The 144,179-nt window shown below is 40.1% G+C and overlaps 1 protein-coding gene across 2 annotated transcripts; it reads right to left on the bottom strand.

Moving 5' to 3' along the window:
- Positions 1-34,420: 34,420 nt before the first annotated feature.
- Positions 34,421-103,435, bottom strand: HMG20A (high mobility group 20A). Of its 2 annotated transcripts, XM_047074751.1 has the most exons (11): positions 103,178-103,435; positions 74,155-74,236; positions 60,815-60,907; positions 55,218-55,365; positions 52,963-53,175; positions 49,611-49,743; positions 48,701-48,732; positions 41,977-42,052; positions 41,052-41,267; positions 40,220-40,362; positions 34,421-36,883 (listed from the first exon to the last, which is right to left on the bottom strand). In XM_047074751.1, exons 3-10 carry the CDS (start codon positions 60,901-60,903, stop codon positions 40,226-40,228), a joined length of 1,044 nt encoding a protein of 347 aa, XP_046930707.1. In that variant the 5' UTR covers positions 60,904-60,907; positions 74,155-74,236; positions 103,178-103,435; the 3' UTR covers positions 34,421-36,883; positions 40,220-40,225. The 2 variants fall into 2 exon arrangements, with proteins under 2 accessions (XP_046930707.1, XP_046930706.1); XM_047074750.1 differs by lacking the exon at positions 74,155-74,236.
- Between the last annotated feature and the right edge of the window lie 40,744 nt (positions 103,436-144,179).

The raw sequence follows: 144,179 nt of genomic DNA, 5'->3' as shown, positions 1-144,179 counted from the left end.
ATAATTAGATTCAGGTTATTGATTTTTGGCAGGCTTATCACAGAAGGGACATTGTGTCCTTGGTGCGTCATCACAGGAGTGCAGGCTGCCTCTTTGTCTATTACTAATGACGCTAACTTGGATTCTGGTGAAGGTGGAGTCTCCCACTGTCAAGTCTCTGTTTACCATTTGTATTCATAGCTCTTTGGGGGGAGTCACCTGAAGATTGTATAAATAGCCCATGCTCCATCAAACTCTTTAGCCACTAATTGTATCATCCACTGATGATTCTTGCTAAATCAGTTATTACTACAACAGTGGTCAAAGGTGCTTTTCAAATCCCATACCTCCCTCCTTATTTATTTGTTTGAATTCCACCATAAGGAAGACCTTTTTCTCTCCCCCAAGTATTTATTTGTGTTCATTATGTCTGTGCGGACTCATGGATTTTTATTTTTTGCAATGCGTTATAATCCATTTCTGTCATTATTTATTTTGGTGCTTAAATGGCCCCAGATTTGGCTCAGTGGGAGCCCCTTCAAACTGCCCCTGTGTCTTTTTGACCCTTCCCCATTATTCTTTAGGCACTTGCTTACTTTTAGACTCATCATGTGCTTGCCCTGGAATCAGCCAATTTTACCAAGAAGCCCTTGCTTGGGGCGCCTGGGTGGCTCAGTCGGTTAAGCGTCCGACTTCGACTAAGGTCATGACCTCACAGTTTGTGGGTTCGAGTCCCGCATCAGGCTCTGTGCTGACAGCTCAGAGCCTAGAGCCTGCTTCGGATTCTGTGTCTCCCTCTCTCTCTGCTCCTCCCCCGCTCATGCTCTTTCCCTCTCTCTCTCCTTCAAAAATAAATAAAAACATTTAAAAAAATTTTTAAAAAAGGAGCCCTTGCTTATTTTAGCAGAAAATAATCTGCTAAATTATTATTTAGTTAGAATACCCATAACCATATCTATATTAATATTTGTAAACCCATCACCTCCAACTCCTATCCAATATCTAAAGGTACATTCTTGTCTTTGCATTGCTGTATTTGTAATTCAGTTTTCCAACAGTCAGAATCCTGGATCCATGATTTTTGTCATATTTATTCATTTGCTTGAGCCTAGAACACTTGCAGGAAGTAATTTCAGAATTGCTAACCCCTACCACTGCAGAAAGCAAACCTGCTAACTAGAGTTTGATATTTCTGCAGCCCCTTTTCTGCCTTTGTCTGGGTGTATATAGCCAACATGCTGTGTTCAAAACTTCCTTAGATCATGTTTCTTTCCTCTGTTAGTGTGGTTCCATTATTCATCCAACTTCTGTGAGTAACTGATGTCATTAGTTTCTCTTTGTTTCTTTTTTGCGAAACCTTCATATAAATTTCTTCATTTCCCCTTCTTTCTTACACAAAAAGTAGTATGCTATAGGTATAGTTTTGCACTTGATTTTTTCACTTAAGAATACATTCTGGAGGTGCCTGGTTGAGCATCCAGCTCTTGATTCCAGCTCAGGTCATGAACACAGGGTTGTGGGATCGAGCCCCACGTCGGGCTCCATGCTCAGCATGGAGCCTGCTTGGGATTCTCTCTCTCCCTCTGCCCCTCTCCTCTGCTCGTATGTGAGCACGCTCTCTCTCTCTCTCAAATAAAAAATAAAATAAAATAAAGAATACATTCTGGAGCCACTCTGTCAGTTCATAGAGATTGTTCTCTTCTTTTTGTAAGTTTACATTTTTACTGTAGAGTAACACACAGAGAAAATGGTGCTAGAAATTAGGGATTTCTGAGGTGCTAGTGACACGAGGGTGTTCAACTAATCAGTTTTGCCTGGTTTGAATACTATATAAGTGGGTTCATATAATATATATTCTTTGGTGTTTGCTGCCTTTGCTCAACATTGTGTTTGTGACATTTATTCTTGTGGTTGTGTGTAGTTATAGTTTATTATTTAGTATTCCATTTCATAAGTAGATCACAATATTTTTGTCCGTTATATTATTGATGGGCCTTTGGGTATTTCCAGGTTTTTGGCTTCACAGATAGTATCACTATGAACATTTTAGTACCTAGAATGTTGTTGGTACCTAGAAGTGGAGCTGCTGGGTTATAGGACATGAGTATGTTCAGCTTTAGCAAATGCTATTAAACACTCTTGCAAAGTGGTAATGTACCAACGTACATTCTCTCCAGTCTTGCATAAGGGTTTCAGTTGCTCACTGACACCGGATTCTTGTTTTTTACATCCTCACCGATGTTTTATTTTGTGTCCGTCTTATTTATTTCAGCCATGCTGGTGTGTGTGTGTGGTGTTGGAATTTTAATCTATATTTCCCTGATGAGCAAATAACATTTTCTCCAACATCACCGGCAAACTGGCCCCCTTGTGAGAAGCAGCCTGGTGTAATGAAGGGCTCTGGCCTTGGAATCAGAAGGCCTGGCTCTGCCCACCCGGATTGGCTGAGCTGTGCGGTTTTGACCTAGCCAAGCCTCAATTTTCTCATCTGTACAAGGGGAATAAAGACCCTTGTCCTGCTTTTGCAGCAGGCACGCAGTGGCACTGAAAGTGGTGGAGCCCCCAGGCCTCTTTCTTCCCCTACTTCATGGGCACATTTCTGTACATAAGACAGGGGTACACTCACCCACATGCCAGTCTTCTTCCTGTTTCTGTCCTGCATCTTTTCCCTCCTTCAAAAACATCTGAAGCTCTCCTCCACCAGAAACTTTCCCTGATTGCCTCCATCTTTCTTCTATATCACTGAGGCAAAGCCTAGACCAGAAAGAGCCATGGATGGACCCAGGAGAACAGTCAGGTGCTCTAGGCTTGATCTGTTGCTATGTGTTCTGAGGCTGGGTTCTAGAAGGAAATGGGTGTGGGCATTGCCTGTAGCATCTCTGGGGCACTTTGCAAGCTGCTGTTTTAGTGCTCTTTCGTGCAGTGCCAGATGAGGTCATCCAAGCAGTTTAGCAGATGGGAGATAGACAAACTATCTTTGTGTATTTACAATGGCCAAAGAGACGTGTAAACAGCTGCCAATGTGCCTGTGTGCCAACGAGGAAAGCATAGCATCCCCAAAAGGAGCTCTGGAATTCCCCCAGAGATCCCATGGGAGAAATGCACCCCCACTTTTCCATCCTTCAGTACTGCTCTGGTCTGGGCAAGGCTCGGATTGGTAGCCCAGCTCTCATTCTCTCCGAGGAGACATTGGCTGTGGCACCGCGCAGGCCGCTGGGCAAGGCTCTGCTGTGAGTGTCCTGGAGAAGGCCCGGCATGGACCCTGCACGCCAGATGCCGAGAGCCTATGGGGGGAAACAGACACAAACAACTGTAAGTGTGTTCCGGGAGAGGCCCAGATGCCCTCTGACTAGACGGCTGATGGGTAACGGGGACAAGCGGAGGCTGAGAGAAGGTGTTCCCGGCCCGAGTTACAGCCTGGGCACAGACACAGAGCTGGGGGCCTGGAGCGTGCTCGTGGAAAGAATGATAGGGGCCCTTAGATCACCAAGGGCCTTGAGAGCCTGGCTGATGAGGTGGGATTTTATCTTGGGGGTAAGGGCTGGGTAGTCACTGTTGTTTTTGAGAGCGGTTGGAATAGGGGTGATATAACCAGGCTGATCACAGATGCTCACCTGTAGAAGGATCCCAGCTCAGAGTCTCCCCAACTGACTTCTACCATTTGGACTCCCTTTCTTAGCGACCCAAAGACTTTTTCAGTTCCAAAAGCTTCCACCAAAGTAAAAACTCTGGATGCGGGTTCAAACTGTGATGACATTAGCCGCTCAGCCCAAGATCCTTAGAAAGATCTGACTCCAGAGGACAGGGCCAGACTATGTGTTTGTGAGGGTGGGCATAGGGATAGGGCAAAGGAAATGTTTGTTAAACATCTCCAGTGCCAGACGTTATGCTAAGTGTTCTACATTCAATATCTCACCATTTGTAACAACCCAGTTAGAATGGCATTAGCCCCATGTTATGGATGAAGAAACTGAGTCTCAGGCAGGCTACATTATCCACATAGTACGTGAATCTATCCACAAAGCCTGAGCCTGTTCCAGGCAAGTGTGTGTGACATGTCTCCAGGAGTCCAGTGGGAGGGGAAGGGTTTCTTGGGCCTGGTGCCCCCATGGTCCATGACGCACAGCTCTGAACCTCAGGCTTCTGAATGCCCTTCCCCACAGAGCTGCCCCCGGCCATTCCCCATCTGGGCATTCCCAGCCCAAGGTGCAGGGTTGCAGTCTTTTTCTTTTCTTTTTATTTATTTATATTTTTAATAAACATTTTTTAATGTTTATTTATTTATGAGACAGAGAGAGAGAGAGAGAGAGAGAGAGAGAATGAGTGGGGGAGGGGCAGAGAGAGCGGGACAGAGCTTCCAAAGCAGGCTCTGTGCTGACAGCAGGGAGCCTGATGCGGAGCTCCAACTGAGAACTTTGAGATCATGACCTAAGCCCACAATCAGGTGTCCCAGGGTTGCAGTCTTTTTAAAGACATCAGAAGACATCAACAAAAAAGAGGTAAGTTCTGTTCAAATGAGATGCAATTTTCTTTTTTTTTTTTTTTTTAATTTTTTTTTCAACGTTTATTTATTTTTGGGACAGAGAGAGACAGAGCATGAACGGGGGAGGGGCAGAGAGAGAGGGAGACACAGAATCGGAAACAGGCTCCAGGCTCTGAGCCATCAGCCCAGAGCCCGACGCGGGGCTCGAACTCACGGACCGCGAGATCGTGACCTGGCTGAAGTCGGACGCTTAACCGACTGCGCCACCCAGGCGCCCCGAGATGCAATTTTCTTAAAGCCTCTGGAGTCCTCCCCTAAGGGAATGCAAGTGTGGATTCATTGCACAGCATTTGTACTTTTAAAGACTGTTGCCGTCTAACTCCTCCAACTGCGGAGTTTGTGAAACAATGTTCTCCTCTCTATCTCCAAGTCATGGACATTGGATGTCATTTCATGCAAACGGTCGGATTCACTGGCCGATTCGTCAACGAACATGAAATTTCTGCTAGTGCTGTGCTGGGTGCTGGGAACGCCCAGGTGAGTGAGCCCAGCCTGGGCTCAGAACATGCACAGTGGCCACAAGGTTAGAACCTTAGTAATAGAGGCTTGGGGTGAGCAGCGATTAGCTCCGCAGTGATGGGGTGGGTAAGGTGGTAGGAAGGGGTACAGCCCTCCACCCCCACCCCTGTGGGGGATTTGGACAGGTAAGTGGGCCCCTGCCAGTCCCTCAAGGAGCACACCATCGTCCAGGACCAAAGGAGACAATGACTGTGAGGAGAGAAATTCTAGGTGCAAAGGCCGGCTTGATCAAAGGAAAGGAAACAGGACTGGTATGTTGGCGGGTGGGGGTGGGGGTGGGGGTGGGGGAAGTCAGGTCCCTTTTCTGGAGGGAGCGGAAGATGGTTTCAGGTCAGGTAGTCCTACCCCAGGGCCCCACCTGACTGCCCAGCCTTTCCCCTCTACTCAGAGCCTCAGGCACAACCTTTGCTAGACTGCCTTTGTTTCCCAAGAGACCAGGCTGTTTCTCACCTCTGGCCTTCACTCATGCTGTCCCCTCTTCCGGACTACCCTCCACCTGCACCTCTTCTTCTCCTGACAGACATGTGTGAGGTTCATCTGGGCCCTCATCTCCTCATAAAGCTTCACGCTGAGCTCGGTGCCCTCCTTGCTGCCCCAACAGCACCCATGTGTCCCCACACCGCCCTGGTCACAGTGTGGTTTTCTTGTCTGTCTCCCTCATTGGACTGTGAGCACCTCCGGGGAGGGGGCTGAGTGTTGGACTCCCAGTGAGTCACGAGTGGAGGGACTGTGTGGAGGGAGGCGTGTGACTCCACAGCTCCCCAAAGGAGGGAAAAAACCTGAAGTGTTAGAACGGTGAAGGAGCTGGGGAAAGTTCACAGCATGGACTATGCAATTGTGTCCAGACCTGAGCTTCTGTTTGTCCTGTGAGTATAAAAGTCACCTGTCTTTCAATAGAGAAAATAAAAACAGAGCACCGTGAATTTCTCTAATCTGTTTCCCTCCAGCAATGTTGATACCCTGCCCCCAGCACCTAGGGGCTCCTAAGTGACCTGAGCCTTGAGACTTCCCCCTCAGCGTTGGGAGGCCACCTCCTCTCTGAAGGCTCCTGGAATGGCTGGCTGCACCTTTAAATGGGGCCCTTGTTCCTCAGAACCCGACCCCAGGGTGCTCCACTGTCACTCCCTGTGGGCCCTTTCTCTCTCTCACCACAGCCCTGACCCGGTAGACCAGGCACTCGCTCCTTCTCAAACCTCCAACCAGCTTCCTGAAATGGTGGCCCAGCTTCATGTGGATATGTTCTCTTTGGTCTGCAGTGTTTTTTTAGAGTTTTCATTGGTTGCTTAACATTTGAAAATCAGATTTTATTTATTTTTTCATTATGTTTTAAGATTTTATTTTTAAGTAATCTCCACACCCAGTATGGGGCTCAAACTCACAACCCCAAGACCAAGAGTCACATGCTCCACTGACTGAGCCAGCCAGGTGCCCCCCAAATCAGATTTTAATGAGTTCACTTCGTGATCATTTTTCAAGCTGTACATTAGAATTTATGCACTTTTCTGTATGTATACTTCAACTAAAAATTATTTTTTAAAATCTGCAAACTGTATATCGTTTCATATCTCTTCAACACTGGGAAGGCCTGAATGCTGGACCTTTATTCTAAGTGAGCTTTGGCAAGCCACTACCTCCTTCACAGAAGACAGGTGACCCCCCATGTTGCCACAGTCCCTGCTGCTCTCTATTCTACTCCCTGGCTGCTTTCCTCATTTGTGTACCTGCTCGAGCATGGGCATGGGAGCTGGTTCTCTTTGTCTTCTTAGAACTTTTATTTCCCACTGCCTGCTGGATGTTCCATGGGGACCTCAAACTCACATCATGACTGAACTCACATATTCCTCCCCATCCCCCAACCCTCCCAGCCAAGTACTCTCAGTACTAAGAAATGCATCACAGTGCCCCCCCCCCCCCCATTCCTGGCTGTCCAAGGCAAAGGTCTGGGCATCACCAGGACACTTGTCTCCTCCTTGTCCTACCCGCAATTCACTTCCAACCCTGCAGATTCTGCAAACCTGCCCCTGCTCTCCATCCCTCAGCGCCCCTGTCCTGGGCCAAACCGCAGTCATCCCTACTGGGACCACAGCAGTCTCGTGACTACTGGTCTTCCTGCCCCGACTCATGTCCCTCTAATCTGCAGAATCCTCTACAGCCAGAAAGGTCTTTAAAATGCAGTGTGATCATGTCACTTCCTGTTTCTATCACTTTGATGGCTTCCCATTGCTCTTGGGGGAAAATCCAAACTCCTTACAAGGAAAAATTCCGAGCTCACTGAAAGGGCCTGTGTCCAGGGCCTGCCTCCCTCCTAGCCTCTTCCCGTAGGCTCTCCTATTCTCTACCCTAGACTGTACACTCTCCTATCTCAGCTCATTACCTCCACATTTCATGGGTTTTTTTCAATAGGAGATATGGGCTTTATACAATAAATGGTACACATCTTACATTGCATCTTGACTGATTTTTTTCTCCAATTTTTTATTGCAGGAAAATATTTAACATAAAATTTACATTAAATTTTATTGTATTAAATACATTCATAATGTTGTATGTGTATCCCCACCATCCATCTTCAGAACAGTTTCATCATGTAAGACTGAAAGTATGTACCCACTGATCAATAGCTCCCCAATCACCTGAATCCCCAGCCCCCTGGCAGCAACTGTTCCACTTTCTGTACCCTTTAAACAATAAGTTCCTCCCTCAGTCCCAGGCAACCACCATTCTACTATTCTGTCTCTATGAATCTGACTATTCTAGCACCTCATATAAGCGGAATCATAAAACATTTGTCTTATATGATGGGCTTATTTTTCAATTAGCACCATGTCCTCAAAGTTCATCCATGTTGTAACATATGGCAGAATTTCCTTCCTTTTTAAGGTTAAATAATAGGCCACTATATATGCAATACCACATGTTGCTTATCCACTCATCCGTCAGTGGACATGTGGGTTGGTTCTACGTTTTTAGTTTGATTTTTACACACGCAGGCACCCAGGTTGTTGTGTGTATTCGTGGCTTGTTCCTTCTCATTGCTGTGTAGTATTTCATTGTATAAATATACCACTATTGATACATTCCACTGTTAATGGCATTTGGGTAGTGCTATGGGCTCAATTGTATGCCCCAAAATTCATGGGTTGAAACCCTAGCCCCAGTATTTATGTAGGTTAAGTGAGGTCACAAGGGTGGGCCCTAATCCAATAGGACCAGTGTCCTTATAAGAAGAGGAAAAGACACCAGGAGTGCTAGCACATCAAGGTAAGGCCGTGTGAAGACACAGCAAGAAGGCAGCCACCTACAAGCTAAGGAGAGAGGTCTCATCAAAAACCAACCTGACTGGTACCTTGATCTTGGACTTTCAGCCTCCAGAATTGTGAGGAAATAAATTTCTGCTGTTCAAGCCACCCACCCAGCCTGTAGCATTTTGTTATGGCAGCCTGAGCAAACTAATACAGGTAATTCTTTATCAGGGGCTATTATAAATACAGCTGCTATGGCTATTCTTCTGCATGACTTCTGGTAGACATAAGCACTTATTTCTATTTAGTATGTCCCCAGGAGTGGGACACCACAGAGTAGACGCATTGGTAGAAAGAAGGAAGAAAGAAAAAGAAAAAGAAAGGAAAGAAGAAGAAGGAGGAGGAGGAGGAGGAGAGGAGGAGGAAGGAGAAGAAGAAGGCAGTAGAGGAGGGGGGAGGGAGAGGAGGGGGAGGGGAAGAAGGAGAAGATGAAGAAAGGGAAGAAGAAGGAGAACAGGGAGAAGAAGAAGGAGAAGAAGAAATTGTTTTAGAACCATCTGAGAATAAGTTATGGTGGATACACTGTCTCACAAAAGCCACATTACAACCAGTGAAGTCAGGACACTATATTACTACTATCTAATCAATAGATGCAATCCAACTTCATCAATTATCCCAATCATGTCCTTTATACCCAGAGGGTCCAATCCATGCTCATGTGTTGCACTCAGTTGTCCAGTCTCCTTAGTCTCCTGCAGTCTGAGACAGCTCCTCAATCTTCACTTTCGTGACTCTGACACTTGTGAAGATTACAATCTGGTTATTTTGTAGAATGCCCCTCAATTTGTGTTTATCTGATGTTACTGGTTTTAGGCAGGAATAGTACAGAAGGGACGCTGTGTTCTTCCCGTGCATTCTTACATCTTGTACACAGTCAATCTGTCCCGTTACTGGGGATATTAATTTTTAACATTTGTTTAAGATGCTGTCTTCCAGGCTTCTTCACTGTGAAATTAATTAATAAGTGCAATGCACTTATCAATTTATAAGTAATTAATAAATATTTTGTGGGGAGAGAATTTGAGATTGTGTAAACATCCTCTTCCTCATGAAAATTTCAGCTGACAGTTTCCTCATCCATTGGTGGTTCTTGCCTGAATCAAATATTTCTACAATGGTTGCAAGAAGAGCTTTCTCTTCTTCTCACGTGTCTATTCTATGTCTTCTTTATGTTAAAATGGACTCATGCATTCTATCACTATTTATTTTGATGCTCAAATTGTCCCAGATTTGGCCACTGGGAGCCTTTCGAGTTGACTTTTGTGTCCTTTAAAAACATATTTTTAGGGGCGCCTGGGTGGCTCAGTCAGTTAAGCGTCTGACTCTTGATTTTGGCTCAGGTCATGACCTCACAGTTTGTGAGTTCGAGCCCTGCGTCAAGCTCCGTATTGGCAGCGTAGAGCCTGCTTGGGATTCTCTCTCTCCCTTTCTCTACCCCTCCCCTGCTCAAGCTCTCTCTCTCTCTCTCTCAAAATAAATATATAAATTTTTTTTAAAGAAATTGAAAACATATTTTCAATTGTGATCAAATACACGTAAAATAAAATTTATCATCTTAAACATTTTAATGTGCAATTTCAGTGGCTTTGAGGACATTCATATTGTTGTGCCACTATCACTGCTGCCCATCTCCAGATTCTTCATCTTACAAAATTGAAGCTCTGTACCCTGTAAACAATAACTCCCTGTCACTCCCTCAGTCTCAGGCAATCACCATTCTACTTTCTGTCTCTACGAATATGACTACTCCAGGCATCTCACATAAGTGGAATCTCTCAGTATTTGTCCTTTTGTGACTAAATTACCTCATTTAGCAGAATATCTTTGAGGTTTATCCATGTGATAGCATGTGTCAGAATGTCCTTCCTTTTTAAGGCTGAATAATATCCAGTTATATGTACAGACCACATTTTCCCTCAATGGGACACCTTGTGGCTATTGCGAATAATGTTGCTATGGACTTGAGCATACTTTGAGTATCTTTGAGTCTCTGCTTTTTTTTTTTTTTTGGTAATGTTTATTTATTATTTTTGAGAAAGAGACAGAGTGCGAGCAGGGGAGGGGCAGAGAGAGAGAGGGAGACACAGAATCTGAAGCAAGCTCCAGGCTCTGAGGTGTCAGCACAGAGCCCGACGCGGGGCTCGAACTCACGGACCGCGAGATCATGACCTGAGTCGAAGTCGGACACTTAATGCTTTTAATGCTTTTGAGTATCTACCCAGAAGTAAAATTGCTGGATCATATAGGAATTCTATTTTCAATTTTCTGAGGAACCACCATACTGCTTTCCATAGTAGCCATACAAACAGTGAAAAAGAGTTTCAATTTCTTCACATCCTTGCCAACACTTGTTATTTTCTGTTTTTTGATAATAGCCATCCTAATTCATGTGAGGTCATATCTCATTGTGGTTTTGATTTGCATTCCCCTAATGGTTACTGATGCTGAACGTTTTTTCATGGGCTTATCGACCATTTGTATATCTTCTTTGAAGTAATATCTATTCAACTTGTCTGCCCCTATTTTAACTGGGTTGTTTGTTTTTTTGTCACTGTGAGTAGGAGTTCTTTATATATTCTAGATAGTATCTTGTTTCTATTGACATGTCCCCATCATTCTCTGACTTCTTTCTGTCTGAAATTATAAGGTGTTTCAGATGTTCTACTTCTCCTGCTCCAGCCCTGGTATCGGCCATTTTCCCAAAGAGCCTGGTTCCTTTTAGTGGAGAATGGCATGTAGAAACAGATTTGGCTTCTAGGTTTGCTCATTGCTCTTGGTTGGGGCTGGGGGTGGGGGTTGTCTTCCCAGGCCCTATTAGTGGTCAGAGCTGTAGAATGTGTGTGTATGTCTATATCTATATATTGAAAACCATAAGTCATGTCAATACCTCACATGAGTACTACAACCCACCACCACAGGGTTTATTCTAGCTTCTCCCCTTTCCATGTTTGTACCTTCCTTCTCCAACAGTGAGAAACCTGGCTCCCACCATCCTCAGTGCATTCACTTATTGCTCAATCCCTTTGTAAGTAGCCAATCTCTTGACTTCCTGGCCACCACTTCAGTTGGCCATCTCCCTGCTCCCCTCCCACCCTCTTGCTGCCTTCAACATTGGGGCAGCATTGGGGAAGGGGAAGGGATCCTAATGGCTTATGGCGTGAATTACTCAATTATTCAGGAAGGAAGGAAGCAAGGAAGCAAAGACAGTGCTGGGGTTTGTAGAGTGTGCGGACAGCTTCTCTGCATTTCCGCCCTGGCTGAAAGCTCAAGGACTTGTTTTTAATGGCCCCCAGAGCTGTGACTTCTGCCTCTGCCTCAGTGCTCCTGGGCAGGTCCCTGGTGCAGGGATGCCCAGCAGACCATAATGAGCCAGTCTGCTCTGGCTTCACTCTTGTTAGGCTAGACAAGTGCATGCTGGCAACTGCTGGAGGCAGCAATGACTTGCTGAGCCCACCCAGCACTTGAACCCTACCTAGAGACCCTGGACCTAGCAGGGTCAGACATGACCCTGGGACCCTGGGCCTCCCCAAGCCAGCCAGAGAACCCAGGCAGGCCTGTCCAAGGAGGTCGGGCTGGAAATTGGAAGAGATCCATAATTGATGTAGAAGCTCTTAGCTGAGAGTAACCTCCTTACCCCCAGTGCATTAAGCCGCACTTCACCAAATGATTTAGAGGTTTCCCTTCATCCCAGCCACTGGAGTAGGAGAGGTTTTGCCCACCACTGTCTTCCAGCTCTTCCACCAACACAGGCACCCCGGGAAAGGGGATCGGCACCTCTGTCCAAAGGAGGCCCTGGCTTAGGCACAGCACCAGGTTTCAGCCACACTCAGGCAGCCAGGCTGACGAAGACCCACCTGCCCCCCAACCAGGGGAGGCTTAGGAACATGGGCTGCTAAGAGTGCAGAGGCCAGGGGATCTCCCTGGTTCTCCTACCCACATGTGTACCCCACCCCCTGCTTAGAAAAATATGCTTTCCTCCCCCGTGGTTCTGTAGTGATTGAGGTCAATTCAACTCAGAATACTGGGACCAATATTTCCTGAGTGGCTGCCATGTATGTGGGCCTGGGCTGGACGCTGGTGAGTCAGACTGATTCCTACCCTGGGAGCCTGAACTAACTGCTGTCACACTCAGCAAAGGGGGTCAGCAGCCACAGGAGGTCCAGCCAGAGTGCTAATGTGTATTCAGAGGAAGGAGTGCTCCTGTTTGGTCATGGGATGGCTTCACGTTGAAGGAAGTGGAGAGGGAGAAGGCCTATGGCACTTGGAAATGAAGTGCACAGCCCTTTACAGTTTATAAAGCATGTCAGCATGTATAATCATCCCCAAGAGCAGATAGGGAAGCGGAAACTGCTGTATCCCCTATGCAGTGCACAGGACTGGCAGATAAAAAGTGCACAGTTTATCTGTGCTATGTTAACAAAGGGGCCGTGGGAGCTGGGGAAGTGGCTCCTCCCTGCAGGGCCTGTGAGCCTGGGCTGGGCAGGGTCAGATGAAGACTTTTATTTAGGAGCCAAGGTCTGGAAAAGAATAAGGTACCCCCCCCCCCACTTCCCATGTACAAATTAAAATAAAGCTAGTCGTGAACCACAAAACAAGAGTAAGGAAGTCCTACAACGGTCTGAGTTTTTCCATTCTGACTCTAAAATGATTTTTTTTTAATGAATGACTTCTCATTTGGGCGTGCCCTGCTTTGCTGGCGCCGAAGCCTATATGGGGTCTGGCTCATCCAGTCCGAGCTTGGCTCCGCTTCTTACTGACTCCAGCATGGACTCCTGGCCACTGGACCTCGGGGGTACAGAAAGATCCCAGGTGTGGGGTCCAGCAGGCCTGGATTTGAACATGACACCACCACTTAGCAGTCATGTCCATCCATTTGGATCAGACACTCAAGTCTCCTTATCTGAATAAAGGGCTCATGGTAGCTACATTGTGGGATTGGGCAGGAGGGAAATGGAACAAGGTGTGCTAAGGGTCTAGCACAGGATCTGGTGCACAGCAGGTGCTCAGGAAGTACCAGGCGGGTCTAACCAGAAGCTTCTGCAGCTCTAACCAGAAGCGAGCCTTGAAGCAGAAGCCTGGCGGCCATCTGAGTTAGAGATGGGGCAGCAGTGGCCAAGCCTGGGTCTTTCCCACAACTGACCTAGCCAGGAGGCTCCGCCCGAGTGGCCTAAGATGGGCCCTCCGTCCTGGGACCTGCCCCTCCCTCCTCTAGGCCATATTGGGCAGATTAGTCAGGAAGTGTGCACAATGGGCTTATTGTTATTAGAGTAAAACAGAAATAGCTTTGGAACTGGAGACTGCAGGGGTGGGGCACAAGTGCTGTGCGTTACTTGCTTTTGCAGGAAAGCTTTTTCCTGAGGGAAACTCAGACTCACAGAGGTGTGCTTTGGGTGGGCCACCCAAAGGCAGGCCCTCCTCAACCTGCCCCTCCCGCATTCTCCTGACCCATGCCCGGCGCCAACCCCCACGTCTTCCCTCCTCATTTTCCCCTGCCTTAGCCTGCCCCTGTGCCTTTACACCCTCTCTCCACGTCTCTTACACCCTGGATGGCCCCAGGCTGCCAGAACGGGAAGTGCCCAGAAATCTACATGTCCCCAAGGACTGGCAGTGCAGAGGTATCAACACCCCCGCTCCCTTGTCCCTGATTGGGACAACTCTGAGGTGTCCCCAGAGCTTCCCGTGGGACTGGGGCAAAGTCCCCCTCCATGCAGCATCGCTCGATGCCATGCTCTCGCTTGGCTTCTTTTTCTTTGCTTCCCCATCTCACTTCCTCATTCTTCTGCTGTTCTTTTCTCCTTGGATAGCTTCCTGGTAAATCGCTTTCACACAAACCCTTCACTCAGTCTGCTCAGGAGAACACAGGCCCAGGCCCAGTGAAGGGAGGTGTTTGGGAGAAGTCTGTGGAGGGACTGGCTTCCCGGAGCCACTGCTGCGCCAGGCTTCCCAGAGTGGGAGGGGAGGGGAGGAGGAAGGGGCCTCTCTCGCCTCAGCTCCTCTGCAGCCCTGGAGTGCAGGTGCTCACTGAGCTTTCTGCTGGCATTTGACAGTGGGCACCGAATAGACACCCACGGGGGCCAAGGGTGACATCTTAGAAGATTTCCTTCTTTAGCAGACGACTTGTGTGAGAGGCTGGGAGCCACTGCCTGTGGCATCCAGTGAGTCACACGCACTCTACAGGTGTAAAACCAGAACACGGGGGGTGGGGGGTGGGGGGGTAGAAGGGGTGCTACGCCACGTGGGGCTCTGCCTTCCAGCAGCCCTTCTCAAATCCTTGGCTCCCTTCCCAGAACTCCCACTTTGGGAGTGGGGGGGAAGAGAAGAATAAATTGTGTTCTAGATGTTCAGCAACAGAAGCAAAGTGGCTGAGTGGAAGTAATGAATAGCAAGAAAAAGGAGTCAAGAGGACGGGCTTACTCTTCAGCCAGACTGGAAGTGCAGAGACAATAAACACAGTCGCTGCTCAGAGAACATGCTGTTGCTGCAGCCACCGCTGCCCGGCTCCATCACAAACCCATCCCTGGCCCAGAGGGAAGGGATCCTGCAGGTGAGGGTGGAAGCAGGGCCATGGCATGGATAGGGACTACCCACTAGAAATACCCTGAACCAAACCTGAGACTCTGTGACATTCCAGAGAGGGCTTAGCCAGGATGGGAAGAGGGGTGTGAGTATTGTTGAATCTCAGAAAACAACAGATACATTTTTAGAATAAGCTTGTCCTGGGGCACCTCAGTGGCTCAGTTGGTTAAGCCTCTGACTTAGTCTCAGCTCACGATCTCGCGGTCCGCGCGTTCGAGCCCCCCGTCGGGCTCTGTGATGACAGCTCAAAGCCCAGGGGAGTCTGCTTCGGATTCTGTGTTTCCCTCTCTCTGCCCCTCCCCCACTCACATTCTGTCTCTCTCTCCAAAGTAAATAAACATTAAAAAAAATTTAGAATAAGCTTGTCACCAGTATTGCTCAGGAGGTACTTACACAAAAGAATTATTCATTGTTGGGGTGCCTGGGTGGCTCAATTGCTTAAGCATCTGACTTCGGCTCAGATCATGACCTTGCTGTTCATGAGTTTGAGCCCCGGATTGGGCTGTCTGCTGTCAGTGCAGAGGCTGCTTTGGATCCTCTGTCCCCCCACCGCTGCCCCTCCCATGCGTGTGTGCTCTCTCTCAAAGTAAATAAACTTAAAAAAAAAATCATTGTTTTATCTGAAATTCAAATTTAACTGGGTGCTTTGTATTAATTAATTAACTAATCAACTATTTTGCTAAATCTAGCAACTCTAGGTGGGGGCCAAAATGGTTGAAGAAACAGGACATTTATCCTGGCAGCTGGCAGACTTCCGGGGACAGGTGCGTTGGCTTTCAATTTCAGAAGAGGTGTCCTGGGAGAGAGTTAGAATCAGAAGATGGAAATGATAGTATTTGGAAATAGCAGCTTCACGGTGTGTTCAAGAAGAGAGTAAGTGGCAGAAAGAAGATACGGTGCAAGTCACCAGTGTGGCTCTGCCACCTATTTCTATGCAGCCTCGGGGTTCTGCTTCTGAGCCTTGGTCTCCCCATCTGTGTCCTTCTCCATGGACCTGCCCCTGACCCCACAGGGCCTGCAGTCCACACCAGCCTGCTTTGTGTCCTTATTCCCATTACATTTCTCCACCTGGTGAATCCAGCGTAAGTGCCTGAGATTCTGGAACAATGGCCTGGTGAGGATACAGAGCCCAGTGTGTCTGCCTAGTTCTCCCACCTGTGGATGTGGACGCAGAGACGGTTATGCAGAGCCCTAAGACCATGCCCACTGGGCTCACTATGATGCACAGACATGGTCCTGCAAGGCTCTTACTCTATCTGGCCGGGCCTGTGGTGACTGGGCAGCCCCGAGCCCCTGCCTGGAGGTGAGATGCTTCTGAGCGGTCACTAGCTTTGGGAACCAGCCCCAGCAGAAGTTTCATCTTCACCCTGGCCCTGGAAGGCTTTGCCAACATCAACCTTGTTGGAGAGGACAAAGCCTCAGGTCCACATCGCAATTCAGGCCTTGCTCAGTACTCAGGGGCCTGCCACTCATGACCCCAAGCCTTGGACGCAAAACTCACGTGCACTGTGCCAGGCACCCCCACGAACACCGAAACCTCACAAGAAACAGGCAGAAGTGTTCCAGCCTCTATTGCTTCATTGCCCCTGTCCACACACAAGCCAACGGAGGCTTTCAGAACCGCAGATCCTTGCCTGAAGCTGGTGAGTGGCAGGCTGGCATTTAACCCCTGCTTTAACCCCACCTGCAGGTTAGCTGCTTCCCCCGCCCCCTCCTCTGCACACTCAGTTCTCTGCTGCCAGTTTGCCCGGAGGCCTCCAAGGCTTTTCCCCCAGAAGCCCTTCTTCCACCATCGCTGTCTGATGCCCCTCCAGCACGGCACCTCACTGCAGGCCCACTTGCACCTGTGACTCCTGGCATTTGCACAGCTCTCTGTAGTTTACAAAGCTTTTCCCAGGATACTATGTCATGTTGATTTCCCCAACTGCGACTCCAGCCCCAGTGGGGAGCACCCGTGCCTCTCGGGCAATTACCTGTGAGAGGCCAGAGGAAGCACCCATGTGCAAAGGGTTCCTTGCAAAATGTCAGACTATTCCAAGCAAACAGAAACGGGCCCTGAGCCAGCTCCGCCGCAGCAGGGGGGATCCAGGGAATGAGGCCTCCCAGGCTGCAGCTCAGCGCCTTTCTCTCCTTGCAGGCCTCATCCCACTTCTCGGCACCTGCACGGAAGGACGCCCTGCTCATTAGCTGCCCTAGGATCTGCAGAACCGACAGCCCAGCTGCCTTTCCTCATTCCTCCTGGCCCCAGATGGCCATTAGGCTGGGTGTGTGGTCCCTTAGCTTCTTTTTGTTCCCACAGGGCTCACATACCTATGCAGACATCTACCTATGCCTGTTCCAAAGGGCCCTGGCCACCAGGGCAGGACTTAGTTTTTCTTTAGTAAGTCTTTCCTTATTGAAATTTTCTCTAGATCGCCATGGACCCATGTGCCCTGAGTGGAGGTGCTTTTTGTGAAGTCCCGGCTTAGCATAAAGTACTCTGTACTTTAAGTCAAAAGACCTGAATTTAAGTCCTGGCTCTGCCGCTTTTGAGTTGGTGTTTGTCAGGGCTGCCATGTACAGCTGCACAAGTTGTGCACTACTTTGCTATTCAAAGTGGGGTTTGGAGACCAGCAGCATTCATATCACTTGGGAGCTTGTTAAAAATACAGAACTTGGGTCCCACCTCAGACTGACTGAATCAAAATCTGTTTTAACAAGATCCCGAGGTGATTCCAACATTAAAGTTGAAGATTTGCTCCCGTGTAAGGATCCCAGGTAGCACCACACACACAGGCTGCAGTGTGACTGACACTCCTGGAATAGGATGACAAGCTGGCCCTGCTCGGGTAAATCCTCCTTGGGTGTCATCTCCTGCCTCCAAATGGAGACAATAATGTCTGCCCTCAGAGGGGCTGTGCTATAAAATGAGGACTGAGCAGGGAGAGCCTCGTAAGGCTGGTGCTTGAGCAGGACTGGCTCAGGCTGACACGACTGCGTCTCCTGGCATGTGAGCTTGGGAATTTTCACTACACCGAGGGCTTTTAGGAAAAACAGGATCCTTATGTTTTGGAGTAGAAAGGACTTCTGGGAATTCTCTGTTCACACAGATATCCAATTTTCACTCCATTTTAAGACGGAACGGATGAAGGAGAGGTGAAATAGCAAAATAAATGGATGGTAGGTAGCTGTGCTGGGATTGGGGCTGGGGGCCTGCTCCACCTCATGGCCCCACGCCCACCCCTGGTCCCCACCCCCCACCCCTCCGGCCACTAGCACTGTCTTCAACACCCAACACCACACAGAGATATACTTGAGGGAGCGTAGATAAAATGTGCATCGTCCTTAAAATAAAATCCCCAAGTAAAGAAATGGACAGCTCTAAGGGTGCCTGGGTGGCTCAGTCGGTTAAGTGTCTGACTTCGGCTCAGGTCATGATCTCACAGCTCGTGAGTTCGAGCCCCACGTCGGGCTCTGTGCTGACAGTTCAGAGCCTGGAGCCTGCTTCAGATTCTGTGTCTCCCCCCTCTCTGTCTCTCCCACGCTCATGCTCCGTCTCTCTCTGTCTCTCAATAATGAATAAACTTTAAAAAAATTTTTTTTTTAATTTTTTTTTTCAACGTTTATTTATTTTTGGGACAGAGAGAGACAGAGCATGAACAGGGGAGGGGCAGAGAGAGAGGGAGACACAGAATCGGAAACAGGCTCCAGGCTCTGAGCCATCAGCCCAGAGCCTGACGCGGGGCTCGAACTCACGGACCGCAAGATCGTGACCTGGCTGAAGTCGGATGCTTAACTGACTGCGCCACCCAGGCGCCCCCCAAAAATTTTTTTTTTTTATTTTTTTTTCAACGTTTTTTTATTTTATTTTTGGGACAGAGAGAGACAGAGCATGAACGGGGGAGGGGCAGAGAGAGAGGGAGACACAGAATCGGAAACAGGCTCCAGGCTCTGAGCCATCAGCCCAGAGCCTGACGCGGGGCTCGAACTCACGGACTGCGAGATCGTGACCTGGCTGAAGTCGGACGCTTAACCGACTGCGCCACCCAGGCGCCCCCAAAAAATTTTTAAAAAAATAAATGGACAGCTCTTTTTCAGACTTAAATAGAGGATGTCAGGACAGATGAGACCATCAGAAAAGAGTATATCGACATTGACTTTCTAAACACTTACAGACCTTGTGTTGTGTTGCTAGGCCTTGTGCTGAGTCCCAGATGCAAGAGGAAGATACTGACCAGTCTTTATCTTGCTCCCAGTCTGGAAGGGACACATGACCTATGCTCCAGAGAAGCTAATAGTGAGTACAAGGCCTTGGGTATGAAGTCCACTGATGTTATGTATTACTAGAGGAGTTAAGAGAAGAATGAGAAGTTTTTGGGTGAAGCAGACATGGAAGATTCTAGAAGATGCTGTATTGGAAAAGCCTGAAGGCAAGTAGGATTTGAGAGGAACAGAGAGCAATGAGTGCAAAACTGGAAATTTACAAAGTATGTTTAAGAGCCAGGGGAGAGCTTGAATCATCTAGAACAGGGGTGTCTTAATCCATTGGGGCTGCTTTCACAAAATTCCACAGACTAGGTGGCTTATAAACAACAGAAATTTATTTCACAGTTTTGGAGATTGGAAAGTTCAAGATCAAACCACTGGCAGATTCTGTGTCTGATGAAAGCCAGCTTCCTGATTCATAAATGGTGCTTTTTCACTGTATCCACACATGGGAGAAGGGATGAGGGATCTTCTCTGGAGTCTCTTTTATAAAGACACTAATCCCATTCATGAGGGCTCCACTCTCATGACCTAATTACCTCCCAAAGTCCCCACTTTCTAATATCATCGAATGGGGAGTTAGAATTTCAACATATGAATTTGGACGGACATAAGCATTCAGACCATAGTAAGAGGCCAGAAGTCTTTTTCTGTAGAAGTCCAGAGAGTAAATATTTTTGGCTTTGCAGGTCATGGGTTCTCTGTTCCAACAGCACCATTGTAGCTGGAAAGCAACCATAGATAACAAGTATACCAAGATACATGGCTATGCTCCAATTCACTTTGAAATTTGAACTTCATATAATTTTCATGTATCACAAAATATTATTCTTCTCTTGATTTTCCCCCAACCACTTAATGATATAAAAATCATTCTTTGCTTACAGGCTGTACAAAACCTTGTGGTGGGACAGATTTGGCTTGTGGGCCATAATTTGCCCATTTCTGGTCTAGGGGCAGGATAAAAGGTAGGCTGGGGCGAGATCATGTGGCCATTGGATACCAGGTTAAGGACTCTGGTCTTTTTCCAAACCCAAGTCAGATGTAGGAAACCATGACTTCCAAGACACTTTCTTCCTAGATAAGTTGCTCCCAAGATCCCAGGAAGGGGGTCCATGATCTTGCGCCTTTTACTGAAAGGGGCAGGACTGAGGGAGGAAAGGTTTGGGGTTAAAAACAGAATCATTGTTAGCCTTTTTTTTTTTTTAAAAATTTTTTTTTCAACGTTTATTTATTTTTGGGACAGAGAGAGATAGAGCATGAACGGGGGAGGGGCAGAGAGAGAGTGGGACACAGAATCGGAAACAGGCTCCAGGCTCCGAGCCATCAGCCCAGAGCCTGACGCGGGGCTCGAACTCACAGACCGCGAGATCGTGACCTGGCTGAAGTCGGACGCTTAACCGACTGCGCCACCCAGGCGCCCCCATTGTTAGCCTTTGAAAGCACTAACTACCCTAAGAATCAGCTAAATGATTCAATGAAATCACATAGGTTGTTAAATATTTGAATCTGGAGCCGAGAGCTTAAGATGAAGGTAGTATTTTAAACCACAGGAATCGACAAGCCCATTCAGGAAAGGAATGTAGAGAGGGAAGAGAATGAAGCCAAGGACGGAGCCTTGTGGCACTCTGTTTCTGGGGGTCAGCTAAGGACCAGCAGAGCCTGGAGAGGCAAGAGGAAACAGCAGACTGGGATGCCCGAAGCCAAGGGGAAAGACTGACTGCAGAAGGAGCCAGTGGCCAGTGCACCCAGTGCCGCTGAGAGCAGTTGAGGGTGAGCACGGAGCGTGTCTGGGGATCCGGTCACGGGCAGGTCTCTGGTGACTTTGGCAAGAGCAGATCAGTGTGGAGGTGGGTGTGGAAATCAGAGAGCGGAGGTGATAGAAACAATTCTTAGGAGACATTCTAACCTTTGCAAAAGGGATGAAATTAAGCATTAGTCACAGGGAAGGATGAGAGATTGAATGAAACTCCATAGACTCCTATTTTGTGCCTACTCTGTCCCAGGCACAATGCCAGGCACCGAGGATACCAAGATGGGAAGGGACGAGGTCTGAATAACCACACTCCTAAATATGATCTGCATCCAAACAAGCATAAAACAACAAGGAATACTGGAACCATGAATTCTGTGTTTGGGGATCAGAAAAAGCAACCCTGAGGACGTGCTACCTGGCCTGTGCATACAGATGAGGAAGGATCAAGAAAGAAAAGGCCTGCTGAGCAGTGGGAAAGAGGATTTCAAAACAGCAGAGTTAGGAAGGAACAGGAGGTCTGGGGGACAGCAAGTGATCTGACATGGCCTGACAGGTGGTGGTAATGATGAGACACAGGGAGTGGCAGGAGACACTTCTGGAGACGTTAGCCAGCCATGATGAAATAGTCCTTTGTACTGTGCTCAAGAGACTGCAGTTTGTAAAAAGGGGGAATGAAAGGGAAAAAACAGTGGTCTACCTGCTATGTGCCAGGCACCGAGCTAGCCACCCCTTTGAACGTGGATTTGCAGTATAAGATAGACCTGGGTTCAAACTCTGATTTTGTAAGGTGTAATAGCTGCATAGCCTTGGGCCCTTTAACCTCGCAAATCTCAGTTTCAACTGTAAAATGGGGAGGATAATGCTTATCATATGGAATTATCAGAAGGCTTAAGTGAGACAATAAAAGCAAAAGCAACTGCCAGGATGATTATTTAAATACAGTGATAGTTGCAAGTTTAGACTTGCATTCTAGAAAGATTGCTCATGTAGTGGTGTGCTGGACAGATGGGGGCGCTAGGGATAGGACAAAGGGGAGACCGGAGCTACCAAGGCCAGGTAAGAGCTACTGCAGGACTAGTTAATAAAGAAGAAAAAGAAACCAAGGAGCTATTGTTGGAGCCTAGAGGGGAGCTGAATGCTGAGGGCCTTACAAAGGTCTGGTCTGGGGATGGCTGCATCTGGGGTATTCTATGAGTAAGGGGATGTGGGGGCAGAGCAGGGAAGAGGGTGAAGAAGAAGGGAGAAGCAAGCAGAATGATTTCAGTTTCTCCTGCTTGACTGGCCAGTGGACCCCTTAACTGAACTGGCAGATACAAGAGAAACTGTGGGTGTGGGGAGACTCTATCATTTTGGACAAATTGAGTTTGAGGATTCCACAGAATGCCAGATGGGGAGGGCCTGAGGGAGTTGGAACCAGAGATCAGGAACTCCAGAGAGGAGGGGCCCGGGGACTCAGACCTGAGCTGTGGATGCAGGAGGGACAGCCTAGCTCATGGAGAGGGAATGCCAAGAGTCCAGATGGTGTATGAGGTGGGGGCAGGGAGAGGGAGACTCTGGAAGGTCCCTAAGAATCCAGGTTTAGGCCAGGTGGGAATAATCCAAGATATGGTTCACACAGAACTTTATATAGTCTATTAGAAACTGCATGGGCTTCAGCTATTTTGATTCAGACCCAGAGATTCAGAGCTAGAAGGGAGCACCTAGTCTTTTCTGTATTCAGTACAGGCCAGGCGCTGTGAATAAAGCTGCTTCCTAAGGGGAGAATGCCCAGCAGTAAATGCAGAAAGAGTCATGGAATTAGACAATACCAGCTGTGTAGTGAAGACACAGCCTTATCAGTGGACTTCACAGTTAGTCCGGACACCCTGGTTTTAGGGGAGAAATGGTCTGGAGATGTGACCTAGCTATTGAGGGGATACAGAAGTGGCCTGGTTGGGAATTATACAGTGGAGGTCTTGGTGGAACCCAGCTAAATGTTTTTCCACGATGTCATTGTTCTATGTCAACAGCCCTCCAAGGTATGCAGGGCCCAGTGAAATCCCCATTTTACAGCTGAGAAAAATGAGTCTCCAAGAGATGGAGAGACCTGCCTCCCATCACACCAGTGCCAGCAAGCGGCAGCGGCAGCTACGAGCCCCAGGTCTCCCTGCTCTAACCTCTGTCGGCTGTTTTTGGCCACCTGAGCTGGAGGCAGGCTGGTGGTGAGGGCCAGAGGTGCCTGGGGACTGCGGCCCTCTGGGGTGGGGATGCCGAGAGAGGTACCACTTCAGGTTCAAGTTGCTAGTTTTGCAGGAGTATAAAATTACTGCACAAGTCCCAGAGAATAAACAGAGTTAACACCCCATTAAATACAATGGACTTTCTACGTGAGCTTCAGACGTGCCTAGATTGAAACTAGCTGAGCAGGAGCTGGCCCGTGAGTAAAATGTATCACGCACGCTGCCTTAACACTTTCAAAAAAGAAAAATCCAGCACAGGGAGAAGGAAGCGCCAGCAGCAGCTCTGCAGGCTCAGGGCTGAGGATCCGGTAATGAAGTCTTTCTGGAAGGTAAGAAAGGGCTGTGTGCTGTATGCTATTTTTAAACATGCTGGAGCAGCACATGTATTCCTGCCCTGCACACTTTCTCCAGCAGAGGAGGGGCCCCGGGGGAATGCAGCCAGGAATTTAGATGCTATTTATTGTATTTCCTTTTATCAGTCAAATGATTTTCCTATTTCCCATATAGATAAAGATCTTCTGCTTACAGCTCCGGCTTGTTGACCTTGTCAGGACTGCTGTGCAGTCTGGAAATTGGTCCCAGAGAGAGAAGGGCATTGTTAGGGGGTTTGTTTGTCGGGTTGGGTTTTTCTTCTCCCAGCGGGGAGGAGATCGGTTTACAAAAAAAAAAAATAAACAAATAAGTAAAATAAATAAATAAATTAAAAACCTTCTGAAAAACCCAAAACTGATTGTTTTGTGCCTTTTTGCAAAACTGCAAGTTTGTCCAAGCAGTTTGGTTCACCAGCCTCCCTACAACCCTCCCCCCACCCCCCCCATGTGTCCACCTCATCTTTCACCAACCCTCTCTCTCTGTCTCTCTCTCCCCCGCTGCAGCAGCAAACCCGACCCTGGACCCCCAGCCTGGGACCCACTGCCGTGTTGCTGCCTTGGCAGGAGGTGAGCAGAGGAGGCGGCAGCTTGGTCTCAGCTTGCAAACTGAGCCCGTCTCTCTTGGCTGTGCCAGCTCCGGAGGCCCCTCAGAGATGCCAGTATGCCTGAGTGGGAGCAGTTGCAACTTCCCCTGGGCTGGAAGCCTTGGGAGCCAGCAAGGCCTCGGGAAGCTGAATTCTTGGGCAAGGGCGTGGCCAGAGGACTGCTGATCGGCGGCGGGAGGTCTCTTCTTGGGCAAGCTGCCCTCATTGTCTCGCCTCGCCTGGGCCTGCTGGCCAGGTTCACGGGCAGGAGCAGCACCACTGTTCCTCACCTTCTCCGGAACAGGACCAGCGGATGCTGTAGGAGGCTGGGGTTTCATTATAAATCCTCTTCATTTCTGGCTCGCTCACAACCACAAAACATAAAGAGAGCCAGCTAGACGGAGGGAAGCCAGCCCCTTGCAGATTCAACGTTTGAATAGGCAGGAGCTTCAGGCCCTCTTCACACCAGCGCGGGTCGGCTGTGGATTTTAACAGAGCTGCAGGCTTTCTCGAGCCCCCAGGTCCCTCCCAATTGTCATGGTGCTTCCTGGCCGGGACAGCAGAGGGCGCTGGCTCTCCCGACAGCTTACTGTCACAGGCGGCGCTCCCACACATCTGGAAATGGGCTCTTCCACTCTTACGAAATGTTGGACAAGGATCTGTCCGTGTGAGATGTGCTGGCACCGAGCGAGCAAGCAAGCATACACATCAAGAATTCCACTTTCTCATTAGTTCAGTTTCTCCCTCAAGAGCACTGGTGGAATGTGGGGAATTTGCCTTGCCAGAGCAGCCTGCACATTGGAGTCTTGGGCTCGGTTCAGCCTGGGTGGAATGCTTGGAGGGACCACCTCTGGTCTGAAGCCTTTGCCCTTCCCTCCCACGTGGAGGGGGGAAAAGAAAACAGAAGAGCAGGACCTCCCAGATCTTTCCCCCAGGGGAAGAAAGCTAAGAATGTTTGGCCTTGCCCCTGTGGGCCTCCTGAGGAGAGCAAATGCCCACATTTCCAGGTCCTTGAGAAACAAGATCTAATTCTAAGAAAGCATTCCCAAATTACAAGCGATTAGAAATGCCAATGACATATGCAAACAATGGAGCTGGGAGAGGAGAGACTGCCCGGAGGAAGGCAGAGCTGGAGCCAGGGAAGGGAGCTGGTTGCTATTCCCAGAATGCTCCCTAGACTTCTACAAGCCGCATGCATTTAAATGTCCACATTTTCCCCGCAGAAGCCGGCAATCTGTACTTCTCTTGGCCAAACAACACATCAGTCTAATATGGTGTTGGAGAAACGCATTACATTCTTTTATGAACAGAATGTTAACATCACCTAGAATCAATATTTATATCCAAGAACACAAGGAACCGGCTTGTTTTGTGCTGCGGCAGGTTTAAGAAAGGGACATCCGGGGGTTGCTGGAAGTTCCCCTTGCTCCTACCCAGAAAGGCATGGCCCATGGCTCTGGCATCCAAAGGGTTTCCACCTCGAGACCCTGCAATCCTAGGATTGCGAGAGGAAGCCAGAAGCAGCAAATGGGGCAGGACTTCACAGTGAGGTCCAGGGCGGGAGACAATATCCTGTGACAGTTTGGGGGAAGGAGGTTCAGACTTGTATCCTGGCACTTTTCCTATTGCATATCAAAGTGAGAGCAGACACAGCTTAACATAAATCTTAACACGAGAGACTTCTGGGGGCTTGGAAAGCAAGGGACGGGGTGAGATGACACTTTCTCTTTCACACTGGTGAGGTTTTTTTGGCCAGGCAATTACCTTCATCTGAGCCAGCCATTGTGACAGTGAAGGAAGCCAAGTCTCCTCCCCTCAGAATGCTGTGTATTCCTCCAGAGGTTTTTGGGAAACTCCATCAAGCTCCTTAGGCTGTTTTGTTCCTTAATGCTGTTTTTATTTTACTGCCTTTAGAAGCCTCTGGGCCTGCAGCCTGGAGTCAGTGCCTTGCTCCTTCTTACATGATTTCACTTTTGCCTGCACCAGAGCATCTAAAATTGTGAACGTCTTCTTCATCTCTTGGACTGAATTGGGGCCTCATTTTGCAGAGCAAGCAGGCCCCACTTGGTTCCCAAATGAGATGCTGAAGGTTACCCCTTTCAACAGTAGCACTTGTCTCTCATTAAATGCCTGGAGCTCATTATGGTATTACCTGCAGAAAAGTCTCCACGGCTTTAATAGGCATGATCTTTAGAAAAGATCCTTTGGCTTATGTATAAGACCAAGACATGATTAATCTTGGCCCCATTTAGCTGGGGTCAGATCTTCAGTCTACAGTGAATCCTCTTCTCGGCATAATCACAATTTACAATTTTCTAAAATTTACAGCCCTTTCCCCTGTGTCGTTAGCATGTTTAGTTGTTGCAATTCACTTGATTGGTCCTGTTATTTTCATCCAGTTCTGAGAAACAATCAGTAAATATACCAATCATACTTGCTATAAACTCAGCCGTGATATACAGACAATATTTCACTGTAAGCCACGTGGATGTTTAGCATCTTTACAGATGCAAAGCTCCCCCTGCAGAAATCCCATGCAAGAAACCTGTACTAGTTAAATGCTCTGAACACCTTTAGAGATACTGCCTGATTTAAGCCAACCAGAAAGTGGCACGTGGGTCCAGATGCTGTTCTGGTGTCATGGGCAGAACAAAAGAATAGTCAAAGTTGATAGGAGGGTCAAGGATCAAAGAGTGAAGTCTTTAGTCAGGATGGTGTGACTTTTTGCCTGTAGAGCAGTGCCAGAATCTGAGAGAAAGGGGCTGACACTAGGGCCTCCTTACGGGTCTTTAGTAAATGTCACCTCAAGTCCAGACCTATCTTTTAAGCTTTAGAATTGTCAATATAAATACTTATTTAACACCTACCCTCCTGCATCTGAACTGAACGTGGCCGCAAAGACCTCTGATTTGTGGACACTCTTGCCTGTTCCAGTCTGCTCCTCCCCCAGGCTTTCCATCCCAAGAAATGGCGCCCCTATGGATCTGTTTGAGATTCCTGCACAGCTGCTCTCTCTCCTCCCTCCTTCCCACCTCTAGCTGTCACTCATCTTGTCCATTCTACTGCCCACTGAGCTTCATGGCATCCTCTCCTCCCATCCCTTCTTTTTTCAAGTCCCATCTTGAGGGTCACTTCCTAGAGAGGCTTTCCCTGACCCCTAAAACAGGTCCCTACTCCCTGCCAGCACACTCTCGAGAACCACCACTCTCTTCCTGCATTTGATCCACGCAGTTAATATCCTACGGACTCAGCTTTTCTTATTCATGTTTCCTCCACTAGACTGTAAGCTCCACAAAAGCAAGAACCATTCTGTTCTGTTGAGCCTGCCCCGGAGGGTAGTAAATATAGGCTGAACTACTTAATGAAATTATACTGCAATCTGGGCAGCTGCTGAGAGGGGGTATGATGCTACTTTAAAGGTTTATGCCTTCCTGATGAACCTGTCTGGCCAGACCCCATGTTACTCCCAAATTCCTCTTTGAGGAGTCCCTCACTGAGGGTTGGGAGAAACCGAGTCAAATTCCCAAATGTCTCTCTAATCTGCTTCTTCACCATTTCTACTACAGACTCTTCTTACTTTTGGCCTGAGTGTTTTAACAGTTTCCTAATCAGCCTCTCTCCTTACTGCTTTGAATTCAGGAGTCCAGCAAGGACTAAGAACTGCAAACATGAACAGGGGGAAATGCTTCTTGACTTTCATAAACCTCTAACTGAAATTGTGCACTTTGATTTTAAATGTGGACAACAAACCCCAGCAGGACCTGTGAGTTTGCCCCCAACAGAATCACATATGTTTTTACATCACATTACAGCTGTTGCAGATATTGAAATACAATTTCTGGCCATTAGTGTTTTAAAGTTACGGTAGTTATTAGAGCTGCTGCTAGATTATGTTATTTAATCCTTTATTAAGAAATACAAATATTCTGGGATGCTTGGGTTGAGCGTCTGGCTTCAGCTCGGATCTCACAGCTCATGAGTTCGAGCCCTGCATCTGGCTCATTGCTGTCAGTGCAGAGCCCGCTTCAGATCCTCTGTTTCCCCACACCTCTGCTTCTACCCCACTCATACTCTCTCTCTCTGTCTCAAAAATAAATAAACATTAAAAAAAGAAATACAAATATTCCTATGTAACTCATTTTTAATATTCTGACAGCTAGATTTCAATATAGTTAATTTCCTTAGTAATCCTATGTATTTCAGCTTCTGCACTTAAAAACACTATTTTGAGAAGCATTCACAGCCTTCACAAGATTGCCAAAAGGGTTTGTGGCAGGGTCACCTGGGTGCTTCAGTTGGTTAAGTGTCTGACTTCGGCTCAGGTCATGATCTCACGGTTTGTGGGCTTCAGCCCCAGGTCAGGCTTTACACGAACAGCTAGGAGCCTGGAGCCTGTTTCGGATTCTTTGTTTCCCCCTGTCTCTCTGCCCCTCCCTAGACTGTGCTCTCTCTTTCTCAAAAATTAATAAACTTAAAAAACTTTCCATTTTTATTTATTTTTTAAATCAATACCCTGGATTTGTGTTCCAAGAATTACTTGAGTACAGCAAAAATGCACTCATAGCTCCAGTTCTATTTTTAGCTTTTTTTAAAGAACTACAGCTGACCCTTGAACAATGTCAGGGGTTAGAGGCACCCTCCCCGCGCCCCCCCCCCCCCCCCCCGCGCCACCCCTGTGCAGTTGAAAATCCACTGTGACTTCCCAAAAACTTTACTGATAGCCTACTATTAGCCTACTGGAAGCCTTACCGATAACACAAATAGTCAATTAACACATTTTGTATGTTATATATAATATACACTATACTGTTATAATCAAGTAAGCCAGAGAAAAGAAAATGTTAAGAAAATCATAAGGAAGAGAAAATACATTTACTGTACTGTACTGTATTTATTGAAAAAAATCCACACAGTTCAAACCTATGTTGTTCAAGGGTCAATTGTACTTTCTATTTATTTATCTATCTATTTATTTATTTCTAATGCTTATTTGAGAGAGATAACACGAGTGGGGGAGGGGCAGAGAGAGGGGGGCACAAAGGATCTGAAGCACAGAGTCCAGTGTGGGGCTCAAACTCACAGAAACCGTGAGATCATGACCTGAGCTAAACCAACTGAGCTTAACCAACTGAGCCACCCAGGTGGCCCTCTATTTTTTTAAAGTTTATTTATTTATTTATTTATTTAGAGAAAGAGAGAGAGAACACTCAGGGGAGGGGCAGAGAGAGAGGGAGAGAGAATCTCAAGCAGTCTCCGCACTGCCTGTGCAGAGCCCCGTGTGGGGCTTGAACTCACAAACTATGAGATCATGACCTGAGCTGAAATCAAGAGTCAGATGCTTAACCAACGGAGCCACCCAGGTGCCCCTCAACTGTACTTTCTTTAAGGCCTACCTCAAAATGTTATCTTGGTAAAGTTTTTTGTCCTCTTCCAAGCACAACCATTGAATCCTTCCTTTATATATTCCAGAACAGTTTGCTTACAGCCATTTGATAATTTCTCAGATCCTCTTGTAGTTAGCTTGGTGTTTACTCTTTGTTATATCGTGAAGTTCTTGAGGAGATGAAAGTCCTCAACTTTATAGCCAAAACACATAGTATATACTTGGAAAATGTTCGAATGAATGACTATACTTAAAATATTTGTTTTCCCTTGGGGCGCCTGGGTGGTTCAGTCGGTTAAACGTCTGATTTCGGCTCAGGTCATTATCTCATGGTCCGTGAGTTTGAGCCCCGCGTTGGGCTCTGTGCTGACAGCTCAGAGCCTGGAGTCTGCTTCAGATTCTGTGTCTCCCTCTTTCTGCTCCTCCCCCGCTAGTGCTCTCTTTCTCTCTCTCTCCTTCAAAAATAAATAAAAACATTAAAAAATATATATTTGTTTTCCCGAGGGATGAGTAAAATCCGTAAGGACCACACCAGTTTGTCCTTAAAAACAAGAACTTCTTTTGATAAATTAAGTCCAGTTAAAAAATCCAGCAGCCCCAAGAACAATAGATTATCATCTTACATTCCACTGCCTGGACCCAGCTGCCTTTAGTTAATTTCTATCCTTGAAGATAGCAAAGCACCCCCGGCAGGAACCCATTTGCCGAGTCCATAAACCTTTTGGCTGTATCACTGATGTCTTCTCACATTACCCCTCTTTGAATGATGCCAAATATGCATCGGCCAAGTCTCTTTCAAGCAGACGCTTTCCATTACTTGCCCCAGGATTTTCTAACCATCAGGTTATGGTATGATTTTTATATCCCAGAACATTCAGCTACTTTACGCCAAACTTTAACAAATGCAAATGCAAGGTTTGAAAAATTCTTTTCCTAAGGAGCTTGAAGAATTAAAAAGGAGACCACTCCTTAATTTCATAGTTCAACAGCTTGAGTGGATCTTCGTGTGTGTGTGTGCACTGAAGCTGGAAGGAATGTTAGCAAACACTGATCTGAAGTTAGAATCTGAAGGAACCACAGACTTTTAAGAGCTGAAAGGAAATTTTTAATGGATAGCAGAGAGATGTAAGTGTCTTGCACAGGGTCTAATCTGCTGGTTGACTCTCACATTTAGCAGGTCCTACACAGAACTTTTGCTTTCTCCTCCATGATGTTCAATCCTTATGTCTTAGGCAATGGCACTTCTATTCACTACCCAGTTGCTCAAGCCAAAAAAATCTAGGCAGTTATTCTTTTTTTTTTTTTTTTAAAGTTTATGTATATATTTTGAGAGAAAGAGATTGCATGTGGGCAGGGGAGGGGCAGAAAGAGGGAGAGAAAGAGTCCCAAGCAAACTCCGCGCTATCAGTGCAGAGCCTGACTTGGAGCTTGAACTCAGGAACTGTGAGACCATTACTGAGCCGAAATTAAGAGTCAGACGCTTAACTCACTGACCCATCCAGGTGCCCCCATCTGCTCTTTTCTGCTCTCTAGGCCAAGCTATTGTCACTTCTCCCCTGGATTCCTGTGCCAATCTTCTGATTGGTCTGATTCTTCTCTTGCCTCCCCAGTTCTGTACACAGCAGCCAGAATGATGCTTGAACAATATAAATCAGGTCTGTCACTTACTTGTGTAGAGCTCTCTTCACACTACACTTAGAATACAATTTAAACTCTTTAGCACACCTTACAAGGCTCTAACATGATCTCATTATTGCCTACTAGGCAACTTCAAAGCCACTCCACCTCTCATTTACTCCGTTTCAGCCTTATGGGTTTCCTCCTTGAAATCCTAGAGCTCATCCCTGACTCAGGACTTTGGCCTTTCTATTCCCTAAATCCTTACAGGGCTGGCTGTTTGGAATCAACCTGGTCTGTCTTGAAACTTTCTTTTTTCACAGAATCCTTTCCTCTATCTTAGTTTGTAGCATTTCACCTTGTCTTGGCAACTAGCTGAGGGGAGTCTGTTAGGTTATTTGTTTATAGTCTCTTTCCCCCCAGCAGGATATAAACTCCATGGGGACAGGGACCTAGGATATCTCCTGACACAAGAAAGACATTCAACAAACTTTGGATGATTCGGTCTAGTTCTCGTTCTCAGCCCCACCATGCTATGCTGCTGCTTTGAACTCATGGCAGTCTCCTTAAATACCTCTAAGACAGTCTGGCTACAGAAGAAAGTGGGGTCAGAACTATCTGAGTATGAATCCTTTCTCTCTTCCCAGGTGTACAACTGTGCAAACTGCTTATCATCTTTGAGTCTTAATTTGCTTACCTGCAAAGTGGGTACAGTAGTCCTACTCTATAAGGTTGTGGGAAGAATTCAATGACATAATTTATACAAAAGGCAGAGCAGAGTGTTTGGTCTATGGTATGTTCAGTTGTTCTCATTTCCCTGGAGTCTTTCACAAAATATTATAGTTAACATGTAGGTGTTTATTCTGTGATAGGTACTAAGAGTTTTACATGGATTAACTAATTTAACCCGTATAAAATCTACACAGAAGAAACTATAAATATCCCTGTGTAACAGATGAGAAAACCGACTGGTTTAAGCAACTTGCCTAAAGTTACACAGTAGAAAACTGCAAAGCTCAGGAAACGGGAACCCAGCAATTCCGTCCAATTTCAGACGCAGTGAAACTGTCACGGACTGTCTTCATTTTGACTCCTCGGAAAGAAACATATTATACATTCTAACCTAGCACATGTGTATAAACTAAAAGGGGGAAAAAGTTTCACAAAATAGTACTTACCTTACTATATGTAGTGCATTCTGACAGTTTCTCTTCATTTTATTAAAAAAAAAATGCTTTTAACCAACTTGATTTAATGGCCTATTAAGTTGAAAGCACACTTTCAAAACCATTCATTGAAGTTACGATTAATCCAACTACTCTTATTTTCAGCTATCTCAAACTCTACTAGAAAAACTCTGATGGTTATCAGTTGGACTTTTATATTTCATTTATGTTTCAGATAAAGGCTTTATTAGTGAAGATGCTGATCCCTCAAGACTCAGATCTATTCCCATTGCCAACCCTCTTGCTATCACAGAAAAACCATCTCATCAGGTGAGATCAAGCAATTCTTTTACTCTCCAAAAATTATTTACCTCTATTAAAGCTCTTAATACAAGGTGCCCCATTAGAATTATTTATGCACAGTTTCTCTCTGTGGACACACATTCCCATAAAAACTAAACTGAAATGGTTTCTGGATGAGGGGATGACTGGACAGGAACATTTCACCTGCTCCAACTCTCAATCTTTATCCCTTTATGAGCTGCCATGTGAGCTAGTGTTTATTTCTACAGATACTGTGAAGCATATTTCTTAAGGGCAGGCTATGTGTCAAAAGGCAAATAAATGAAACAAAGAAAAAGCCCTTGCCTTGGAACTCTCAGTTGCAAGGCAGGAAATTCTTTCAGAGGGCAGGAAGTAGCTGTGAGCTTTTCCGCCAAGTAATGCTTCAATTTCCCCTCCTTTAGGAAAAGATTATCCTGGTGTTGTTTTAATCCAGCAGATGCTGCAGTTAGAGAAAGGGAACAAACAACTGGGGGAAATATTACCACCTGTTTATGTTGACTTTTACCAAAGAGGACTGGCTGCCAGCTGTGGAAGGCTAAGGGAGAAAGAAGCTAAGGTGGGAATAGGAAAGGCTAACTCAGACTGTAGTTAGTTTTCAGGTTTTTGGCTGTGTAGTGGGGGGAAAAAAGTCCCTAGGAAGTATACATGGCCATTCTCAGATGGCCAAGAGGCAAAGGCAATGTAATGCATCTTGCTCACTAATAGAGCAGGGCTGGCTTTAGAGTTTTAGAACATGCATGGAATAACACCTGCTAGTTGCTTACTCTGTATTCATTTTCTTCTTTAAGTGACTAAAACTCATGTATCATCGGGGGAAGTACTGTCCAAGGAAAGATGACATTTCTTGGCCTCCTTTATAGTTCGATGCTGTCATGTGACTGAGTTCTGGAAATGTTGAGTGTGATTTCCAGGAAGACTCTTTAAAGGGTGCTGACTCAGCTGGGTTTGCCCACTTTGCCCTTGCCCTCTTCTCTTCTTCATGCTGCCAGGAATTTCAAATGATGGCTGATTGTCAAGTGGCTGTTTTGGACCACAAGGTGACCCTGAGAAAGGAACCATGTTGTGGTGCGGACAGGAGCCATCATCATGGTCTGGGACTGTCAACCTTTGGAATACTTTTCCATGAGAGAGACACATTTCTTGTTCAAGTTTCTGCTTATGTGAGCTTAAGTGCACGGTCAAGCCCAATCCTAACTGAGTTACCTCAAGAATTCTTGGCACTCATGTAACAAAATCTTCCTGTCCTCCAAAGCATGGACAATTCTGTTCCCTAATTCCGTCTTTCTAACAACAGTGTAAGAGAGCTGTGAGGCATGTGTTCCGTCAGAAGAGGAAACTCGGGCTGGGAAAAAGCAAATCCTACCCAATACGACACAACTGGCTACTTGGAAGAGTAGCAGGCTTTGAAAACCAGGTTACCTCATCCTTAGGATTTTAAAAGCATGGTGGAAATGGGTGACAGATTTCCTTTAAAAATGATTTTGATTGGTTAAGGAGTGGTTATTTTTAAAAGCAAGCATCTAAGGATAACTCCTCTCTTCTGTCAAAAGGGAGAACATCAGACTTCTTTCAAGTTGCCTCCAGAATACTACTGCTACATTAACATGAATTACAACTCACTGTATTGTTATACATACATTAAAAGAGTTGAACTCTAAGACACATTTTGAATAAGCAATTAGTAAAATGAATGTGTTAATGCTTTAAAAGCATAACAGTCTTGATGATTAACGTAGAGTTGACACAGTCTTTAAGATGAAAAGGCGGAGGTAGGTCTTTTTTTCATCACAATGCAGGGAAAACGGAATGAGGTGATGGATTCCACGTAGAAAAGTTTTAATGAGGCAAGTGTCAAGCAAGCATATCAACTTCTTCAAAAACAAAGAAAATCTAAAAGTTTAATTACAAAAACACTTGTACAGAAAACTTGGCATTTTAACAGTTCCAAACACATGTACACAATTTTTTTTTTTTAAATTTAATGTTGTCAGAAATAAAACACTTTGTCTTAACTTTCCTCAGCTGCTCCTTGGGTTTTAATTAAAGAAAAAAAGAAATGTGTAACACTGAATAGGCCACAACTAATTTCTTGAGAAGAACATGTAAGTGTGCAGGAATAGCTACTGGTTTATTGGGAAACATGAATTAGGTACCGCGTTAGTCTGTAACCTCATTCACCCCCTCCTGGGGGGGGGGTAACACAGACCTGCTTTACAGAGTCTGACAGTTTTGTGGCAGCTGAATCCCGGCCACCAGAGTCAGGTGTGTAGATACCGAGACAGCCGGGATTTCAAAAGCAGGTTGTGTATTTTGTGACAATGGTTTTAGACTGTAGTTCTCTCCCAAGATCTGGGACATTCCTGAATATGCAAAGGTTTCAAATCAATGTCAGATGTCCTATCTACAGTCAGGAGAATGATGATCTTTGAACCAATCTTTGGACCAAGGTGCAGTCTTTCCGGTCAACAGCACTGCTAACAAAGGTGCACAAAACTGACACAAAGGAGAAAGAGACAAGTATCAGGAGGAAAGAAGAAAGGAGACAAAGTGTCTGGCAGAAGGCAAGCGCAAACTTCCAGAACTGGCTTGGCTGTCCTTCTGCCACACACAAGGTGTTCTAGCTTGGACTGAGCAGGCGAGGAGTCTGAGAGAAGTGACAGGAACAGCAGGCGAGGGCAGAAAAACAGGAAAATACAGAAAAGCAAGCTAGGTTTATAGCAACAAGGAACGATGGGCTCTTATTCTAGGAAGTTGTCAAGTGGTTGTATGTAGGCTTCAGTGCACGGAAATTTGATGTGTGCTCACATAACATTTTGCAAAAAGGTTGCTTTTGTTGTTATTTTCTTTCCTTTGGGCTAATAAAGAAATCAGGTAAGGAGATGCTGAGAAGACAGGATGGGGCAGCAACTCGACAGGGGGTTTCTGGCTTGCACCCTGGCTTATGAGCAGATTGTGAGGGGGACACATTTCCACCTGCTTCAGTGGCACGGTGCCTAGACAATGGGCTCAGCATGCCCCACTTTGGTTCCAAAGATCTCAGCTGCAACTGTCAGCCTTGTGCTCTAGAGCATCAAAACAAAACAAAACAAAACCAAACCCTGAGGTGAGAATCAGAAACCTCTCTCCCCTTGTGGTGTTAAAAAAATCACTTACTGAGAGGGGAAAAGGAAGGGAAGCCTGTCCTTTTGACATAGATTTTGCAGTTGTGGCTACAGAGGAAAGACAAATTCCTCTGTGCCCTTGTTTGTCAGCTCAAGAGACTATTTTGAACATTTCCACCTATCCCCACCGGAGCATCAGTACACCTAAAGCAGACAGGGATTCCCTCAGTTTTCCCTCATGATAGACTTTGGGTTTTTTTTTTTTTTTCCCCCTTTTCTCCAATCCCAAATCAGAAACGACTTTCCCCATTCTCTCCTGTTTACCAGTGACCTTTTCCTCAGCGAAAATGCTCCACAAGACACTGCCAACAGATGGGAACAGAAGAGCCTTGCTGGGGCTGGGACACCGTGTATGTGCAGGAGCAATGCTTAGAAAACAGCAGGCAGTACCAAGGAGGAAGGAAAGAGCATTCTCCTTCAGGGCAGCAATCACAAAGCCTCGATGAGGGCTGGCACCCACTGAGCGCCATGTGGGGTAAGAAACACAGCCTGCTCCACAGGACACTGTCAACAAGAAGCTCCTTTCTGTGGAGTCACAGCAGGACAATGATGGGAGAAGCCTGGGCCTGTCCAATGAGAGAAACTCTCCTTCAGAGCCAGCTGAGCAACAAAGCCCAGAGGTCAGAAAATGGAGATGTATAACTTGGTGGGGGTGAAGGAAATAAAAAATAACCCCCAAAGGCATTACAAAAAAAAAGTGACAGCTAGGTAAGAAAACTGGAGCCACAGATAAAAGGGTCCCATCTGAAGGGGAACAATGAGAAGGTTTCCTTTCTGCTGCAGAAGATGTCAGTGTCAGGGTTGCCCGGTCAGCAGAATATTCGCAGACCCACTTGATCAGAAATGCAGATGACAGGAAACCGAAGACTTGGGAGAGCGGCTGTACGCTTTCAAAGCTGCACAAGGCCGGTTCCACAGGAAGAGTGCATCCATGTTCCTCTGGCTGCTCCCTCACATGGCTTCCCGGGGTGAAGGCATTTAGCTCCTAACTGACAGTTCTTCCCCAAGCAGAGCAATCTGTGCCCCCTCTCTGCCTCCGCTCAGTTCAAATTTCCATGGATGGCTTCTCATTCCTCACAAGTAAAACCACTCACAGAACACCACGGAGCTCTAAGACCTGTAGAACCAGAGGGAGAAAACAATGAAGATACCGAAAAGGTGAGCACTGATCAGAAAGGGTTAGAGCTATGGGTTAGAAAAAAACAAATACTCTCTTCTATTTTGGGGAGGGCTATGGCGAGGAGCAGGGTTCGGGTAAACAAGAGTGCATGAAGCTGCAAGCAGACAACCTCCCTGAGATGTCTGAGATCACATTTCAATGAAGAACATGGTTCAGTTCCAGTTCAGCAACAGTGGGGAGGTAGGAAAATCGTCAGCTGAACACAGAAAAGCGACTATTGGGGCCAAATCTGATGATGGAAAATTAGTACTCCATTTTAGACCAAAGAATGTATAATCAATCAAAACCAATTTTCTTCAAGTATAAATCTAAAAACTTCGGCATATATATAGCAATGTATTGTGTGCACAGGATCAATAAATTTTCTTACATTGCTAAAAATGCAATTGCGTAAGAAAGGGCTTTTTTTCCTTCAATTCCTCAAAGAGCCAAACATTTTTCATTTGGTTAAACTGAAATCAAGCAACATATGGATTTTGACAGCTTATGTAACATGGTCACCTCTCAATGTGAAACTGCCCCCATGGTTTCCTCCCAGCCCTACTTTTTTTCTAGGTTAGATACAGAGAAAGGTGACAACTAGGGCAAGTCTTCCACTATATGTCCATAAAAATAATTTTTAAATGGGCTGACCAAATTTTTATAACATTTAATCACTGGATTGTAAGTTTTTCTATTTACCTCCTATTTATCTTAACACTTGTATTCCAAGGTTTTTGGTGCCTTCCCCTTATACCTGCCCCCATCTCCTTATAGCAATGTTTTAGAAACCCCACTGAACTAGAATTTGGGTATACGTGTTCTAGTCCTGGATTCTGCACTCTTCTACTTAGGTATTTTCAGGCAAGAAATTTCACCTCTCTGTGACTCAGTTTCTTCCTATGTAAAATGTTGGGATTTCTAAAGGTCCCTCCCAGCTCGAATATGCTCTTCTAAAACTGTAGAACACTGGCTTCCCATCACTCACTGGCTCCTAACAGTGGATGAAACCTTTGCCAAGCTCATGTCAGAGTAATTAATTGCACCACGAATGCTGGGGACATCAGGCCTAGCTGTCTGTACATATCTGTATAATGAGGCCAAGCTAGTATTAATCACAGTCTTTATAATTGTTTCATTTGACAGTTTTGAGGGGCGTGGGGAACTATCTACTCTTAGTTAGGTTTGCATGGCTGGATTGTAAGAATCCGTAGTAATAAAATGGTTCGTATTTCAGGTACATTCTAGGTTTTCAAAGATACCTCAGAGAATGGATACTACAGTTTAAACTATCCTCAGGATGGGTAAGGCTTTACGAGAGTCTTCTCACTGGCAAAATGCTCAAAACAGAAAACACTTTTGGCTCAAAACTTGCAATAAATGCCCTATACCTACGTGAGGAGACACCACGTTATCAATCACTGTGTTCTTTCACAGTCTTCCACACTGTTTGTCCCGGCTCTCTCTTTTCAAGCCTACAAGAGTGCTAATTGAAAACACTGTGTGAAAATGAGAAGGATGATGAGCTCCAGAAAATCCCAGGCCTAGATTTACAAGCTGTTCCCTTCGCAAACAGCAGCAGTAATGCCACTTCTTTATTCTGTAGGGAGTCCAGTCATCTCTTAGAAGTATGGTCGGTTCCATCTGGCTACACACTAGACGGTAATCCAGGACGGTAATCCTTTCCCCATCAGGGCACAGGAGAGGCTAACATATCACGCATTGTCTCACACAGTTACCATCCAATGGCATGGCCGAGGAGGATAGAGACTACTGCTTTTGTCTCTGCTAGCAGATGTTGCCTCATTAGACAAGAATCATGGGTTTTATTAATTATTTATTCTTATACATTTTGCTCAAGGCCCAAACCGTGCTACAATATGAACGTGTGTATGAGTGTGCTCACGTACCTGCAGGACAAATAAATAAAGATTCAAAACCATGACTGGCCAGTGTAAGAAGCCTATCCTGCTGTCCCCTCTTGTTTTTGGATCCATATATGGCCACCTCATCATCATATGGGGCTAGGATTTCCACAGTTTCTACGTTTGCAGGAATGGGCCTGCAGACCAAAGGGTTGTCAATTCTGTGGGATGGCACACTACAGGGCACCCTAGCTCTAGGAATTTAAGTGAACACCTACGAGTTCTATTTAAGAAATGACAGCTGATGACTGACCATTCATACCAAAAAGTTTATACGGACAGACTTTCTGGAAATGTATTTTTTTCTTTTCTTCTCTAAGAGGAACTACTACTAGTCATTTGTTGAATATATTTTTAAAGGGCTTATTTTCTCTCTCCTCTCTTTTTTGCTTATTGAGAGTTTAGTTTTTAAATCTACTTAAAGTCTTTTTATTTTCTTATTTTATTTAAGTAATCTCAACACCCAATGTGGGGCTGGAACTCACAATTCTGAGATCAAGATTCAAGTGCTTTTCTAACTGAGCCAGCCAGGCGCCCCCCTGCCCCACCCCTGCCTTTAAACTCTAAATCTGTTTAGGGGCACCTGGGTGGCTCAGTCAGTTAAGCGTCCGACTTCGCCTCAGGTCATGATCTCACAGTTCGTGAGTTCAAGCCCCGTGTTGGGCTCTGTGCTGACAGCTCAGAGCCTGGAGCCTGCTTCAGATTCTGTGTCTCCCCCTCTCTCTCTGCTCCTCCCCTGCTCACACTCTGTTTCTCTCTCTCTCAAAAATAAATAAACATTAAAAAAAAATTTTTAAACTCTAAATCTATTTAAACAGGGCAATAGCTGTTTCACTGTAGGGATAGTTCATATTAACATTTAACATACAAATAGTTACTCTGATATTGAGTGGTGAATAAAAAGCTTCTTATTCATCTAGATTTTATATACATACAATGTCTCAGTGATTGCTGTTGTACGTTATCATTAGTATTTTCCAGGGAAAAGGAAGTTTAACAATTAAGTGACATTTATTTTGTTTTAAGTGCTGTTTTGGGGGGTGATTTCCTCTAAGCTTCCCATTCTCTCTTCAAAACACTTTGAGAAACTGACACTGGAGAATACAGCTAATAACTGACAAAGCTGGAATGGAGGTTCAACCACAAAAAATCATGCTCTTTCCATTAACCACGCTGAGGCATGCATGAGAAAAAACTCTTTTCTAACATTATTTATTACATTGAGTAATCATGTAACAGTGATTTTAATCAAGTCTCCAATTCATTTATTTGATGTAATGCCAGGGTTTTAGTAGTACTGAGAAAGTCTACTGCCTTCTTATTTTTGATGACGGGTTGGCACATACATATCGCATCAGTGAGCACTCACCATTCCCTAACGATCAAGCCTGTTCACAACTTCTCGAACTGTAGCTATGAAGTTTTCATTGTCTTGGGGATTAGCTAAAATAATACTGTGCAGTCTGTTCATATATGAGTCAATGGTGTCCACTGTAGGTGTCTCTCCACTTCCTGAAGTGAGATAAGAAGAGAAAGTAGGAAAATCCTCCCTATTCAGTTCAACCATAACACAGTTAAGTGACTCCAAGTTAAGGCAACTATGACTCTAATGTGGTCCACTCCACAGACCAGGTTTTCATTTCAGATGAGACTTTTAGACCTCAAAGAAATGAAATTAATCCACAGAGATTGAATAAAACGATGGGCTATATAATTGCTATACAGTACATAGGAGTAGCTGCATATAACAAAATGTTAGAGACTCCCTGCTTTCTGCTGCAATTATCCTTAACATGAACGAGTATATAAAATATACTAGTGTTTGTTTTTATCTTCCTTCCCATTAAAACAGAATTACAAAGCAAACAAACATATATAAGAAAAATGCCCTACTCAGGATTTATTACTCAGTTTCCATTATTCTGAATATCAAGTTAAGCTTAACAGAAAGGAAAGTAAATTATATAAAATGTAACTGGAGAAAAATTTAAATGACCAGAGAGTCTAAAATTGTGGATGATCGTAGCCAATATGGAGATACTATTACGTGACCCCCCAGAAAACGCTGAGGGAGGAAAACCCTTATTTTACTGATTTTCCTCTTGGTGGGGAGACTTCAGCCTTACCCCACCACTACCAACACAAATAGCAGCTGCTCCCTTGCCCCCACCACCAAAGTGCTCGGTGAAGTGTGATATTACCAGGCAAGGGCATGCTGGCAAAGCTGCTGGTCAACACCTGCCGCAGGGTCTCCAGGTGCTGCTGTAAGACCGTGTTGCGGCTCCGCTCCTGGATCACATCCACCTCCAGCTTCTCCACTGCTGTGCGCATGCTCTCCACGTGCTTTTGCAGGGCTGCATTCCTCTCCTCAAACTCCATGTTGGATTTGCGAAGCTGGCGGAGCTCTGCCTCCCGGGCTGAGGACACACCCCCGCGCAGAACACAAGTAGCACTAGGAGTCTCGGAGGATTCCCAAAGACTCTTACAAGGAAGTTCTGCTTAGCTGTCTCTAATTAGCTACCCCACCTCATTTCCCTAGTCTCATTATAGCCTTCCAGATAGCAATTTCAGCAATAAAATGCCTGGGTCCCCAGAGCTATTTTAATTCTTAAAGCTGGTCATATTCCTACTTAAAATTGCAAGGAACAGTAGCAATTCTTGGTATTTCAATGTTTGTTTTGTTTTTTAAAACTATGCAATGAGAAGCCTGAAGGGCTTCGCAAGGGGATCCTGGGAGACTGATGCAAGCACAGCTGTGGGTCTTCATCTTTCCTGCAATGGGGTCAGCTTTGCTCTTACTCATTTTATATTCTGGATGCCCATATAAGCTTTTATTATACAAAGGGTTTTGGGCTAAGAGTTTGAAAGCAACTGAATTAGTGATGCATATTTATTTCCTTTGATCCAGAAACTAAAGTAGCTTTAACAAAACTGGTCTAGCTTTCATTCACTGGTTTGTGAGTAGCTACCTTTGCTAGAGAGTGGGAAAAAAAGTAGCTTTCTTCTTCCAGACTAGCCCTAGGGTGGAGAATATCACTACCATTGCTTTTGAGCAATGAATCCCTCCTGAGAATGAAATCCCCTGTGACAAATCTGAGGAATACAAAACGATACTTTAGTAATTACCTTTGCTGTGGTTCAGGAATTCCTCTGTAAATATAGGAATGTCAAAAACAGACCGTTCCTTTACTTCTGTTTCTTTCTGTAAATCAAGAGTAACAAAACAGTTCTTTTTTCCCCCCTTCTCTTCTTGAAGTATAGTTGACACACAATGTTACATTAATTTTAGGTGTACAGTGTAGTGATTCCATAAGTCTATACATTATGCTGTGCTCAGCACAAGTGTAGTTACCATCCGTCACCATACAATGCCATTACAAAACCACTGCTATACCTTTTATACCAGTGACTTACTTTTTCTAGAACTGGAAGACTACCTCCCACTCCCCTTCACCCATTTTGACTATCCTAACATCCCTCCCCTCTGGCAATCATCAGTTTATTCTCTGTACTTATGGGCCAGTTACTGCTTTTTGTTTGTCTATTTATTCACTTGTGTTGTTTTGTTTTGAGAGGGAGAGAACAAGGTCAGGGGAGAGGGGAGGAGGGAGAGAGGGGCAAAGGCAGAGAGAGGGAGAGGGAGAGACAGAGAGGGATAGAGGGAAAGAGGGGGAGAGGGGGAGAGAGAGAGGGAGAGAGGGAGGGAGAGAGGGAGGGGGAGAGGGAGAGAGAGAGAAAGAGAGAGGGAGAGAGAGAGAGAGAGAGAGAGATTGAGAGAGAGAAAGAGGAAGGAATCTTAAGCTGGCTCCACGCTGAGTGTGGAGCCCTACATGGGGCTTGATTTCACGACCATGAGATCATGACCTGAGCCGAAATCAAGAGTCAGACGCTTAACCAATTGAGCCATCCAGATGCTCCCATTTTTTTCCGATTACACATGTAAATGAAATCATGTGGTATTTGTCTTTCTTTGACTTGTTTTACTTAGCATAATACTCTCTAGGCCTAACCATGGCAAAATTGCATTATTATTTTATGGCTAAGTAATATTCCACTGTGTGTTACGTGCGTGTGTGTTTAAATAGGTAAGGCCTGAAGGCCATGTCTTCCTTAAAGAAACAGTAGGGTGAGCAAGGATCAGTCCAAGTGAAGGTGTGAGGGAAATTCCACCTTTTCACTGGAATCACCTTTCATAGAGCTCAAGCAGGTTAAATATTTAGTTCTCTCAGGTGTACAATTGCTGTGCAATGAGAAATCTTAAAAAAAACCTACATAAGTTTCTCTAATGGAGAATTTGGAAGCCATTTCTGAGTTCTGTGCTTTGAATAGTCAACAGTATACAAGTATTGAGGTAGGAATAGAGAATGGGAATTTCCACATGTTTTTTCAGTGGCTTCTGTTGGTTATCCATGTAAAATGCTCTGAGATAGGGCTGTCTGTTCTAAGTTTGCCAAATGGACAATAAGAACTTTCAGCAGAGATCTGCCAATCATGAGCAATAATAATGGCATGCTATTAGTACCACCACTTTACTCATTTATAGGCGCAGCCTATAGTTGGGGATCTTTTACACTTTCTTCAAACACAGGAAAGACAAAAACAAAAACAAAATCAAGAAGTCAGAAATAACTAGCCTCTAAAACTGAGAAAATTCAGGATTATGTGTGATAGAAAAGAATAACAAAGCCTAAAATTAACTTGCCAATTTGGTGAATTTAAAAATAAAGTTTAAAAATAAAGGTCTCACAAAACTACTGCAAAATATATTCCACAGTGACCCTTAAGAATAAAGCCAATTTCAAGATGCCTTGGCTGGAATTTCTACAATGAATTTGAAGTTGAAAGGATTAGGAATATAGATTATAAGTGTATTGGCACAATGTTTAAAATCTTACATAAAAAAAAAAATCTTACATAAGATGGTAAAGACAACAGTGGGAAATGAGTACTGAAGAATTGCTAGTGAGATCTGAAGATTCCAAAATCTTTATAACATAAAGAACGGTAAAAAAAAAACAACAAAAAAACAAAACATTCCTACAAAAACATGTTTAAAGCCAGAGATAGAATGCATCTTTCCTAACTCTTGCCACTAGCCTTTTATTATCTTTGAACACAAATATGATTGGTGCCCAGTAAAAAGCTAAGCAGTTAACAGTCTGTGAGGGAATTCTGACAACCAAGCTTCCATTTTCATTTGGGCATCTGCCTTGTAAGGGGGCTGGGTTGTATGAACAGCCTGCCAATGGCAGCTGATCAAGAGAGACATCTAAGATGTTAAGTCTGAAAAACTATGTATTTACCTGAAGAAACTTTCCGAGCACTTAATTTTTACCTTTATCTCTTAAAGAAGGCAAGCAAAGTTTCCCAGATCAATTTAAAAATAAGCAACAAAATTATCAGTGAAAGCCCCAATTTCAACATGCAAAGCTCTACCTTGGGCCAGTTCTTGGTGGTTTCTAGGAGAACTAATGCATGGGCAAGAAGAGTTGGTGCCAGAAAGGATCCTAGACATATTTCATAGTGGCTTTCTCAGGACTCTGCTGGCTTACCTATGCTCTAACTCTGTTGCTGGGTTGCTATAGGAAAATAGAAAACTTATGACATACAATTTGAACATGAACAAGGTGTAACAGATACAAGTCCACAAATGACTTCGTATAGTCTTATGACTTTATCATGCTACCTTGCTCAGTCTCCTACTTAACTTTACAGGTTCATATGAGATCAGTCACCTAGTCACAGGTCTAAGTATCTGCTAGTTAGGTAGGGAGGGATGCTTGCCCCCCAATTCTGTGGTACCAAGAGGTCTCTCCAAGGCCTTGAGTCTCCTCAGACAGATAATTCTCCTCTTTGCCAGAGTGGCCCAAACCAAGCTAAATACATAAGAGCAGAGAATAGTACCGTGTAGGTACATTAACACACTGCCCGTTGGTACAGAGTCTTAGAGTGCAAAAGAAGAAACACGAAAGCAATTAAATGAAACTGTTCAGTCTCTGAAAGGCAACAGCAATTCTACTTAACGGAAGAGTGGTAATAAAAACCATCAGCACTCTTCCATTACTGAGTACATTACTCGGCATGGAGAGGATCCTCCTGGGGGCTCCGATATACTTAAGCTGTTCCAAGGATCGCTCAAGGGATTAAAATCATAAGGATTTCATTACCTCTTCATTGAAAGGGTCTAATTTGTTCAGGCTGAGTGTCATTTTGTCATTTCTCATAAATTAAGGGAGAAACAAAATTATTGTTTCTATCTTAGTCCTCACATGAGATGTAGATGCTTTCTGAGAGTAACACTAGTTGACTCCTGTGTCTAGAAGGCTGGCTTTTGGTCTAAGGGGAGCAAAAATGCCCTTTACTTAGGTTTTTTATTCTATATATTGAGTGGAGGGTAAAAGAACAGGGGCCCTTTCGAACTGAATCTATTTTGCTGTGATCTAGGTTCCAGGCCAGAATTTCATAGAATGTGACATGCTTTGCTCAAGGTCCCTTTACCTTAGGGAACACTCTTACTGCTGTGTACCAGTCCCAGTGCCCCAGTGCTATGCAGGACACTCAAGTGGCTTTTAGGTCAGATTTCTTTAGCTCTGACAGGAACTTGCCAGTACCTGCCATGGTAACAATGTCTTAGGAATCCAAGTTCCACTTAGGAATATAATAGGTTTCTTTATACAAACAAAATAATTTCTGTCTTAATTAGCGACAAATTTGGTGACCAACCAGCCCATTTTCACTTTCAACACTAGTTTGTTCCATTTAGCGTGGCATGTGCAGCCAAGAATGCCAAAATGGGATACAGAAGCCTGCATCTCACTCGTACTTCTGCCTGTAATTCAGTAAGTGATTCTGGGGAAGTTCTTTCCTGTCTCAGGCAAGTCACTTTTCTTGCCTGCAAAATGGGTGGGGGTGGGGTCAGTTGAGAGAGTTTCTGAGGTCTTCGTCTTTTTGAAGTGAAGAATATTCTTGAAGAATATTCTACTACATTTGTCATTTTACTCCTAATAGGATAAGTAAAGGGAAGTAAGCATGTATTTAAAAGCTATGATGTTTTAGGCACTTTGCAAGATACTTGCTCTTTTATTAACTTACTCATAACTCTGCTCAAGTCATTTTACCCTCCTCAAGGTGGGTACAATTTGAACATGAACAACTTATTTTTCTGAACTACTATACTAAGAAGTTATACGTAAGGAAATCATTATGTAACTATGTTTAAAAACTGTCAAACTATTTCTTTATTTCAATTGTTTTGAAATTACCAAGTTTAAGAAAGATATGATTCAATGTAAAATAAAATCTGATAAAGTGAGGGACATTAATTGGGTCAATAACCTTGCTAAGAGAGCTTTATCCTGATGTGGACATGCCAATAGACAGACTTACAGAGCTCACTGTATACACATTTGAGAAACTATTGCTGGCTGTCCGTCTATTCTCCTCTTGTTTTCCTTTGATTTAACATGTATCTAATCCTAAAATAGGGGAATCACATAGAGATTTATCCCTTTTTCATAAATCTAATCCATACCATGCTAAATCATGTAAATAAAAATAAAAAGCTTCATTTAATAAATAAAAAGCCTCATTTAATAAAAAGCTTCATTTCTCAAATCATCAGCAGGAGTTTCTGTGACTGAGTAAATCTACTAAATCTTTCCTGACCAAAACTATAAACCTTATGGAGGACAAAAATGCCACATATAATTTGGCCAGCAAAATTCATAGTGATGAAAGGAATTAATCAGTTGTTGACTAGAAAGTGTGAGATCTAATGTTTTAGATTATTGTCCAAATTCTCTTTTGCAACCACTAAGGATAGAGAAGTTATAAAGGATGCTTAATAAGGGAAAAAGGAAGTATGGAAATCTCATGATATGGGTAGGTGGGCACACAAACAAATAAAGAGAGAAATAAGTAATTATATAAGTATCTGGCAAAACGAAAAGCTTGCAACACTATTCGATTAGGCTTTTAAATATAAAGTATACATACAGTTTCTCAAGTAAAAAATATCATACTATTTCACCCTAATTAGAGCACGGAGATGTCAGGAGATGTCATATGTCTATATTTTCATAGGATTTATTTGAAGAATAAAATGCTAGTATTTATTATGCTTCTTACTTTCTAATTCATGGATGGCAATAAGTCTATTTGATGGGGTGCCTGGGTGGCTCAGTTGGTTAAGCGACCAACTTTGGCTCAGGTCACGATCTCATGGTTAGTGAGTTTGAGCCCTGCATCAGGCTCTTTGCTGACAGCTCGAGCCTGGAGCCTGTTTCAGATTCTGTGTCTCCCTCTCTCTGCCCCTTCCTCACTCTCTCTCTGTCTCTCTCTCCCTCTCTTTCTCTTAAAAATAAACACTAAAATAAAACTTAAAAAAGCATTAAAAATAACTTAAAAATAATCTATTTGACTTGTTAATCTAAATGTTTTCTCTATGTTTTGAAGGTCACCAATGCCAAATTAGGTATGAGAACTACAGCCCCAAGAGAAGTAAGTTATTATTTTGAAAAAATTATTTCTTAAAAAGCCAAATGCACGCAAGATTACAACAGAAAATTCTTTTTTTGTAAATTTCCACTGTTATTTAAACAAATGGGTTTTGTATAAAAATTAGTATTTCTGGAAGACCTCCCAATGCACGCACATCACGCTAGGTGGTAATGGGGTGGGTACAAGATGGAAACTAGACCATGGGTGCCTTTGAAGAGATTATAATCCAGGAATGTGAAGAACAGAAGCACTTGAATAATCTCAACACCTTAGCTAGAGCAGCTGACTGCAGATGAGAAACAGAGAGAGCTGTGAGGGTTAAAGGAAGCTAGAGACACAGGAAAAGCTTGAAAGAGGAAATGGAACTTGAAACCGGGTTTGATGGATGGCTAGAATTTCGCGAGGCAGAATGGGGTGATGGGGAAGGGTAATGGGAAAACTGAGTGACAGACAGAAGTATTTTCATGCAAGAAAGAATATGAGCACAAGCATGAGGCAGAAAGGGATGGGGGCACGTGGAGGACAATGAGTAGTAAAGGCTTTTCAGCTAAGTATGTAAGATATACATGGGAAACATGGGAGTTAAGGTATTTGGAAAGGGAAGGTGGGACTTGATTACAGAAGACTCAGATTGCTGAGGTGAATGGAATTTGATAAGCGATGAAAAGTCACTGAGTATTGTAAAGCATGGAATTACCAAAATATTTTATTTTCTTATAACCATATGTGAACCTTGGGCTACCTATATATTTAAAGCTCTCTTTGCCAAGACACATAGCCAAGACACATGGGCCTAAAATCCTATATAGGAACATAGGCCCAAATCCTATGGATGATAGGCTAAACCAAACGGAGGGGAAAAAGCCAGTAAACAAAGAAGTGCCTGTAAGCTAGGAACCAAGATACTGTCACTTGTGCTCCACTGACACTGTGGCTGAATAGTTCATTTTAACTAAATGTGGAATTCCCTAAAAAACAACTTTCTGAGAGTCAGAGTGAGATATCTGATGATGAAAAACTATGATTAAGTTATGATTTTCAGTTGGTCTTCATTTCTATACCTCACTCCAAATTCCAGCCATCTTTAGCATTTGAAGGCAATAAAATTCTTGGACCACAAGGACTGGAGTTAGGGGCTGTAGTTCAAGGACAGACTCATGATAGGTGCCCGCCATATAGTAAGAATCCTTGAGCAAAAGCAACTCACCCAATATGAATTATGTGATAGGAAATAATATGCCATTCATTAAGAAAAAAAAAAGAAAAGAAAGAAAAGAAAGGTCCAAAAGCATGACAAACAGCAACATTATTATAAATAGATATATGATACGTAAGACAGAAAGCTAATTACCTCATGATCATGAGTGGCCTGTCGGGCTGCATCTAAAATATGAAAGAATAAGAGAACATTAGTTTCAAGAACAAAACAAAACAATAACAAAACCCAAGCAAATGAACTGTGCTGCACTACAGTTAGTTAGTTAGACACAAGAGAAACAGCAGATGCAGTTCTGACCTTTGAGGAGAACAGAGTGGGAGAGCGGACAGGAGACACACACCATAGGCTGTTTGTACAACATTAAAGTTTAGCAGGCAAGATGCCCAAATGTGGAGAAGATGCAATGGCTAAGGAATGACAGACTAGTGGGAGGTGGGGCTTCTCTGGCAATGTCTCCTGAAGAAAGGGGAGACTTGAAGGGTGTGATGAACAATTTTAACAGAGAACAAGAATCCATGAAGACTGGGATCTTGTCTGTCATGTTCACTGTTGCATCCTTAATGCCTAGGTGAAAGCCTGGTATAATAAAGCCTGGTAGACAATATATGAAAGCTCAACATGTAGTGTTTGAGTACACGAATACATGAATGCATGAATGAATGAAAAGGATGAGCACTGAAGGGTGGGAGAAATGGTGCACGAAGGCTTAGTGGTGTCAAAGAAAGGCAGGTATGTAGTTTAGCAGACAGACTTGTTTAGAGGCAGAGAAATGCCTAACCCCGGAATTAGGAAAAAAAGCATAGGCAACTAAGAGGGGTCTTGGAACACAAATCAAATTATTGACCCTGGATATGGAAATGCAACTGAGATTTTTAAATGAGAGTAATATGATTTTAATAAAATTCCAAGGTATGTTTGTGAATGTGGCATAATAGAGAAACGATGGAAACTTACCTTTTACATTTATCACGCTAACAATAGGCTTTGTGACACTCTGTCATGCACAACAAACTACAAAAACATCTCATTCTGGTTCTGATACCTTGCCTATGAGATTTGCCTTTCTGACGGTCCTGGGTTTTCCTACTGAAGACCTTGTAGGCCTCAGTCTTCTGATACTGCTCCAGTTCCTTCATGTAACGCTCCTTATCTCTGTCTGCTTCATCAAGGTAGCGCTAGGAAAGAAATGTGGAATTATTTTCAAGAAACACATCTGGGTAAAATATTAGTGAACTCATTGAAGAAAACAGAGGACAATTAGAATATGGGAAGAAAGTATATGAGGGATAAGCTCTAAGGGAGAATAAAGAAATGATATGGATAGAAAAATATATAATCCCTCAATTATAAAAGAAATAGGTGATTCTAATTCTTTACACTATTACATTTTCTAACTTAATGAAGACAAGTTCTATTGAGATCATTCTCATAAAATATTCATATGAAGACATTACAGTTATTCCTCTAATCCCACAGACAGACCTATACATGGCCACTAGAGTCCTCAAGAGGACTGAACACCACATAGGCATATTTAGTCTTCCCAAGAGAAAGGATGGAATATTACTTTGTTTCTCTATCCCCAACCCATTCTGAGAGAATGATCTCATACATCAATTGGCCTTTTAAGAGCCAGAAGAGTAGAGCACGAAAGCCGGGAGACACAAAGAACATAAAAAGGAATGACCTCATCCTATGGACCTAAAATGGACTACTATGACAGAGCCTATATCTGCACTCTTTGTGCTATTAATTATTTAAATAAAGTCATTGATCCAACAGGATAATTTTGTTTAGTGCCTTGTCCTTTTCATTCAGCAATTAGGTTTAAGAAATAATGTATAAAAATAGTGCTTTTAAATGGACACAAACTAGAGTCAGATATTACATTAAAAACCTTGTCTTGCACAAGAGTCAGATGTAGAAGACACCCGACTGGTCAAACATGGGACAATTTAAGTACCCCAATACTGAAGTACAGTAATAAAATTATAAACCTTTGGGGACAAAAATTAGTATGCTCATACCAACCATAAATAACAAACAGCAGGGAGGAAAAGGGTTCTTGCTTAAGTTAGAATGCTGAAAGCTGAGCAGTAAATGTGAAGGGAGTGCTAGAGTTGGAAAATTATCATTTTGCAACCCTCACGGTAAAGATTAGACCAAGCAAAAGTCATCAGTGGATGCTAAATCTAGGGGGGACGTCGATATGGAACGGACTCTGTATGTTGTTAAAATGTCTCTCCACAGATTGCTTATTAATTGTAAAAGAGAATAAAAAAACTTTATTGAGAGAGCAAAATTAACATTACCAGTAAGGAATAAAAGGACACTGTGTGCCTGCACATGTGATACCCGGAGAAGGACACAATACCACCTATGCAGTATTCTAAGAATGCATAACTCAATGTCATCACAAGGAAACATTAGACAAGTACAAAATGAGCAATGTTCATTAGAAGTAAACAAAAAGGAGGTGGAGAAAGAGGGAGGGATTGCATTCTTAAAAAAATATCAATGTCATGAAAGACAAAGAAAGACTGTGGAAATATCCCAGATTAAAGGAATCCAGAGTTCTGACTATGAAACACAAAACCCTGCCCTGGACTGGAATCTGAACTGGAGGGGGAAAATGTCACAGAGGAAGGATATTAGGTCAACTGACAAAATTGGAATACAGACAGTAAATTAGATAAAAATATTGTGTTAATATGAAATTATACAGTTGATAATGAAACTATGTGTGAGAAAACATATCTACTTTTAGGAAATGTACACTGAAATATTTAGGGGTGAAGGGCAATGAGGTATATAACTTACTCTCAAATGATTTTGAAAAAAGGTGTGTGTGTGTGTGTGAGAGAGAAAGCACACAAGCATGAGTGTGCATGCACGTGGGTATGTCAGTGAGAGAGAGTGAGCCCGCACATGCACACACAAGCAAGTGAGCGTAAGTGCTTAGTATGTGTAGCTTGCTCAGAAGAGTGTAAGTGCATACGCAAATGGACAGACGGGGTAAAACATGTTAACTACGGGTGAATTTGGGTAAAGGGTATTTAGCCATTCTTTGTACTATCCTGTGTTTGTAACTTTCTGTACATTGAAATTTTTTCAAAATAAAAAGTTAAAAACGGGCAACTAGGTGGCTCAGTCTGTTAAGTGTCTGACTTCGGCTAAGGTCACAATCTCATGGTTGGTGAGTTTGAGCCCTGCTTTGGGCTCTGCTGTCAGTGCAGAGCTTGCTTTGGATCCTCTGTACCCCCCTCTCTCTGCCTCTCTCCCTTTCAAAAATAAATAAACAGTAAAAAGAAAAAAAGTTAAAAACAAACACTAAAACCTTTGCCCTACCTAATAGTGGTTATCTCTGGAGAAAATTAATGTTACTTTTGCTTTTTCCTTTACACACTTCTGCATCATCTTAAAAACATGTTAAACAAAGAGCATGTATTAATTATGAAATTAAGAAATTAAAAACAAAAGAGTAAACAATGAAGTATGGAGTACGTACAGCTCACGATTCGTTTATACATTAGGGATAAGATAATGGACAATATGCACTGGTTTCTACTTGCTGGCTACCACAAAGAGCTTCAAGTTGCAACTTAATATAATCTCCTTGAAATTTTCTGAATTCAGTTAATTCCCCAGAGTATTTTTCAATTTGGTTTTTGTTTGTTTGGAATCCTTTGTAAAGAGTATGAGACATAAAAGAAATATAGCTATCTTTTAGATGCTGAGAATGCTGGGAACTTTTAACCCCACGCCACTCCCACAACCTACCATCATTCTGCTTTTGTGGCATTTCAACCAATTTGTGGCTATCTTGTCCTTAATTCCTCTCAACCCTCTCTAACAAATGGATTTGTTTCAGTTTGGCAACAGTGTTAGTTTTTGCTTAGAGAGGAATTCAAATAGTTCTTGCTGTATTTTTCATAGTAGGTTAAATTTGCCAGAACTCGTTAAAAAAAATTAAACAAAAATCTTATGTGAACAGCAGAATTTTATCAAATGACCTTTTCTTATTGAACTCCTGACTTTTCATTTGACTCGGTAGAATAAATTATATCAACAGATTTCTTAATTTCTTAATATTGAATCACTTTTTATAAAATTCTTATATGAACTCTCAGCATATAAATCAAATAAGAGTAGAGCTGCTTTGGTTTAGGGGGGCTGCTAGGGGCCCTCCTGCTTGTACCCCTGAAGCAGATCCTGAAACAGTACAAAAACCACTGTGCTAGAGAAAAGAGTTATGATGAATCCTGCTATTCTGTTCTTCTACGCCCCATGACAAAATTGAAGAATCAACCACCCATCCTCTTTGCTTTTCTGATGGAAGCTATTTTTGAGGCATAATCAAAACCAAGCAGAGGATCAGGAATAGGAACAATTACCTGTTTTTCCTCAGGGGGCAGTTTACTCCATTCATTGCCTAACATCCTTGTGATTTCTGGAAATGGGACTTCTGGTCTTTTTGCTCGAAGCTGTTCTCGACGCTCGTTCATGAATCGAACATATCCTGTAAGGGGGGATTTGGGTGCGTTGCTGTCTCGAAGAGGTTTCTTCCTCTTTCTTCCTTTGGACCAACCTCCTCGTTTACTTCTTTGCTGTAAGACAAAATAAAAAAACCAAAAACCAAATTACAAAATCCACCCAAATAACACAACAATAAAACAAACGAACACAACAGGATAAGAGTTGCATTTTCCTACTATTAGGAGCCTAGATATTCAAAGCTCTCCAAATCTGTCATAGGTACAAATGACTGCAATGCAGTCTTCAAGAAGGAACTCTAGATGGTTCATCTGCACATCCTTTCATGTACCACACTACAGACTGTTACATTAAGGGGCTAATCCTAACTGATGAGAAGAAGGGGCACCATGATCATGTACACTTTGGCCTTCATACGCACTTAACAAGTCCTAACTCCTGACAGGGGAATTTCCTAAATGAGAAACGCAGCACATACATAGCACTGTGCCCGAGAAGCAGACACTGTCATGGTAGATCAGAACAAGGTGTCACAAACACTGGGCAAAGAGACAAGTTGTAGTACAGGGCTTAAAAATCATTCGTGAAGGATGTTTTTCATTGATACCATTCAAAGACCAGTTCATTTCCCACAGTAGACAACATATAGATTTCTAAATTAATAGCTAAATTTCATCAAGTATAATATATCCAAAATGAATACTTAGTTTTTTGCCTTGATGACTTGTTCCTTAAGATGTTTATTTTATAAAGTCAGAGGTCTTTACATGTTATGAGTTACATCAAAAAATGAAATCACCTCAAAAAAGTTTAAAGAAAGGACTGAGGTACTACTGATGTTTTACCACAGCCCTTTCTCTTTGTCTTTCTTCTTTTTTAAGTTTATTTATTTATTTATTTTGACAGAGAGAGAGAGACAGAGAGAGAGCGAGCACATGAACAGGGGAGGGGCAGAGAGACTGACCAAGCCATCCAAGCACCCCCCATCTCTTTGTCTTTTAATGAGATGAAAGCTCCCTCACACTTTTGCTTCATAATTTTACAAATACACACAGCCTATCACTTAATAAACTTTTATGGATACAAGAATTCTTCTTTCAAAGAGAAAAATAAATGAAATGCGACAAAAACATTAAAATATTAATTATAGTACTGTAGTCCTCCAAATTAATATGAATTATTCACCACTGGGCAAATGGTGTATTTGCTATCAGCTTTTTTTCCCCCTGATTTTGTCTTGTAAACTTAGTAACATTAAAGCTACTAAGGATTTTAAGATGTTTAAGAAGCTTCAAGCATTCATTATAATCTTAAAGGATGCCAACATGAAAAGAATCAGCTCTTTTAAAGTAAGAAAAAAGATGATGGGGCGCTGGAAAGGCTCAGTTGATTGAGCATCCGGCTCTTCATCTTGGCTCAGGTCATGATCTTGGCTCAGGTCATGGTTTGTGGGATTGAGCCCTGCGTTGGGCTCTGTACTGGCAGCATGGAGCCTGCTTGCAATTCTCTCCCTCTCTCTCTGACCCTCCCCTGCTTGCACTTACTCGCAAATTAAATAAATAAACTTTAAAAACAAATAAATAAAACAAGAAAAAAGATGAAATTCATGGTAGTATTCTTGTATGACTAAAAAAGAGTGCCTTAACGTGGACAATGTAATCAATCAATTGCGAGGAACACTGAAAGTCCAACAAGGGCATGACTGCCCCAGGCCCATATGGAACCTTGTGTGAATTAGAGAAGGATGCCCTCTATGAGAGGGTGAATGGCTTGGTAAGTGGTGTGGATCCTCTGAGAATGTATGATTCCATGCTATAGGGCTTGGTGTGCATAAAATGTGTGGCCTTGAACAAGGGCATGTGGACTTCTCGTTAATTACTTATGTAAATCATTCATTCATTCAGTAAGCATTTGTTGAGCATCTAGTATGATGTAGGTATAAATTTATTAAGCAGGGGGAAAAAGAGTCTACTTGTCTCTGTGTCATTAAAACCATTAATATGGTTTTATGTGAAACTATTAATACGGTTCTACGAAGAAAATTCCGCAGAATGTAGGGGGGCCAGAGGATGAATGCTTCGATCAATTCCTTTGCTGACTGCTTCTTTAGAAACTTCAGAGACTGGTAACAGGAAGAAATGCTTCTTCAGCTTACCTCATCTTCATGCCTCTGTTCAGTGCCTTCTGCTGTATTTGAAGCCTCATTCTGAAGCAACTGACCTTGGGAGAGATCCTCCACAAATTCTGGATTGTTGGTGGATGATGTGGCTCCACTACTATATGGAACCTCTGGGTGGGTTAACCTTAAGAGTAACAGGCAGATGTGTTCAGTTATCAATAGCATCAAAGATTCCTATTTACCAAGGTTCAAGACAAATTGCCCTGTCAACAAAAGCAGAAGCCAGGTTTAATTACCCCACCTCATTTGTGTAAATGTAAATAAGGTCTCCAGAATAGTTATAGAGTATTTAAAAAACTAGTTTCAGTGCTTGATTGAACTAGGTCATTTTCATGGAGAAGCCTTCTATTAAAAATAACTAGGGGCAACTGGGTGGCTCAGTTGGTTAAGCGTCCAGCTCTTAGTTTCAGCTTAGGTCATGATTTCAAGGTTTGTGAGTTCAAGCCCTACATCGGGATCTGCGCTCATGGCGTGGAGCCTGCTTGGGATTCTCTCTTCCCCTCTCTCTGCCCCTCCCCTGCTCACTTGCTCTCTGTCTCTCAAAAATACATAAACTTAAAAAAAAAACAAACAAACTATAATCTTTTCTCAAAAAATGACCTCTCCCCTCAACATTGACATTTTAGTTCTGAGCATGCAACAGAGTCTCACTTTTATATGCTACTTTTCATGCATCTTATCTCCAGTGTAAAGGGAAAATATTGTTAATGGAAAAGGAGAATAGGAATGGGAGTTGTAGAGGCAGGGTGCCCCGTCACAGAAGGGCGTAAGAAGTATCTCTTATGGTACATTCCATAGGTTATTACTTCTTGGACTCAAGTGTTTATTGACAACCAGATCATCTAATGATATTATTAAGTTCAGTAGGTTCAGGTATCAATGTTAAGAAATAAAACACATATTTCTTTTCTGTTTCCAGCATTCTGTTCCAGACGAGTTGGCAAACCAGATCTCAACCTTCTAAAAAGTGGACATAATAAGGTAGATGACTGGATTCACTCACTATTCTGGAAGAATGTATACTTCATAGGGTTATAGGCAAATAATTACAATGCAATGTAAGTACTAAAATAGAGGTTTGTAAAAAGTGTATGGTATGATGAATTTTATACATTATGTAGAGGATGTTAAGAAAGATTTTACAGAGGTCTTGAAAGATAAATAGGTACTCGCCAGGTAAACATCATTACAGGCAGAAAGAAAAGAGTATAACAGGAGTAAGGGCAACCTTTCAGGAGGCTACTGCTATAGACTAAGTGAGAGACAGGCAGACAGGATGGAGAAGAGGGGAATGATAGCTAAGAGATATTTCAGGGATACAGTGAACTTAATGACTGAGTCAAAGGTAACTCTATGGGTGATTATGCACTATTAGCCAACGTCAACTGCAAAGTGTGTGGGGGATGGGTGAGGTGGGTATAAGACAGAAGAGAAAACAGTAAGTCTGAAACACTCATGGCATAATTAAGTGAAGCTGTCCCACAGACAACTGGAAACATGCACTGAGAGAACAGAAGTGAAGAAAATCAGAAAAATGGGAAGTGCTGGATATTCTCCAGAAAGAGAGAAGAAAGTCAGGACAGAACTCTGTTGGAAAAGATCATTTGAAGAGCAAGCATTAGAAGAAGTAGGAAAGACTAAGCAGGGCATTAAGAGATTTAGGAGAGAATACTGTCAAAGAGGCCAAGGCAGAAAGACTTTTTAGAAGTGGGTATGAACCAAGTAAAAAGATGCAGATGTTGAATAAGATAGGCTGAAAAGTATCTGCTAAATTCGAAGACCTAAAGGTTGTTGGCAATTTTAGGGAGCATAGTTTTAGTAGAATTAGGGGAATAATATCCAGATTCCAGTGGGCTGAGAAATGAATGAAAGCAGATGCACACTGTCCTGGAAATGAAAGAAGTTACACTTTTCTGACCCTTTCTAGAAAATATAATAGATGATTTTAAGCAGGAGTTTCCTACATTTTTGAGGTCTTTGAGGTCCTTTGAAAAAGACTAAGAGAAATTATGAACTCAATGCCAATCATGTTCTCTGAAAAGAGGCACCATCAGAGACCCAGTTTGATCCTGGTAGCTTTATTTTCCAGATGTTTCAATCACTTTGGATGGCTTTGGCAACTTGTTTTTTCACTTACTGTCATTCTTGTTCCAACAGTGCCATCAACTTTTAAGTTACTAATTCTTGTACATTCTTATTTCAGTAAAATATGAAAGTTAGGTTTGGGAAAATGTATCAATCCTATGAATCCCTGACTGAAATGAACAGAAACCAGAGGGGAGTGGTCACAGGCATCAAATGTCTTGGAGATGACAAGTTGGACACAGTTTGCAAAAAAACAAAACAAAACAAAACAAAACAAAACAAAACAAAACAAGGTTCTTTTGTTCCTATAAATGAGTTGGCACGCTCTTAGTTAAAGCCAACAACCCTTCCATTTGTGCCATGGACCCCACAGCATTTAGCCTACTCAAAGACAGGTTTTTAGCAATTCTGCCCTCTCCTGCATTACCAATTCTTCCTTGTCCACTGGATCAGCAAGCAAATGTGACATTTTTTACTCTTACATTGTTACCTTAAAACAAAATGAAACAAAACAAAAAGCACTCTCTGGATCCCACTTCATTTTTCTCCTTTCCATTACAGAATTATTCATAGAGACCATCCCCAACTGAAGACAGTTTGATTTATGATTTTTCAATTTTTCAACTTGACGATGGTGTGAACGTGAGATAGATTCAGTAGACACCACACTTGGACTTTTGTATTTGGATCTTTTCTTGAGTTTAGTGATACGCTGCGTGGTCCTCTCTCACAATGCTGGGCAGCTGCAGTGAGCCTCAGCTCCTGGTCAGCCTCGCAATCACCAGAGTAAATAACTGATACCCTTATGACCGTTCTGTATCCATACAAGTGTTGTTTTCACTTTCAGTACAATATTCAACAAATTACAGATATTCAACACTTTAGGCTTTGTGCTGGATGATTTTGCCTAACCGTAGGCTAATGTAAGCGTTCTGAGCACGCTGAAGGTAGGCTAGGCTAAGCTATGATGTTCGGTAGGTTAGGTGCATTAAGTGCATTTCTGACCAATGGTATTTTCAATTTACTATGGGTTTATCTGGAGGTAACCCCATGGTAAGCTGAGGAAGATCTGCACTCTGAAAAGAATTGTTTATATCTATTGGCTTCAATTTCTCTTCTTTCATTCTCTCTTAAACGTAACCCAAAGGACATGTGTACTTACAACTCTTACAAAAGTCACCAATGCCCTCCACGCTAAATTCCACGTCATTTCTCAGCCTTCATCTCACCCGATCTTCCAAAAGTTTTTAACACAGTTGATCTCTTCCTCTTGAAATACCTTTTTTTAACTTGTTCTCCAGGACATGGCACTCCTCTGGTTTTTCTGCTACCTTTTTAGCTATTCCCTTTAGTGTTCTTTGTTGACTTTTCCTCTTCTGCCTGGCTTAAATGCTAGTGTATCCCAGAGCTCAGGCATTAGATCTCTTCTCTTTTCTATCTACATAGTGCTCATTTCTTCAGTGATCTCAGCCAGTCTCTGGCTTTAAATATCAGGTATATGCCGATGATTCCCGTGTTTCTTTTTCTAGTCTAGACCTCCCCTAGCCCCTAAGCCCTATATCAAGCTGTCTATTTGACATTTCTGCTTGGATATCTAACAAGCATCTCAAATTTAAAATCTCCTGCTTAGTTTTCCCCATCTAAGTCATCCCTTCGGTCGCTTAGGCCAACAGTTTGGAGTTGTCCTTGATTGCTTTTTTCTCCCTTCTCACATCTCATCTGGTTTTTCAAGCAAATCTTAACTTGGTTTATCTTCAAAATATACGTCAAATTCTACATGGCACCAAACCCCATTCCCATTATCCCTGAAACCCTCTCCAATGAGGTCTCACCCCTACTACTCCAACAAAAATACTCTTGTCACTAGTGATGTTCTTTAACTCATCATCTCTCACTTGAATTATTTCAGGAGCTTAACTCGTCTCCTTGCTTCAGCCCCTGCTCCCTTCACTCTATTCTCAATATAACAGCCACAGGGATCCTATTAAAAAATAAATATCAGATCATTCTGCTCAAAATCCTCCAATGCTTTCTCACCTCTCTCAGAGTGCCAGTTAAAAGTGCTTACTCTGACCTATAAGATTGTACATGGTCTAGTCCTTGTTACTCAAAAGTATGGCCCTCATACCAGCAGCACTGACATTGCCTGGGAACATACTACCATGTAAAATCTCTAGCCCTCACTCAGACTTTCTGACTCAGAAAGCACCGATGTAGTCCTCTACTACCTTCCCCTTGGTATATATACTCTGCTCCAGCTACACTGGCTTCCTGGGTATTTCTAAAAGGTAAAAACATTTCTAACCCAGGGTTTTTGCACTTCCTTTTCCTTCTGCCTAGAATAATCTTCCCCAGATAACTGCATGCTAGCTACCTTGCTTCCTTCAGGTCTTTATTCAATTCACTTTGAAAGCATTTCTGGGCCATCTTATCTAGAACTGCACCCCAAAGCCTTCCCAACCCTCTTCCCTGCTTTGTTAATCCATAGTTTTTAACAACATAGTATGTATTTTACTTAATTATCCTGTTTACTCCCTGATGTCCCCAGTAGAATTTAAGCTCTACGGGGATTGGTATTTTTGTCTGCTTTGTTCATTGCTTAGTATCCAGTGCCTAGAACAGTGTCTGGCACATAGGAGACACTCAGAAAATTTTTCTTGAAGGAATTGGATTTAACAACTAGGCAGCTTTTAGAAAAGTCTTGGAGAACAGCTTTATCTGAATAGTAAGGTCAGAAGGCAGATATTAATGAAGAAATATATGTGAGGTAAGGAAACAGAATAATTACAAAGTCTAGTCCATTTTTCAAGAGCTCTAAAGAATATTAAAATAATTCATCGCAGGGATTAGCTAGCACTTCAATCAGTGAATGTATTTCTTCCGTGGCAAATAACTTCTAAATAGAAAAGATAAAAATTCAAGTGGAACAGAGATTTTCGAGGGAAGAGGGACTATTGCTATTAGTGCTTTTCTATATTCCTTTATACATCTGCCCCAAAAATACCAAAGAAAGGAGATGGGGGGAAAGAAAGGAAGAGAAGTCAGTCAAGTCAGAGCTCCTAGGCATCTTGAATAAAGAGCCATATTAAAAAAATCTGATCTTAAAAAAAAAAAAATCAGACCTCTGGGGAAAAGTTATTTTCATATCTGTGGCAATTCAAACAGAAAATGAACTTGATTTTTAGAGCTAGCCCTGTGGCAGGTTATTTACTTAATGGTAGCTATGTAATTCTCTTAACCAGGAGGAACTGATGTTTCCTAGATCCACATATTGCTGTGCCAGTTCACAGGCACCAGAACACGGCAAATGACAGCTGAATGCAGATCACAAAGCAGCTTACAATGGCTCTCACTCTCTCTTTTGTGAAGCCTAACAAACATAACTTCTGGTTTTATGATATAAAACAGTCTCTTTAGCACCTCATCCATTATCAGAAGCTTTGTTTTAAAGCTTGATGGAGGCCCAGTGTCCCAGAGCAGCTGCTTACCCAGTTGTGGCCAGATCATTACTCTCCTTGGAGCCATCTTCCTCTGCAAAAAGGGGTGGCAGGGTAGAGCTCGTCATCAAGGTTTCCATCTCTCTGAAAGGAAGAGACAATAAGAAAATAATTATAATGGCTTAATTACTTCCAGTTGAAGTTCCATTAATATAAGCCAGGCTTCCTTAAATTTATCACATCAGCAGCAGAATAGAAATGGACCTAAATGTTTATTTTCTTGATTTGGACATAAATCAATTTAAACACTGGTTAATGGGTTCTTAACTTTGGTCTTACTGACCGACTAGACTAAAAAGCATTAGATTTTTTTTTTTTTAATTTTTTTTTTCAACGTTTATTTATTTTTGGGACAGAGAGAGACAGAGCATGAACAGGGGAGGGGCAGAGAGAGAGGGAGACACAGAATCAGAAACAGGCTCCAGGCTCTGAGCCATCAGCCCAGAGCCTGACGCGGGGCTCGAACTCACGGACCGCGAGATCGTGACCTGGCTGAAGTCGGACGCTTAACCGACTGCGCCACCCAGGCGCCCCAAAAAGCATTAGATTTTAATAAATGGGACAGAGTTTGGAAATTCCTTTTTGTTCATTAAGAATACCTTCAAAAGTATTCTTCATTTACTCTAAAAACTGTTGAGCAGAGTAAGTCAGAAGCACAGAGTAACTCAGCAACCCTGAACAAGTTATTCAACTTCTATGAGATACTATTTCACCATCTTAGACACGTACAAGATTGCTGACTTGACCCACAGGGTTATTGTGAAGGATTAAACTGAAAGAGCTTCATAAACAGAGAAAGGCTAAGATGGTAACTGCTTTGAGTATTATTATATAAAGCAAGGTATTGTTATTACAGCATTACTGGGTCTCAGTCCCAGATGAATCATCCTTAGATTAAGTGGTAACAAACTGAGCCCTCCAAAAGGAAATAATGCAAAGGAAGTGGAGGCTGGAAGGCATACTGATGTGGAGCAGAGGTAAAGAAACCTCACTTCCAGGTCAGAAATATGTTCCACATCACCATGACGACCAACGGAAATAGCATGCACCTGGGTACAGGAAACAACTAAGCTTAATTGAAGAAAACAAAATAAATTACAAGAACTTGAAGGTTATCAGACTGAAAGGATAAAAGGACAAAGTGACAAAGAGAGTAATTTCACTTAGCATCTCACTACAAAGAAAGATTTTTCTCTTTCAAGGCTTACCACCAATGGTGGTATCACCCCATAGAGCCAAAAGCAGCAGCCTTCCATTCATCGTGAAAGTGATATTCAAACAAAACATTCAACAGTGACCCCAAACAGTAACCACTTAAGGGGAACTGCAAACCACTCAAGAAAGAGAGTGCTTCAATCAAACGGGGAGAATTGAGAAGCAAATTATGAGAATTCACTTAGGAGCTCCCTCAGCAGTTATTTCAGGGGCTGCTGCTGAGGAGACCTAGTGAAACTGCAATTAAGAGGAAAGCAGGGCAGCCCAAGCAGAGCTAGGATTCATCCCACTGAGGTGGAAACCAGAGGAAGATGCAGACGACACTGACACCAAATTCTAAATGTTCGATAGAATAATTTACTTCAAAAATGGTGACACTGATGGCTTATTTCTTATTCTTATTTTCTTGTTTTTGCTTCTAAATTTTTATTTAGCAGACCGGTTTCATAAATAGCTTAATGTGAAAAAAATGCATCTCTGTATGACTAATACCCATTGCAGTGGGTAGAGCATGGAAAGCAGAGAGAGAAACTTCAGACTCAATCAGGAGTTTATTCCATGTGCCAGGATGCTTGCTAACCCTTCTCAATTCCTTCAAGACAAGGGGATTTACAAGGGGCTCTGACAAATACTGCAACATCCCATTCTAGATGTTTTCTAGAATAATCCTGACATAGGTGTATTTACATTTTAATTTGATTTTAATTCACATTATGCACAGACCAGATTAGAGCCTGGGCTTTAAGGGCTGCTAACATCACCTTACACTGATATTCATCTTACCAAAAAAAACCCCTAATCAATTAAATGCCATACAGTCTAACTGCAAACCACAGGAAAACATTCAAATAGGTATTCACTCCCAAACCTTAAAAGGACCCATTTAGCTGGCTTCTTATTAAAGTCTCCCTAAAAGTAAATGGCCTTTCAATAACTTTAAGATTCAGCATTTGAAGTTCCTGGCATCTCTTACTGAACCTCAAAGGTGATATATTATCTGGCGGGGGGTGGGGGGGGGGTGGTGGCGCCAAATGAACTCTTTTCATTCTCTGTGCCAACATGACCGTCTTCAAGTGTTTCCCAGTTCTCTTCAGTCATTGTTGAGGTATTGGGAGCAAGATTGGGAGGCAGCTGGACAACACAACCTTAGCAACATATAAACAGATCATATAAACAAAGGAAGTTGAGAGAACACAAATGTCTTGCTTCTTTTTCTTAAGTTTGTTTTACTGAACCCATATGGCTTCAGATATATTTTCTCTAGTGTTACTGAGTAGTCAGGTCCCTAAGAAATGAGTAATAAAGTGGGTGGAAGGTTAAGGGGCCAAGATCAACAAAAGAAGGAAATGAGGAAAAAGTCCAGGAAAATCCAAAAGCCTCTTAACTAGTCCAATAGGTTGGAAAAGAAAATGATTCCCAAGAATATGGCTGGGATCCTGTAAGGTTCTGCTTTCATATGGTCCATGAGGGGGTGATTCAAACTGAATCACGGCTACTAAGCCATTGATTGCCAAAAAGCCTCTCAGTGTAGCATCTGTGTCTGATAATGTCTCAGTACAGAGGTCAAACTGAACTTTGAAATTCTATGTGAAGCACTTAAGAAATGTAATGAATGCTACTCTGGAAGGGAAAAGAAGAGAAATATGCACAAAGACAAAGCAACATACAAATCTGGTTCTCTGCTGCAGTTTACATAAGTAAGCATATCATGCAGATGTTTCCTGGCAGACAGGTTCTGTACCAAGTGAAGGCTTCTACCAGGAGGCCTCAAAAAAATGGTATTACGTTGAGGCTTATAGTTTAAACCAGGGTCCAGACTGTAGATTTCAAAATCCAAAAATTCCCTCTAACACTAACCACTCACTGAAAAAAATGGATGTACAAAACATGATGCCAATTTAAGATATTTTAATAACAATTATAAAAATTATAATGATAATTATCTTAAGCACACTAGGTATTTATTGGCCAATCAACACATTTTCTCCCTGTAGTAATATGGGGAGCCAAACTATATTCAGAACATTGCTTTGGTCATTATAGGTGGAGCTTAAGAAATGTTTTTCAACTAAGATTTTCCTAGTAACCCTTCCCAACAAAAGGGATGATCTCAACAATGAGACATTACTCCAAATGTGTTGGGACAGTGCTGGAAGCCTAATTTATACCTAGATTTTCTGGGGCTGGCTCTTTTCAAGCAACCTTTCCTTACTTTACATATGTTAATCCCACTTCATTAAGTTCTTTCATGGAGATGCACAACATTCCCTCCCATCACATACCTCAGAGTTGAGAGGTGGGATTCTGTCTTCTTTGTCCACATTAAACCCTTATATAAAACTTTCAATTCTTTTCAAAATCATGTCATTTGGCTAACCAACCTCAAATTCAAATGTGTCTGACCACTATTTCCTGTCATTTCAGCTTTCTCAATTACTTCTACAACTGACCTCTAACCACACAAACCTCTATTCACTCTTATTTATTTAATTTTGAGAGAGAAAGAGCACATGTGAAAGCGGGGAAGTTGCAGAGAGAGAGGAGGATAGAGGATCCACAGTGGGCTCTGTTCTGACAGCAGAGAGTCTGATGCCGGCCTCGAACTCATGAACCGTGAGATCATGAACTGAGCCGAAGTTGGATGCTTGACTGACTGAGCCACCTAGGCTCCCCCTGATAGAGAATTTAAAGTAATGATCATAAAGATACTCACTGGACTTGAGAAAAGAATGGAGAACATCAGTGAGACCCTTAAAATAGAGATAAAAAAGAACCAATCAGAGATGACGAACACAATAAATGAAATTAAAAATTAACTAGATGAAATAAACAGCAGGCTAGAAAGAGCAGAGGAATGAATTAATGATCTGGGAGACAGAGTAATGGAAAGTAACCAAGCTGAACAGGTGAGAAAAAAAATTATGCAAAATGAGAATAGACTTAGTGAACTCAGTGACTCCATCAAGTATAACAACATTCACATTATAGGGGTCCCAGGAGAAGAGAGAAACAAGGGACACAAAATTTATTTGAAGAAATAATAGCTGAAAACTTCTGTAAGGAAACAGATATCCAGATCCAGAAGGCAGAGAAATTCCCCCAACAAAAATGAACCCTAGAAAGTCTACACCAACACACACAGTAATTAAAATGTCAAAAAGTAGTGATTAAAAGAGAATTTTAAAAGCAGCAAGAGAAAAGAAGACTTTTCCTGGGAAATGTTACACACAAGGAAAACCCCATAAGGCTATAAGTGGATTTTTCTGTAGAAACTTTGCAGGCCAGAAGGGAATGGCATGATACATTCAAAGTATTGAAAGGAAAAAATCTGTAGCCAAGAATATACTATTTAGCAAGGTTATCATTCCCGATAGTAGGGAATGATAAAGACTTTCTTAGACAAAAGTTAAAGGATAATGACCATTAAACCAGCCCTACAACAAATGTTAAAGGGGAATCTTTGAGTGGAAAGGAAAGACTATAAGTAAGAGAAATAAAAGTAGGAAATACAAAGGTAGTAAAAATAAGTATATCTGTAGAAGTCAATCAAGGGATTCACAAAAGAAAATAATGTAAAATACGGTATCATACACCTAAAACATGGGGGAGAGAAAGGGGAAAGACTGGGTTCAAACTTAAGTGACCATCAACTTAATATATACTGCTATATGCAGAAGATGTGACATACAAACCTAATGGTAATTATAAATCAAAAACCAGAAATAGATGCACAAAGAATAAAGAGAAAGAAATCCAAATATATCACTAAAGAAAGCCAGAAAACTGTGATAGAAAGAGAAGGATCAGAGAAGAAGGAATGGAAATGATATACCACTTAAAAGAAAGAGCGAGTAGCTATATTAATTTCAGACAGAGCAGATTTCAGAGCAAAGAAAGTGATCAGGGAGAAAGAGGGGCATTACATAATGCCAGGGGACAATCAAAGAAGACATAATAATCTTTAATATTTATATGTCTAACCACAGAGGGTCAAAACAGGTGAGGCAAAAACTAATAGAAGTGCAAGGAGAAACAGATGAATCCACAATTATAGCTAGAGACTTTACCACGCCTGTAACAGAAATAGATATTTAAGAAGACAGAAAATCATTAAGAACAATGTTGAACTCAACAGCACCATATATCAATTGGATATAATTGATATCTGTAGGACTACTTCATCTAACAACAGCAGATTACATATTTTTCTCAAGCTCACATGGCACATTCACCAAGATATACCAAAACATATCTTAAATTTAAAAGAATAGAATTCATATAATGTTTACTTTCAGACCACAATGAAATTAACCTAGAAATCAGTAACAGAAAGAAGGCTGGAAAATCCTAAAATACTTGGAAATTAAACAACATACTTATAAATAACACATGAGTCAAAGAAGAAACCAAGAGAAATTGAAAAATACTTTCAACTAAAAAAAGATGAAATTATAATTTATGGGGTGCCTGAGTGGCTCAGTCACTTGAATGTCCAAATCTTGCTTTCAGCTCAAGTCATAATCTCACAGTTTGTGGAAAAGAGCCCCATGTCAGGTTCTGTGCTGACAGCACGGAGCCTGCTTGGGATTCTCTCTCTCCCTCTCTCTCTGCCCCTCCCCCTGTCATGTTCTTGCTCAAAATAAATACATTAATATTAAAAAAAAAAAAGAAAATACAGTTTATGAAAATTTGTGGGATGCAGCAAAAGCAGTGCTTAAAAGTAAATTTACAGCACTGAATGCATACATTAGAAAACAAGAAAGAGTTAAAATCCATAATCTAAGCTTTTACTTTAGGAAACTGGAAAACATAGAGCACATTAAATTCAAAGTAAGCACAAGATAAGATATAATAAAAATTAGAGAAGAAATCAGTAAAATTGAGGGGCGCCTGGGTGGCTCAGTTAGTTGAATGTCCAACTTTTGATCTCGGCTCAAGTCATGATCTCAAGGTTCATCGGATCAAGCCCTACATTGGGCTCTATGCTGACAGCATGGGGCCTGCTTGGGATTCTCTCTCTTCACCTCCCCTGCTCTTTCTCTTTCTCTCTTAAAAGAAATAAATATACAAACTTTAAAATGTTAAAAAAAAAAAGAAATCAGTAAGATTGAAAATAGGAAATCAATCAAGAAAAATCAGCAAAACCAAAAGGTGGTTCTTTTAAATTTTTTTTTTTTCAACGTTTATTTATTTTTGGGACAGAGAGAGACAGAGCATGAACGGGGGAGGGGCAGAGAGAGAGGGAGACACAGAATCGGAAACAGGCTCCAGGCTCCGAGCCATCAGCCCAGAGCCTGACGCGGGGCTCGAACTCACGGACCGTGAGATCGTGACCTGGCTGAAGTCGGACGCTTAACCGACTGCGCCACCCAGGCGCCCCAAAAGGTGGTTCTTTTAAAAGGTCAATCAGTCAGCCTCTGGCCAGGCTAACTAAGAATAAAAGAGCAATGACACAAATTACTATTGTAAGAAATGAAAGAGGGGACACTACTACAGATCTCATGGATGTTAAAAGGATAATAAAGGAATACTATGGACAACTTTGTGGGCATAAAGTGATAACAAAGATGAAATGAACCAATTCTTTGAAAGATACAATCTGCCAAAACTCACAAAGAAACAGATAATCTGATTAGGCCTATCTATTAAATAAATTGAATCAATAGTTAATAACTTTCCAAAACAGAAAGCAGACACAGATGGGTTCACTGGTGAATTCTACCAAACATTTAAGGAGATTAACAATCTTTGACAATCTCTTTCAGAGAACAGAAGCAGAAAGAATACTTTCTAATTCATTTTATGTGGCTAGCATCACTCTAATATCCAAACAAAGACATTACACACAGAAAAATATAGACCAATAGCTCTCATGAACATAGATATAAAAATCCTCAGCAGAATATTAGCAAAGTGAATCAAACAATGTATAAAAAGAATTATACACCATGACCAAGTGAAATTCATCATAGATATGTAATGCAGGTTCAACATTCAAAAATTAATTAATGTAATCCATTATATCCATAGGATAAAGAAGAATCACATGATCAGATACAGAAAAAGCATTTGATAAAATCTAACACCCATTCATGATACAAATTCTCAGCAAATTAGGAATAGAAGAGACTTCTTCAACTTGATAAAGAACACCTGAAAAACCCTACAGCTAACACCAAAATTCACAGTGAGAAACATAAAGCTTCTCCTCCAAAATCAGGGACGAAGCAAAGATGTCCAGCCCCCACCCCAAAACTTTCCAACATTATAGTGGAAGTCCTAGCTAATGCACTAAGTCACGAAAAGCAAATGAAAGATATATAGATTGGGAAGTTAGAAATAACTCTTTGTTCAGAGATGACATGATTGAATATGTAGAAAATCTGAATGAATTGACAAAAACTCCTGAAACTAATAAGCGAGTATAGCAAGGCTGCAGGATACTAGGTTAATATATAGGCGTTAACTGCATCATGCAATACAATGCAGTATGTATCAGCAATGAACAAGTAGGATTTGAAATTAAAAACACATTACCATTTATATAAGCATTCCCCAAAATGAAGTACTTAGGTAAGATCTATGAGGCCTATATGAGAAAAACCCTAAAACTCTGATGAAAGATGTCAAAGAAGTAATAAGTGGAGAAATATTCTATGTTAACGAACAGGAAAACTCAATATTGTCAAGATGCCAGTTCTTTTCAGCTTGATATATAGATTCAACTCAATTTCAGTAAAAATCCCAGCAAGTTATTTTGTGGATGTAAAAAAAATGATTCTAAAGTTTATATGGAGAGGCACAAGACCCAAAATAGCCAACTCAATACTGAAGGAGAAGAACAAAGGTGGGAGACCAACAGTACCTAACTTCAAGATTTCCTATTAAGTTACAATAATCAAGATAGTGTGGTACTGGTAAAAGACAAGACAAATAGATCAATGGAATAGAATAGAGAGTCCAGAAATAAACCCATATAAAAATAGTCAACCCATCTCTGACAAAGAAGCAAAGGCAATACAATAAAGCAGACTGTCTCTTAACAAATGGTGCTGGAGGGGTGCCTGGGTGGCTCAGTCAGTTAAGTGTCCAACTTTGGCTCAGGTCATGATCTCGCAGTTTGTGGGTTTGAGCCCCACGTTGGATCTGTGCTGACAGCTCAGAGGCTGGAGCCTGCTTTGGATTCTGTATCCCTCTCTGCCCGCCCCCCACCCCCACCTCTGCTCTCATTCTGTCTCTCTCTCAAAAGTAAATAAACATTAAAAAAAAAAAAAAGAATCTAGACACAGACCTTACACCCTTCACAAAAAGTAACTCAAAATAGATCAGAAATCTAAATGTAAAGCACAGAACTACAACATTCCTACAGGATAACATAGAGAAAATCTAGATGATTTTGGGTATGGCAATGACTTTTTAGACAAAACAACAAAGGCATGATCCATGAAAGAAAGAACTTATAAGCTGGACTTCATTATAATGAAAAACTGTTCCTCTGAAAAGGACAATGTCAAAAGAATGAGGAGACAAGCCAGATTTGGAGAAAGTATATGCAGAAGACACATTTGATAAAAAAACTTTTACCAAAAATACACAAAGAACTCGTAAATCTTAACAGTAAGAAATAAACAATTCATTTTAAAAATGGGCAAAAGACTTGAACAGACTCCTCATTAAAGAAGATATACAGATGGCAAGTATGCATACGAAAAGATGTTCAATATCACGTCATTAAGAAACTGAAAATTAAAGCGAGATACAACTACATAGCTATTAAAATGATTACAATGGCTATTAAAAATCCAACACAGGGGCACCTGGGTAGCTCAGTCTGTTAAGCATCCAACTTCAGCTCAGGTCATGATCTTGGAGGGCATTGGGTTCTGCACTGACAGCTCAGAGCACGGAGCCTGCTTCAGGTTCTGTGCTGCCCCTCCCTTGTTTGTGTTCTGTCTCTCTCTCAAAAAATAAATGAACATTAAAAAAAAAAATTAAAAAAAAAAATCCAAAACAGTGACAACACCAAATGCTGATGTGGATTTAGAACAGGAACTCTATTCATTGTTGGTGGGAATGAACACAAAATGGGTCAGCCACTATGGAAGACCATTTGGTGTGTCATATTCTTTTTTCTTTCTTCCCTTTTTTTTTTTTTAAGAGAGAGAGAGAGAGAGAGAGAGAGAGAGAGAGAGAGAGAGAGATCATGAATAGGGAAGGGGTACAGGGAGAGGGACAGAGATTCTTAAGCAGGCTCTATGCCCAGCTCAGAGCCTGACATGGGGCTCAATACCACGAACTGTGAGATCATGACATGAGCTGAAATCAAGAGTCAGCCACTTAACTGAGTCACCCAGGTGCCCCCAAACTATTCACTTTCCTTACCAGCAATTGCATTCCTTGGTATTTACTGAAAGGAACTAAAAACCTACGTTCACTAAAAACCTGCACATGAATGTTTATAGCAGTTTTATTCATAACATCAAAATTTGGACACAACCATGATGTCTTTCAGTAGGCAAGCTGATAAACTGTGGCACATCCAGATAATGGACTATTATTCAGTGCTAAAAACAAATGAGTTATCAAGCCATGAAAAGATATGGAGTAAACTTAAATGCATATTACCAAGTGAAAGAAGTCAATCTGAAAAGGCTATATACTCTGATTCCAACCATATGACATCCAGATAAGGCAAAACTGTGCACATAGTAAAAAGATAAGTGATTGCCAGGATTAGAGGGGAGGCAGGGGTGAACAGGCAGAACACAAAGGATTTTTAGGGCAGTGAACTATTCTGTACAATACTACAACAGTGGATATATATCATATGTTTGTTAAATCCCATAGAAGGTACAACACCAAGGGTGAACCCTAATGTAAACTAGGATTTTGGGTGATGATTATGTCAATGTAAGCTCACTGACTGTAACAAATGGACGACTCTGGTTGGGGATGCTGACAATGGAAGAGGTTGTGGCATGTGTGAGGACAGGGAATATATGGGAATTCTTAGCACTTTCTGCTAGTACTTTCTGCTAGATTTTGTTGTGAACCTAAAACCACTATAAAATATAAAGTTTATGAATTAAAAATTACCATAAATATTACATATTTAATGTATTATAATTACATAATTTATAAGATAGTCCTATAAACATGTTTAGGAATAAATAAAACTGATTTTGATATGCAAGTTCTTTAACTGGAGTTCGTGATAGCACAAAGAGAATTGTCTACCAGCCATGAACATTAAGCTAAGAGCAGTCAGTAGGCTGTAGGCATTAATCAATATGTTTTACAGAGCGAATAAGAACACTGGCTAATCCCATCAGGCAGTTAACTGGGGTTCAGTTAAGTGTAATTCAGCTAAGAACTCTTTCACTGTAGGTTTTGATATGGTAGATGAGAGGGAGAAAGATAATTAAGTACTTACTTTTGGGTGGGGTGAGGTAGTTAGTATGGGGGAGATAATTAGAGTATACATATAAGGCTTAGGGTCACTTCAAGAGAAGGGTATAAGGAGGTGTATGTCTGGCTGGGGGTTAGGCAGGGGTGGGCAGAAAATATGGCTTTCTATTTCTAAAATCTAGAGCCTAGGCTCCTATAACTATAAATATTAGTAATTTTTAAAAATGTTGTTAGGGTAGTATAGGAATTAAACAATAAGGAAAGGATTCATTCATCAACAAATATTTATTGAGCATCTAACATTCTAGGCACTTTCTGTGCACTAGGGATACTGTGCAGATCAAAACAGGCAAAAATCCCTGCCCTCACATACCTCACAGTATACTGGGAAAGACAGACAAAAAACAAGATAAAAAAAAAGTAAAATGAATAATGTCACATAGTGATAAGTACTAAGAAAAAAACAGAGCCCATAGAGAGGCCAGGAAGAGTTCAAGGGAAGAGGGTGCTTGGAATTTTAAGTAGAGGCCAGTAAAGAGTTTACTGAGACCCGAAGGAGATGAAGCAGAGAGCTATGCATGTATGTGAGCACAGAGTGGTCCAGGCAGGAGGAACAACTAGTACAATGGAAAGTGACTGAAGGAGGAAAATGTGGTGGATTGACATAGGGACAAAAATAGTAGGTGAGATCCAGAGCTGACTGGGTACCAGACTCCAGAGGGATTTGTAAGTCATGGTAAGGACTTGCTTTTTAGTCAGAGAAGCCACTAGAGGGTTTGAGTAAACCTCACGTAGATATGGGGTCTAACATTTTTATAGGATCACTCTGGCTGCTGTTTTGAGAACAGAATGAAGAATGGAGAGGGTCAAGGGCAGAAGTAAGGAGTTCATTTGGAAATCTACTGCAATAATCCATCTGAAAGATGATGGCTTGGCTCACAGTGGTAGTAGTGGAGGTGGTGAGAAGTGGTTAGATTCTTGACGTATTTTTGGAGGTAGAACCAATTTCTCAGTTCAAAATAACTGAAAAGAAATTAGGAATAAAATCTATAAGTTGTGGCCTGCATATATTTCAACTGCAGACTCGTAACTTGTTTAATGATAAAGGGCGGGCTATACTGACAATACGCTACTTGTAGTTTTTGTGAAGTTAAATATCGTATAGTGTTTTTGGGGGCCACCAAAGAAATAATCCAGCCTCATTTAATGCAAATGCTTGTAGAGTTTATATTTCAACAACAAGCATTTGTTGAGCACCTTTACTGTGTGACCAAGATTGTGCTTAGTGTCAAGTGGTATGTAGAATTGCTTTATAGAATTTTATAGTCTTATTGTCCTTGGTCTAGAGATACTGTTTTCAAAACAGTGAGAAGTGGGAAGACGAGGCCAGAATTAGAAACAAACATAAATCTTCCTTCTTTATGATTTTTGGAAGTGAAAGTTTTACAAACTTTTGAGTCAGATATTTTCTTTTAAAAATATGGAAGTATTAGATCATCAAAAGAAACTGAGCACTGTTTAGATTTCCTTCTAGACAGTTTGATTACTGTACATGAACTGTTTCCCCTCAATGGAACCTTGATGGAGAATTGTTACCATTAGGACACAAAATGTGTTGTGAAGAGAAAGAAAACCCCAAACATCTCGAAACAATGTTTTGCATTATTGGTGTAAAGCACAGCAGCGACACAGGGAAAATAAACACCTCTTCCAAAGCAAAATTTGTCATTTTACAAGCAGGGTGTTGCCTTTTGAGTTCACGGTCCACCTATCTGGCTTTTTCATGGTGACTGCGGGTCCCAAGTGGCCCTTCCTACACAGACTACCTAACCACTGCTTTTATATTTGTAAACAAGGAGATAACTGCCCAAGTAGGACAACTTCTGGCCTAGCACCGGAACTAAGAGTTAAAGTAACCCAATAAAACTTGGCATTACTCTGTGTAGAGTGCTTTGCCAAACAATTTCCTGGGACACCAGGGTACTATGAAACAGTAAAAAGTGGGTGTGCATGGGGGGGGGGGCGGTGGAGGGTGGGAGGTAGGTGGGGAAGGAGAATGCCATAAAGGGCATACTCCCTCTGGGAGGCCATAGGTATACAAAAAGGCATTTTCAATGATACACAATGTTATAATCTAATTTACATTTGGAAAACCAAAGCAATTAAGTACACAAAGTACAGAAGTTAATGTTCTTGTTTGGTGACGCTACATTTGTATATTTTTTCACTTACTTCTGGGTGATTCTCATGGAGGGTATATTAGAATAGAGGAATTTTATGTTTATCAAGAGGGGAAATGAGTTTTCAATGAGTTTGAAATGAGTTTTAAAGCTGAAAAATACTGCTTTTCACAGCTGATTATATGTAACTATGACATGCATTGAAGACACAGTGCTAAATGAGATTTGACAGGAAATTCTTGTCCTTTTATAGTTCATGATGTAGTGGGGGACAGATGGACAAACAGTAAAAAAAAAAAAAAAAAAAAAAAAGTAAAGGTTGTAGCTGATGTGTATAATGATATTTATTTATTTATTTAAATGTATGAGAAAAATAGGGAAGAGATACAGATAAACAGATGGAGTGAAGAGCTAAGATAACTGTTAATTATCATAATAAATTCACAAATCACATCTGAGATCTGAAGGAAACAGAAAATACCAGCTGAGTGAATGCCTGAGAAGGAACACTAAGAACAGAGTACTCACATGTTTGGAATCCACTTTCGTTATCAAGGAGGTAGATAGGATTCCTTTCTTGCTTTAAAACAAAATGATTCAAGCCTAGAATCTGAGGAAGGCAAAATATGAGAAAGCAGAAGAAACAAAGGTCCCTAGTATTTTGACCCAAACAAAAACTTCCTGGTTAACAGTTCTAGGGTAAGGGTCCTTACTGGTTCAAGGAACAGTGCTCCTCTATTTTCTTACATTTTACACTGTTCTCTTCAGCTGAAACCTGCAGCTGTGAAACAACACTGTGAAGAAGAGAAGGAAAGAATGTTCCTTTCTATTACAAGCAATAACTCCCAAATCTTTTACCCTTTCAAAGCCAATGAATACTAGAAGATGGCATGTTTTGAGAAGGAAAATTGAACTGTTTATAAAAACGATAGTGTAATAAAAGGAAAGAGACTCCATCAAAGAAAGCATTCTTCATTTTAATCAACTCACTTACAAAAAATTCTCTTCTTAGGGAGAATTCCTAAAAGAAAAACAGAGCTTTGGGCAGTAGGGAATTTTTCTTCAGCCAAAAGTTGAAGACGAAATACCAAAAACACTTTAGATGCAGGGAGGCCCAGCAGTAATATATTGTCTTCACTACTGTGAACAGTAAAATGAAATTCAGTTGTCCTCACAAAACAAATAAGACACAATTGCAATGTACTTAATATAACAGTTTAAAATGGAGAATATTTAAAACTCAGAATTATATTTATATATTTTGCTTTTTTTAAATTTATTAAAAATTTTTAAAAATGTTTATTGATTTTTGAGAGAGAGAGAGACAGACAGACAGACAGGCATGGGGGAGACACAGAATCTGAAGCAGGCTCCAGGCTCTGAGCTGTCAGCACAGAGTCTGACGCGGGGCTCGAACTCACAAACCATGAGATCGTGGCCTGAGCTTAAGTCAGATGTTAAACTGACTGAGCCACCCACCCAAGTGCCCCTCTATATTTTGCTTATAAATCCTAAATTGTCACAATGCTCAGGGCTTCAGTAAATCAAATGGCTACCGAATTCAAATTTGACATATATCATGCTCTACAAGTCCAGTTTCCTAGGAACATTTTTCCCTTAAGTAACCTACCCAATATGATAAGGCCTGCCCTTCATACACAGGGCCTCTAGGCTCTCACTCTACCCAAGCAATTCAGACCAAGTGGATGGATGTTACCTTCCTGGTTATTATAAGCTTATGATTTTGTTTCCTTTGTTTTCAGGTAACAGAAAAACAGGTTTAACACCACTTTAGTTGTAACTCTAACTGAAGAGTAACCAGACTAATTAAATCACCTCAAAGATTCTTGTGTTTAGTGTATTTACTAAAATCTGACAAAATCTGTATTTCCAGAGTTGCCTACTGCTGTTGCGAGACTCACTTGTCCAGTAAGGCAGGACTAGGTCCCAGGGAGTAAGAATGTATACAACGATTTATTTTGCTCTTCCTTCTGCATTAAATACATCTACTTCCTTGTGTTAGTGCAAATTACTTCTGTCAAGAACAGAAATCCACTATGCAACCAAGTAGAGGCATTATATGATTATCTGCTTTCAATACTTTCATATGTAAAATGGGGCTGATACCTTCCCTACTTAACTCAAAAAGATGTTGTAAAGGACAAATAAATATTTCTTTATATGCTCTGCAAACCATAAAAGAACGTGAAAGCTATTTTTGCTAATCACGTTACAAAGTTTTCACCGAAATATTTATGAGAAAGTATATTATACAGACTATAATTATATTAGGGGTGCCTGGGTGGCTCAGTATGTTGGGTGGCTCAGTATGTTAAGCGCCCACTTCAGCTCACATCATGGTCTCACGGTTCATGGGTTCGAGCTCTGCATTGGGCTCTCTGTGCTCTCTGCTGTTAATGCAGAACCTGCTTCTGATACCCAGTCTTCCTCTCTCTCTGACCCTGCCCTGCTCAAGCTCTGTCTCAAAGATAAATACACACTAAAAAAAAAAAAGTTATTGTGGGGATCAATATTTCTTTCTGTGCTCTGCAAACCAAAAAAGAATGTGAAAGCTATTTTGCTAATCATGTTACAAAGTTGTCAACGAAATATTTATGAGAAAGTATTATACAAGACTATAATTATATTAGAAGACCAGATACAAAAGAAATAGATTGTAAGGAAACCAAAATACTCAAAGTAATTATGTTAGGGTGGTAGAATTATGAATAATTACTTTCTACTTTGTTTTAACTTTCCAACATCCAGTAATATGGTCATGTTACTTTATTTTCTTTAATGATTAAACAAAATTTTTTTAATGTTTATTTTATTTTTGAGAGGAGGGAGGGGCAGAGAGAAAGGGGGCAGAGGATGCGAGGCAGGCTCTGTGCTGACAGCAGAGAGCTTGATGCAGGGCTCGACTATGAGATCATGACCTGAGCAGAAGTTGGCCACACAGGCGCCCTGATGGTTATGTTACTTTAAAAAGAGGAAATGCCATCAAGAATCCTAGACTTTTTTCTTTTTTTAAGAGACAGAGGGAGAGAGAGAAAGAATCTTAAGCAGGCTCCCCGCTCAGTGTTGAGCCCAATGCAGGGCTCAATTCCATGACCCTGGGATCAGGACCTGAGCCAAAATCAAGTCGGTTGCTTGACTGACTGAGCCACCCAGGCACCCCCAAGAATCACAGGCTTTTTAAACTTAAATTTTAATCTGACACACAATATATGAATATACTTTCTTTTCTAACATTTGACTACACATAAAGCTAAAATTCTCTTTGACCAGATTCTCTCCACCCCCCTCTCCAGAAAAACACACCATTAGAGGAGTTAACAGCTTACTGCTGAAAGGAGTCTTAGAGAGAATTTCTAGTGATATATTCATTTTCTCTCTTTCTCAAATCAGAATTAGCCCTACAGGGCAGAGAAGAGTAAATATGTCTAGCAGGAAACGTATGAGGGTATAGTTTATGAACTTTGTGTTTTATATTAAAAAATTCATTTAAATTCTGCATTCAATTTTATGAAACTGTTTATCTTAACACATGAATGTTTGAAACTACAGGAGACCAGGGGAAAGCATCTTGTACTCTTAAAATAGTAATATATTTCCTCATGAGTGCAATACCACATAGCACAGATTAGGTTTGCTTTCCTGAGAGATAACAGAGAGATTTTGATACTGAGAAAAAGAAGTGTTGTGACTTCCTCTTTCTTCTCTACCATACAGCAATATAATGACAAATCCTGCTATTGTCTAGAAGTGTATGGTTTACTCAATTTATACTCTGTTAATTTTCCAGATAAAATTATATGACAACACACTGCAATTATCATACAAAAATCTCATTTAATTATGGGAAAACAATCCATGACCATGAGTTTAATATGGCTTGGCATCTCCCTAAAAGGTTTAATTCTGGGGGCGCCTGGGTGGCTCAGTCGGTTAAGCGTCCGACTTCAGCTCAGGTCACGATCTCGCGGTCCGTGAGTTCGAGCCCCGCGTCGGGCTCTGGGCTGATGGCCTGGAGCCTGCTTCCGATTCTGTGTCTCCCTCTCTCTCTGCTCCTCCCCCGTTCATACTCTGTCTCTCTCTGTCTCAAAAATAAATAAACTTTAAAAAAAAAAATTAAAAAAAAAAAAGGTTTAATTCTGAACATTACAATACATCTGAGGTTGATAAATGTATATTCTTATGTCACTGGTAGAAAAAGTAACAAGCTTTTTATAAATAAGTTATCATTTTACTTCTTGCTAATATATCTTCAGATATACTTCAAACAGAATATATTTACTCCATCTCCAATTCCACTGTCATTTCTTTCCCTTCAGAAATTTGACTCCAAATCTGGTTAGATGAAAAAGCTCATCATTACAGTGTTTTTCCACAGAAGCATCTTCTCTGGAGGTATTTATTCTTATTACAAAGTCTCTTGAAATATCTAATTTGGCTCTGGGTGTTTAGTAACATTAGCATATTTAAAAGAAAAAATTGGTAACTTAAAATCAAGATGTACCAATGTGAACTATGAGGAAATTCTACAACAAATTCACTCACAATTTTAGTGGCGGAACCGAAGGACTTCAAATTTTTGAGAAAGAATTATGTGCTGTATGAACTACTTAGCAGGGCAACCTGAGGCAACAGAAAGAGCTGCAGAGTCAGGGAGTCTGGTTCTGAGTTCAGGCCATGCCACCAACTAGCTGTGTCTTCTGGGACCATTAAACTGATCTGGCCCAAGTTTCTTCATCTGCTAATGAAGGACAAAATCAATTCTAAATTTGTTTAGGTGCCACACCATGACTGAACACCATGAAAGAATACATTAAACTAAGTGACAGAACTAAAAACAATTCTATAGGAATATATTAAAAATCCAATATTTATTTCTTTATATAATAAATTTATATAAATATATATTATAAATATAATTCTATAACTTATAATGTACATAAATTTATAATAATTTACATACATTACAAAATCAAACCATAACCATGGGGGCACCTGGGTGGCCCAGTCAGTTGGGCATCCAACTCTTGATTTCATTTTTTTTAAAAAATTTTTTAACATTTATTCACTTTTGAGAGACAGGGCACAAGCAGGGGTAGGGCAGACAGAGAGGGAGACACAGAATCTGAAGCAGGCTTCAGGCTCTGAAATGTCAGCACAGAGCCCGTTGCAGGGCTCAACCTCACGAGCTATGAGATCATGACCTGAGCCGAAGTTGGACACTCAACCAACTGAGCCACCCAGGCGCCCCCGACTCTTGATTTCAGCTCAGGTCATGATCCCAGGGTTGTGCAACCAAGTCTCGTGTTGGGTTCTGCACTGGGCATGGAGCCTGCTCAACATATTCTCTCTCTCTCTCTCTCTCTCTCTCTCTCTCTCTCTCTCTCCCTCTCCCTCTCCCCCTCTCCCCTGCTTTCATGCTCTTTCTCTAAAATAAAAAAAAAAAAGAAAAATCATAACCATGAACATACATGTACATAAACAAAGTTCTTTAAGCACAGTATGCATTTCTGAATTCTTCTGTTAGTATTTATTTGCTATCTGGACGTGAGTCATGGTTAATACTGAAGGCTCTATTATCCGACTGTCTGGATTCAGATCCCATCTTTTATTTTTTAGCTATGGAAATTGGGCAAGTTAGTATCTCTGAACCTGTTCTTCCACCTGTAAATGAGGATAATAATAGTGCCTACTACAGAAGTTATTTGAAGAATTAATCCATGTAAAGCAAGTAGTATGGTATCTATCACACGGTAAGAGCCTAATAATGATAGCAGTAATAGTGGCAAGCATTTGTATTATTTACTAAGTAACAGCACTATTCTAAGGGTTTTACATGTATTATCCCATTTAATCCTCACAACTACCATATGAGGCAGATACTACCATTAGCCTCTGTTTTATAGTGAACAAACTGATTCACACAGAGGATAAGTAATATAACCAAATTAACTGTGACAGTCATTATAGCTATTTACAAATATTTTTAGTTCTCCTTTCAGGAATAGAGTAAGATTACGCCATGGAACTGAGAGAGTCAACTCATATATTTCAATGGAGTTTCTGTCATCATCCTTGCCTAACTGACCAAAAATAGTGTAGCCCTGTTAACCCACTTTGGACAAGTAGCATGAGTGAGGAAAAAAGCCACTGAGATTCCATAGTGGTGTTGTTACCAAAGCAGTAACTAAGTCTATCCTGACAGTAAATTTCAGATTTGGTATCATAATTATCTACTTATTCACAGCTAATGCTGAAAGTTTAAGAATTAGGTTATGGGAGGGGCGCCTGGGTGGCTCAGTCAGCTGAGTCTGACTCTTAGTTTCAGCTCAGGTCATGATCTCACAGTGTGAGTTCGAGCCCCACATCGGGCTCCGTGCTGACAGCGTAGAGCCTGCTTGGGATTCTCTCTCTCTCCCTCTCTCTCTACCCCTCCCCCACTCACTCTCTGTCTCTCTCTCTCAAAAATAAATAAAGAAAACTTTTTTTAAAAAAGAATTAAATTATGGGAGAAAATAAAACAATTCTGTGCATTTCTTTTTTTTTTTTTGTTTTGATGTGTGAACCAATGAAAGTTTACCATTATCTAACTTAGTATCAGAATTTAAGAATTATTGGTCAAAATGTCTTCATAGTCTTGGGCTAGGCAAAGACTTTATTTTTATTTATTTAAAAAATTTTTTTTGTTTAACGTTTATTTATTTTTGAGAGACAGAGAGAGACAGAACATGAGTGGGGGAGGGGCAGAGAGAGAAAGGGAGACACAGAATCTGAAGCAGGCTCCAGGCTCTGAGCTGTCAGCACAGAGCCCGATGTGGGGGTTGAACCCATGAACCCATGACCTGAACCGAAATCGGACATTTAACCACTTAATCAACTGAGCCACTCAGGCGCCCCTAGGCAAAAACTTTTTAAAGAGGAAGCAAAAGGGACTCACCAGAGAAGAGAAAAATGATAAACTGGAGTTCACCAAAATTAAGAACATCTGTTCAGCAAAGATCATATTAAAAGTAAAAAAGTAAGCCACAGACAGAAATAATATTTGTAACATGTACATCCCCTAAAGACTCATATTCAGAATGTATAAAGAACTCCTACAAATCAGTAAGGTGAAGAGAAATGATCCATTTTTTAAAAAAGGGGATACAAAATAAAGCAAGTACTTCATAAAAGAGCCCATCTAAATGATCAATAACCGTAGAAAAAGAAATACTACAGCTTATTCACCAAAATGGCTAAAATAAAAGACTGACAATACACAGTGTTGATAAGCATGAGGAGGAAATGAAATTCTCCTATGTTGCTGGTGGGAATTTAAATGTGCACAATCACTCTGGAAAACTGGCAGTAACTGCTAAAATTAACCTATCCTATGAACCAGCAATTGCATTCCTAAGTAATATATTCTAGAGAAAGGAGTACTAATGTTCATCAAAAGACATGTATAAGAATGTGCATAGCCCCATTATTAAAAACAGGCTCAAAATGGAACCAACCCATTTCCATCAACAGTGGCAAGGATACATTATGGTATATTTCCACAACGAGATCAGCACAACATCTGCACAGATTGAACTACTGCTACATGCAACATAAATGAACCTCACAGACAAAAGGATGTCAAAAGAAACCGGACCCAGAGAGTAAATATTCTGTGAGTCCATTTATGTGATGTTCAAGTACAGATAAAATTACTCTTTGGGGCACAAATCAGCATAGCGGTTATCTAGGGAAGGGGGAAAGAGGGTACTGACAGGAGAGCCTTCTGAAGTGCTGGAAATATTCACTGGTGCCTATATATGTACAGATTTGTTGACTTGTTCATTTAACATTTGTGCACTTTACTGTTTTAAAGTTAGAAGAAAAAAAGGAAGCATTCGTTTAGGTAAGAATTCCAGGACTGACAGTTCCCACAAAGATCATCAGGTCTAACTACACATCCAAGGTTCAGGTCCCAACCTGAATGCTTCTCTTGAGAATGTCTGAAAGGCTCTGACCATTAGGATTTTCTTCATGATGAACTCCAAGTCTATTCCTAAGGAGCTCCTGCCCTTGGGTTCTCATTCTACTCCTTTGGGGAAAAATAGAACAAGTGTTCTTGCTCCCTCTTCTAAATCATATTCCTTCAGTTATCCCAATACTCTCTGATGCCTGCTGAGATTCCTTTCAGCTCTAAAAATTCTAGAATTCTGTATTTTTATTAGTCCATATTTCTTTCATTGCTTTCTCAGCATCTCTGTTGAACTCTACTCTTTCAACCAAAGTATTCTAAAGTTAAGCTTCAACCTGAGTTGATTACTAGCTTGTAGATCTTTAATCAAAATATGAATTTTAAATGTAGGTCAAAATTTACAGTATATAGCTGGTCACATCTGTATGCTTATGAGAGCAGGAAGGAACATCTCTCAATGATTAACACATTAGAATACCACAGTTCCTTATGAAAGATACCTAACTCACTTGGATTTGGAGAATGTCTACCACCAAATGTTTAGGCAGGGATGATGAGAAGTGTATTTCTTAGATAAAAAATAAGTCAAGTCAGGGGTGATTATTTTGGCCAGTACATACCAAATAAGGACGAATATATAGAAAGCACTGGTTATGTCTAAAGCGATGAATCAGAGCGGACTTCATGAACAAACATAAAAGTGTTTCTCTAACCTCAAAGAGCCAATTGAAGCATTCATGGAATTGTGTATTTTAATGTCTCTACATTAAAAGTCTATAAAGTTCAGGAGATAAATATAAAACAAGAATGAGATTTTTTCACACTCAAGATAACGTATGTTCTGGTAGTACTCAGGCATTCTGTTCAAAAAGCCAAACACAGGGCACCTGGGTAGCTCAGCCAATTGAGCATCTGACCCTTGGTTTCGGCTCAGGTCATGGTCTCACAGTTTGTGGGTTGGAGCCCTGTGTTGGGTTCTGTGCTGACTGTGCAGAGTCTGCTTGGGATTCTCTCTCTCCCCCTCTCTCTCTGCCTTTACCCAGCTTGTGTGTGCACTCTCTCTCTCAAAACATATAAACATTAAAAACCAAAAAAAAGGAACTGCATTAAAAAAATTAAAAAGTCAACACTAAAAGTTTGCTTGTATTATCATTTCATATCTGTGATTGCCCTTTTATACAGCTACAATCTAATAGTCTTACCATTTTGTCCTTTATTTCACAGACTAATCAAGACAGATTTAAGATTATCTACAGATCATCTGCAACATGAATTATGCAAAATAAAATATATTCACTTCATGACTCTGGGGAAGTTCTGAGGCAGAATATAAAGTAAGAACAAGAAGGAAAATCTACCAACAGCAATGGTTTATTATTTGTTTTTTAAATGTTTTAATGTTTATTTATTTTTGAGAGAGAGAGAGAGAGAGAGAGAGACAGAGCATGAGTGGAGGAGGGGCAGAGAAAGAGGCAGACACAGAATCCGAAGCAGGCTCCAGGCACCAAGCTGTCAGCACAGAGCCCTACGCAGGGCTTGAATCCACAAACTCCGAGATCATGACCTAAGCCAAAGTTGGGACGCCCAACCGACTGAGCCACCCAGGTGCGCCAATAATGCTTTACTGGAATCTGAGAGAAAAAATCTTGCATGGCTGTGCTCTCCAAGACCAAAGGTGCCATGAAACTGATGTTTTTATGGATCTGGCACAGAAATATGGATGGATTAAATGCCTGAAGACAGTGAAGGTCATCTATCAGACTGAACCAGGGAAATCCTACACACAAGTGAAGATTCTCATCAGCAACAATGAACTGAACGCTTAAACTGCACACTGCTCAATGATGCACTGATTTACAAAGGAGAAAACTAAATGTGCTAGGATAGCCAAGTGAGTTTAGCATTTGACATCCAACTCTCAGACTTTTCTGAACTCCTCTGGAGGTATTGACTTTTTATTCATCTAATGCTTGGCACTTAAACTCTATTATCAGGGATCTTCCTTTCACGTGCTATAGGCAATTTACACTTAATAGCTATAAAACTGAATCCATCATCTTTTCCCCAAAATCTATTCCAGCCCCCATGTTCTCCATGTCAGTTGAGAGTACTCCACTCTGTCACTAAAGCAAAAAACCTGGAGTCCTTTTCAGCCATTTCCCCTGCTCTTCCCACCACACTGAATCTCTTACCAAGCCCAGCTGATTCTGTCCTCTCTTCTGTGTTCCTGTTATTATGCCCCAGTTAAAGCCTTTAGTTTTCTTGGCCTGAGTACACCAACAGCCTCCTACCTGTCCTTCCTGCCACCAATCTGTTTCCATACAGCTGCCAGTGATCATTCTAGAATACAAGTCTAATCATGCATATCACGCCTTGTTTAAAATTATTCAAGAGGCTACCCACTGTCTTCAAGTGTTTTTTTTTACTATTTTCTTTTTAAATTTCTAAGTATAAAAGTTATGTTTGTTTTGAGTGTTTAAATTTCAAATTTTTTAAAATACGAATACATTATTTTATCATTAGAATAAGCAATAACATTTGGCTCCATAATAGCGAATGATCACCTTAAGCCAGTTTTGAGATCAGAAGGAACCTTGACGTGTTTATATGAAATAGAACACAAAAAGTTTAAATTAAAACAACATTAAAAACAACTATATCTTCCCTACAATGAAATCACATCTTTAGTACCCTCTATTTGTACTCACAGGTAATATCTCACAAATTTACCCTCTAGGGTGTAAGATGCATCTGGTTTGCCAATAAGACTGTTACATGGAGCTGGTAAATACTCAGTAAAAAGTTCAGCCTTGACCTTCTTAGTAAATAAAAGAACAATAAACTATATCAAATAGCTTATGTCCATGAAAGAAACACAATTATGAAAAGATAAAATAAATGAGTATCATAAGATTTAATGCTTCATATATACCTTTAGTTCTATTTATGATGGCGTTTACTCTTAATTTTTGAACTGGGAGATTATTTTCCACAGTATCATACATATTTAAACACATGTTTAAATTAGCTCTTCAAATTAACAAGTTACCAGACTAATTTCTAGTCTCTCCCATAACTGTTTATTTATTTTTAAGTTTATTTATTTTTGAGGGAGAGGGAGAGACTGTGCGTAAGCAGGGGAGAGGCAGAGAGAGAATCCCAAGCAGGCTCTGTGCTGTCAGCGCACAGCCCAACACAGGGTTTGAACCCATGAACTGTGAGATCATGACCTGACCTGAAATCAAGAGTCGGATGCTTAACCAACTGAGTCACCGAGGTGCCTCTCTCCCATAACCTTTTAACCACAGTATCTATGTTCTTTCCTGCAATACATTTCTATTACTATCAACTCCAAAATCTCTTGACAGTGAATGCCATTCAATATTATTATACATGCACTGCCAAATAAGGTAGGAGAAGCTGTTAAACCAACTGAGATCCCTTGATGCCAGTTAAATTTCAATCTGCCTTCTAGGCTCCCAAAACATGGCAGCACTATTGTAGTAAAGTAGGTTATAAGTTTTGGGTGATGTGATTTCCTTGAAAGACAAAGAGCAGAATGTAGAGCAGACTATTACAGGTCATAGCAAAGTAAGTTCAGATCTGTAGCTACAATTTATTTTTTTATCATGCATACTTACTAAGTACTGAAACAATTAAACATGAAGCTCAGGTAAGAGTTGAACACACCAGGTTAAACACATGCTTAAGGAACAGTTTGGAAGAAAAAAAAAAAAAAGGAAATGATTTAATTAACAATGTAAGTGCTTAGGAGGAAAAAAGCTCTCACAATCATTATACTATACTCAAAAAATGATAAACCACTGAATTTAAATCCACTTAATCTATTTGAAAAACAGCATTTTGAATTTCAAATCTTTGAACTCAAGCCTCTATCAGATGATATCAACTGTTGACTAACAAGATGGTGTCCTTGATATATAAAAATGGTTGCTTTACTATTGGCTAAGCATTTTCTATTTTTTAATAATAAAGACGCAATTACATCAATTCATCCTTAGTCTTCCACTCCCTTGGAGCAGCAATATTCATCTATAGGTTAGCACTCTAAGGTAGGATGCAAATAGAGATCAGTTCCAATCCTATGCACCAGGATTATTTTATTACATCACAGACATTAAGCTGCACACAAAAATTGAGTTGTAATTTCTAGTGTGATAAAGTTTTACTTATCTAAAAAAAAATTAAACTCTTTGCAGAAATGACTACAACTCTAGAAATGGTGACATAGGCATAATAGGGAAGATTGTAAACAATGTATTTACGCTACTCCTTACCAATGATAGTGTTAAACAAATCAGAGAAGACACATAATTAGTGATGCCTGAAAGCTATGAAGATATGGTTGGCCCAAGTCTTTCTTGGTACAATAAATGAATCTGTACACTATCCTCAGTATCATGTATTGCTAGAGAAAGATTTTAATTAAACGCCAGGGAGAAGAAACCTGCCAATTAGAATTTTCCAAGTAGTTTGTTTTGCTAGGAAATAAATGGGTAGCAGCTGACATTGTCTTTCTGGCAAAACAAAGCTGCTCTTTCCCCTTTTTTGAAATAAACATAAAAACCATTATGTTTATTTAATACACTCCCTAAATTGGCAATTAGCTTGAGAAGACTGTTCTTACATATGGCAGAGTTCCCTGTACTTGAAACTCCCCACCCCCTCTATAACCATAATGTACCACATTTATATATTGCTGTAATACTATAGAAAGAAATTCAAATATTCCTCTAATATATTATTTCACTAGCTCTAGAGTCACTAATCTACATTTTAAAAACCTGAAGAAAAAGCTGGCAGTAGCAACCAGAGGATTGTGAAATTCAGAAAGTTAATTAGTCATACCTGAGAGCAGACATTTTAAAACTCCTATGAGTCCTAATTTCATTGATATGAAAATAGCTATGAATGTCTGGTAAATGTGCAAATATCAATAAATAGATAAGGTTTAAAAATTATTTCATTAACAGAAAATTAACAATTAACTCTCTAAAGGGAGAGTAATGATGATGACGATGATGTCAGAAACTTTTCTAAGCACTCAAAATCCTCATTCCTGTTCTATTCCCCTTTCTCCACCACAGCCCTGAACCTACATAATTAGAGGCACAATAAACATTTGGCATTTTTTTTTCAATTTATGGGAGAATTCTAAGTACAATATTTAGATTTTAGACATAAAGAATGCCTCATTTACAGTACATTAAGAAATATGATAAATCCTTAAAACTGTTCCTCTTGAAATGAAATTTATCTGGCCTAAAATTGGTAGTAAACAGGAATTTTTTTTTCATGTTAGTGGCCTGAACACTGCTTCAAATTGTTGGACTTACCATTTTCTACCAAATATACAATTTGGCATCTCATTTTATTGAAATTAGCTTAGAAACCACAAAAATTTTAATTAAAAAGTAAGTCTAAGATGAAGAAAACAAACACAAGCTCTTTCTTTAAGAAAATAAAGAATATTCTGTAATACTAAATCATGATAGGTCTGTATAGCTTATAAAACATATATGAAGACATAAGTATTATGAAATGTAGTTGTTTTTGCCTTGTGATTAAAAGGCATGTCATATACTTATTGTGGTGGCATTTTGACATATTTATACGACCAAAGCAGCTAATAATCTTTACACAAACAATATTGTCAATCTCAGCAGTAAGCAAATGCAGTTAGACCACCTTTCCTTTTTAGTGCCCTAAGAATTACAAGAAAAAAAAAAAAAGGAATTACAAGAAAAAAAAATTACTTAGTCAAGATTGCCACTGAGAGCACTTTACCTCTAGTTTTTAAGAGCTTTAACCTAAGAAATGTGGGCAGGCATAGTCCTCTTTGGGGGCTTAAATAAAATCTGCCCACAACTGACAGTTCAGCTTACCACATAAAATATACATCATCGAGAAGACTGACTTACCATCAAAAATGGTCTCCAGGCAATACAATGATTACGCGGTGCCTTTCTCAGAGAGCAATTCTGAAGAAATAAAGGACTAAACCAAAGGGAACAAGTAACCCCTTCATGCTCCCAGGGTATAGGCACACATATGAAATGGTTCCTGACCTATACTTTACCTAAGGGGGCGTGCTATCTTCTCTCATTTACCATATTTACTAAACACATAACATGGGCATTTATTTAAGATACCAGACTACACCAGGGAACAAAACAATCTCTGTTGCCACAAACGTGATGGTTTGAGGTGAAAGACATCAAACAAATAGACCAATAAATAAAAATTAAAATAAAAAAATTCTATGAAGGAAAACAGCACACTATAAAATAATAGGAGTTGTCATTTAGACAGGGCACTTCTCCAAGGAGGGGGAGTGGAATGTTAAATAGGTACATTCCATGCTGAATAACTAGCTTTATCAGGCCTTGAGGTGAGAAAGAACTTGGTGCTTTGGAGGAAGTGAGAGAAGGCTGCAGAAAATTATAGGAAAGGAGAGCAGTAAAGAGAGAGGCAAAAACTAAATTCTGCAGAGACGTGGGGTTATGTTAAAGATTTGGGTTTTCTCCAAAGCATAAGAGCAAACCTAGAAAGAATTTTAAGGAAAGACATGATATATTTATACTTTTGAAAGGATCATTCTAAGTTCTGTGTGAAGAATGGACTAGCGGGTAGTAAGAATGGATCTAGAAGGATCCATTGGTGGTGTGCCTGGGTGGCTCAGTTGGTTGAGTGTCCGACTCTTGATTTTGGCTCAGGTCATGATCTCATGGTCGTGGGATCAAGCCCTGCATTGAGCTCTGTGCTGAATGTGGAGCCTGCTTGGGATTCCCTGTCTGCTACCCTCCTCCTCAAATAAATAAACAAATATTAAAAAAAAAAAAAAAGACTAGTTGTAAGCTATTGCAATAGTCTACCACAAAACGATGGTGGCTTGAAATAGGGTGCTGGGAGTGGAGATGTAGCACAGAGGGTGAATTCAAGATCTATTTAGGAAGCAAAATCAATATAATCTAGTAGTGGTCTGGATGGGCGTGTGTTTGTGTATGTTCATGCATGCGCATGTGCATGGTAATGAAAGGTCTTAAGAATGATACAAGATGTTTAATTAGGAAGTTAGTAAATATTTTTGGAGTTCAGATTTCTAGACATCAGGAAGACCAAAGATGTAGAAATACAGAAGGAACAAGAGCTTAACACTGAATATGTTCACTGTAAGATGCTGTTGAGATAAATATCAAGTTGGAAGCTGGCTATGAGACCCTAGAGCTCAGAAGTCTGGACTGGAGATAGGAATTTAGGAATTTTCAGCACATATGGTAGCTGGTATTTTAAGTCAAGAATGTAAGAGATATCTTGGGGAGAGATGGTAGAATAAGAGTACTGAGTCCCGAGGAACTCCTTAATTAGAAGATGAACAGAGGAGTTCGCTAAGGTGTCTCAGAAGACATGAACAGAGGCAGTCAGAAAACCAGGAGTGAATGGGTCAGAGTACTTGAAGAAAAAAGATAAACCCAAATGTTGCTGAGAGGTAACATGAGAATGTGAAAAATGTCTGTTTTTTGGCAACATGGAAGTTACTAGTGATCTGGCAAGAACCCTTTTGACGGAATGGTAGGTGTAAATAGTGTGTGGGGTGTCTAGAAAAATAACATAACCTTTAAAATCACTTGGAAGAGGTTAAGTAAACTAAATGATACAAATTGTAAGTGCATACCTTGTGAAAAGTATGACTTTCACTTGCCTTGTAACCCCTCCCATTCTCTATCCCCATAAAAGTAACTAGTGTGAGTTCTAACACCATAAATTTGTTTTGTTCATTTTTGAACTTAATCCATACACTATATATTAATCTTTGTCTGGCTTCTTTTGTTCAGCAATATGCTTGATAATCATCCATGTTGTTACAAGAATAATTTATTCACTCTTTCTGCTATTAAGGCTATTAATAATGCTACTATGAATACCCTTGTTCATTCTTGCCTTTGGTGAATGTATGTATAGATTTTTGTTGGGTATGCACCAGGCATAGCTAGATTAGAGGATATATGTATGTTTACTTTTAGAATATACAGCCAAAGTGACTTCCAAAATAGTTATAATGATTTACATACACATCTACCAGTAGCATGAGTTTCAGTTGTTCCACAGCAACAGTACTTGACATTGTCAGTCTTTTAAAATTTTAGCCATTTCATAGGTATGCAGTGGTATCTCACTATGGTTTTGATTTGAATTTATTCAATGATTAACAATTAATGGATACATGTTGGTCTTTGGATAATTTCTTTTGTGGAGCACCTTTCAAGTATTTTGTCCTTTTTGAAATTTGATGGTCTTTTTTTCTCTTACTGATTTTAAAGAGTGCCACAAGTCCTTTACTGGATACATGGATTACAAGTCTGTCTTCTCACTCTGTGACTTGTTTGTTCACTCTTATAATAGTGTCATTTGATGAACAGAATTTCTTAATTTTAATAAAGTCCCATTAATCAATCTTCTCCTTCCCTTTTGGATCTTTACCTATTCCAAGATTGTTAGGATGTTTTCAGTTTTTCTCTAAACTTTTATCTTTAACATTTAGATTTATGATCCAACTGGAATTGATTCTTGTTGTGAGGTAGGAATCAAGATTCATTTTTTTTCTCCCCACATGGCCCAGCACTATTGATTGAAAAATCCATTCTTTCCCTACTGTACTGCAGTGCCTTTGCTGTCATAAGTAATCACATATATGGTACAATGTTTCTGGACTCTTTATTTTGTTCCATAGATCCATTTGTCTATCTCTGTGCAAATATGATGCTAATAACTGTAGCTTTATAGTAAACCCTGTCACTTGGTAATGAAAGTCATCCGGCTTTGTTAAGATTTCTTAACTACTCTTAGTCCTTTTCATGTCCATATGGATTTTAAAATCAATTTGTGGGGTGCCTGGGTGGCTCAGTCAGTTGAGATCTGACTCTTGATATCGGCTCAGGTCATGATCTTGTGGTTCCTGAGTTTGAGACACGTGTCAGGCTCCCTGCTAGCATTGTACAGCCTGCTTGGGATTATCTCTTTCTCCTTTCTGTGCCCCTCCCCCGCTCATGCACGTGCATTCTCTCTCAAAATAAACTTAAAAAATGAAATCAATTTATCATTCCCTCTTTCTACCCTATACCTGGCATTTTTTTAGGATTCTACTTAAGCTACAAAACAATTTGGGAAGGAGTTAATCTTCACAGTACTGAGTTTCCCAATGTGACTACAGATGATTAGCTCTTAATTTCTGTCAAAGTCTCTGTCAAAAGGTCTTGCAAGACTTAAGTTCGATTTTTTTTGATTCAACTGTAAATGGTACTGTTTTTGTAAATTTCATTTTCTAAATTTTTGTTGCTTGTATATAAATTTTGTATTTTGACCTTGCATCAAGTAGCCTTGCTAAATTCATTTATTAATTCTAATAATTTGTAGATTCTTTTGGACTTTCTACATTCCCAAGTAATACAAATGTATTACTTGGTTCATGAAAGACTGGCGTGTAAATATCTTCTCTCCAAATGTCATGGTTGGGTTTTGGCATCATGGCTTTGCTGATTTCAGAAAACAAGTTGGATTCTATTTTGAGTAGGACTGGAGTTATTTGTTCTTTAAACATTTATCAGATTTCACCAGTAAAGTCACCTAGGTATGGTTTTCTTTGCAAACAAAATTTAAAGAATGGACTCAACATTTTTAACAGACAGTATTCATATATTCCATTTCTTCAATGTGCCAATTTTGGTAAAGTATGTTTACCATTTCACCTAAAATTTAACTCTGTTTGCATAAAGTTGTTTATAATATCTCTTACCATTTTAACATCTGTAAAATTTGTAGAGAAATGTCTTCTTTTTCGTTCCTAATACTGTGTTCTCTTTTTTTCTTGATCAGTATTGATAAAGGTCTGTGCATCTTACTGATTTTTTAAATAACAAACTTGGCTTTGTTGATATTTCCTATTGTGCATTTGCTTTCTATTTCATTAATTTCTACATTTCATAATTTTTTTTCTATTTACTTTGGGTTTAATTTGCTGTTCTTTTCCCATTTTCTTGAGATGGATATTTAAATCACTGATTTTTGACTTTTTATTTTCTAATACATGCATTTATACCTACAAATTTCCTATCAAATATAGCTTTAGAAGATTCAAATATATTTAGATATATTTTCATTATCATTCTGTTGCAAATATGTTCTAATTCCATAGTGCTTTCTTTTTGATTCAAAGGGTTATTTGGAAATGTATTTTGTGGGGAGTTTACTAGCTACTTTTCTATAATCTATTTCTTACTTAATTCTACTGTGGTTAGATAACATATTCTGGATTGAATTTGTTAAGGCTTTCTCTATGGCCCATCATATGATCTATTTTGGCAAAAGATGTGCATGAACTTGAAAAAAAAATTTTTGAAGCTGTATTACTAGACACGTACAAACTTACAGCCCTTACATTTTGCTGACAGAATGACCCTTTTAGGATGTGTGGCTGGCTATCGGTGAAGCGTGAGACTCTTGATCTTGGGGTTATGGGTTTGAGCCCTGTGTCGAGGTTAGATTACTTAAAACAATCTTAAAAAAATGGCCCCTTTATAATTATGAAATATTCTTATTTCTAGTCATTCTTGTATTCAGGTCTACTGTATATTGCTATTAATATATATTATATATTATACCATGTATATTTTGTTTGGTGTTTATATGACATATGTTTTCCATTCTTTTACTTCCAGTCATTCTGGGTCTTTACATTTACGGTGTGTCTTTCATAAGCAGTACATGGTTGGATTAAAAAGAAATCAATCTGACAATGATTGTGTTTTAATTATTTTTTAAATGAAATTTGGTTTCTACCTATTATGTTATTATTGTTTCTGTCTCATCTGTTATATGTTCTTTTTCTCTTCTTTCCTTCTTTTGGATTAATCTAGTAACTTTTTATTCTGTTTTTCTCTTAGGTATACATTCATTTAGTGTTCTTTTATTGGTTGTACAGGAGAAGCATCATTGACTTATTTTTTTTTCTTTTTTTTTTTAATTTTTTTTTTAACGTTTATTTATTTTTGGGACAGAGAGAGACAGAGCATGAACGGGCGAGGGGCAGAGAGAGAGGGAGACACAGAATCGGAAACAGGCTCCAGGCGCTGAGCCATCAGCCCAGAGCCTGACGCGGGGCTCGAACTCACGGACCGCGAGATCGTGACCTGGCTGAAGTCGGACGCTTAACCGACTGCGCCACCCAGGCGCCCCTTGACTTATTTTAGTCTAATAAAACATTAGTAACTGTATTTCCCAGACAATGCTGGGACCTTAGTATATTTCATTTCCATTTACAATGATCCTACCTTTTGTGTTACAATTATCATACATTTTAAATTTATATATAGTTAAAACCCCAAAAGACATTATTGTTTTATATAGTCAATATTAATGTGGCTGTATCCATCAGTGACAGTCTACATGTAATAAGTTGTTTCAGTTATTTTTCTGGAAATCTCTTTATGTCTCATTTACTTTGGAACAACATTTTCATTGGGAATAGAATTTTAGATTGATAAACAATTATTTTTTTAAGCACTTTAAAGATTTCATTCCTCTGTTTTTTTGACCTCCATTATTTCTGTTAAGAAGTCAGATGACAGTTTTATCATTGTTCTTTTGAATATGAAGGGTCGTTAATTCTCTGGATACTTTCAGCAGTTTTACTACAAAGTGCCCAAGTTTGGTACTCCTTGCATGTATTCTGCTTGGGATTTATTGCACTTTTGAAACCCACGTCTTGATGTCTTTTCATCAGTTTTGGAAAATTCTCAGTCATTATGTCAAAAGTTTAGCTAAGCTACTCCATGGTATCGCTGCCTTGGTGTCCATTTTGTTTGGCCAAGCAGCCGGGGGCGGGGGGCTTAAACTGACATTCCCCCCTCATGAAAGCACATGCTTTAGACAGTAGCCTGTAGTGTCACACATAAATGTAAGTTCCTCATATGACTTCCCCAACAGCCCTTATAATAACAAGGCCTCCCAGGGCTTTCCTCTTATGTGCCTCCTAGGTAAGATCCCTTTGGGGCTTACCAAAATTCTTTTCTTTTGGTTTCAATTGACCAGTCGAGCCTTAGCCTGGGAAGTCCAAAACACTTCACCCATGGAATCTCATAAAAGCAGATGTCCCAGGTCCTGTGGCTCTCTCTATCTGCACCTTCCCTTGATCTTCTCATGTGGTCCCTCAAGGGATCTATCTTAGCATCTATTTTTTTAAATCTACTAGTCACAGTCTGTGCCTGATAATCTGGATTACTTCTTTAACTGTTATCATTGCATTTTCTCTCAATCCTACTATTTTCATATGCCTGATAATTTTTGCTCTCAAAGGTAGATCTTGTATATGAAAAATTATGGAAGCTTTGGATGATATTACTCCCTTCAGAGAGAAATCATCCTCTCCTCTGGAGAGGAACAACAGAATAGATCATTTTATTTCCATCTGAAACTGAACTGATTTGAAGTTAGGTGGCAATTTTTGTAGGGCTCCCTCTCTACCTCTAGTTTGCCAACACTTAAGGGTGTATGTAGTCCTTTAGGGAATCCTACTTGAGAGTCTGGGATGTTTATAGGTTCTTTCCTCCTTGGAGGGACCACAATTTTAACTTTTGTTTCTTAACATTATGAGATGGACAAAAATTTCACTCTGCTTTTCAGAGGTTTTGTGCTTAGCTTCTTAGCCTTTGACTCTGCGCAGCAAATACCTTGAGGGAAAAATAAATTTAAAAAATCACTTCTTAGTGCCTAACCTTCTCTTCTAGGATTCTGGCCCTTCAGTCCTGGCCTCCCAGGGATCCCTAAACCCCAATTTTTGTGTACCTAGCCCTACACTTGTTCCTCTACTTCTAGCAGAATCCTCTACTAAGTTTCATAATTTCTTCTCTTGTACTATGAATTAAGCAAATTCCTACAGGGAAAAAATGAAGCATAGAACATATATGCTTTGCAGTTCCCTGGGCTCCATAATTTTGGTTTCTTAAGTCCTGGCTATCTTAGTATGTCTCTGATGCTTTTTTTCTTTTTCTTTTTTGATATTTGCCTTTTCATGTTGTTCTCACCAAAAGCATTAGTCTGTAGCAACCTACTCCTTCAAAGCCAGAAGTGGAAGTCATAGCAAGGTTCTCAACCAAAACTCTACTGTCTACCAGCTGTGACTTTAGCAAGTTACTTAACCTAGATATTTAAACATTCTGAGTTTCTTTTTTTTTTTTTTTTTTTTTTTCCACGTTTTTTTTTTTTTTTTTTTTTATTTATTTTTGGGACAGAGAGAGACAGAGCATGAATGGGGGAGGGGCAGAGAGAGAGGGAGACACAGAATCGGAAACAGGCTCCAGGCTCCGAGCCATCAGCCCAGAGCCTGACGCGGGGCTCGAACTCACGGACCGCGAGATCGTGACCTGGCTGAAGTCGGACGCTCAACCGACTGCGCCACCCAGGCGCCCCAAACATTCTGAGTTTCAATTTTCCTTTATCTAAAATGAAAATACTACCTTATAAAGTTGTTACAAGGGTGTGAAGATTAAATGAAGCATATCTGTAAAAAGTCTAGTAACAAAAACACTTACTGGGGGCTTACTATGTGACAGGCACTTTATGTGGATTTAATGTAGATACAGTTATTATCTCCCATTTCCTTTTCAAGGTCACATAGTAGTAAGTGATGGAGCTAGAATTTGACTCTAGAGTACTTTCTTACTAACTACTCAACACTACTTCCATAATATTGCCTTAGTACTGTGCCTGACACCAGTAAATGTTCAATAAATGTCAGTTATTATACAGGAAAAACAAATGCTTCAGAAATATATACAAATCACATAAATTTTCTACTGTTTTCTTCTATTTATTTTTTCCTTTTTTGAAAAAAAACTTTTGACAAAAAATTCTTAAGACATTTTTCTATGTATTTTAAAAGAAGCTATTGTGAAAAATGTCTAAGAGCCTACTGAACAGATAGATAATAATTTGCTCAACCATTTCTTTATTGTTGGATAGTTAGAAGGTTTCCATTTTTTTAGACAGATATCAGTATTATTGACTTTTGTGCCTTTAACTATTTTCCTTATTTGAAGTATTTTCTCAGAATAAAATCCTATCAGTGCAATTACTGGCTCAAGACTATGAACACTTTATTACTGCTTATAAAACAGCTATATTGTTTCCCCAAAGAGTTGTGGTAATTGTGATAACCACCAGCAACAAAAATGAAAGGTCTGTGTTAAGAGAATAGGAATTAAAGTGATGGTGTACAGGAATGAAAGAAGTGTGGAGATGGGAAAGAGAATAAAGATACACATTTTGAGGCTAAGAAAGAAAAAAGTAGAGTATCTGGATATTATTTCTTGTGAAGGAGGGGTATTAGTTTCACTTAAAGGAGTAGGGATGGAAAAAGGACTGGGCTGTTTTGAAAATTCCAATGCTTGAATACAAATACACATATACATCATAATTTTTTGTGAATAATGTTACTGTGTAAGTTTTCAAAAGACATGTTTCTCACCCTCATCAATGTAACACCGGATACAGATAAATATTATTTAGGTGTAATTTACAGATAGATTGATACACCAGGGTTTAATTTGATCTTCAGTATCCCTTATTCTAACCTAATATTCTAATATTTAGTAATCTGGTGTCTGGATCTCTATTATTATTGTTTGAAGATATACAGAGAAATGATCTCTCTTAAGGATAATAAATTATAAAGAAAAATTATACATATAAACTACAAAATGACCACACACGTTATTGTTGTCCCTTACTTCAGTCAATTTATATACTGAAAAAATTATTTTCCCAGTAAAATGTGCTGGGAAGCAGGAGGTGTATATTCTGGCACCAACTGTGTCATTTGCTTGGTGCATAATTTTGGGCCTTAACTGCCTTTGGACTATGTTTTATCTTACTAAAAGCCAGTACTGGAACATGGCATCTCTTGTTTAATTTTCCTAATCTTAAATTAGTTTAGTGAATATACTATACTTGAATAAAAATGAAAGAATCTCTCTTCTTTTGCTAACACCTACCATGATTTGAATACCGTATTAACCTTGTTACCAGGTTAGACTTGAAGTTATTATTATTTTTTTAATGATTATTTATTTTTGAGAGACAGAAAGAGACAGAGCCTAAGTGGGGGAGTGCAGAGAGAGAGGGAGACACAGAATCCGAAGCAGGCTCCAGGCTCTGGCTGTCAGCACAGAGCCCGATGCAGGGCTCAAAACCACAAACTGAGATCAAGACCTGAGTCGAAGTTGGACACTTAAGTGATGGAGCCACCCAGGTGCCTTGAAATTATTATTTTAAAAGTTACTTTGTGGGACTCTCTTAGGGCCATTTGTCTGCTCCGTCTACTGTCAGATGAATCTCACTGTGTATACTCCAAGGCAGTTGCTTTCCTACCAGTGCCTTCATCCTCCTTTCCTCCCTTGTAGATTTTGGGACAGTATGTACCTGACTATTAGGAAAAAACAGAAAGGGCCCTGAAAATGTGGCTTACAGAGAGTCCTTCCTCTCTTTGTCTATGCATGACAGCCCCCCCAAGAAAAAAAATGAAACGAATGAAAAACTTCTCTGTTAACTGCTTCATTATGAGCAGAAGTAGGTGCCTGACTATCCAAATTCCACTTCAGATTTCTCTTCCAGCTTCTGTTAGCCCCTAGAAAATTTTAGTAGTGATACTGAGGGGTCATGGAGTATGAGAATGATAATTCACCTGAGAGGCATTCAAATCATGTCTCTATCACATATTAGTTAAGTGACTGTGGGCAAGTGATCTGAGGTCTCTAAGCCTCAATTTTCTCATATGTAAAATGAAGTTAACTAATACCTACTACACCAAATTATTAGAATCAAGTTAATCAAATGGTACTTGGAATTATGGCTAACTGTGGTTTGAAATGTGAGTATCATTTAGAAAATACGGTAGTTTCTAGGCTGATTCAAATTAGAGCTGGTTTCATTTCTAGGGTCCTAAAAAATCCCTATCTTTTAAAAAAGCCATTTTAGATGGGGGGAGCAAATATAAAGGCTTTGAATTCTTTCATGCTTCAATAGATGCCAATTCCATGGTATAGAAAATGGTATATTAAAAAAGCAAGAGCCAAAATAAAGACTAATTTTACACCTATTCCATTAGCCAAAAACTTGCTGTGAATTTATGGCAAAAACAACATTCAAACATTGCTGGTGACATCAAAAATTAGTATGGCCTTTTAGAGAAATAATATAACTATTGTATCGAGAACTATAAAATGCCCATACTCTTAAAACGAATAAACCTACTCGTAAGACTTTATCCTAAGACAATAATTCAAATAAGGAAAATAGCTATCGTTTTACTTAATAGTGCCTGGCACATAAAAGGTACTCAAACGTTTCTTCAAATGGATACCTTTATTTGCATTGACCTCTCCAGTCACTGCCTTTGGTTCCTTCTCATTTAAGATTTTCTATTCTTATCACTTCAGGAGAGTGTTAGAATCAAATTCTAATATCTTTGCTTAGTCTCTGTTCTGCAACTTTCCCCATTAACTTCATTGTTGATTGCTAGCAGACCCCCTTGCCTTCTGATACTTTCACCCTCTAAACTCAGATGACCTTCACACAGAAACCAAGTTGACTATATACTACATTCTTGACCAAATCAAAAAGAAATCTGAAGATTCCTTCAAAATCCTAGGATGTCTTTTTGTTTTGTCAACACCTTTCTAGACTAATTGACTCATTGCCTGCTTCATTAAGACAGAAGACAGCCAGAAACCTTCATACCCATTCTTACCCAATCCTCCTTCTTTCTTAAAGATATAATTCACATATCTCTTTCGTGTACAATTAAGTGGTTTTTAAAATGCTGTTATATAAGGTATTCTAGTATCAAGGTTGTACAGCCATCACCTTATGTAATTCCAGAACATTTTCATTACTCACAAAAGCAACTCCATACCCATATGCAGTTACTCCCCATCCCCACCTCCAGCCTCTGGCATCTCTAATATACTTTCTGTCTCTGTGGATATCGCATACAAATGCAATCATACATTATGTGGCTTTCTGTGTCTGGCTATTTGAGTGTAACATTTTCAAGGTTCATCCATGTTATAGCATGTATCACTACCTCATTCCTTTTTATTGATGAATGATATTTCATTGTATGGCTATACTGTACTCATTCAACAATTGGTGAACATTCGGGTTTATTTCTATTGTCTTTTTGGCTCTCATGAATAATGCTGCTATGAACATTTGCATAAAAGTTTTTGTGTGAATACATTTTAATTCTCTTGGGTATGCAAACTATGAGTGGAAACGCAAGTTAAGTACCTCTTGATATACAAATCTATTGTTTCCAAGTTCAGATAGCTTGGGTTATCTCTCACAATGCAAACAACTCCATACTGACCACTCCATTTTCACTCAAACACCTTAAGTCTTCAGAGTCTACACATATTAACTGCAACTTGTTTCTTTCCAATTAAGTTGAGGGCAGGGATCAATTCTCACGGTTCTGATCATATACTAGACATTTAATATATGCTCATTGATACACTGACACCCTAAGATCCTCACAAATGTGAGAATGATCTTACTCATTCCTTCATCTGGCAAATATTTGAGTTGTATGCTCGTCACTGTGCTTAATGTGTAAATTGTGGATAAAAGTTAATCAGTTTCATCATACCCCAAATGCCAATTCGACTCCACAAATATTCACTGAATACTTATGATATGAATGGCATTGTGCCAGGTATTTCAGCAGACATAGATAGGAATAAGATATAGTCTGCAGCCTTTTATGGCAGTACATAAACTCTACATACAAAAATAGCAACGACAAAAACAAACAGCAGCAGCAGCACTGGATATTAAATGCCATAAGGAAAGTACAAAAGGCTCTGGAGGGTCAATGGGCAGAGTACATATGCTTGGGAGAGTGGAGTGAGAAGGACCGACATCAGAAAATACTTCTTGAAGTTGAAGGTGGTAGGGCTTCCAAGACGATGGCATTTTGATAGATAGGGATTCCTAGGAAAAGAGAAAGTGTTTCAGGCAGAAGATAGCAAGAACAAAGATTGAAAGGCTAAGTACAGTACAGAATTTTTTTCAGAGACCAATCCTGTTAGGAATGTGTAGATGGGTAATGAGAGAAGGCTCTTGAATGTTAGGCTTAGCATTTAAATAGGTTTAGAAGAATCATTTGAAAGTCTTTCTGTAATGATTCAAATTACTTTGGTGATTCCTTAATCTTTTCTCAAAACTTTTCTAGTATGTGTATTTTCTAAAGTGATCGTGGAAATTAGAGATTTCTCCTTTCTACAAGGAATAAAAAATAAAATCTTGATAGCTAACTAAGCAGGCTGATAGGAGAAGGCTTAATTTCAGTAATTCTAGCACTGCATCTCCATACTTTTTGGGGACATGTAAGGCTTAAAACACACAGGCAGGCAAATCCTAATGGTCAAAATAGCAGAAGCAAGACTAGGAACAAAATAATTGTGTTCATTAAGCTCCTGACACCAGGCACTGTGCTTGGTGATTTACACAGAATATCTCTGATCCACCAAACAACCCTATTTAGGTTTATGGCAACTGAGGCTCAGAGAGATCAAGTAAAATGCTTAAGGTAACAACCTCAGTTAGTAAAAGGTGGACACCAGTTTTGAAACCAGACCTCTCTGTTACCCTATTTTCTCTATTGCTCATTTTTGTGTTTACTATATAAAGGAGTACAGAATGGCAAGTTCATGATGTATGTATCAATGAACAGGACTACATATTTAACAGAGGGGCTTTAATGGTCTGGAGGAAAACTAGGCTGAAATATTCAAAACTGGTTTTAGAACGGCTTAATGATCAAGATCAAGAGAGATGAAATTTAGGGCTGCTTCTTGAAGGAATACAGACAATGATTATACGATCAATCTTATTTAGGAATGCCAAGGGAGCAATATTCCACTTTTCATTTGGAGACAGTAAACTCCAAGAGAATATGGATATTTGTCCATACTCACTGATACAGTACAAGTCCCTAGAACAGGGTCTATCCCACAATAAGCACTCAGTTAACTATTGCTGGCATAATGAAAAATCATGCAAGGGGTATTCTCATTTGAATACACTTGAAGGTCTTGAAATAGAGATAAAGACAGCAGAGTAGTAAGTTTAAAAACCATTCAAGTTGATAGGATATTCTCTTTACTACTCAACCCCATGTCAGAAACAAACTACCAAAAACAACAAACGTACAACAAAACAACAGTTGTCAAACATTAGCATGATTTTTCAAAGAAAGGTGGTAAAAAGAACTAAAAGACACTTCCGTACTTTATATAGCATCTAGTACTCTGTGAACAATCAAATTTCAGTGAGGTGGAATCCAGAATTTTGACCTATTATTTTAATATTTCAAACTTTTGGGAGCAGTACACCCAGTGACTGTTTTTGGAAAAGAAAAGGGTTATCTAATCTGAATACCCTAAAGGCATCAACAATTTTTTTTTTTTAATGTTTATTTTTGAGAGAGACAGAGACAGAATACGAGTGGGTTAGGGGCAGAGAGAGGGAGACACAGAATCTGAAGTAGGCTCCAGGCTCTGAGCTGTCAGCACAGAGCCCAAAGCAGGGCTCAAACTCATGGGCCACGTGATCGTGACCTGACCGAGGTCGGTTGCTTAACCCATTAAGCCACCCAGGTGCCCCGATTTTTCTTATTTCTGTATTACTACAATTCTTCCATGGGATAGCATAAAGACCAATTAAAAAAAAACTCTGCTTCCCAGTTTCCAAAGGCAACACTGCCTTTGTATCTCAATCAATATTTTAACTACATTTCCTCTATCTTTTTCATTCAGTTCCACAATCTTTGCTTACTTTAAGAATTCCTAATACTACAGTTTAATAGTTAATTTATCAGAGTGGTCATATCATATTTTCTTTTATATTACATTAATATGGACGATAGTGAACACTTTCTAATCAATTAATTAATACTTGCTCGAGGCAGTCTACATGTTCCTAACTTTCAATTAATAATAAGAGACATTATCATGTCTTGCCTTTTCAATTATTGCAGAAATTTTGTCTTTCAAAAGGTTACTCACTGATTTTAGGGCCTTAGTGTTTTTGTTTTTATGTCTACAGAAGGTTAAAACATATTTTCCTTACTGTAATCTTTAGTTGAAAACACATTTTCTATTAAACTCTAAATGAAATAGCTTTTTAAAAGAACTATAATTAAAACAGCTGCAAATTCTGAGGATAGATTAGGTAACAAATCCCAAAGGAAAAAGTACACAGGCCTTACTCTTTCAAAATGTCTTTAAAGACATTACAGTTCACTTGATGTTCTAAAATTACTAAAGTTGAGATTTCATAAGCTCCAAAAAGTTTGATTCCTTCAGTACACGCACACACAGTGGTATCTGAAAGGAGCAGCCAAGGAATCAAAATTGTGTTTATTACCACTTTACATATAGTTTTTGTTTTTTATAAAACATTAAGAATGTAGGAAAAATAAAAAGTTCTGTCTTAATTCATCTTTGGTCCTTTGTGAGCCACATTTTCCGCTTGTTTAAAATCTAGCTGAGTACCATGATCCTTGCACCATGATTTAAAACCACAAAGAGCAGATACCAGTTTTTAGTTGGTGCTGAAATTAAGTTATAAAGGGGAAAAATGTACTAAAGCACAACTTTCACAAATGCTATATGTTAAGTTACATGTAAGAATTTTTAAGGCTGAGGAACTTGTTTTCAGGTACAGAGTAAAATCTGTAGCCTAAAATAAACAGGCCTAAGATTTTAAGATAACAATGGTTATCAGTCGAGGTAATACCAAGTATTTCAGTACTTCAGTACAATACTTCCACGCTTGTAAGGCGAAAATGCCTCATAATTTATGTAAACCATTGAGTCCTATAATGAACCACCTCCTTATAAGAGCAGCTACAGAGTTCCTGTGGCATGTCAAGGCAGAGAACACCACTATACCTCACTCAGTCAAGGTTGGACTTGAGTAGGGGAGCAGAGGTGGGCAATTCATTAATCACACAAGAAAGTCTGTCTTGTACAACTGAGAAATTTTAACAAGGGTCTTCAAATACTTTGATGAAGGCATTTAAAAAAATTTGGGGGGAAGGAAATTTTCCATCTTACACATGGAAACAAAACTCAAATTCTGACTGGAGGCTGGTGATTAGCACAACTTTGTGGAACAACATAACTTTTCACGTAAAACACAATCCCAAGGCTTTAAGATACCGTCTATGCAAATGGCACCAAGTATCACCTTTTCAAGCCTTCACCGGCACTAGAAGTGAGTTGGACACCCCCAATCCATCACCCAACCCCCACAGGAAATGGGTTATGTTTTCCCCCTCCCCCAGGACGGTCTTCCTCCCCTCCCCCAGCCGGAAGTGAAGCGCCCCCATTCAGACGGCCTCAAACCGAGACGAACCAGTAACAACAGCAAAAGAGAGATGATCTTCAAGGGGTGAAGGGTACCTCCACTGTGGCCACCCCGAAGCTCGCCTTGCTTACTGACCTGCTGACGATAGGGGTGGGCAGGGGCCTGGGGCCTAAAGAAAGTCCCTTGCACAGAGGACAATTCCCTGAGCCCCTCTCAATCGCCTCCACTCTTCTCACTCCGACGTCTCACAGCATGAAAAAAATTCCTCCGCAGTACTTTATTTTGATATCGTCTCTTTCCCTTTAATCGCTTAACCATCTTCCCATAGGCAACTTTTGCTATCGCAGTAGCATTTAAAATTGTTCCGGTGAGTAGGAAAATGGAATATTATTCCCCATACCTTCAGAATAATGAAGGGATTATTTTGTTCAAATGCGGCGAAGGATTACGTGATTACGCAAGGTGAGATTTATTTTCGCGGAGACTTCTGGGATATGTAGTTTTTTTTTTAATTGCTAAGGCCTGCAGAAAGTATTGGGACTTAAATCGGTAATTACTATATACTGGAGTCCTTGAAAATACACATTATGTATTCGAGGGCAGGCTGACCAGGGAACTTCGGCACCACAAGGGCCAGTACTTCGTTGCCCTTTTCCTCTGGAACTTAATGGAACCAAAATTTCCCTTCGCTTTCGGTGCAAGGTCCTGGTCGTCCCGCCTTCTTCCTTTGGCCACGCCCTCCTCAGCCAGTCAGGCGCCCTCATAGGCTCATCTTCTGGAGGTAGGCACGCGAGAGGAGGGGCCTCACCGTGACTCCTCCCGCGGGGCCGAGGCGAGACTGGGGAGAATGCCGAGTACCGAGGGCTCGTGCGCGCGCGCGTGCTCGCTCGTCAAGGAGAGTGTGCGCGCGGAGGGGCGGCGCGCGGGGCTGGGAGGAGGCGGGCAGGCTGGTGGGCTGGGCGGGCGGCCGGGAGCGCGCGGCCGACTCGGCGGCGGCGAGTAGTTAGTTACTTGTTAGTGTCAGTTGCTCGGTGGCGGCGGCCCTGGTCACCAGGAAGGGGACGGGACGGCCGGCAATGGTGGTCACCACAGTGGCATGTGCTCCTTTCAGGTAACGGGGGCAGGGCTGCCCGCGTCCCCTCGGTTCCCTTCTCCTCTCGCGCCGATTTGTGGGACCACGGTCGTCCTGGGGTGAGGGCGCTGACCTGGGAGAATGGGGGGGGGGCGGCGCAGGGTCGAGTGGCGCCGCCGCGGGGGCCCAGGCGGTGGGTGCGTCCGCCAGGCGCGGGATCTCCGGTCACCCCCGCACCCCGCCGCCCCCGGGCCCTCTGGCGTCCCCCGCTCCCGCCCCCGCCCTCTCCCGCGGCGGCTGGGGCCCCGGTAGCTCGGCGCCCCCCAGAGGAGGGAAACTTGGGACCTGGAGACGAGGGACGCCCCCGGGCGCGGCTGGGAGGCTGCTGGGGAAAGTGAAGCCTGTAAAGAGCTGGATGCAGTGGGGCAGGAAGGGCTTCTCGTTCTTCAGTCTACACGGTCATCCCGCTCCCAACCCAGGAGGATCCGGCGCAGGCTCGCCAACCGCGCCAGGACGAAACCCCACGGCTCTTTCCTATTCAACTTGGCCCTGCGGCTTGTGAGCCCGCTAACGTGCGGGTTTGCTCGGTTGTTTGGGGATTTTCAGTGGTTCGGTTGGTCAATTTGTTTCTCCTTTGCCCTTTGACTCATCCGTTCTTGCTACTTTCCTTACCTCCCGCGTTGAGGACTAGCGGTCTGAACCCCCTTCCCTCCCCCGCCCCGTCTCCTGCACCATCCGTCTGAGAATTTGATTTTTTTTCTTCCCTTGACAACCTTAAAGACCGCTGAGAGCGACAGGAAAGAGGAGCTTTCCCACCTTTAAATGTTACTTTCTTGCAATCCGGTTTGTTTGTTTGTTTGTTTGTTTTCAATATCCAAGTTTAAGAATTTGAGAGCTTTGGAATGGAGTTATTAGAAGGCTGGCGTTGAGGGGATAGTGACGAGTTAAAAGAAAACTATGATTTCATCTTTATTGGCTTTGCTATAGAAAAGCTAATACATTTTTCTTCTGCTTCTGTTAAATATGGTAAGGTTCTATGTTGAATTAAATATTTGGAGACTTACATAAAAGGCTATTTTTAGGTCATTGGATGATGTATGTCAACAGCTTTTCACCTGAATTGGGTTTGCCTTGAGGATTCTGTTTTGGGCCTGCGTACTGATTTTTGTTCAGCTACAGCTTTTTAATTTTTTCCCCCTGATAAATGATGTAGAAATGTGTGTAGTGGGAGAACCCATATTGCTCTCCGCAGTGTGGAAGTGAAAAACGTGAATTATGCACAGGGGTAAAACTTTCCATGAGCAATCTTGGATACTTGCTTCATGATGGCTTCTGTAATTTCACAGCATTTCTAGATAGCTCAATTCACTGGCTGCCTTAATTACTTTCTGAAGTGCCTGGCACTTCTTCTCTTTGGTGACTCGTTTAGTAAACTATAATGGCTGATATGGTACATTTTCTTGGCTTCAAAGATGGGAGTTACAGCTTCAGCCCAGAGATTAATAGTTAACAATGGAAGCAGAATTCATACCATTGCTAGTGAGTTTTGGCTATGACCAACTCACAAACTATGTGAAAAAACAAACATCTTTCCATAGCTGTCAGGGGGGAAATATTTTATCATGTCTTTATTTTGGAGACTTCAAGTTGATTATATTATGTGGGAAAAAATGTCAAATTATTTTCTTTAAGGCTTTGTGATGTGTGGTGTTCCTTTCCATCTTCTACCCCCCATTTAGGGGCTGATATTTATGTTTGGCTGGGTTCCAGGATGGGAAGAAAATAGTTTGGTGAAAGGAAAAGATATGATTGCTTTGAACTGTTATGACACGGCGAGTATTCATTTTACCCAGGGATAGTACAGAGAAACTTCCTTACTAATGTTTGTACCCCATTAACATTCTGTCAGAATTTGTTTTTAAAAGCCTATCCTGAGGCCCATAAAGAAATAATGCCACTTCATAACTGTTTCTGACAATCACATTAAAAAATGTTCCTGGAATGCATTATATGTGTACTCATATAAACATTTATCTTTGTACATTTATGGTAATGTAAATATTTAAGTCTGAGGGCTTAAAAACTTTTATTTGCTTATTTGCATACATGTTTTTCAACATCTAGCAGTGCCAACCATATTTGCCAAATAAGCATCAGCCATAAATTCATGCTTTGGCACATTTCATATAATAACTCTTCTAAATTGCTCCATGGTGAAGCATCATGAGATTAGCATTTGCTTCATGAGAGAGATTTGTTGTTGTTTTTAACTGTAATGATGTGCTGTTTAAGTGGAACAGGTGCTGGGCTCTCGCTGTTTGTGTTGAAACCTGCCAAATCATACTCTTTTGTTAGATGGGCTGTTTAAGTAATTTAGGAACCAAACTGTGGCCCCTGGCATGCAAAGTGTGAGTTCAAGGTTCCATATCACTGCTGCGAATCCCTATTTTCACTGTAAGAGGCAGATATGTGTGATGAGCTTTACTTTCTCATTGCTGTTCTCTCTTTAATTCCTACTCCTCGCCACCACCCCAGTCCTTTCATTACTAGAGCTCCTTTGAAAGTCTAGGCTCCTTCACTGCTGGTTTGTTTTCATTGAAGAACTAGAAATTCTAAGAACTTTGAGGCCAAGAATAGATAGTTCGTATTTATTTGACAAATATTTTGATTGCCTTTTAAGTGTTAGGCATGGTGGACCCTGAGAATATGTAGAATGATATTCCTTTTTGCAAGCAGGGTACAGTTTAGGAGGAGAAGATAGTGGATAACTGATAATTAACAATGTGATGTGATATATGACACAGGAGTAAGTAGATTCCTATGGATGGAAGCAACAGGAGGGATAGTTGACTAAGACTTGGGGTTTTGGGGAGGGGCAGTCCTGAAATGCATCCCTGTGGATTCCCTGAGCTAATCTTCAAAAATAGGACTTAACTAGGTTCAGAGAAAGGACAGAAAAGAGGGAAAGGACAGTTTGGACTAGCACTATCCTATAAAAATATAATAGGAGCCACAAATATGTCATATGTATTTTTGAATTTTCTAGTAGCTGCATTAAAAAAAATAAAATGTTATTTACTTTTAACAATACACTGTAATAATAATACAATATTAATAATATGTTATTTAATTTGATATAGCTAGAATATTATCATTTGAACACATGATCAGTATTTTGAAAGTATTATTGAAATATTTGACATCTCCCTTTTCATACTAAGTCTTTGGAATCTGGTATGTATTTTACATTTATTTATTTACTTTAAAGTTTACTTATTTATTTTGAGAGAGAGAAAAAGCACAAGGGGAGGGGCAGAGAGAGAGAGAGAGAGAGAGAGAGAGAGAATCCCAAGGAGGCTTTGCACTGTCAGCGCAGAGCCTGACATGGGGCTTGATCCCAAGAACCTGAGTCAAAGTCAGATGTTTAACTGTCTGAGTCACCTAGGCACCCCTGTATTTTACATTTAAAGCACATCTTAAGTTTAGACTAGTCACATTCAAGTACTCAGTAGCCACAGGAGGACAGTACAGTTTTAGAACAAGGGCCAGTAAAGTGGTAAGAAGCCAAAATACTGAATGCCTTATGAACCATGTTAAGAAGCTTTAACTGTATCCTGAAGGCTGTGAGGATTTAGTGGGGAAAAAATGTTGTGATGGAATCAGGTTTGTGTTTTATACCTATCATGTTGTCAGTGAAGTGAATGCTGGATTAGAGAAGGGCAAAACTGGAAGTAAGGTCAGTTAGGAAGCCAGCCACTCTTGTTGAGAAAGGATGAGGGATATAAAGCAAGGAGTGGGTATATGAGAGATTTAGGAAATATTATATTATCAGCAGTTCAGGGTACATAATCAGATTATGGAGTTGAGCAAGGTTGAAGATTTAGGATGATTCCCACATTTATGTGGTGAGCTACTGAATGGGGCAGGCAACTGAAGAGAAGCCAACCGTCTGTGCCAGACTGACCAAAGATGAAAAAAGGAAGCTATGAGAGATTTGTCACAGAAGCTGAGGGAGGAGAATATTTCAAGGACTAGAAGTGGTCAACACTGTATCCTGCCATGAAAAGGCCAAAAAAGGTAAGGGCTGAATAAAATCTCTGAGACTTGATGATTGTCATTTGTAACTTCAGTAAGTGCAGGTAGCTACATTGTAATGCGTTTAGGGGGTTGAAGAGTGAATGACAGATGCTTAGCTAATTAAGCATTAATTAGCTAAGTAAGGTCTAATACAGTGTTTTCAACACAGAACTGAAAGGAGAGTATAGGTGGAGGGAGATGCAAGGGATTTAGAGAAGTTTATTCCCCTTCCCTTTTTAAATTGAGAGGATCTTGGGGAGCCTGGGTGGCTCAGTCGGCTGGGTGTCCCACTTCGGCTCCTGTCATGATCTCACTGTCTCTTGAGTTTGAGCCCCCCATTGGGCTCTCTGCTGACAGCTCAGAGCCTGGAGCCTGCTTCAGATTCTGTGTCTCCTTCTCTCTCTGCCCCTCCCTCCACTCGCACTCTCTCTCTCAAAAATAAAATGAAAATATAATTTTTTTTTTTTTAAATTGAGAGACTCTTGTGCACATTTCTGTGGAATGGAAAAGAACTACAGTTGGGGAGAAATGGGTGGGTGGGGAGGGGGAGAGAGATGATTGATTGAGCCAAGGATTTGGAAGCAATAGGAGGGGATGGGATGCAAGGCATAGGTAGAGAAATTGGCTTTGGGTAGGAGATGATTTTCCTTTCCCCAGTGAGCCAAAAGGAAGGAGGTAAAGTTTGTAACTGACAAGGGCAGGAAGGAGAATGAGTTGATGACATGTATCATTTTTGAGTACCTGCTAAGAGTGAAGGAGAATGTGGTAGAATAGGAGTTCTTACAAAGTGTGTGTGAGTTAAAAAAAAAAAAAAAAAAAAAGGTATGTGATTTTATAACAGCTTCCAAGGGAATGTGAGGGCTCTGGGGAGGAGGAGCGAGAGAGAGGGGCGTACACACAGATACACACATGACTAAGAAAGTGAAGAAGCATGGTTAGGCATCATTGGAGGGCCCGTTTGAAATTGTACACCTTGGATTTGTAGAAGCAACAGTCTGCATGGTTGTTTGATTGTTTTCTCCAGCATGATCACTCTGGGTATAGCTGAAGGAAACCATTTAATACTCCCAAGAACTCGTAAGGTTCCTACTGTTAATCTTGATTATAAGATGAACAGCTAGAGTTCAAAGCCTGGTAGTTCAGTACCGGAGCCCAGGCTGTTATTGCTTTGCAGATGCCTGCTTGGGAGAGATTCCTAAAGGACAAGGAAATTAGAGATATTGAGGATTGTTACTAAATCAAGGAACTGTGGAGTCCAGGCTGGATCATCAACAGGAAGCCTGGAAGGGGTGATTCAATTAGGAGAAAACAAAGGGCATGAACAGCTAGATAGATGTCATTGTGAAGCTAAAGAGCTAGTGAGGAGGAAGCGATAATATTAGCTTTTATTTATGGAGTACCTTCTATATGCTAGACACTTTAACACTTTATTTCTAATTCTAACACTTACTGTACAATGTGTTACTAATCTTACAGTCTTCCCTTTGTCGTTCTCTGTGACATGAAGAAACAGGATTAGAGAGGTTAGATAATCTGTCCAGAAACATACACTATCAAGTGATGAAATCATGATGCAAAGCCCGTTCTTTTTTCTCCAAATCATATCCTCCACTTACTCCCCCTCCTTCGTTTTCTTCTTTTAGAATTTTTATTTTTTAAGTAAGCTCTAGGCCTAGTGGGGGGCTTGAGCTCACAACCCCCAGATCAAGAGTTGCATGTTCCACCCACTGAACCAGCCAGGTGCCCCCAAATCATATTCTTCTCAAGTAAGGAGACAAGACAGAAGATGCAGTAGTGGTGAAAAGTGGTGCAAAGACACTGGGATATTTAATTTAGGATTTCAGAGCTGATCATTCATTTAACAAATGTTTGTTGACCATTTAGTACACGTGCCAGGCATTATTCTAGGTGCACCGGTTACAATAGTGAACCAAACACACAGAATTCTTGCCTTCATGGATCTTACATTCTAGAGAGTGTGAGACAGACATTAAACAAAATAAGTAAGTGAGAGTATCAGAAGGTGATAGATAAGTGCTGTGGAGAAAAAGCAGGCAAGAGGGACAGGAATGCCATAGGGTATGTTCACTTTTTAAAATTTATTTATTAATTTAAAAAAATATTTATTTTTGAGAGAGAGGGAGACACAGTGTGAGCAGGGGAGGGACAGAGAGAGGGAGACACAGAATTTGAAGCAGCTATCTGCACAGAGCCCAACATGGGACTTGAACTCATCAGCTGTGACATCATGACCTGAGCCAAAGTTGGACATTCAACCGACTGAACTACCCAGGCACCCCAGGTATGTGCACTTTTGAAAAGGATGTCTGAGAAAGACTTGGTGAAAAGTGAGCAAAAACTTGAAAGAAGTAAGGGGCATACTAGGTGGAAGAAACATTTTGCATTGGCCCCAAAGCAGAGGTGTGCTTGTTGTATTCTCTGAGCTCTTGGAGGCCAGTGGGCCTGGACTGGAGTGAATAGAAGAGAAGAAGGTGGTGAGGTCACAGAGAATGACTGGGTCCGAATTTCATAGAACCTGTAGGCCTTTGTAAGCACTTGGATGTTTACTTTGTGAGATGGAAACTATTACAGGATTTTGAGCAAAGGAATGGCATGATTGGATTTATGCTTTAAATGCTTCACTCTGAGCCACTGTGTTGAAAGTAGTCTGAGGTACAGCGTAAAGCCAAGAGGACCAGTTAGGAGGCTTTCCAAAATATGAAGTTGGGAGATAGTGCTGTCTTGGACCTGGGAATTGATGAGAAGCGATTGGATCTGTGAGAGTTACAGAACAGTTGCAGAGATAGTACATAGAGTTTCCTTAAACTGGTGTTTCTCTACATCTGCACTATTGACATTTTGGACTAGATAATCCTTTGTTGCTGGGTGTTGCCTTGTGCAGTAGTATGTTATGTAGCATCCCTGGCCTTTATCCACTAGATGCTACTACCATCCCCCCAGCAGTAACAATCAAAAGATGTTTCCAAGGGTGCCTGGGTGGCTTAGTCAGTTAAGCGTCCGACTTCAACTCAGGTTGTGACCTCGCGGTTTGGGAGTTTGAGCCCCATGTCAGGCTCTGTGCTGATGGCTAAGAGCCTGGACCCTGCTTTGGATTCTGTGTCTCCCTCTCTCTGCCCTGCCCCTGCTCACACTCGGGCTCTCTCTTCTCAAAGGTAAACAAACATTAAAAAAAAAAAAATGTTTCCAGACATTGCCCAATGGCTCTTATGGGGCAAAATTGCTTCTATTAAGAACCACTTCCAAATACCCTTCACCCTGTTTCCCCTAATATTAACATCTTACATAACCATTTATCAAGCTGAGAAATTAACAGTCCTACAACGCTCAACCGAACTCCTAATTTTACTTGTATTTTACCAGTTTTTCCACTAATAACCTTTTTCTATTCCATATGCAAACCAGGATACTACAATGCTTTTGATTGTCAAGTCTCTTTTATCTCTTCTAATGTATGATAGTTTCTTGGTCTTTTCTTTTATGACCTTATACTTTTAAAGAGTACTAGTTAGGTATTTTGTAGACCGTTCCTCCATTTGGATTTGTCTGATGTTTTCTCATTTAAATGGGGTTATGGATTTTGGGGGTAAGAATACCATAAAAGTGAAGGGCCCTTTTGGGGCGCCTGGGTGGCTCAGTCGGTTAAGCATCTGACTCTTGATTTGGCCCAGGTCATGATCTCACAGTTCGTGAGATTGAGCCCTGAGTCAGGCTCCATGTCCTGACTGCACGGAGCCTGCTTAGGAAATTCTTTCTCCCTCTCTCTCTCTGCCCCCTCTCCAGCTCATGCACGTGTGTGCACACACATGTGTGCTCTCTCCCTTTTTCTCTCTCTCAAAATAAATAAACATTGAAAAAAAGTGAAGTGCTCTTAGGAGATGCATGATACCAACGCGACATCACTGATGATCATTTTGTTAAGGTGTTTTCTGGCAAATTTCTCCCCTGGAAAGTTATTTTTCCCTTTTTGTACTCTGTTCATTAGAAGCAAGTTGCTAAGACCAGCCCACACTCAAGGGGAGGGGAATGAATCTCCCACTTCCTAGAGGAGGAGAATCAAAGAATTTATGGACATATATTAAAACCACTACAGTAATTGGTAAATATTTTGGGGTGGATACTTAGAGGCTTTGCCAGTATCCTGTTTCTGCTCACTAATTTTAGCATTCATCTGTAGATTATGCCTGCAGTAATTATGGCTATGGTGTTCTAGAAGTGCTTCTTTATTTCTCTTATTTTTTCTGTATTTATTAACTGGAATTCTTTTGTAAGGAAGGCTTATTCCTTCTCTATTTTTCTATCTACCTATTTAATCATTGATATCAGTTTCAATTCATGGACATTTATTTTATTGTTAGGGTTATAGTGCAGTGCTAACGTTATTTATTTTGCCCAAATTATTCTAGCTTTGGCCATTGAGATCTCTTTTAGGTTGACTCTGTGTCCTTTGACATTCTTCTATCCTTTGTGTGTGTACATGTACATGTCTTTATTCTCTGGTACTACTAGATGCTTCAGGCTTGTGTATTTTTCCTGCAGCATCCCTAGACTCATTTTTTTAAGAAGCTGTGGTTCCTTTTATCAGAGAGTGGTATTTGGAGGCCAAGATCTGGATGGTAGGTGTGCTTGTTGTTATTGGAATGTCACTGCTTCTAGTCACGCTCAGTGGACAGCGAGCTAGGAAATACGTGTACGTATACTAATCTGCATCCACACATATCTATATTTATTTCTGTATATAAAAATAGGCAGGCATTTTATACTTATGTGACTCCAATTGGATATGTTTTGATCCAACTATATTTGCTGATGGATTGGATGTGGAATGTGAAAAGAGAGTTGTCAAGGATGACTCCATGGTTTTTGGCTTGAGAAAGGGAAGGATGGAGATGTCATTAACAGAGATGTGAAGACTGTGGGCAGAGCAGATTTCTGGGGAGAGTTCAGGAATTCTTTTCCAGACTGCCTAGGTTTTTGAGATGTCTAATAGACATACTAATAGAGATGTCAAGTCAGCAGTTCAACAAATGAATCTGAAGTTCAGAGGAGAATGGTCCAAGTTGCATACATTTGGGAATTGTCTGTATAGGTGAAATTGCCTGAGGAGTGAGTGTTGATAGAGAAGTTCAAGGACTGACCCCTGGGACCTACTGGTCAGAGAGATGAGGAGGATTAGTTCTGCAAAATGATAAGGATTAGGATGTGGCTATAGGGTAGATTCCATATCCATCAGTAATGAGCACTTATTCAATATGTATTATTTTCAAGGCACCGAACTGTTTTGGGGTTAACCTTGCTCCCTTCTTCCATAAATTTGCAATCTAGGATGAGACAAATTTCAGACTTAAAAAGACTAGCAGTGGAAGACAAATACTGGATGATAGTATAGATACAACATCCTAGAGAAGCTTGTTAGACGACATGGGCATAAGAGCCAAACTCATGTATGCCAGCTCCATGTAGACATTAATGTAATAAGCACGTGCCGGTCAGGAAACTCATCAGGGTGTCATGCACACAACTAGTAATTACCAACAAGCAGAAGCTCCTCCATGTGTTGACCTTGGTTTCTTAGGTTCTTCTGCTCTTGGTCCCCTGCCATTATAAGGTTTTGGGTTGGTAATTGGTGCCTATAGTTGTTGGCTATCAATTAAGCCACTCAGTGAACTGGTTAGGGTTTCTGCTGCACTTTACTTTTTAACTTTTGGCTTTCTGTTGCCTTTTCAAAATCAGTGGGGTTCAACTCAGGCCTGCTTAAAATAAAATGTTTCCATGTAAAATCAAGCAGCAATGGCCACCTTACCTTCTTCTATAAACATGCTTAATTTTTGACTGCTTCTTTCTATGATGGCCTTAGACATTCCCATTTATCATTTGGTTATTAAGGTCATACCCAAAATACATTTATAGAACTTTAAAAGTAATTTAAACTTATAACCTGGTAAACTGAGGTTTTTAGTAAAATATTTTAATTTCATCTCCTTTGTACTAAAAATGGATAGGCTTTCATTGCCTGCTGATGAGGTAGTATAGAATGAGACAGATTAATCATACCTATTGAGTTATTATTTCTCAGTCACTCTGAAGGAATTGTAAGAAAAAATGGATTTATCTACTTTATAGAATAGGGGGCAGAGAATTGCAGGATTCTATTCTCATTTATTCCACCGAATTGATTGGCACCTAAGGCAGAGTCTCTTTCCACTCAGCATATAAGTATGCTTAAGTTTCTCACAACTAATAAATACAACACACCGATATATATAAATGCATAACAACTTTGCCAATTTGGTGTCTTATTAGCATGGTACCTAGTGCATAATGGATACTCAAATGATTGTTGGGTGAAGGAAGTACGTATGATACTTGCAGACATGAGGTAAGACATGAAGAGTTACTTAGCTTGTTCAAGAAGACTTAGGATACTAAAAACTTTGGTTTGTCTCAGTCACAATTAGGGCAAGGTAAAATAAATCTGTATGGTAACATCTTTGTTTTAGACTAAGACAAATAATACTACTCTGTAAAAGCATGATCACTGCTTTTTAAGTAGCCCACAATCCTACCCTCTAGCAGTAGAGTTCTAGTTCAGGAGTCAGACTGCTTGAATTTGAATCCTGGCTTAACTACATACTAGATGTTTGATGTTAAGTTTGTTTCTTAACTATTCTTAGGCTTCCTCATTTGTAAAATGAGGACTATTTATACCTACTTGTGAAGTGAAGTAATAGATAGCAAGCATGTAAATGTTTTGATATATAAGTGTTTAATTAATTTTAACTGTTATTCTAAAAATACTGAGAGACTAGTATCTTAAAGTTTTTCCTTTTCTAGCAAATCATGTGTGCTGAGTGATAATTAAAGGAGAAAAAAAAATCCTATGTGAAAAAAGAAAAAAGGCTGATGTGAAGTATATCAATATATTATTCATAGTGATGTATTAGAACTATGAAAAATAGGGTTTCCACTCTTTTGCTATCCATTTTTTTCCTCTTAATTTGTTTATCAGATTTTTATGAAATATGTAACTATAAGTTAGAAATGGGCTTTCGAGAACATATTACTTTTTCAGAGTCAGCATTGCATTATGGTCAAGAGCATGGATTCTAGACCCACACTGCCTGGGATTGAATCTCAGCTCTGCCACTTAACTAGCTGTGTGATCTTGGGAAAGTTACTTTACTTCTCTATGCCTTAGTGTTCTTATCTGTAAAATGGGCATAATGATAGTACCAAAGTCAAAGGTGTTTTTGTTTTGTTTTTTAATGTTTGTTTATTTTTGAAGGAAGGAGAGACAGAATGTGAGTGGGGGAAGGGCAGAGAGAGAGGGAGACACAGAATCTGAAGCAGGTTTCAGGCTCTGAGCTATCAGCACAGAGCCCGACGTGGGGCTTGAACTCATAAACCACGAGATCATGACCTGAGCTGAAGTTGCTCGAGTAACCAACGGAGCCACCCAGGCACCCCCAAAGGGTTTTTAATGAGCTAATACTTACAAAGTGCTTAAAATAATGCCTGGGGCATAGGAAGTATCATGTATTTGTTGAATAAAATAAAGGATGGTAGAAATATTTAAAAACTAATGAAAGATTTTAACTTCAGTGTATTTACAGTTTAATCCACAAGTTTTCCTCTTACTCTCCTACCTCTACCTTCCTGAGTTTCTTTGGTTCCATTGATGAACCAAACAGGAAAACAGGAAACCTGTTTTTCTCATAAATCCTTTATATGACGGAAGTACTTTTCATTGTTTAAAGTTAGTCTAACCCCCTCACCCTCCCAGAATTTTCAAAGTAGATTCAGTTACTTTTGTTACTACAAGGGAAGATGCCACGGTATGCTTCTTCAATATTTTGGAACACTGAGTTGAATATTTCAAATGCTGAGAAACTGCCTTCTTCCCAGGTGTGCAGCAGTTTTTATAGATTTTATTTGGGTATGAAGTAGGAGTAATTGTGGGAGTTTGTGTGAAAGATGATTTAAGGCATTGGAGAAGCAATAAAAAAGTATTTTCCTAATGCCAGTTCTCTCCTTGACTTGGAAATTCTTTTAGCAGCAATGTCCCCCCAGACTGTTTTTCGGCATTTACCTATCAGAGACTGGCTGTATTTGCAGTGTTAACCCTCATAACAAAATATTGCAGGTAGACTGCCAGATCTTAATTCAACTATTCATCCTGAAGTTAAAAGAGGTGGTTAGTTTCCACATTCAGTAAGGAAGTTAATGTAATGTAAGCAGTTAGTATAATAATGTAAAGAGTGATGAGAAGTCCAGAAGAGAACCTTGTGGTTTGATAACCTCTTTCCTTCTATACGGTGTAAGAACAAGTTTACATCGTTTCTTAATATACTCCTTCCCATACAAATATAACTTATGGAATGATACCTTTAGTGCATATGTAAATTGCACTATCAGTAGCATAGAAATAATTTATAAATACAATTTATAAATATAATTTATAATTTATAAATATAAATAATTTATAAATAATTTATAAAAACTCCTAATTTAGGGAGTTGAACTTTAATTATTGACTTAGATTTTATTTCACATGAATATGTTTATTAAACATAAGCAAATAAAATTTGAATCCTATTATAGGGGTGTTTGGGTGGCTCAGTGGGTTAAGCCTCCTGCTCTGGATTTTGGCTCAGGTCATGGTCTTGTGGTTTGTGAGACTGAGCCCCACATCAGGCTCCACGTTGATGTCATGGAGCCTGCTTGGGATTCTCTATCTCCATTTCTCTCTGCCTCTCTCTCTCTCTCTCTCAAAATAAATAAATAAAATTAAAAACAATTTGAATCCTATTATAAATGCAACTTGTAGTTCTGTTCTCAGTTTTATGCTCTGGAAGTCTAGCAAAAAATCTTGTCATCTAGAGAAGGTTGTATTTTGTATTCTTTTGTAAAAGACAAATACTTTTCAGGGCTTTGTAGCTGCATGAATGTTATCTCTATCTCCTATTGGACTGTGTGGTCTGGGTTTTCATGGACTAGTTGGCTGACCAGGAGACTGAGGCCTGTATAGAATGATTTCCCTCTAATTCTCTTTGTCCTTTTTATCTTTAAATCTTTACTAGCTATCAAACTACACATCGTTAAAAATTACTAGCTTTTATGACAGGGAAAAGTTAACTTTTATTGTAGAAAAAATTGGAAAAATACAGCGTACGTTACAAGTAGGAAATCTGCTATTCTGCCATCCAGAGATAACCAGTACTAATAATTTGGTGCCTTTTCCCCTATTTTTTTGTGTGCATATGTATTTCATAATGCCTAGTTGACATCATACTGTGGACAGTAGAGATACGCTTTATGTGTCAGTTATAGTCAGTACAGTAAGCTGGTCATACTGTGAGAGGCACGTAGGAGCTGAGACTGGCCGAGGAGACAGGAGATTGTGCTCACTATAGGAGATGCTTTTCTTTTAGAGGAATTGATATTTTTCTCTTTTTCATATTGTTAAACTTAATTTGAATGGCTTACATGCATGTTTGAAGCATCTCTACTTTTTAATTATCTCATATTTGCTTTTTTTATGATAATATATTACGGACATTTTCCTGTGCCATCAAAAAACCCTAACTCTTTACCATCCCATGCTCACTTTCTGAGAGATTGAGAACTGACAATAATACAGGATACGTTAGTTGAATAGGCCCTTGATAGTCTCAAGGAGTGTGTCTCAGATCTCTTGGGCATATCTTAGAATGGTGCTGTTCAAAAGAAATAATGCATGCCACATATGTAATTTCAAATTTTCTAGTAGCCACATTTTTAAGACTACAAAGAAACAGATGGAATTAATTTGAATGATACATTTTATTTAGTCTAGGTATAATTAAAACATTATCATTGCAACAGGTACTCAATGTAATAACATTATTGAGATGTTTTACAATTTTTTTTTCTTACTAAGTCTTCAAAATCTGGTGTATATTTTCTACTTATAGCACATCTCAATTCAGACTAGCCACATTTTGAGTGCTCAGTAGCATATGTGGCTAGTATTATCACAGTCCTAGAGCATATAATTTCTCCCATAAAATGCAATAAAATAGCACTTTGCAGGTGCTCTGGAGGGGGTTAGGTTAGCATGAGAAGTAAACTACAAAGCCAAGTGGCACTGGGGATGCTGAGCACTTATTTTGGTGTCTTACAAAATTTTAAAACTTTGCCTTAATAAAATGACATATTCCTACATTTGTGGACCTTCATGTCACAGAATAATGTTAAATTTGTAGGCGTGTAAGGATTTACTGGGTATACTTCAGCAGTGGCAATTCTCAGAGTGGCCAATAAGATCAATTCCATATTTCAAGGATTTTGGATAACTAAGAGTTTGTGAGTACACTTTGTAGTTGAAGACCTGAGGACACATTTATCCTTCCTTGTAGAGAGTACTTGTATGAAGTGAGTAACAAACGCATATGCGCATGTACATATTACATATGTGTAGATAAATTATGTATGTTATATGCTATGTATACACGCACACACATTTATCGTAATCCTCATAGTCCCCATAATCTTCTGTTTCTTAAGAAACAGTAGCAATTAAAATCATTTTCCTCTTTTTAAAATGAATTTGTGGCATGGTAAGAAAGATGTGGCATGATCAGGAAGATACCTAAGGTTAGTGAATATATAATGTATAATAGAAGAGTATAGAACAAGCTTTGCTTTTAATTTAGCTTGTGATCATGTAAAAAATTCCTCAATATTTCTAATCTTTATTTTGTTCTGTAGGCTGGAGATAATCTTGCCCTGTTTTCTTAATATGATTTTGATTATCAAATAGGATGAATGGAGAATAAAGGGACATGTCTTATTCATCGTTATGTCCCTAGGACTTACTGTAGGGTCTTACACACTAGCACCCAATAAATATTGTCTTCAAAGTCTGAATATATGTAAAGATCTTTCTAAACTGAGAGTGCTATGAGTGGAAGGTATTATGTCTACTTCGTTTGTGCTATTTCTTCTTATTTAATTTTTTTTTAAGTTTATTTTTCTTGAGAGAGAGAGAGTGCACGAGCGCATGCAGGGGAGGGGCAGAGAGAGAGAATCCCAAGCAGGCTCCACGCTCAGTGCGCAGCTCAATCTTACAACTGTGAGATCATGACCTGAGTCAGTATTAAGAGTCAGGCACTGGGGCGCCTGGGTGGCGCAGTCGGTTAAGCGTCCGACTTCAGCCAGGTCACGATCTCGCGGTCCGTGAGTTTGAGCCCCGCGTCGGGCTCTGGGCTGATGGCTCAGAGCCTGGAGCCTGTTTCCGATTCTGTGTCTCCCTCTCTCTCTGCCCCTCCCCCGTTCATGCTCTGTCTCTCTCTGTCCCAAAAATAAAAATAAACGTTGAAAAAAAAAATTAAAAAAAAAAAAAAAAGAGTCAGGCACTTAACTGACTAAACCACCCAGGTGCCCCTTCTTATTTAATTCTTTGACTGGAATATGATAAGTGTAATAATTAATATTTCCCCATACAACTAATAAATAGGATTGCATATTGTATTTTTATTTTTACTTATTATTTTATTTATCAGATCTTGTCTGTAAATACGTATATCTCAAAAATATGTTGTAATTAATCTACTTTTAAAAGACGTCTAGTACTTAAATATCTTGACCTGTTTAGCTTAAAGAGTTAATAATTTCTTTGTAGTTGTTGAGAGATAGACAAGACTATTTCCGCTGTGGTCTATCTTTATAATAAGCTTAAAAATCAGCCAATTTGAGACACAAATGCATGCTTATTGGACACCAAAATTGTTGAGGCAAAGTAGCAATATTTTAATTACAGCAATGTGGTCTAGTAATCAGAAAATGCCCCAAATAAGAATGGCTTTCTTATTTATATAATGATGGGAGAAACTCCATCTTTTTCCTCCAGAAGGGATACAGCACTTCATAAATACTTAGTGTGGAAGTAAAACAAAATTATAATGCAAGAGCAAATAATGTGCACCCAGAACAGTGTTTCAAAGTGATCTTCGTGAAAACATTAGCTTTTTCTAGCATCAGCTATGAGTTTCTGTAGCTGCCCACTCACTGAGTCATCTGTAGCAATTGAAAATTTGGATATTTCCCATTTTTAGGGTATATTTTTTGATAAACTGGCTTCCTTTTATCTCTTGTGAATGAAGTAAGCAGTCTCATGTAAAATAGTATGTGCATTATGACAGTATGCCTCATTGTTTCCTGGGAGTGAGGAACTTGAGAAACCAGCTGAATATTATCTGTGTGCTAGGAAAATAACTAAATGATGCACTCTGAGAGTAGTTGGCAGTTTTTGTTTTCATTATATTTCCCTACTTCTACTTTCACCAACACCTTTGGGGATCTTTGGATATTTAGTGACAGAAGGATAATCAGATCACACTTGACTTTTTTGTTTTTCATTTTCTATACATGACAGTAAATGTTAACATGGTCAAAATCAAGAAATATAGTACAGGATGCCTGGCTGGCTTGGTTGGAAGAGCATGTGGCTCTTGATCTCAGGGTCGTCAGTTTGAACCCCACATTGGGTGTAGAGATAACTTAAATAAACTTAAAAAAAGAAAGAAAGAAATACAGTACATATTAAGGGAAGAGATATGCAGTGACAGTGTAGAGCATATGGCCGAATGAAAACTGAGTGATCTATTGAGTGAATGAAATGATGGGTCTCAATTAAAGGCAGGGAAGAGGTAACTTGGTTTTTTTTCTTCCCCTGGTTGATCTTTCTCCCTGATGTCTAGGCTAGATACTCATTTTTGAAAAGTGATTCTATTATAAAAAAAAAATCCTCTGCTTATTTCTATCCCATTCTGAATTTTCCTGTTTGGTATTTGCTCAGACACAAGGGAAAAAGGATCTAAACTTTGTCCTTTTTCTTTACTTCTGCTATTTATGTATTTTACATCTGCTCATTCTTAGCTTAGAAAATACTAATCATAATTGGTTAAAGATGATGTTGATCTCATGACTACTTATTGTAATCTAGTTCTGAAAAAATTTTATTATTAGGCCCTTAAAAATTCCAATCCATATCAGCAAAAGCTCCCTAGGAAAGTAAAACTGACACCTTTAATATAGACCACATTGTTGCTCATGCATTGACAATATGCTCTGCATTAATTTTTGGTTCTTTCATGTCAGTATCTGACGGTTGAAGTTGAAATGACTAATAATCTGTGGAAAATAAAAAAGTATGTTCATAACTGATTTGGGAATTTAGTGAGCCATGAGCTACAATTTTTGGATTGAGTTTTGTTTGTTTGTTTTTTAAGAAGCACAAGAAAGGGGACATGATTTTACTTCCATAAGTACTTTTCATACCCTTAACAATTATATTGTGACTAGTGCAGGTTGACTCTCATGGTGATACTTCAATTTCTGGTCCTTGGGTATCATTTTTGGGAAATACTAAGAGCAAGAAGGCTGGAAATTTTTAAGGTTTTGTGCTACAGTTGAACCACTGAATTTACAGCAAATTGAACTTCTGGAGGAAAGGAAATGGTATGTATAGCAAAACTTTAGGGAAGAAAACAAAGTTGTTCATGTTTGTAATATGATTATTTTGGAGATGGTAGTTTGCAATTTGAGAGTAGTGTGAGCGGTTAATCTGTAAAACATAGTTATAATAAATGAGTTACAGAGTATGTATGAAAGCAGTGTTTATAGATTATCTAGTTCCTGTGGCTTAGAATATGCATTTTGAAAGTGTACGATTTCTTTCTTTTGACCTACTCCTTTTAGAATTTGAATTTTCCAGATTCATGTTTAATTGTAGAAGTGTTTTTTGGGTCTTAAATGCTATGTCAGGTGTTCTGATTATTCAAACAAGTTTTTTTTTATTAAATATAATTTATTTCAAATTGGTTTCCATACAACACCCAGTGCTCATCCCAACAGGTGCCTTCTTCTCTGCCCATCACCCACTTTCCCCTCCCCCCTACTCCCCATCAGCCCTCAGTTTGTTCTCAGTATTTAAGAGTCTCTTATGGTCAAACAAGACTTTTGTTTGTTGTAGTATTTGAAGTTAAGGACCAAACCCTAAATATTGAATGTTTATGTGATTTTAGAGACGGTTTCTCTAAAAATGTTTGTTTAAATTTTTTAATTTTTATTTTAGAGAGAGTGCATGAATGAGGGAGAGGGACAGAGTGGGGGGGGAGAAAGAGAAAGAGAGAGAGAGAAAGAGAGAGAGAATCTTAAGCAGGCTCACACTCAGTCTAGAGTCCAACCCAGGGCTTGATCCCACGACCCTGGGATCATGACCTGAACCAAAATTAAGAGTAAGACACTCAACTGACTGAGCCACCCTGGCGCCCCTAAAAATGTTTTTAATTAAACAAATTACAGATGAATAATATATCTAGGAGAAATCAAATAAGATAGCAATATATGGAAAGAGAAACCAAATTCTTTCTGCATCTCTCCCTCTGTTTACCCCAATAAATAGTAATCACTCCAGTCAGTTTGATATCTTTCCAGATCTTTTATTCTGTGTGTGTGTAGTTTTATTTTGTGTCTGTATTTTCTTTAACAGATTCCGTATATTGGTTGATCTGCATTCTATCTTCCATGTCCATATAGTTCTATCTCATTCTTTAACTACTACATATCATTCCTATGCATAGAGTTATCATATTTTAAGTTTATCCCATTAAAAAAAAATCAGAACAGTGCTCTTGCACTTGTATTACACGAGCTTACCATTTTAAATCTGGAAATGGTAAGGGCCATTTGGTTTCTTCAAGTTTGTTTTCTGAGTAGGCAGAACACATTAAATTCTTCATGGAAACTGAGAGAGGAAGCAAAAATTAGTTAATTAGTTGGATTATTTCAACTTTTAAAAATGCCTGGATTATGTTGTACTGTTCTAGGCATATGATTTAATGCAATTGAAACTGCGTTGTGGTTGCATCACTGAACTCCCACTTGTGGTTGGGAAGAACAAAAATGATTACGGTTTTTCTGCAGGGAGACGGGATAGATAAAAGCACCTTATATTTAGTCTACATAGATTTTTGGTGACTGTAACCAGAAAGAAAGACCATCCATGAGGGTAGGTACCCTGTGTTTTCCTTGTTAGAACACAGGTACCCTGTGTTTCATTATTAGATACCAGGCACCCCCATCGTGCCTAATGTGACAAAGACATGAAGTTGTAGGAATGAATGAATGGTGTAGAAATGTTGTATAAATGAAGCATGCCAGTCTTTGGGCCATGAGTGGAAAATGACTTAGCAGTTCAGGCTGCAGAGATTATCTTTGAATCACATTGGCATTAATACATCTATAATTCTGAGCACTTCAATTTCTGATAATTTATCCAAGGGCTTGTTTTGCTCTCTTGCTGTCTTTCTTGTGTAAGTAGTGTTTCTCTCTCTCTCTCTCTCTCTCTCTCTCTCTCTCTTTTCCGGGTGGATTAGCATTATCTAAATTATTATCTAAGTTACTTAGGAAACTTTGGCCAAACCATTCAAAATGAACAATTGTGATGAGCAGTTTTTGGTGCTCAGAAACCAGTGGTTCTTTATTGTTTCCATGTTGAGGATACTTGCAGTTCAGCTTAGGAAGCATTTTCTGAGTGCCTGTGTTGTGATGGGCCTGATGCTAGATGCTGGAGGTACAGAAATGAATGAACTAATCCTGACCCTCCTGCATCTTAGTACCTGGAGGGGGAATACAAGAATAAGAGAGTGTCAGTGTTACATGGCAAGTGCAATTATAGTGGTATGTTCTGGACCATATTTTGTGCTTTGCTATTAATTTGGCCATTCTGTGATCGAGACCATCTGTAGGCTAGGAGTTTAAAGTATCCCTAATGCTTCATCATGCTTCATATTCTGGCATTATTACTTTTGGAGAACCTATAACTGAACAACTAGTTTTTACTATGTGTGTAGTGTTCTTCCTGCCCTTTTTCAATTTCTTGGATGTGAGCTGCTCTGTCAGAGCAAAGGACTATGAACCATCTCTGGCCTCAGCTTCCACTTGCTGCTGAAAAAGAACTCTTCTCCCATAATTGTTTCGGTTTTTTTGTTTGTCATTGGAGCTTTGTAAGTCTATATAGACCCATAGTTCCATCCCACTGGAATGTAATCTCTGTGATTGAAGGATGTGAGGTTCACAGATGTATTCCAGCACTTAGAATAGTACCTGGCATATAGCATCTTTGCAGTAAGTATTGTTTAATGAACAGTGTGTGACAAACCTACCCAGAAGACTGAGTGAATCTTTCATGCACAGATCTTGTTTCAGAGCAAGGGGTTGTGTTCCAGTTCTTTATGTGAAGCTTATATGTAGCTTATATGTAGCTTAGCAGCACTTTATAACTTCGTAACCGGTATCATTTGCTAGGCTTACTAAGAAGATTCCTACTGCAGTGCTAAGTACTAAGAAGATACATACTTACCCAGGGATAAGGAGAGAGGCCTTAAACGAAGTCATCTTCTGGGCCTGTAAGGCTGGGATCCAAGCATCCTGTGACATTAAACTAAAATCTTGATGGAGGAGTGAACCCTCACAGTCCCAGGGAGCCTTTTGGGTGTATCCTGTGGAGGCAAAAGTTCTTATCTTTTTGGTTGTGGCATTATGCAGAGTTCCTGGAATTCCCCAGGGAACCTATCCACTAGGTCATGCCCCAGGAGAGCTGAGAGGCAGTTTATTGTTGTGTTTAAGAGCTGGGGATCTACAGCCAGATCTCTTTGCTGCAATCTTGATACCGCAATTTCCCTTATGTGCCATCTGCAGCAAATTACTTATTTTGTGTTTCAGATACCTCATCTGTAAAACGGGAATAAAATATTACCTAATTCATAATGTGGTTTAAGGATTAATATAGATAGAGGGTTTTCAACACACCTGATATGTAATACCAGTGCTCAGTAAATATTCGTATTTACTTATTTGATACAGAAACAGTTCCTACCTTTTTACTCATTTTTTTTATTTTTTCAATATATGAAGTTTATTGTCATATTGGTTTCCATACTACTCATTTTTATTCTGATATGCTTTCCTGAGAAGTGTAAGAAGGCACAGAGGTACAGTTGATATTTTGGGAATTTCACACAGGCCATGTGTGGAGGTGTGTGGAGACCCATGGAGGTGTGTTGAGCATTAGATGGCACATAGTATCAGCTTCTAAGGCCCTCATCCATCATCATGTGTCAGGTGGAAAACAGGTGGAGAACCTTTGATCTAGAGAGCTCTAATTATCTCCAAGGTGGGCCATGCTCAATTTGACAGTGTCATGCTTTTTAGTATTTGAAAGTTCTGGAATTGCTGCTATGGGATATAACCCTGTCTTCTTCAACCTCTCTCCTGCTTTTGCTTATACTGTATACTATGATGCTCCACTTCCCACACAGATACCCAAATAGCTCTGACTGCTGAGATATTTATCTTACTTTCAGCACATAACTTGTTGACATGTTACTGGGTGCTTGGAATTTTCATTGTTAACTGGGTTTGAATCCCAGTTTTGCCAAGCTTTAGGGGTTTTTTTTGTTGTTACATGTGATGAAAGTATCCACCTCATAGGATTGTTGTAAGGATTAATAAAAACAAAACAGCATAGTACTGAGCATTCAATATTAGTTGTAAAGTTAATATATTTGTCCTCATCATCATGGTGGTCATTATTGTTCCGTGTTTCAAATCAGCAATGAAATACAACTTTGCACTATTCCTTATTTCTGCTTGGAACTGGAAGACTAAATGGAATGTAGCAGCTCTCTGATTGAAATGTGCTGTGGGGTGCCTGGGTGGCTCAGTCAGTTAAGCATTCCGTTAAGCGTTCGACTTCAGCTCAGGTCATGATCTCATGGTTTGTGGGTTCGAGCCCCGCGTCGGGCTCTGTGCTGACAGCTCAGAGCCTGGAGCTTGCTTCAAATTCTGTGTCTTTCTCTCTCTCTGTCCCACCCCTGCACACGCTGTCTCTCTTTCTCTCTCAAAAATAAGTAAACATTAAAAAAAATAAAAAAAAATTGAAATGTGCTGTAACCTTCCTTGTGCAGTAAAGATTTAACTACCTTCAAGGGCATACAGGGAGCTGGAACACAGTAAGCCTGGAGAGTTGGCTTTCCTGGTCCTGTATTCCAGCTCCTTTCTGCCCAAATGTTGTAGCCCGGATTTTCATTACACACTCCCCTTGGTGGCTTCTCTAATAAAATTGCAGCAATGTAATTTGCATTCTGTCCTTGAATTGAGGCCAGAATTAGGAAGTACATTCAGTGCTTTTGGTAGCAAAACTCTGTAATAGTCTGTGAGTTAATTATGTTGATAACAAAATACGAATTTTTATGTATAACCTCCAGGTTACCACTAGATTTGTTACATTTCTTTTCCTTTAATGTGAAAAATATCCCGGCACGATGGATGGTATCATCTCTCCCTTTTACAATTGAGAAAACCGAGGCTCAGAAAGTTTAAATAATTTGCCTAAGTTGCTCAGCTGCTCAGTGAGAGAGTTGATTCACTCCACAGCTTTTTTTCCCTCAAAATTAGAAAGTTCAGTCCCCAAATTAGGTTCAAAATATATCTCAGAGAAATTTATAAATGTATGGCTACATACAGAGAACGGGGCGGGGGGGGGGGGACAAAAAAACCCAAAAGTAAATAGGTGGAAAGAAGGTGTGGAGAAGATTGAATTGATGAATATGGACCAACTATAAAAGGTAAGAAGCAGAAAATATTATTCAAGCACTTTTGGTATTGAACCAATTCATAGAAGGCAGTTGACCTGATGATTTTTTTTTTTTTTTAGTAGTGTCACATTTTAACTTGGATTCAAAATTCAAACTTAAAAATGTATCTAGGAGAGAGGGTGAAGATAATATCAGTGGAAAGGAAAATGTAGAAATAGAAATGTTATGTATATTTATCAAAAACACATGATCAAGATAAAGTGTTAAATATATGTAAGCTAAGTGGGGGTTCAATGTAGATATGGTTCAGAGAAGGCTAATTGCAGATATTCTTTGATTCAGGTAGAGAAGATTCAGATAAGCTTTCTGGAGTTTGTTGCCATAGTATTAAATTTAATCTCTCTAGAAATGAGATTCCAATGTGAAGCTTTTATCTTTTATTTATTCGGAATTTGTTTAAGCAGGGTGCATGGAGGTAAACACTGAATAACTACTGCAACTATCTGAGGAGGTACCTGGAATACGCTTCAGGGTCAGATGAGAATTTCATTAGCTGTGTGTTAGCCTGTCATACCTGTCACTCTGAGGTTTTAGCTTTTACCTAAGAAGCCCACCTTATTTAACATTTTCACTTGATTAAATCCCTCCAAGAGGCCCAAAGTATGCATTTCAATTTACCTGTGATCCAGCTGCATATACTTAAGAAATACTAAATATATTTACTTGCTGGCTTTCACCCCCCACCAACCTGCTCTTCTCAGACTTCCGGGTTTGTCAAGGAGGTCCTCATCCACACAGTTGTCCAGGCACCAAAATGCTGAGGTCACTTTTCATTCACTGACTCCAGTCTTGCCAAATCTGGTAGTTCTTCATTTGGAGTATATAGTTTGACCCTTTCTCTTCATCGCAACTACTTGAATGTTTTCCTTTGTTTGCTATTGGGGAAAAGATCATTGTTCCTTTTTTTTTTTTTTTTTTTGGAAAATTCCCACAAGGCTCTCTAAGTAGTTATTGAAAGACATTGTTCTGGATAGTGCCTTTTCTGTTTTGCTTATTTTAGTTACTTAATCTTAGTTTTGCTGTTAGAGTATGTCACTAGAGAGCCACCTCTATTGGAACAGTAACTTCCAGTTCTGCCTAAAGAGATCATTTGCATGAGAGTTACAGAAGAGGAGCTGAAAACATTAGCTGTTAACAGTAATAAAGTCACTTTCCTTCTATGATTGTTTTGAATTTGAACAATAAATTCATCTGTTTTGACTTAAAAGGTAAAATATGTTTGAAGACAAATATTTGCAACCCACTATGAGAGAATTCCTATCATACAAAATTATTTTAGGAACAGGCTAATTATATTTACATGTGGGCAGTTGAACATCCAGTCATCTGAGGGGATGGAAAAGTGTATGATCATTCGCTATTTTAAAAGTGTATTGATGTATTATTTTTTTTTTTTAGGAAGAATGAATTTTTTAATTTATTAATTTAAGGAGGCAAATGTTTTTGTGGAAAAGATTATCAGGAATGTAGTCAGGCCTTAATGGCAATTTTCTTGTGGGGAATACTAGAAGGGAAGAGATAATTTCTGTTTGAGACTTACTGTAAGTTGAGAATACTGACACAGTTGAGAAGAGCATTAGAAGCATTGCCTAATTTATATGTGAGCATTTCTTAATTTACATGTCTGCATTTGTTTAGTCAACAAGTTAACTATGTCTTGTTCAGATAGATTTTTTAAAGATCTTTGGTAAAAGACTCTCTCCCCATTGGCAGATTTCCAGTGTCTTTCTATTGTGCAACAACCTGTAGTATCTTTTCAGTTGAAGTATTACCTTAAGGAGCCCCTGAGTTTGCAGTTCAGTAGGAATCAAGCCGAGTGGTGTAGTGGAAAGGTCTTCCTGCAGATGGTCTGACAAGATGGATGACTAGCTGTGGGACGGTGGGAAAGCCAGACTTCTCTCTTGGCTTTGGCTTCCACTCTGTAGATTGAGAGTTAGATTGAGGACCCTCCCTGCTCCGGATTTCTGATTTCTGATTTTGCGACCCAAATCCCTTCTGAGCTGTTGGAGAAAGGGTGTTTGTTTCATAGCCTTTTCTGTTCTCTCAAAGCTGGCCTACCTGTTCTGGAGTTTTGGAATTTTTTTATTTTATTTTTTTTTCCTCTGACTGAAGTTAAGTGACCTAAACAGATATTGAACTCTGGCTCAGGTCATGATCTCGCCCCACATCAGGCCCTTGGCTCTCAGTAGAAGCTCATATTGGATCCTCTGTCTCCCTTTCTCTCTTCCCCTCCCCCTTGTGCTCTCTCTCAAAAATAAACATTAAAAAAAAATTTTTTTTTTAATTCTTTAGTAGAAATAATGGTACACAAATTGGTCTCTGTCATTACTCAACCTTCTTATGATGTTACCGTACTTAATGCTGAGTAATACTGGGTATAGACATTTTGCATTTTGAGTCTGAGAAGGTTTTAGCTTCATTTGAGTTACTGAGTCAACTCTGCTTTGTTCAGTATTTCAGAAAAGTATCTTATACATGGGCTCCAAGTAGTATAATTCTAAAATGTTAATTGCGTTTAAGAAGCTCTAAGAAGTTCAGTAAGCAGCCCTGTCACCTTCACCTTCACCTTCATTGCGTAGCGGTGAACAGTGGAGATAATGGTAAAGTAATTTTATCCATTTATTTTGAAAAAGTCCTGGTGTTGGTAATTTTTATCTGTGAAGGGCCAGATAGTAAATATTTTAGATTTTGTGGGCCATGTGATCTCTGGCACAGCTATTCAGTTCTGCCATTGTTGATCTCTGACACAGCTGTTCAACTATGCCTTTGTAGAGTACAAGTAGCCATAGAAATGTAACTCTATGGGCATGACTGTGTTTCAGTAAAACCTTATTTATGTAGACCTAGTTTGAGATTTTTTTTTTTTTTTTTTTTTTTTTTTTTTGAGAGAGAGGAGGTGGGGAAAGCAGGGGAGGGGCAGAGGGAGAAAGAAAGAGAATCTTTTTTTTTTTAATTTTAATTTATTTTTTTAATTTACATCCAAGTTAGTTAGCATATAGTGCAACAATGAATCAGGAATAGATTCCTTAATGCCCCTTACCCATTTAGCCCATCCCCCCTCCCACAACCCCTCCAGCAACCCTCTGTTTGTTCCCATATTTAAGAGTCTCTTATGTGTTTGTCCACCTCTCTGTTTTTATATTATTTTTGCTTCTCTGCCGTTATGTTCATCTGTTTTGTCTCTTAAAGTCCTCATATGAGTGAAGTCATATGATATTTGTCCTTCTCTGACTAATTTTGCCTAGCATAATACCCTCTAGTTCCATCCATGTAGTTGCAAATGGCAAGATTTCATTCTTTTTGATTGCTGAGTAATACTCCAGTGTGTGTGTGTGTGTGTGTGTGTGTGTGTGTGTGTATTTACAACATCTTCTTTATCCATTCATCCATTGGTGGACATTTGGGCTAGGAAAGAGAATCTTAAGCAGGCTCCCTGCTCTGTGCGGAACTCTGAGCCTGTTGTGACCCTGGGATCATGACCTGAGCCCAAATCAGGAGTCTGACACTTAACTTACTGAGTCACCTAGGCACCCCTAGGTTGAGATTCTTGAATGGATCTGGTGGAAGGTCCAGTGAAGAAGGCACTTGTTTGATGAAAACAGCTGTTTAAGCTTCTGGCAAAATTGGCTGCTAACTTGTAGAGGAGTTACAATAGTGTTTATGTAAAAATAAAAGCAGTGGTTTGAAATATCAGACTACTAAGAACTGCTCTCATAAGGAGTTCTCTTTCCAAAGTGGCATAATTTTGCTTTCAGTGAATGCTTACAAGAGTCTTGCATAACGTATTATTAATTTAGAAGCTATTATCACATTTAGGGTTGAGTTTCTATTTTTAACTGACATACTGCCTTAAGTTTGCCAAAATCTGATTGCATTTGGAAGGAAAATGGCATTGTTGCTATTTCCTCTGCATGATAACATCTAAAATAGGCAGCTGGCAACAGGGAAGAGTGAAGGTAAAGGGCAAAAATATAATCCTCTTGGAGCTTGTGTTTTTTTCCTACTGAATTTCAAATCTAGTTAGATTGTGCTTTCCTTCACTCTGATCTTTAAAATGCCTCACGTATTTTCTACATTCCATAACTCCCTCAGGTAAATATTTTTATTTATTTATTTGTTTATTTATTTAAAGTTGATTTATTTATTTTGAGAGAGAGAGAGAGAGAGAGAGAGAGAGTGAGCACGAGTGGGGGAGGAACAGAGATAGAGGGAGAGAGAGGATCCCAATCAGGCTCTGCTGTCAGCGCACAGCCTGAGGCAGGGCTAGATCATGATCTGAGCCAAAATCAAGGGTCAGAGGTTGAACCATCTGAGCCACCCAGGCGCCCCAACATATTTTTATTATTGAGGTATGATTATAAATCATTCCATTAGAATTTAACCTTCTGATTCACGTTGACTAATATTTTTATTTGCAATCTGTGTTTTTCAGTGTTTAATAATCTAAATTATGTTTCCCTGAGTACTTCTGGAGCAGGAGTAACTGATGTAAGGTGTACCAAGTGGCTTAGAAAGCATCTTAAAATAGTTACTTTACAACTGCTACATTTTATTTTATTTTTTTTAAATTTTTTTTCAACGTTTTTTTATTTATTTTTGGGACAGAGAGAGACAGAGCATGAACGGGGGAGGGGCAGAGAGAGAGGGAGACACAGAATCGGAAACAGGCTCCAGGCTCTGAGACATCAGCCCAGAGCCTGACGCGGGGCTCGAACTCACGGACCGCGAGATCGTGACCTGGCTGAAGTCGGACGCTTAACCGACTGCGCCACCCAGGCGCCCCTGTTTGTTTATTTTTTTTGAGAGAGAGAGGCAGAGAGAGAGAGACAGAGCACGGGGGTGGGGGGGGGGGAGGGGCAGAGAGAGAGGGAAACAGAATCTGAAACAAGCTCCAGGCTCTGAGCTGTCAGCACAGAGCCCAATGCAGGGCTCAAACTCAGAAACCATGAGATCATACCTAAGTCAAAGTCAGACAACCGACTGAGCCACCCTAGTGCCCCCAACAACTATGACATTTTAGAGCTTAAGAAATAGAAAAGATTAAATAGATTGGCCAGAGTTATTCTTAATACCATATTTAAGGTCACACTTTTGTGTTTTTATTAGAACCATTGGTTTGGTAAAATCCCTCAACCTAGTATTATTATAAAAAGTGTATTGTATATGGGGTTGCAATAGACTTAGGGTTTGTGACCAGTTTGAGGCTATAACTGGATGGTTTTTTGCTCAAAGCTTCCTTTTTGTTTCTTTTAGAGTAATGGTGTCAGGATGTCATGCAGCCCCCAGTCTGAATCCCTAGGAGGAAAGTTTTGAACAGAGTTCTGAAAAGTGTGGTTATCAGATTTTGATGTATCTTTTTAACAGTTATCCCACTTAAAAAAGACCAAGAGAATGTGGAATCAGATGTTGCAAATTTTAACTCTGTTTCTTCTCAAGGCAGATATTTCCTATAATGATATAAACTGATTTCATACTTCAACTTCTTGATTATTCATAAGCTGTTGTATGAATATTTTCCAAATAGATACAATGAACATTTTATCTCTCTTTCTTGGCTTCATCATTTTCCATAATTTTATCTTCTGTTTCACCTATTCTCCCCTCTGTTTCCTCCGTCCTTGCTGTCACTGCATCTGGTTTATTTTGCATCTCATTTATAGCATTTAAAAACAATTTTTTTTAATGTTATTTATTTTTGAGAGAGACATGGCACGCGTGGGGGAGAGGCAGAGAGAGAGGGAGACACAGAATCTGAAACAGGCTCCAGGGTCTGAGCTGTCAGCACAGAGCCTGATGTGGGGCTCGAACTCTCTAGCTGTGAGATCGTGACCTGAGCCGAAGTCAGACGCTCAGCCGACTGAGCCACCCAGGCGCCCCTCATTTACAGCATTTCTTAATTCATCATTACTATTTCTTAGTTCCTTGATCTCTGCAGCAATCCTTGGTCTCTGCTGTCTCTGCTGTCTTCTATGCTTTTTTCAAGCCCAGCTATTAATCTTATGACTCTTATTCTATGACTTATCTTATGACTATTATTCTGAATTCTTGATCAGATATATTGTTTATATCTGTTTTGAGCGATTCTCTAGCTGTCATTTCCTCCTGGAATTTCTTTTGAGGAGAATTCTTCCATTTCATCGTTTTGGCTAGTTTTCTGTCCTTTACATGTTTTAATAGCTTGTTGTGTGTATTGTACTTGTGAGCACTACTATACTAAAAAGGGGTCATACACTGTGTAGGGCCTGGCCCTTAAGAAGGTGTTTTTGGAGTGTGTTGCATGCTCTCTGTTTTTGTGACTCTGCTTGCTTTATCTCCCTACTTGGTAGTAGTGGTTTGAACCTTCCACCAGGTTTGCTTTGATTTGTTCGTTGAAGTAACCCTGGAAAAAATTTAAAAAGGGGAGGGTGGTAGAAGAAGCCTTATCCCAAACAAAGAGAGAAATGACAGGGGCAGGGAAAAAGAAAAGAAAAAAAAAATTACCAGCAGAGAATCAGGGAAACCAAATGGCTTAATCCAGAGAGAGAGAGAGAGGGAGGAAAATAAAGAAGAAGGAGATACAGAAGAGGTGTAAAAAGAATAGGTTAAAAATGTCTGTTTAAACAAACCAACAACCAGAATAGAGAAGGGAAGAAATAAGAGGAAGAAAAGAAAGAAAAAAAATGGATGTATATATGTATATAAAATAAGAAGTGGCCAAGAATCAAATCAGAAAATACAAAACTGCTTGTCTGATATTTGATGGTGCCTTGGAACCGGTGACTGTGCTGATCTGGAGGAGGGGCCCTCTTGTTCTATTAGTGTCAATCTCGCTCCCGTAGATATGCAGTTACCAGGTGCAGAGGGGTGGGGATTGGTGTAAACGGGTCCTGCCTCCACTGTGGGCCCTCTGTCCTGTGACCTGAATCCCCACCTTGTTGGTGATGGGGAGAAAAATGATGACACCCCAGTCTCTACTCCCCAGACTGGGAGTCCCAAACCACACTGTTCAGGCAATGATACAATGAACATTTTAAATGAAGTTCTTTGTCCTTTGTTTTAGGAGCATTATGAATATTAAGTAATTTTTTTTTTTTTTGGTCAGATTGATCCATTGAGCCCTTTATGAAAAAAACTTCCATTTGTATTTAATCTTGGTTGGATTCCCTTTTAAGAAACAGTAGCTACATTCTAAAATGTGCTTAAAACTGTTAGGTTACAGTGGAACCTAACAATTTATTCTGACAGCAGAATAAATATGTAAGAATAGCCAAGAAGAAGATATTTGCAAACGACGTATCAGATAAAGTGTTAGTATCCAAAATCTATAAATAACTGATCAAACTCAACACCCAAAAAACCAATAATCCAGTGAAGAAATGGGCAAAAGACGTGAATAGACACTTCTCCAAAGAAGACATCCAGATGGCCAACAGACACATGAAAAAAATGCTCAACATCACTCATCATCAGGGAAATACAAATCAAAACCACAATGAGATACCACCTCACACCTGTCAGAATGGCTAACATTAACAACTCAGGCAACAACAGATGTTGGTGACGATGCAGAGAAAGAGGATCTCTTTTGCATTGTTGGTGGGGACGCAAGCTGGTGCAACCACTCTGGAAAACAGGATGGAGGTTCCTCAAAAAACTAAAAATAGAACTACCCTACCATCCAGCAACTGCACTACTAGGTATTTATCCAAGGGATACATGTGTGCTGTTTCGAAGGGACACATGCACCCCCATGTTTATAGCAGCACTATCAACAATAGCCAAAGTATGGAAAGAACCCAAATGTCTGTCGATGGATGAATGGATAAAGAAGATGTGGTATATACATACAATGGAGTATTACTCGGCAATCAAAAAGAATGAAATCTTGCCATTTGCAACTATGTGGATGGAACTGGAGGGTATTATGCTAAGCGAAATTAGTCAGAGAAAGACAAAAATCATATGACTTCACTCATATGAGGACTTTAAGAGACAAAAGAGATGAACATAAGGGAAGGGAAACAAAAATAATATAAAAATAGGGAGGGGGACAAAACATGAGAGACTCTTAAATATGGAGAACAAACTGAGGGTTACTGGATGGGTTGTGGGAGGGGGGATGGGCTAAATGGGTAAGGGGCACTAAGGAATCTACTCCTGAAATCATTGTTGCACTATATGCTAACTAATTTGGATGTAAATTAAAAATAATAAAATTAAAGAAAAAAGAATAGCCAAGAAAACAAAAACCCTAGGTCAATAGAAAGAATACTGAGGATTCTTAGACAACAAATCAAAATAGAAGAAGGAAGAACCCCCAGCTGTATATCTCCCTGATGGAGTAGACTGAATACTGTCCCATAGAGAAAACACAGAACTGGGAACTAATGATCATTTTAGTGCCTATAATGTGGCAGGTATTTGCTTGTTTGGGAATTGACCATACCCTCTATTTTTACATAGAGAGAGGGAAATAAAGGGAGCCTAATTCAGACTTTGTATGTGTTAGAGATGTGTTTCAGGATCTAAGATGGAGGATGTAGCCATGTAGGCTACATAGTCATGTAGGCAAGGGAAAAGAGTGTTCTATGAAAAAAAGTGGAATGAGCTATGGCATGGAGGTAAGTATGAGAGACGTTAAACACTGGGTATCTCTAATTATTCAGTAGACACAGTTGGTGAATGAAGAGGTGGAAAGTCATGGTATGAAGGACCAGGTTGGAAAGGATTGTTGGGTTTTAAATATAAAGGGCATTATTTACCAGGCTATAGAGTCAGAGCTTTGCTCTAATGATGGCAGAAGTCCTGAGGGAAGCTTGGGTTTGTATCTTCTTTGATTTATTAGCTGTGTCTATTACCACTCTTGTCCCATTAATGTAAAAGAAAAAGAGGAGGATGGAGTTTAGTTTGAAACCTTTGTGAATTTTTTTTTTTTGTTTTTTTAGGAAGAATTTTTTTTCATAGTGTATCTAAAAGCAGAGAATACATAAAGGTTTTCTTACAGCTCTGAGATTAGGAGTTTAAGACTTTTGGTTCTGATTCTGGTTTCATTACTAATTCTGGCAAAGCATCTAATCTCTTTTAGTTTCATTTCCAGGTCAAATAAAATGGGTTCTTGGACCCTTCTTTTTGCCCAGACCCTTTGTATCAAGGTGGGGGTGAGAATGGAGGTGGATACACATGAAGAAAGCAGGCACGCACACTAGTTGTCCTCAAAGCAGCAATAATGGTTTAATGAATGCTTCCGAAATTATTTCTTCTAAGGTATTTAGGCAGAAAATATAAGGACAGTAGGGTGTTGTAATTGAAAAGGATGGTTTCCTGGTGGTTGAATTTCAGGCACTCTGTAGCCTGGGTGGAAAACAGACCCTAGGACCTCACAAGTGAACTCTTAAGGCCTTTCTTCCATGAGGCAAATTAAGAAAATGATTACTTGTATCCACCTTATTCCCAGGATGAGCCAAATTTGAAACAGAATAAGGTGAAGTTTGTTGGCAATGTCAGGTTTAGTTCTTTTTTACTATTACAACAGTCATTGTTTTATTCTGTATGGGCCAGTTATTGTCTTGCATTGAGTTGGCCTGTTTGCTTCCATTATCTCCTAATTGTAGTCCCACATTATCTTGTCAAGTTATTAACCTTCTTAAGGCACAGTTTTCATCATGCTATTTCCTCAATTTAAAAACCCGCAGTACCATTTTTCTATTTGTTTGGGTTTCATAGAACCTCTGGAATAGTCTCTGTGAATGGGGAGAGGGATGCTTGGGATGTGTCTGAGTTAATAAGACAAATCATATTATTAATTTATATTGTCTACATAAAACTCTTTTTATTTGGTAAATATCTTTCACTCTGAAATTACCTAAGGAATAAGTTTCTCACTAAAGATTATGTCATTGAAGGTACGTAGTCTTGGGTTGGTGAATGTGGTGTTCTAGGGTTTCTAGCAAAACGCCTATCCATCTGCCATTTGTAATAGGAGGGGGGATGCCTGTCATTGTTACTTAATAATTGATTTTCTCTCATCTCTGACAATTGGACTATGTACATGATAAGCAGAAAGAAGATAAAAAGGAAATTTGTCTTTAAAAATCAGTTATGTTCCACCTCCCAACATCTTGTCAGCATCACCATTCTGTACTCAGAGGATTGCTTTTTTTGCTGAAGTGGTGATTCTAATTGTCTGGCAGATTTCAGGTGCATCAGTGTCAGATCTATGAGCTTTCCCAGCCTGTATTACTTATTGATTGCTAGGGCAGAATGTTGTTCACAGCACCAGCTACTAGGCCAGCTCTGATTTGCTTTTGGTAGAAGAAAGGGGAAAGAGTATCCTTGAAAAGTCAGTGTGTCAAAGAATAAAACAAAGATCATTGGGTCTGATAAACAGAATCAAAGAAAATAAAACTAAGTTTATTCATTTACCAGGCAAAGAAACATAGTGAAAAATTGTCAAGGAAGAAAAGCCTAGGTTTTTAGTACTGGAAAGAGTGGGAATGGTGGTTAGTCTAATATGGGTTTGAAAACTAGCATTTTGAATAGGATAGAATGAGTTTGTTGATCTGTGTATAATTGGTGAAACAGGTCCCATTGTCATGACTAGTATTTTGTTTTGATATGTCCTAGGCAGGTGCTGCTATACACGGAAAACTTTCCTTTTATGAACTTCTAATCCTAGTTCCAAAGCTGATTAAATCTCTTCTGAATGTTCTGGACCAAACCAACCCTCTCAAAGGCCCCTGTTGGTGTGTGAGCCCTGGGGTTTGCAGTGAACAGTTGCAACTTCTAGAGTATTCACAGGAAACCCCTGAATCTACATATGTGGGGAACTGTGGTGCAGTATGTCCAGTTAGAATATAGCTTCCTTTAGCATATGCCAGCCTTCCCAGAGGATACAGAATTGTATGTATGAGGGCATTTGGTAAGTATTATTTTTTTTAAGTTATACAAAAACTTGGGATATGTGTATGTTTCTGGATAAAGAGATTCTTTAAAAAGTTAATTTCTCTTTGTCTTAATATTTAAATACTTTTACATTTTATTCTTCAGTGCACTCTTCAAGACTAACTCACATTCTCTTAGGATTTTCAGCTTCATGGAGAGTGGCAATTCATGAACTCTCACAAGGTCTACTAGATAATTTTGGTCCTTATTGGAAGGCCTTGCTTTGGATACCCCCAGATCTTTGAATTTCTATTTGAAATGCATGGCACTCAACGACTTTTATTTTTTTGGAGAAAGATGTTTGTGTTACCTTGGATTGTCAGCACTATTGTAGGTTGCTTTATTCTTATTTCTTGTTATCTAACTGAACAGTTAATTCACTGCCATTATAACTTGTAACCCATTTTGAGAGGGTTGCTATGCTTTTTGGCAAGGCCTATTTAAGCAGTTTTATCTCGTTAAAGACAAATCAGTTAAAATTAAAGATAATCTCAGCTGAGCTATAGTTTTTTTTTTTTGCAGATCCAGGAAAGATGAGGAGAGGAAAAGCAAAATCCCTGAATGTACACAGTCTATCTCAGCAAACATGTTTGTGCTTGGAAAGAGATGTATTGATGACCTCTTGTCTATGAATGGTATATGAATGAATCCATGGAATTCTCCTTAGTAGCAGAGATTGAAGGTCTTTTAATATTTTGACCCTGATTTGGTCTTCGGGATCATATTATAACATTTCAAATATATCTTGATTTATTTGCTTTTTAGTTGTATTTTTGACATGTCTGTTTTCTGGGGTCAAGGAGAATTGGCAATGTGATTTTTAAAAGGATTTACTTATTTCAACAAATAAGTATACAATGGTATTGGCATTCCAAAAACCACTAAGATATAAAATGTTACTCTTATAAATTCATAGTGCACAGTGGAGTTAAATACGCACTCAGGGGGCGCCTGGGTGGCTCAGTTGGTTAAGCATCCGACTTCGGCTCAGGTCATGATCTCACAGTTTGTGAGTTTGAGCCCTGCCTCGGGTTCTGTGCTAACAATTCAGAGCCTGGAGCCTGCTTTGGATTCTGTGTCTCCCTCTCTCTCTGCTCCTTCCCCACTTGCTCTCTCTCTCTCTCTCTCTCTCTCTCAAAAATAAATAAACCTTAAAAAAATTTTTAAAAAATGCATTCAGAATGTCAACGAAAGGAAAGATTTTATTTTCTAGTAACTTTAAAATGCAGCAAATAAGCCCTGTATACTATAACCCTAATTAAACATAGTTTGTGATGTAAATAATAGCTTGAAACAGCAAGATTTCTGGTGACTGGATGATTGAATTCCACACTCTATAAGAAGCAAGAATTTCTGTGGACCATTTTATTCAGCCTTTTGCTTATGACTTACACTTGTCCGTATATGTCAAAGTAAGGGAGATCATCTTCTAATAGTTTGCTAAATAAATGAGATACTTCGTAAAACTGTTATGTGACTGACCTTTTCACAAGTGAAATAGGATCTACAAATTATTTGCCTCATTTTTATGAGAATGTGCATAGTGTTGCTATACAGAATCTGTGCAGTCTTTAGATTTAGAAGCTTATAGTTTCAGGAAATGTGACAAACAGGCAATTTTTTCTTTTTAAACTCATATGAACAATAGTAGCATATTCAAATTATAGGCTAGTTGTTCGGTATAACTGGGAGAAGAGGTCACCCTTGGTGTCAACTTGTCTAGCTATAGCATAGCATTGTTGTGTTAGAAAAAACATACCATGTGCAGTCCTGATGTGTGCAAGCTCAGCATGTTTTATCAGGTCAGGTAAAGCAATGGGACTCTAAGATGATGTTTGAGTTGGCAGGTGGTACCGTAGATGGGGGATCATGAGGTTAAAGAGTTGTAAATAATATAGTTTTTGTTAAAGATGCGGTTTCTTTAAAAAGCTAGAAAATAATTCATGTAACAATATCTTTTGGGAAAAATCTCTTTTCAGATGGTTTCATCTTTGTGAAGGATGCCTTTGTTTTTCAAAATTAAAATTATATTTGCACTATACGGTATCCTTATTGCATCAGGATTCCTGAATCAAAGAAACTTAACATTTTTCATTATGCTGATTAAACATTAATATTCAATTGAGAAAACCAGTAGAAACAAAAATATTGGTCCTCAGACTATCCTCTGGGATTTAGAGGAGTTGAAAATATTTTTAGAAAGAGGCTGTTCAGGATAAAGGAAGATGTCATTTGGGTATAAGGCCTTCTTTTAGGAGAGAGGAGGTATTTGGGGAGGCACGATAGGAGGAGATTTCTCCCAGAGAAGTTGTATTCTGAAGTAATAGGTACTGTTTACATGAGAAGGAGTTGGAGAAAGGTCAACTTTTCCCCCTTAGTTTTCCTTTTCTTCCCCGTTGTTACTTTTCATCCTCGTTCAACCAAACCTTTACTTGTTCATCAGACATTCGTTTGTGTGCCTTCATTAGGTGTGTAGTAATTTTGCCCTTACCAATTTATTTATGCTCAGTTTTTGGAAGAGATGTAGTCGAGATGACTGTCTTTTTAAAAACCAGCAGTAAGTTTTGTTTTCTTCTTTGTTTGTTACAGGTGCTCACAAAAGATGGGGAAAGGTTATTTTTCAGTACTTTTCTTTTAGTAGAACTCTCATTTATTTTTATTATACCATCTCTCATCCCCATGTCTCCTGTTATCCTATCATCTATCCTATCTGTCTTGATTGAATTTCATATTTTTCTTTTGTTTATAATGGCCATGGATCTTCGTTCTTATTTTTGGTTCTCTGTCATGAATGCTTATATCCTATTTAAAACTTCTTTATAGAAGATTCTAAAGGTAATCTAAAAATTACTTAGATTCTCTTATTTGATTTTCCTTCCTCCTCAACATTTGACTACTTATACATTTAAGTGTTTAGTAATTTTTTAAAATCATTTAAAATCATTTTTAAAATCATTAAAAAATCATTTTTTAAAAGTGAGTTTAATGAAGATAGAATTTTGTGACAGCTGTTAAGCTGATGGCAACATCCTTGGTTTTCCAAATCAGGGTCAGAAATATAATTACTAAGTAATATTGTCTTCCTTAGATATTTGGGTGGTCATATCCATTGGGATAATGGACCATAGTCTTAACTTCATCCATTTAGAACAGCTAATATACCACAGAGCTTCATTGCTAACTTGGCTTGCTTTAATCCATTGAGACCATCTGTTCAGGCAGCGGGGTATAGCAGCCAGCACAGAGCGTGTGGAGTAGTAGTTTGAAATGTTTACTCTTCCACTTCCTTGCTGACATTGGCTAGATTATTTCTAGCATGAATTTATTGTCAGGAAGGTAGGGATGATGTTATCTGCCTTGTAAAATGATTGTGAAAGTTAACCATCTAGGTAAAAACCCTTGCATTCTGTTTGGTATAGTATATAGGTACTTAGTACCTTGGTATAATGGTAGTGACTGGTACTGTTTCTTACCTATTTGTGAACATTTTCTGTTTAAACTCAAATGATAGTGCTAATAGCCGAGATAATATAATCATTATTTCCAATTAGGATTAGTGACACTTTCAAAGCTTTTGTTAAAATTAAAATATATTATGGTCTTTATTTTTCTCTTGTTTTTAATTTAGTAACTACAAAAAAATATCAGGCTGGTCTTCCTTGATTTGTTCTAAAAAAACACATACATGATGCTTCTTTTTTTGAGATTTTGTTACTTTTTAGAATTTTTCACTAGGGTAGTGTGTAGTACCGCATTGCTTTATTAAAGATTGGTGTTCGATTAATTGGACAGTGTTGAAATTAGATAACTAGATAAGCTTTATTTTCTGAGAAGTTGCTATTATTTTTCACTTTGTCGTTAGTTTTAATATTTTGATCTTACGGCCCTCTGAAATTCTCTATAGCAAGCATGACTGAAAGGTGATTTTTCTACCAGAAAGTAAGTAGCCTAAAATGATATATCACCATTTATAAGTTCAAAAATCTTACTGAAGCTACATATCCATCCTTCTTTCAGCTTTATACCTTATCCTTCTGGATTAAAAAGAAAAATTTTTAAATGTTTATTCATTTAGAGAGAACGCGAGTAAGGGAGGGGCAGAGAGAGAGGGAGACACAGACTTTGAAGCAGGCTCCAGGCTCTGAGCTGTCAGCACACAGCCCGAGGGTGGCTTGAACTCATGAACTACGAGATCATGACCTGAGCCGAAGTCGGACGCTACACTGACTGAGCCACCTAGACACCCCTCCTTCTGGATTTTTTTTTTTTAATTTTTTTCAACGTTTATTTATTTTTGAGACAGAGAGAGACAGAGCATGAATGGGGAAGGGGCAGAGAGAGAGGGAGACACAGAATCGGAAGCAGGCTCCAGGCTCTGAGCCATCAGCCCAGAGCCCGACACGGGGCTCGAACTCACGGACCGCGAGATCGTGACCTGAGCTGAAGTCGGACGCTTAACCGACTGAGCCACCCAGGCGCCCCCCTCCTTCTGGATTTTTAAAAGATTTGTCACCACCTTAGTAGTGCTCTGTGTAACTTGATTTTAATGGGATGTATATTTTATTGGCGACTTTCAAAATAATTATCATGCACTATTGGATATTTAATTATTAAATTATAAAAATGATCACTTAAAATATGATTTTACATACCCAGTAAATTCCTATGGTTAGAAAATTCTCTCATGGTATTCTATTTATAATTAATATGCCAAGGAAAACTAATTAGAAGTATCTGAAGCCCCTAGCAAAATCTGTAATTAGACATGCGATTCATAATTAACTCTCTTCATTTTTGCCTTTCTCTGTTTGAATTAATCACTTATGTTCTTCCTTAGTGATACCTGTCTTTCTGTCCAAGATGCTGACTGTAGTTCAAAGATCACTGTTGGTGGCATTCTTATAAATTCCATGGTTTTATAGGAACTTTGTTTTTAATATTTTTTAATAACATAAAAAATACTTGAATCATATGCTGTATAAATGATCACATTGAAGATTTTTGCCCACATTATCAAATTACACATTTATTTTATCAGAGGCTGAAGGCAAGAAAGAAATAGGCAATAGGCAGACTTGTTCACTTTTCCTATCTGGTACTTAATTAAGGGCCTAGATTTTTTTTTCACCAATCTAATTATTGTCTGTGTAGTTTCGACATTATACCTATTGGCCTTGGGTCATTGAATAGGGTTATCCATTATTTTGACAAAGAATTAACAGTACATCATAGATCTGCTATATGTTAGGCAGTACTCTAGGCTTTGGGCATAAAGAGGCAGGGGTGATATTCAGAGTATTTACCATTCACTACAACACAGGCACCAAGATGGCCATAGCACTGGATTCAGAGTCTTGAAGGACCCCTCCATCTTTTATACTATATCAGACTTTGATGCTTTTGTTGTTGAGTTTGGCAGTGGTGGTAAGACTGGGTGTGTAGTTAGGGACGGTGACTATTTCCCAGATTATATTTCAGAAGCATTTTAGTATTTCATCCCTTAAGGTTGTACTAGTGTGTACCAGCTGAATAGTTCTGCCAGGGAGTGTTCAGTTCTTTGACTGTAAGAGTCAGAGTTAACCCAGTTTGAGAAGTACTTGGTGAAAGTATGTAGAGGGTGCATAGGGGAAGGATATTGCATGAACCTTTTTTTGGGAAAACCAGTTAATGAGCAGAAATTTGCCATAGTCAGATTTGAGGAGGAGGTTCTAACCAAGCTGAGGGGAAAATAGCATTTGCAAAGACATAGGAGCCTGAGAGAGCATAATAGATTCAGAGATTAACAAGTAGGAGATGGAAGATGACGATGTTTTTCTCTGACCTTTGCTTTTTAAGCTGCATGAATATAAAGATCTCATTTGTAGCTTTGAAATTGCTCTATTTTTGGTAGAGAACTGCTAGATTATCTGTGTAGTTTCTTCAACTATATCTAAAGTATTTTAGGAATAGAGTAAGAAGGGAGAATAGGAATTTGTTATAGTTCAGGGCTATACTAAGCATTGATAGAGCCAGAGTGCAATTAAAACCTCTCTCTCGATTCACTGAGAGGCTTCTAATGAGCAAATACAAATTCAGACAGATTGAGGATGGTAGTTCTTTTAATGACATAAAACTGTTGCCTGTGAGGCTTTTTGGCTGGCATCTTGAAACTAATTTTGCTTAACAGCTATGGAGGCCTACAAATTCAGATGTGCAGAAAATGCAGTGAATTACTGGCCTGTCAGATTCCTGTTGCCTATCATCTTTTATCTCAGTAGCAGCCTTTGTTTCCAGACTGTCAGGAGCAAGTATGGGGACCCCTTCATGGTTGTATTTGTATATGCTTGAGTAATTCAATTCAGAGCTGTCT

This window comes from Lynx rufus, unplaced genomic scaffold (genome assembly GCF_022079265.1).
Source record: "Lynx rufus isolate CCGP_SWC_20201006 ecotype Redwood Valley unplaced genomic scaffold, mLynRuf1.p SCAF_13, whole genome shotgun sequence".
In the NCBI taxonomy this organism is placed as follows: Eukaryota; Metazoa; Chordata; class Mammalia; order Carnivora; family Felidae; genus Lynx; species Lynx rufus.
The sequence above is the reverse complement of the archived record's forward strand: the minus strand, read 5'-3'. Positions and strand labels throughout refer to the sequence as shown.

What these genes read in the sequence shown, in the direction of transcription:
- HMG20A (XM_047074751.1), bottom strand. Translation starts at nt 60,903, where the DNA reads ATGGAAACCTTGATGACGAGCTCTACCCTGCCACCCCTTTTTGCAGAG. An exon ending in AGGCCACTCATGATCATGAG is followed by an intron (nt 42,053 to 48,700) that starts GTAATTAGCTTT and finishes CTTGATTTACAG; the next exon opens with AAAGAAACAGAAGTAAAGGA. An exon ending in ATTCCTGAACCACAGCAAAG is followed by an intron (nt 41,268 to 41,976) that starts GTAATTACTAAA and finishes GTGTGTCCTCAG; the next exon opens with CCCGGGAGGCAGAGCTCCGC.